At 51.2% G+C, this 138825-nt stretch overlaps 6 protein-coding genes across 16 annotated transcripts in view; 4 read left to right on the top strand and 2 right to left on the bottom strand.

Annotated features, from left to right (window-relative positions):
• Positions 1–1936: 1936 nt before the first annotated feature.
• ADAMTSL5 (ADAMTS like 5) lies at positions 1937–46761 on the top strand. 6 transcript variants are annotated; one of them, XM_081177795.1, is made up of 12 exons: positions 1937–2304; positions 22014–22074; positions 25595–25731; positions 31789–31849; positions 32978–33086; positions 34363–34490; positions 35044–35167; positions 41228–41311; positions 43823–43986; positions 44066–44309; positions 45388–45459; positions 45750–46761. In XM_081177795.1, exons 1-12 carry the CDS (start codon positions 2252–2254, stop codon positions 46064–46066), a joined length of 1554 nt encoding a protein of 517 aa, XP_081033921.1. In that variant the 5' UTR covers positions 1937–2251; the 3' UTR covers positions 46067–46761. The 6 variants fall into 6 exon arrangements, with proteins under 6 accessions (XP_081033921.1, XP_081033919.1, XP_081033920.1 ...); XM_081177793.1 differs by lacking the exon at positions 1937–2304 and adding an exon at positions 5451–7416; XM_081177794.1 differs by lacking the exon at positions 1937–2304 and adding an exon at positions 11240–11427.
• Positions 46762–47920: 1159 nt separating this feature from the next.
• LOC308577537 (kelch-like protein 23) lies at positions 47921–60015 on the bottom strand. Its single transcript, XM_081177827.1, has 3 exons — positions 58382–60015; positions 56950–57364; positions 47921–48591 (listed from the first exon to the last, which is right to left on the bottom strand). The coding sequence occupies exons 1-3, from the start codon at positions 59292–59294 to the stop codon at positions 48279–48281; spliced, it is 1641 nt and encodes a 546-aa protein (XP_081033953.1). The 5' UTR covers positions 59295–60015; the 3' UTR covers positions 47921–48278.
• A 120-nt stretch (positions 60016–60135) lies between these two features.
• On the bottom strand, positions 60136–63423 carry LSM7 (LSM7 homolog, U6 small nuclear RNA and mRNA degradation associated). Its single transcript, XM_081178157.1, has 4 exons — positions 63260–63423; positions 62220–62310; positions 61882–61953; positions 60136–60913 (listed from the first exon to the last, which is right to left on the bottom strand). Exons 1-4 carry the CDS (start codon positions 63281–63283, stop codon positions 60771–60773), a joined length of 330 nt encoding a protein of 109 aa, XP_081034283.1. The 5' UTR covers positions 63284–63423; the 3' UTR covers positions 60136–60770.
• A 291-nt stretch (positions 63424–63714) lies between these two features.
• SPPL2B (signal peptide peptidase like 2B) lies at positions 63715–79674 on the top strand. 2 transcript variants are annotated; one of them, XM_081177788.1, is made up of 15 exons: positions 63715–63860; positions 66562–66681; positions 68182–68364; positions 71185–71274; positions 71466–71605; positions 72184–72326; positions 72415–72511; positions 73933–74049; positions 74431–74512; positions 74725–74799; positions 75055–75117; positions 75609–75708; positions 76067–76144; positions 77118–77278; positions 78198–79674. In XM_081177788.1, the coding sequence occupies exons 1-15, from the start codon at positions 63798–63800 to the stop codon at positions 78507–78509; spliced, it is 1824 nt and encodes a 607-aa protein (XP_081033914.1). In that variant the 5' UTR covers positions 63715–63797; the 3' UTR covers positions 78510–79674. The 2 variants fall into 2 exon arrangements, with proteins under 2 accessions (XP_081033914.1, XP_081033915.1); XM_081177789.1 differs by lacking the exon at positions 63715–63860 and adding an exon at positions 64810–64907.
• Positions 79675–94402: 14728 nt separating this feature from the next.
• On the top strand, positions 94403–108641 carry TMPRSS9 (transmembrane serine protease 9). The gene is made up of 18 exons (XM_081177618.1): positions 94403–96044; positions 96541–96668; positions 97563–97630; positions 97741–97907; positions 98737–98778; positions 99102–99215; positions 100055–100226; positions 100747–101021; positions 102288–102424; positions 102532–103115; positions 103950–104221; positions 105025–105161; positions 105488–105806; positions 106147–106263; positions 106397–106568; positions 107113–107378; positions 107617–107753; positions 107985–108641. Exons 1-18 carry the CDS (start codon positions 95894–95896, stop codon positions 108144–108146), a joined length of 3420 nt encoding a protein of 1139 aa, XP_081033744.1. The 5' UTR covers positions 94403–95893; the 3' UTR covers positions 108147–108641.
• Positions 108642–114597: 5956 nt separating this feature from the next.
• LINGO3 (leucine rich repeat and Ig domain containing 3) overlaps positions 114598–138825 on the top strand; it is a 42765-nt gene continuing 18537 nt past the window's right edge. The window contains exon 1 of one of the 5 annotated variants that reach the window (XM_081177539.1): positions 114598–114617. The gene's annotated coding sequence lies outside the window, so the exon portion shown is untranslated. Of the gene's footprint in view, positions 114618–114926; positions 115023–115278; positions 115365–136057; positions 136182–138825 lie in introns of those variants that run through there. The other 4 variants (XM_081177537.1, XM_081177538.1, XM_081177535.1 and 1 more) reach the window with 4 other exon arrangements.

Here is a 138825-nt window from a genome sequence, read left to right on the forward strand (position 1 = left end):
GTGGGGTCACTCAGAGGAGAAGATGGTGAAATGCAAACAGGGGACACAGAAAGGGCTGAACTCCTCAATGCCTTCTTTGCCTCAGTCTTCTCCGATAAAGAAAACAATGCCCGACCTGAAGAATTTGGAGCAAATGATTCAGCAAAGGAAACACAGCCCAGAATAACTAAGGAGATAGTACAAGAATACTTGGCTAGTTTAGATGTATTCAAGTCTCCAGCGCCAGATGAACTGCATCCAAGAGTATTAAAAGAACTGGCAGATGTGATCTCAGAACCACTGGCAGTCATCTTTGAGAATTCCTGGAGAACAGGCGAAGTCCCGGCAGACTGGAGGAGGGCAAATGTTGTCCCTATTTTCAAAAAGGGGAAAAGAGAGGACCCAAATAATTACCGCCCAGTCAGTCTGACATCAATACCAGAGAAGATTCTGGAGCAGATCATTAAGCAAACAGTCTGTGAGCACCTAGAAAGGAATGCTGTGATCACCAATAGTCAGCATGGATTTCTGAAAAATAAGTCATGTCAGACTAACCTGATCTCGTTTTTTGACAGAATTAAAAGCCTGGTAGATGAAGGGAACGCAGTGGATGTAGCCTACCTTGATTTCAGCAAGGCATTTGACAAGGTGCCCCATGATATTCTTGTAAAGAAGCTGGTAAAATGCGGTCTTGACTCTGCTACCACTCAGTGGATTTGTAACTGGCTGACTGACCGAACCCAAAGGGCGCTCATCAATGGTTCCTCTTCATCCTGGAGAAGAGTGACTAGTGGGGTGCCACAGGGTTCTGTCTTGGGCCCGGTCTTATTTAACATCTTTATCAACGACTTGGATGATGGACTCAAGGGCATCCTGATCAAATTTGCAGATGACCCCAAACTGGGAGGGGTGGCTAACACCCCAGAGGACAGGATCACACTTTAAAACGACCTTGACAGATTAGAGAACTGGGCCAAAACAAACAAGATGAATTTTAACAGGGAGAAATGTAAAGTATTGCACTTGGGCAAAAAAATTGAGAGGCACAAATACAAGATGGGGGACACCTGGCTTGAGAGCAGTACATGTGAAAAGGATCTAGGAGTCTTGGTTGACCACAAACGTGACATGAGCCAACAGTGTGACGCAGCAGCTAAAAAAGCCAATGCAATTCTGGGCTGCATCAATAGGAGTATAGCATCTAGATCAAGGGAAGTAATAGTGCCACTGTATTCTGCTCTGGTCAGACCTCACCTGGAGTACTGTGTCCAGTTCTGGGCACCACAGTTCAAGAAGGACACTGACAAACTGGAACGTGTCCAGAGGAGGGCAACCAAAATGGTCAAAGGCCTGGAAACGATGCCTTATGAGGAACGGCTAAGGGAGCTGGGCATGTTTAGCCTGGAGAAGAGGAGGTTAAGGGGTGATATGATAGCCATGTTCAAATATATAAAAGGATGTCACATGGAGGAGGGAGAAAGGTTGTTTTCTGCTGCTCCAGAGAAGCGGACACGGAGCAATGGATCCAAACTACAAGAAAGAAGATTCCACCTAAACATTAGGAAGAACTTCCTGACAGTAAGAGCTGTTCGACAGTGGAATTTGCTGCCAAGGAGTGTGGTGGAGTCTCCTACTTTGGATTTCTTTAAGCAGAGGCTTGACAACCATATGTCAGGAGTGCTCTGATGGTGTTTCCTGCTTGGCAGGGGGTTGGACTCGATGGCCCTTGTGGTCTCTTCCAATTCTATGATTCTATGATTCATTGCACGAGGCTAGACTAGATGAGCCTTGGAAGTACTTCAAACCCTGCAATTCTATGATTCTGTTACCCACCGGAGGTTTTTCAGTGGAGGTCGGATGGCCAACTGCCAGGGATTCCTTAGCTGGTCTTCCTGCCTTGCAGGGGGCTGGGGGTCCCATCCAGCACAACAAGGTGTGATTCCATCTCTAGCACTGAGCATCCTATAGGAGAAGAAAGCCATAGGAAACTACCCCACCGGGCCCAGCGCTGTCCCTGATGAGCAGTTGTGGGTTTTCCAAAGGGGAAATTCCCCCTCCCTGACCCATTCTTCAGCTGTGATTCCTGCCTTGGCAGGGGGTGAGACTAGATGCCCCTCAGGGTACCTTCCAATGCTATGACCCTATTATTACTTGCCCAAAACTAAATGTATTGTTTGTGTTTCCTTTCAGGGGCCTGGCAGGGCCCTCAAGACTGCCTGCTTGATCGCTTCCAACCATCTCTGCAAAATGTCCTCCTTTTGGAGAGCCCATCATGGCTGCAGCTGTTTCCGTAGTTTCAGCGCCGAGAGAGCAGTTCTGCAAGTGGTGTGTGTTCATTCCTACACTACACAAACACACATACCCTTTGGTCCCCTGGTGAGCCTCTCTGAGTCCCACATTGCAGTGGGTTGAGCTAAATGACCCTCAGGGGACCCTCCCAACCCTGCCATTCTGCAGTTCTTTAGCTGCGATTCCCACATTGTGGGGGGTTAGGCTAGATGACCCTGGGGGTTCCCTTCCAACTCGCTGCCTGGATGCCGGCTTCCCACAAATCTATCCCTCCTGCTGCATCTGCAAAACATCTGGAAGGATTTTAGGAGGGGAGGAATTGTCCCCCTGTGAATTGATGCAGGCATTTGAGGGCTTGGAGGAGCCTGATTGAACAGGGTGCAGCTCAAAGGCTTCCCAGGAGAGGCAAAAGGTGTGGGTCTGCCCCCCTTTCTCCTGAGTGTTTCCCCTCCAGGAACTGATGTCACCACAGCTGGGACTGAGCCCTGCAGCTCTGGATGGTGGCCAAAGCAGCCCCCTCCTCCCCACAGCTGTTTGGGAAGGGAGGCCTCTTCCCCACCCAGCCACAGCCCCCAAGGAGGGTCATAGGAAGTGTGAGCCCTGGGTGGCAGTTCAAGGTACGAGGCAGCTGTGAGGTGTACCGCCACCCCGACGGAGAGCCTGGGCGTCTGCACATGTCCAACATGCACAGAGACCACGTCTCTCATCGTGGACGCACACACTGCCCCCCCCACTGGCCAAACCAAAGAAGGCAAAAACCCACACCCTGTGGCCTGCAGTCATCATAAATTACTGCCAAGGAAGCATTTTGCACTCGAAAACGTGACTTGTCCGCAGAGCTGGATTCTCCTTCCGTCAGCATGAAAAAAAGAGGGAGAGAAAGAGAAGGTCCTTAGAAATAGAACTGGCAGTCACAAGATGCCGTTATACTAATAGTCCATTGGAAGATGGTGTGCCGTTCTGGTCACCTCCTGTCAAAAAGGAGATGTGAAGGTGGGGGAAGGTTAAAAAATGGGTCACCCAAAATGATCAAGGGGATGGAGAGATGCCCCCAGGAGGAAAAGTTCCAGCACCCCCTTAGCTTAGAGAAAAGGCAGGGGAGAGGCAACGTGTTGAGATTCCACCCTGCAAGGGGTTGGACTAGATGACCCTGGGGGTGCCTTCCTCCTCTGCAATTCTATGCATGGCCCAGAGAAAGTGGAGGGAGGGGAGTTCTTCTCTTACAGCATGAGAACTTAAAGAATATAGCACGAGAAAAATTAAAAGCCACTCAAAGCGGTTCACAGACTCTCCTTCCTTGCAGGTTTTAAAGCAGAGGTTGGGTGGCCCTCTGTCCTGGAGGCTTTAGCGAAGATTCCTGCATTGCAGGGAGCTGGACTAGATGACCCTCGGGGTCCCTCCTAACTCCACCATTCTATGATTCTATGACAAACTAGCATGTTAAAAGCAACATAAATTAAATGTGTTTGCAAAAAGAGGCCGGCCACACAGCCATGGAAAGAAAAATCTCTCTCTATGAATTCTGTGTTCTCGGGTGCCTTCCATCTGCCATGGGCTCCCTCTTCGTTAGGTTTGGTAAGAAGAGCAGTTCGCCAGATGTTTCCTTGCTCTAACAAGGCCCCCCCAGCACAACATCACGGTGGGGTTGCCCCCAGGACAGTTCATGCCTCACAGACTGGCTGGGACACCTGAACTGGCAGAGGCAGGTGAAGGCGAGGAGCTGCCATCAGCCCCCCCCCCCAGCTCCCTTTCATCCCTCTTATTGCAAGGCAGGGGCTGTTATCTCACCTGGCAGCTGTTCTGTCAAGTTTCTGCCCTCCCTCCTGGGACTGGCATCCAACCAGGATGCTCCCAGCTCCCCCCTCTGCCTGCCAGCCCTTGCTTTGGTGATGTTTTTCAGGCACACCCCCAGGGAGAAAAGGGGAGAGGAAGCGGAGGAGGCCACATCTCCCTGTGAGTCAGGCTGTGCTCATGCTATGATACGATACGATAATCTTTATTGTCATTGTCCCATACAGAACAATGAAATTGGAGGGGGGAAATCTACATAAGACATTCAAAACCAACAAGCCTGCTATCCCAGCTATCCCAACCTGGTTAGCCCCCTAAAAAAACTGATACCCCAAATTTCAAAATACAATACACTCCCATAGAGACTCCTTACACTGTGTTTAAAACCAAAATCACATTTAGATAGAAACTGTTTCTCAGGCGGCTAGTCCTAGTCTTTATAACCCTGGACCTTCTTCCAGAAGGCAGAAGCTGAAAGAGATCATTTCCGGGGTGTACTGGAAGAGGGCTCTCCTATCTCTTGTCTCCTCTCCTATTTGTCCAGGTCCCTTCCAACGCTACGATTCCATGATTCTCTCAGGACTGGGAAAGGAAGGAAGAGCCTTGAGCCTGGAAAGCCCTATAGGGAGCCTCTGCCAGCCTGTGTGGGCAACACTGAGCTACATAGCTCATGTCCTGACTCAGGACATGATGTTCCTCAAAGCTGATCAGGAAAGGAAACCTGCAATGGGGAAACCTTGCTTTGGGATCATCGGGGGCTCCTCCACATGGCCCTTCGGGGCCAATTCATCCCTGCTCAGGCAGGCAGAGCTCCCCCCCCCCCAGTGTGGACAATATTGTCCTCATCAAAATGCCACCCCCTTATCACACACAGATAGAGTGCCAAAATAAGAATAATCTGGGGTTGCTTTTTGCACTGGGTGTGTGTGTGTCTTGTTTTTGTTTTCTCAACTTACAGGATTTTCCATGGAAACAGAGAGTCTGCCTTAAATGGTGGGAATTATATGGGATGGCATTTTGATGAGGGACATGTGTAGGCCCTGAATGAACTATGCAAACATGTGCAGCGCCTGAGTAACCCAGGAAAGCATCACGTGGAAGCACACAGAGGCTAAGACAAAAGGATTTATATGCTATTTAGGTGCTGAAATGGCTGCTAGGAAATTAACAACTATAAAACAAGTAAAAAAATTCCTTCCAGTAGCACCTTAAAGACCAACTAAGTTAGTTCTTGGTATGAGCTTTCGTGTGCATGCACACTTCTTCAGATCTGAAGAAGTGTGCATGCACACGAAAGCTCATACCAAGAACTAACTTAGTTGGTCTTTAAGGTGCTACTGGAAGGAATTTTTTTATTTTGACTATGGCAGACCAACACGGCTACCTATCTACTATAAAACAAGTATTTTCTTTCACCTTTTTCTCCTTCTCCTCCTCTTCCTTCTCTCTCATTTGGTGTCATCTGCAGACACCAAACTGGGAAGGGGAGCTAATGCTGCTGAAGACAAAATCAGGATTCAAAATGACCATAACAGATTGGAGAACTGGGCCGAAGCTAACAAAATGTGTTTCAATAGGGACAAATGTAAGGCTCCTGCACTTAGGCTGGAAGAACCAGATGCACAAATATAGGATGTGGGACACCTGGCTTACTAGCAGGACATGTGAAAAGGATCGAGGGGTCTTAGTGGACCACAATCTCAACATGAGTGAACAGTGTGATGCAGCAGCAAAAAAAGCTAGTGCTAGTCAACAGAAGTCTAGTGTCCAGATCAAGGGAAGTCAAGTCCCACTCTATTCTGCCTTGGTCAGACTACACCTGGAATCCTATTTCCAATTCTGGGCACCACAATTTAGGAAGGATGTAGACAAGCTGAAAGGTGTGCAGAGGAGGGCAACCAAGACGATCGAGGGTTTGGAAAGCAAGCCTGATGAGGAATGGTTGAAGGACCTGTGTATGTTTAGCCTAGACTGAGAGAAGATAGGAGAGCCATCTTAAAATATCTTAAGGGCTGTCACAGGGAAGGGGCAGCAAGCTTGTTCCCTCCTGCTCCAGAGGGTAGGACCCAATCCAATGGCTTCAAGCTATGAGGAAGGAGATTCCAACTCAATACCAAGAAGGACTCTCTGACAGCAAGAACTTTTTTTTAAAAAAAGAACACCCAGTTAAAACAATAAAACCAGAAGAAGTTCAGCTCAGGTGACTGCTGGCTTCTACACAGGTGTGTTTGTGTATCTTCAGGAGCTGACGGCATGCCAATTCTGAGGGGGGTTCCTCTTTTTGTATTATTATTATTATTATCATTGTTATTGTTAAAAATTGTATACTGCCAGATACCCATAGAACTCAGAGCGGTTCACATCATAAAATCACAATACATAAAAAACTCAAAATGCATAATAAAAATAAGAACCTCACAAACCCATTTGCCAAACTGTCTGAGAGAAGCCAGTAACCCAACTCTGCCATTTGATTCTTCTTTAGCTGTGACTCCTGCATTGCGCGGAAGGGGGGCAGGTTGGGCTAGATGACCCTTGGGATCCCTTCCAACTCAACAATCCTATGCTTTTAGGAACAGGGCAGAGCCTGCCTGAACCCAGGTGGCACAAAGCACAGCCAAAGGACAGGGGTGCGGTTGCAATTCCACCTCTGTCTGCCTGGTCCTTGATTGATTTTTATTTTTACTTTTTAAAAAAACCCCGCACATGTCCTGCAAGGGCTTTTAAGGCTGCATTTCTTGCCTGCTCGGCGACAGACAGCCTACGTGCCCTTAAATGTTCTTTGTTCCGTGCTCCCCAGAGCGCCCCACCCCAAAAGAGAGAGAGACAGAGAGTGTCCATCTGCAAACGGCGGGGTGCCTGCTGTCCATCTCTCCCCCCCTCTACTGCTGCATGTGCCAAAGGACAGCATCCAAGACTTCTCTGGAAAACAGAAGTGCGCTCTCTCTCTCTCTCTCTCTTTCTTTCTCTGTCCTGAGCCTGGGGCAAAATATATAAAAAAAAATTGGAAGCTGTCTCAGCGGGAGCCTTTTCCAAAACAAAGTCAATGGGCTGCAGAGTGACGCACTTTTCGGTTCTCGGTGGGAACCAAATTTGGAGACGCTGCCGCCCTCCCGCACTTGGGTGCCTTTCCAAGAGGATTAGACGGACTCACGGAAGGGGAGTAGGCTCCCGAGGGCTTCTAGCGCCCAGGCAGAGATGCTTCTGGAGAGCAGCCGCGGGGCGGGGGGGGGGGAGCTGCCCTTGCGCACGGCTCTTGCTTGGGGGGTTCCCCCTTTGCCCGATCCAATGGCAGGGCTCGCCACGCGGAGGTCCGCTGTGGCAGCAGAACCTCCATGCCCGGGGCAGTCTACCTGTGTGAGTACCAGACGATGGGGAACAACGATCCGGCACGCCCTTGTGGTCCTCTGGACCTTCAAGGCTGGGCGGAGTGGAGACTGCCCTCCGGGATCAGCCCCTTCTTCCCCAATGCCTCGTCCACTTCTGGGTCTTTCTGGTCCGCAGTCGGGGGTGCTGCCTTCACCTTAAGAGCAGCAAGAAATCCAGGTGCTCGGTGCGCCCTCCGCAGCTTACCGAGGTGGCTTGACCTGTTGGATTTCTGTCTCGAGCTGCTCTGACTGCCAAGGGGAGGAAGGGGTCCAGATTCCCCGCTGGTCTCCCTCCGATGGACGGGTGTCTCGCCCTTCCGGAGAGGAGAGGAAAGGAAAAGACGGGAGTTCAACAACAGAGACCAACTCGAACTCTCCCGCCGCGGGCCTTTGGCCAAGAAGCTTCGGGAAACTTTGAAATCAAACGGAGTTCCCCTTCCTGGAAGAAACCTCCAGCGCGCAGGGCTTCCCCCCAAAGAACCCCCCACCCCTTGCAGAACTAAAGTTCCCAGTGTCCTTAGCAAACTACGGGTCCCAGGATTCTTTGGGAGCGGGGGGGGGAGACGTCATATGCTTTAAATGTACGGAGTGGATCTGCGCCCAAACCTCCGCCAGAAGTTCGCCTGGGAGGGGAGGGGGGTTCGCGTGCACCTGAGAGGTGTCTTTTTAGGACCCGCCTTCTTTCTGTGATTGTCAGGTGCCGGTGTGGCCTAGTAGTTAGTGGCCCGGCCTGGCCTAGGACCTGAGAGAGAGCAGGGTTCGCCCTGAAGCTCCTGGGGTGACCTTGGAGTCAGTCCTCATCGCTTAGCCTGGCCTACCGTACAGGGTTGTTGTGAGGGAGGAGAGCCACATACACCTGAGAGCCTTGGAAGACAATAAAGGTAGCACCTAACTATAATTAATAATAAACTTGAATAAACGTTTTACAAACATGGCGCTCTGATGGTTGCAACCCATCCTGGGACTTTAGGGAGAAGGGCTGGCAATTAATTAATAAACAGGGCGGAGGCGGGGCACATTGATACACCAACAAGATTTCAATTTCGAGAAATGTTATTTGTGTCGTTACATCACTAAAACGTGTCTATACATGTGTGAGTACAGCCAGTTAACTGTTGGCGTTTGACGAGAGTAGGTGTGTTTTTAGCGCAGCCAACTAAAAAGTTACGTGAAATGTAAAAGTGCTCCAACGTTCTTTTACGTCGTTTAGTTAAGATTTAAAAATACCAAAGGTAAGTTATTCCACTCAGTAATCAGGATTACACATGATTTTTAAATAAGTTCAGTGGTTTTATTAATAATGTTCAGTTTTTTGAAAATGTCCGTTGGGGTACTTTGATACACTAAGACACAGGGCACATTGATATGTATAAAAGTGCCCTGCTAGTGTAAATTTTGATGTTCCCAATCCTGAAAATATAATGCTGGAGCTTTCCTACTTATTAAATCTGAAAAGAAAAAAACTGTTGTTTCTAAATATAATATGACCAATAATTAAGTGTCATATCTCAGGGGGGGAAATCAGGATCTTGTCAGGGACGCGGACTTATAAAAAATATTGGGGGGGCCCGGGAAAGCTCATGAATAATAAATAAGCTCATGAATATGCAAATAAAGTGGTCCGCCTCCTCGTGAGCGAATAGGGGAGAGCGTGCTGCTCCTATTAATCAGCTCCGAAGGAAATTGGGTGGAGCTTTTGCTCGGGAGGGAGGGCAGGAGGCATGCAGCCCGACCCTGTGCATTTTGGGCTGGGGGAGGGGCGGCGATGGCGCTCTGCTGGAGGGGCGCCAGAGATTATTGGGGGGCAGAGCCCCCCCAAACGAATTTTTGAGGGGGCTCGGGCCCCCTCAAGCCCCATGGTGTCGGCGCCTATGGATCTTGTACAGCATTCGAAAGAAAAAAAAAATCCTTCCAGTAGCATCTTAGAGACCAGCTAAGTTTGTTATTGGTATGAGCTTTCGTGTACATGCACACTTTGTGGTGCGGCATGGGTGGCGCTGTGGGTTAAACCACAGAGCCTAGGACTTGCTGATCAGAAGGTCGGCGGTTCGAATCCCCGCGACGGGGTGAGCTCCCGTTGCTCGGTCCCTGCTCCTGCCAACCTAGCAGTTTGAAAGCATGTCAAAGTGCAAGTAGATAAATAGGTACCGCTCTGGCGGGAAAGTAAACGGTGTTTCTGTGCGCTGCTCCGGTTTGCCAGAAGAGGCTTGGTCATGCTGGCCACATGACCCGGAAGCTGTACGCCGGCTCTCTCGGCCAGTAAAGCGAGATGAGCGCCGCAACCCCAGAGTCGGTCACGACTGGACCTAATGGTCAGGGGTCCCTTTACCTTTTTAAGGTGCTACTGGAAGGAATTTTTTTATTTTGTTTTGACTACGGCAGACCAACATGGCTACCTACCTGTAACAGGATTTTGTATGTTTGTCTTCCCCGTTGTAGAAAATAAGGCATGCGTTGATTTCAAGGATGTTGTTTTGCAGTTGCCAAAACCAAATTTCTCAAAGGGCACATCTCGAACACCATCTCTTCATACTTTTTCTATTGACTTCAATGGATATAATGTGCAATAGACGCTAAACGTTAAGTAATTATCTTATTTTTATAAGCATTTTGTTTAAATTACTATTTTTTGACTACCTAATGTGAGTTCTTATACTTTTTAAAGTTTTTCCAAAATTGTTTTTTTTTTAATGCATAGGTGTTTGAGGAAAGATTAATATAAGTTTTGATGTTTTGTTAAGAAAACCTGCCATAAAGTCTATGATATGTGTGAAACACTGTTAGTTTTGATACGTAATTTAGATTTTAAGGAACAAATTGTAAGGCTGATTATGATATCTCACAATAAAAAATGTGTTTTTTTCCATTAAATTTTTGCAAATACAATTTATGCTTTGTAACAAAGTGCCCCATCCAATGTACAGTATCTAAGTGCCCCCATAGGTGGGGCAGAATGATACAAAACCCATTTTTTACTCAAGTCATTATATTCTCATTATGTTCTAACTTTAATGGTTCTTTTGATTGCTATTGATTAGATATGCCATGCATAAAGCAATAATAATAATAATAATATGACTCATTTTTGTTACAATTAGATCTCCTCTTTTTCTCCAAGGAGCTCAAGGTAGCTCACATGGTTCCCCCGACTCCTCATTTAACCTCCACAACAACCCTGTGAAGTAGGCTAGGCAGGGACTGGCCCCGAGGTCACACCGAGTGAGCTTCATGACCGAATGGGGATTTGAACTCTGGTCTCCCCCAGCTCCTAGTTCGACACTCTAACCACTATGCCACGCTGCCATGGGGAGACCGGACCCCCGACTTCCCACCGTCCTGCCCCCTCCATTACCTGCCCCCCTTCTCTGCTTTTTGGACACCTCCCCCCAAGAGGGCGCATTTATTTATAGCCTGGCCCTCCCCGCCGCGGGTTTGGCAGGCGGCCTGGAAAATGAGGCCGGAGACCGAGGGGGTTAATATTAATCCTCTCTCTCACCCCCTAGAAATTCACCCTTTGCGACCCTAATCAAAGTTTGCGCCTCCAATAAAAAGGGGCAAGATTGGAGGGGTGTCGCGCGTGGGCTGAGCTGGTCATGCTCTTGGAATGGGTTCCGCCCGGTTAAGAGGGTTCAGAGCCCTCAATTCCGCCCCCCCCGCCCCCTTCTTGCCTGCCTAAAAAGATCCCCGTTGCTGGAGGGGGAATTTGACATGTTCAGGAACCCGAGGACGGCGGGTCCCCCTCCTTCCCTCTCTCCTCCCTCCCCGGGACGCCGTCCAAGCCCCGCCGGGCCCCGCTCCCCAGCAGCCGACGAAGCGGCGCAGGAAGGATGCGTCTCGGCGCGGGGGACCCGCTCGCTCCCGCCGCCTGGCCCTCGGGCGCGCCCGGGCGCCCCCTTTCCACAAAGGTCCCGGGACGCAGAGGCGGGAGAAGAGGAGCCGCGGCCGCGGGCGGGATGGGGAGGCCCGCGGGCCAGGAGCGCGCCGCTGCCGACGGCGCCGGGTGAGTGGGGCTAATCGGCGGGGCGCGCTGGAGATGGGGGAAACTGAGGCTCGGGCCGGAATGGCTCGGCTAAGGTGCTGTGGGGAGGGGGGTCGCAGACAGGCTGCCGTTCCCGGAGTTGTGGGGTGGAAAAGGCACACCGAGGCCATCGCAAGCGCCAACGCATGTATCTCCCCAGACTTTTGGGGGGCGACGTTTTAGGGATCTCCCTTGGGTGCCTGACTTCAACCTCTCCTGTGGGTCCCTAGTTTAATCCCCGCTGGCCTCTCCAGTTAGGAGAGACCCCTGAGCCTGAAACCTTGGAGAGCCGCTGCTGGCTGCCGGCCAGTGTAGACAATACAGAGCTTCAGCCAGCTCTGTGTTTTGCAGGCTGCCCTGTTCTCTGACTTCTCATTGACGTTATTTACTTGCATTTTGCCCTGTTCCTAAGCTGCTTACAGGCAAACAAAGACAACTGGACACCCTCCACCTCACCCCCCCCCACCCCCACCCCCGTTAGGATTCTGGACTTCTGTGCTGGATTTGCAGCCCTTAACAGAATCATAGAATCATAGAGTTGGATGGGACCCTGAGGGTATTGACAAGCTGGAAGGCGTGCAGAAGAGGGGGCCCAAGGTGATCAAGGGTCTGGAAACCAAGTGTGATGAGGAACGGTTGAAGGAGTTTAGTCTTGGAAAGAGGAGACTGAGAGGAGATAGGAGAGCCATCTTCAAATATCTCAAGGGCTGCCACTGGAAGAAGGAACAAGGTTGTTTCCTCCTGCTCTGGAGGGCAGGACTCGAACCCATGGCTTCAAGTGACAAGAAAGGAGATTCTGACTAAACAACAGGAAGAACTTTCTGAAAGTAAGAGCTATTAAAGAGTGGAACGGTCTTCCTTGGGAGGTGGTGGACTCTTCATCCTTGGAGCTTTTAAAGCAGAGGTTGAATGACCCTCCCTCTGTGATAGAGGCTTGAGCTGAGATTCCTGCATTGCAGGGGGCTGGACTTGATGACCCTTGGGGTCTTTTCCAAATCTATGCTTCTATGATTCCATGCCCAGGGAGTTCCTGTGAGCTGCACTTTCTCAATTTAAGAGAGAAGGAGGCCTGGTGGCTGGGTGGCTGTTAGGGCCATGTAGGACTATCAGACATTGGAGAATAGGCTGAGGAAAAGCCACTCTGTGAATGCTCAGAGGGCCAAAGCTGAGCTTTGCTGGCTCCAGCAGAGCTGCTGCTCCCCCCAGGCTTAGGCAGGAGAATGGGAAGCGAGTCTGGCTTCGCTCCTGCTGCGCCAGAACTTCATGTGATGCCCCTTAAATCTTGTTTATGTTTCCCCGCCCCTGTTTGCTGCCTCCGGCGTTTTTGAGGCATGCAAGCGTCAGGCAGCTTTAAGTGCCGTCTGGCAGCTCCAGGTGCTCAGAAAGGGAGCGCCTGTCCCTGCCCTGTAGAATCAAATAAATGTAGTGTTGGAAGGGATCCAAGGGTCATCTATCCCAACCCAAGAATTGCTCCTGCCCTGAAGGCCTGGAAAGAAGGGGGAGCATCTCACAAGCGCTCGCTCTGCCCTGCATAGGAAGGGATGTGAGGCAGGGCTGGGGCTTCTGTCCTCACACAGCAGGAAGGGGACCACGGCTTTGATATCCACTTCTCCTGTTTTGTTCATACCAGGGGAATGATAGCGTGGCTCAACTTGCAGGGAGCCATTCCAGGAACTGGTGGCCCAGTCCCAGCACTTCCTTTTTAATTGTTTTTTCTTTAATAGTATTTTTGTTGATACTTGTCTAAAAATATGCAAAAAATCATACCCATCACAAAATATCTTTTTATAATACATTATGTGTTTTTATTGTTGTTTAGTCGTTTAGTCGTGTCCAACTCTTTGTTACCCCCTGGACCAGAGCACGCCAGGCCCTCCTGTCTTCCACTGCCTCCCACAGTTTGGTCAAACTCATGCTGGTAGCTTCGAGAACATTGTCCAACCATCTTGTTTTTTTTTTTTTTTTTTAATAAATTTTTATTGGTTTTACAGCATTTTTTTTAAAAAGGACAAACAAACACAAAACAAAACAAACATACAAAATACTTTCAAAGATATTTTCATAAACCTCTTTTCTTGGACTTCCCCATACCCCCCCTCTCTGCATCCCAGTGTCCATTTTTGAACTAGCAACTCCCAGTTGTTACTTTCTAATCTCTGTCATCTTAGTCCTCCTTTATTATCTAACCTTGTATCCCTGTACCCTGTTACTTCTAGCAACCACAACATTTTAACATTCGTTGAGTTTGTAGTAGTCCTTAAGATAGCTCTTAAATTTTTTCCATTCTTCTTCCACCATCTCTTTACGTTGGTCACGGATTCTGCCTGTCATCTCAGCCAGTGTCATATAGTCCATCACTTTCATCTGCCATTCTTCCAGAGTAGGTAAATCTTGTGTCTTCCAATACTTTGCGATGAGTATTCTTGCTGCTGTTGTGGCATACATAAAGAAATTTCTATCTTTCTTTGTCACCAATTGGCCGACAATGCCCAAGAGAAAGGCCTCTGGTTTTTTGGAAAATGTACATTTAAGTACCTTTTTCATTTCATTATAGATCATTTCCCAGAAGGCCTTTATCTTCGGGCATGTCCACCAAAGGTGGTAAAAAGTACCTTCAGTCTCTTTACATTTCCAACATTTATTATCGGGCAAATGATAGATTTTTGCCAGCTTGACTGGGGTCATGTACCACCTGTATACCATTTTCATAATGTTTTCCTTTAAGGCATTACATGCCGTAAATTTGATACCGGTGTTCCATAACCATTCCCAGTCATCTGACATAATGTTGTGTCCAACATCCTGCGCCCACTTAATCATAGCAGATTTAACTGTTTCATCCTGTGTGTTCCATTTCAACAGCAAGTTATACATTCTAGATAAATTCTTAGTATTGGGTTCTAGCAATTCGGTCTCTAGTTTTGATTTCTCCACTTGGAAACCGATTTTCCTATCCTGTTTAAAAATTTCCATTATTTGGCGATATTGAAACCAATTTTCTACTTTGTGCTTCAATTTCTCCTGACTTTGTAGTTTAACCTTGTCTCCATCCTGTTCTAAAATTTCCCAATACTTCGGCCATCCGACCTCCATATTGAGTTTCTTCACTGCTTTAGCCTCCACTGGTGACACCCATCTAGGGGTTTTATTTTCCAATAAGTCTTTGTATCTTATCCAGACATTAAATAATGCTTTTCTAACAATGTGATTTTTAAAGGTACTGTTAACCTTGTCATACCAAAGATATGCATGCCAACCAAAAGCATTATTAAAGCCTTCCAGATCCAAGATGTCTGTATTCTCGAGGAGCATCCATTCTTTCAGCCAGCAAAACGCTGCTGCCTCATAATACAATTTTAGGTCCGGCAGGGCAAAACCCCCTCTTTCTTTAGCGTCAGTCAGTATTTTGAGTTTAATTCGGGGCTTTTTGCCCTGCCAGACAAATTTCGAAATGTCTTTGTGCCACCTCTTAAAACATTCCATCTTATCAAGAATCTGCAAGGTCTGAAACAAAAATAACATTCTAGGCAATACATTCATTTTAATTACTGCAATTCGGCCTAACATTGACAGTTTCAAATTTGACCATATTTCCAGATCTTTTTTAATCTCTGACCAACATTTTTCATAATTATCCTTATACAAATTAACATTCTTAGGTGTTAAATAAACCCCTAGGTATTTGACTTTCTTAACCACTGTCAAACCTGTTTCCTCCTGAAACTTCTCCTTTTCCATATCTGTTAGGTTTTTCCCTAAGACTTTAGTTTTTTGCTTATTCAACTTAAATCCAGCCACCTGGCCAAATTGTTGAATTATTTCTAAAACCCTTTTCGTACTAGTGTTTGGCTCTTGCAAAGTCAATACTAGGTCATCTGCATACGCTCTTAACTTGTAGTGTTTAGCTCCGACCTGCACACCTTTGACCTGCTGGTCATTTCTTATCATATTCAGCAACACCTCCAGAACCGAAATGAAAAGTAATGGGGAAATTGGGCACCCCTGCCGAGTTCCTTTTTCTATCTTAAGTTCCTCAGTCACAACATTATTTACAATCAGCTTAGCTTTTTGTTCGGAATATATTGCAGCCATACCATTCTCAAAACCCTGGCCTACCCCCATCCCATGAAGATTCTTCCTCATAAAACTCCAAGAGATATTATCAAAGGCTTTCTCCGCGTCCACAAAGATCAATACTGCTTTAGTGTTTATATTCACCTCCAGCTTTTCCAAAATGTCTATTACATTCCTTACATTGTCCGCTAGGTGTCTTTTAGGGAGAAAGCCTGCTTGGTCTTTATGAATCTTCTCCATCAAAACTCTTTTAAATCTTTTTGCCAAAATGTCTGCAAAAATTTTGTAATCCACATTAAGGAGTGATATCGGGCGGTAGTTCTTGAGTTGGGTCTTTTCAGTCTCTGACTTTGGTATGAGTGAGATATATGCCTCTTTCCACGATTCAGGCGCCCTTTTTCCTTCAAGGATCTCATTACAAACTTCTCTTAATGGTTGAGTCAACCATTCCTTCAACGATTTGTAGTATCTAGAAGTCAGTCCATCTGGTCCCGGAGATTTGCCCAATTGCATATTCTGAATGGCAGCCTCTACCTCTTGTTCTGAGATTCTCTGGTTCAAGTCCATCTTACTTTGCTGAGAGATATTTTGTAATCCATATCTTCCAAGGAATTTGTCTATATCTTCTTCATTTTGCGGGCCTTGGGTGTAGAGTTTTTTGAAATAACTTAAAAAGCAATTTCTAATTTCATTGGGTTTAGATATGTTCTTTCCATCCACCTCTAGGCTTGTAACTGTATTTAGTTTCTGCCTTTTCTTCAATTGCCATGCCAAAAGTTTACCGCATTTATTTGCTGATTCAAAAGTCTTTTGTTTCATTTGCTTTATCTTCCATTCAATCTCTTGGTTCATCAGTTCCATATATTGAGTTTGATATAACTTAATCTCTCTTAAAATGTCCTGAGACTTTGGTTTTGTTCTTAATTTCCTCTCTCCTTCCTTTATCATTTCCAAGATCTTCTCTTTTTTCTCATTTTGTTTTTTCCTCTTTATTGAATTTTGTTGAATCAAAAATCCTCTCATAACAGCTTTACTTGCGTCCCAGATCACTCTTTTCTCCACGTCAGTCCTCAAATTTATTTCAAAATAGTCTTTTAAGGTCTTTTGGGCCTTCGTGAGAATCTCCTTATCTCGAAAGAGGGTGTCATTCATTCTCCATCTAAATTGACCGGTTATTGTGAGTTTCATCTCCATCTTCACGGCGTTATGGTCGGAGCAAGTTTTTGGGCAGATTTCCACTTTCTTAATCTTTGGAGCCAGTCCACTAGTAACCCAGATTTGGTCAATTCTGGTCCAGGTCATCATTGCTTGGGAGAAGAAGGTTCCCTCTCTCTCCAGAGGGTTCCTTGTTCTCCAAATGTCTATCAAGTCCATGTTTTCTGTCATTTCGAAAAAAGTCTTGGGGAGTCTCCCTTCTTTAGTGACTGTTAGTCTTTGTGCCTTGTCCATATTAGTGGAGACCACGCCATTCATGTCTCCCATGATTATCATATTATAATCCAGATAGTCCGTCAAAGTTTCATGAAGTCCCTTAAAGAAGTCAGATTTGCCTTCATTTGGTGCATAAATTCCAACAACTAAAAGTTTTTCTCCTTGTACTTGTATCTCCACAGCCAGATATCTCCCTTGTTCATCTTTGAATATCATTTTTGGAGCCCATTTCTCCTTCACATATATTACCACTCCCCTCTTCTTAACTTTGTCTGATGAGACAAATTCTTGTCCTAACCTTTTATTTGTGAGTAATCTCCTGTGGGCTCTAGTTATGTGAGTTTCTTGTAAACATATCAAATCCAATTGTTCTCTGTTCAAAATGTGAAATACTTGTCTTCTCTTCAAAGGCCCATTCAGTCCATTACAATTCCAACTAAGGAATTGCAGAGCCATCTTGTTATTTTCTTAAGGCTCCTCCAACAGCTCCAAGTTGTTGCTCTTCTTCTGACGGTGGTGGTTTTTGTCCAAACGAGAGATTCAGGATATCCAGTGCTCTCCTCTGTTCTGCAAGTACATCCACAGTCCCCTTCTGTAGGTCCTCCTGATATCTTGCCAGAAATTTGTCTTTATCTTGAATTGTCTTTATTTTCACTTTCTTTGCCTTGTAGTCGAATGACAGTCCTTGTGGGAATTCCCACCTGAAGCGGATCTGATTTTTCTTTAACAAAAGCACCAAATCCTTGTAGAAGTTTCTTAAGTCCAAGATATATTTTGGTATGTCTTTAAAGATCTGTACTGCTGAATTTCCAATTTGGAGTGCTTTTCCAAAGTGTAGTCCTAAAATTTTATCTCTTTCCTCCTTAGATCTGAGTGTGATCAAACAATCTCTTGGTGTCTTTCTATCTTGCTTTTTGCCGAGTCTAAAGGCAGTTGTGATTTTAAAATCGTCTTCCTCCAGGTCCCAGCAATCCGCAAACTCCCGTGTCAAATATTCCACAAGGTTGTCACTTTCATTCTCCGGAATCAGTCTTAATTTTAAATTTCTCTCTTTCCTCTGTAACTCCCACAAGGCCAAGGTTGCATCATGCTCATAGACCTTCTTGGCAAGTGGCTCTAATTTCTCCTGCGTCTCTCCAGCTGTGGCTTTGGCCTCTTCGGCAATTTGACGCGTGGTGGCATTTTCCTCGACCAATTTATTTATAGATTCTGTATTCTGGTTTAATCTTGTTGATATTTCTGTTAATTTTTGTGTGTTCTCTGAAGTCTGTTTTGTCAAAGACTCCAGAGTCTGGTTTATCTTAAGCAAAGCTTCTGTCACAGCTTCCATAGAAACGGCTGCTCCTTTGTCCTGTCCTGTTGTTCCAGCTAGTCCGGCTGTTACGCCTAAGATCGAACCTCTTCTCTTTGCTTGTTGCAGCTGCAGCTGTTGCTGTTGTTGTTGCTTGGTCTTGGCTCTTGTAGTTATCTCTTCTTGTGGCCCACTCATGTCAAGGTCAATTCCCACGGGATTTATTCTCCCTTGGAAAATTCCACTGTCTTAGGCCGTGCTGGACTTCACTTTATCCTCTAGAGGGAGCAAATCAAAATGGCCATAGAAGGAAATTTCAAAATACATGAACAAAGGAGACCATCCAAGATGTAGAAAGAAAGGAGATTAACCCAGTCAAAATCAATGTTACTAAAGTCTTATAGCTTCCAATTGCCACAGTTGCCCAGTATACTGTTTATACTGTTTCTTCTTAAAATGTACAAAAGTCAGGCACTGTGGAAACTTTGTATCAAGGTGTCACTTCACAGGGAAAAGTCAGCTCAATGTACTAAGAAGGCAGACCGTTTCAGACTTTCAAGTAGATGAGATAGCAGAGGTTTTTTCCTTCAAATAAGTCATGCAGTTAATGGTCAAATTCGCCTCCCCTCTGCCCTGCTTGCTAGAGGGGAGATCAAAGGTTTAAATGTCCGGTTTAGCTGATCAAAGGATGAATTTAAACGGATGCAGGTTTAGAGCTCCGTTGCTTTCACTTTCATGCGGTCGGGGGGAGGCAGACTTCCTTTGTTTAAATCTCCCCCGTTTTTAGCCCAATTTTAAAATTAAGAAAAGTCCCAGTTATTTTTCAGTTCTTACTCACGGGGAATCAGTCCGAATTTCTTTTCAGGAAGGAATCGGCGCTCTCCGCTTATGGCGACGCGGCTTCACTTCGCAGGCTGGGTAGCGACTCTCAGCACCGCGCTCACTCCCGATGTCGATCCGTAGCCTTTAAAAAGGCTCTTTCACGGTACCGGGGGGCGCAAAGGTGCCCACCGAGTCTCCTTGTTCTCAGGCTTCAGCGCCTGGGATTTTAGGGGTCCCCCGCTTGCCGTAGCGGGTAAGACCCGAACTTGCGAAGCAGTCCTTCTCCGGAGCTCGGAGATAGGACCGCCATTAAGCGCTGGCACCGACCGGAAGTCTTTGTCCAACCATCTTGTCCTCTGTCGTCCCCTTCTCCTTGTGCCCTCCATCTTTCCCAACATCAGGGTCTTTTCCAGGGAGTCTTCTCTTCTCATGAGGTGGCCAAAGTATTGGAGCCTCAGCTTCAGGATCTGCACTAAGGGCTGATTTCCTTCAGAATGGAGAGGTTTGTTCTTCTTGCAGTCCATGGGACTCTAAGTATGTAATACATTACATACTTTATCTAAAAAAGAACCAATCCAGGGAGATTTTTTTTAAAAAAGAGGAGAGAAAGAAGAGGGGGAAATAAAGAAAGATAAAGACTTCCAGTTTTTTGTCCTGCACCTAAGCATAGTATAGTGGTACCTCTGGTTACAGACGCTTCGGGTTACAGACGCTTCAGGTTACGGACTCTGCTAACCCAGAAATAGTACCTCGGGTTAAGAACTTTGCTTCAGGATGAGAACAGAAATTGTGCTCTGGCAGCACAGCGACAGCGGGAGGCCCCATTAGCTAAAGTGGTACCTCAGGTTAAGAACAGTTTCAGGTTAATAATGGACCTCCAGAACGAATTAAGTTCTTAACCTGAGGTACCCCTGTGCAGTATTCACTCCTTAACATCCAAACTTCCTATCTCCTATAATCAGTATTTTTAGAATCTTTAAGTCACAATATTGCAGGTTCGTTTTCTCTTTCATGCAAAAAGTCCATAAGAGGTTTCCAGTCCTGAATCAATGTCAATAATTATTTTTCGAATCAATGGTTTCAAGTTGCAAGAAAGGAGATTCCGTCTCAACATCAGGAAAAACTTTCATGTCACTAAGAGCTGTCTGACAGTGGAACAGTTCTCCTTGGGGTTGGGGACTCTCCTTCCTTGGAGATTTTAAGCAGAGGTCGGATGGCCATCTGTCCTGGATGCTTTAGCCGAGATTCCTGCATTGCATGGGGTTGGGCTGGATGATTGCTGGGGCTCCCTACCAACTCTAGGATTCTGCGATTCTATGATTCTACTCCCACATATGGCTCCGGGTGACTCACGGCTCATGCAGGGTGGGCGGGGGAACCCCTGGCGTTCTGCCCGCCTGTGCCCTTGATTCTCCCTTGTCTCCGGAGAGTCTGGGTTTTCTTTTCCCCACTTTGATTGAGAACATAAGGGGAGCCTGGCTGCTGGATCAGGCCCAAGGGGGCCCACCCAGCCCACCATCCTCCTCTCGCGGGCTCCAAATACCCCTAAGAAACTAGGGATCCAGATAGACTGCCTCAGAGCCTGGAGGTTCCATGAGGGCATACAAAGGCCCTGGCTGCTGGATCAGGCCAAAGCCACCCCCCCACCCCTGTCTAGCCCAGCATCCTGTCTCACAGTGGCCAACTAGAGACCTCTTCTGGGACACCCACAAGCAGGAGCTGAGTGCAAGAGCAACCATCTCCCCTCCTGGGGGTTCCGGCAACTGAGATTCAGAAGCACCGCTGCCTCCATCTGTTGAGGCAGAGCAGAGCCATCCTGGCCAGTAGAAATCCATAGCCCTTTCCTCCCTCTTTTAAAGCTGTCCAGGCCGGTGGCCACTGCTGCCTCCTGTGGGAGGGAGTTCCACACTTCAACCGAGAAAGCCTTCCTTTTCTCTGCCCCGAATCTTCCACATTTGTTGGCTGCCCAGGCGGTGTAGTGTTTAGAGAGAGGGAGGAAAACTCTCTCTCTCTCTCTCTCTCTCTCTCTCTCTCTCTCTCTCTCTCTCTCTCCCTCCCCCCCCACCCCATTTCCTCTCTTCTGCATTATTTTCTGTAGGCCCTGGATGCAACTGACACCCTCCGAGGGGACCCCTCCCTCTCTCCCCCCCTATTCTTTTTCCAGGGCACGTGAGCCCCTTATCGCTGCTGCCTCTCACCCTCTCATCCACCCACAGGATCGAAATGTCAGAATAAATAAATCTGGCAGCGTCAGGTGGTGTCCAGAACAGGCAGCTTGTTGTTCTCCTCTCCTTGCCCAGGGGACTGATTTTTTGGGGGGGAACCATAAGGGGAAAGGCCCTCTGCACATGCTCAGAGGTCCCCTGGCCATGGGGGAACCCTCTGCAAACTGAGGCTGCAGTTAAGCCAATGAAGAAAGGCTGAAGTGTTTGAGACTTTGAGTTTCAAGAAAAAATGAGGCAGATGTGACCGGGTAGGAGGTTATAAAATGATGCCTGGAATGGGGAGAGTGGCAGGAGGAAAGTTTTCCTCTCTCTCCCCTCCTGCTAGAAATCGTGGACATCCAACAGAGCTGAGGGTTGGAAGATTTGGGACAGAGAAAAGGAAGACTTTTTCGTTAAATTGTGGAACTCCCTGCCACAAGCGGTAGCAATGGCCACCAACTTGACCTGTCCATCCGTCTGTCTGTCTGTCTGTCTCTCTCCTTCCCCTGATTTCTGGACCATAGAAGCTTCAATCAGACAATGTTGGGTTTTGGGGTATTCCTACCCCCCTCTCTGCTTTGAGTGTCAATTACTCAGCTGGGGCGGTGGCACAAAATGAGGGGTTCACGGCACAAAACTAGCACAAAACATTGGCACCAGTTCGGAGGGGATCCAACATTTCAGGATCAGCCATTAATGAAGCTGGCAATAGCCCTCGTTAGAGTATTTCCTTCTCTTTCTTGCAGGAGCACCTCTCCCCTGACCACCGTCTTCCTCATCTGGCTGACCTTCCTGTGCACCGTTCAGGTAAGTTGGAGAGCAGGTGACTGGGAGCCCCAGAGGGCCCCCCCCCCGACTCCCACATGCTGGCAGATCCAGGTTGTTCTGTTAAGGCTGATTTGTTGCTCTCCATAACTCTTCAGCAGGCGGGGTGTGAAGCAAAGCTTTAAGGTGGTGGGGAGGGAGGGAAGATGAGAGTCCAAATCTGGCTTGGTAGAACTTCCTGACGCAGCACAAAATTCACATGAGGAACTCCCTCCCCCAGGAGGCAGCAATGGCTTTAAGTGGACTGGGCAAATTCATGGAGGAGGAGGAGGAGGAGGAGAGGGATGTCGAGGGCCGCAGGACAGGAGAGCTGCTCCTGTGCTGGGATCTCCCTTGGAGGTTTTCCACAGGCAACTGTGAGAGCAGGGGGCTGCACTAGATGGGTCTCCTTTGGCCTGATCCAGAAGACAGGCTCATCCACACAGAACCTCCAGGTCCAGAGGCAGTCTCTCTGGATTCCTGGGTTCTCAGGGGTATTAGGCCACTGTGAGGAGAGGAGGCTGGACCAGATGGGCCTGTGTGGGTCTGATTCTGACAGCATCCAGCCCAAGCAATGGCTAAACTGCTTGGCCTCCAGCCAAGCTTGGCAGAGAGCAAGATTTGCAGGTGGAAGTTCAGTCTCCCGGTTCCAAAAGACAGCGTCTGGGCAGAGGAGGTGACATTTGCATGGTCAGCCTTGCGCTTCCTTGAGGGGTCCTGCTGCTGCTCCCCCCTTGCTCCCCCAGGTTCAGGATCCTGCTTGGGGCAGCAGATTGGGAGGCGGCTGTGGGGAAGTGAGGCCTAGTGAACAGAGTTGGGGTTCTGGGAGGGGAGAGCGCTGCCTCTGACGTCAACAGGAAGCCTTGAGACCTGGGTGCAGAGACCATCCAATTTGTAAATACTGTAGTTTTAATGCAATTAGGCTGAAAATGTCCAGAGGCAAGGCGATCATCCCGGCCCCTTTCCCAGGACCCTTGGTGGGAGCAGGATGATGCCAGATTATGATTTCCCTTGGGATCTTTGATGCCAATGGAGGAGAGCACGCAAAGGGGACCGGGGGCCACATCTCCTTCTGGTGGCCAGAGGCCATTGATGGGTGGAGCTAGGAGCGAGAGAGGGCGGGGCAATGGTTGCAAGGAAAGTTTCCATCCAAGAAAGAATCTTAGAATCCTAGAATCGTAGAGTTGGAAGGGACCCCTGAGAGTCATCTAGTCTAAGGTTACCAGACGTCCCCATTTCCCGGGGACAGTCCCCAGATTTACAAATCAGTCCCCATACAAAATCAACTGAAGTTGAAAAGTGTCCCTGGATTCACTGAAAAAAATCTGGTAACCTTAATCTAGTCCAACTCCCTGCAATGCAGGAATCTCAGCTGAAGCATCCCATCCCAGGCCTGCCTTTGCTTGCTTTGGTGATGGAAGTAATGCTCACACACACCCCCAGCTTCCAGTCTGCTGGCCGCCAACCTGTTTATTCCACCCTCTCCCTGGATGTTTAACCATCAATTTCATGAAACCCATTAGGAGAGCAAAGATCTCCCTCTGGTTTTCTGGGCTCCCTTCTCAGGAGTGGGCCAGAGGCAGTCTATCTCAGTTGCTAGTTTCTTACGAAGCAGCATTATCATGATGGACCACACATATCTGCTAATGGGTCCCTGAAGCACAGATTCACACAAAGGGGATCATATAGAGAACAATATTCTAATGGCCCCTTCAATCACGAGCCAGAACTTTGGCTCACCTAGTTCAGTATTGCCTGCACTGACCAGCAGCAACTCTCCAGGTTTTTGAGACTCGGGGGGGGGCATCTCTCCCAGTCCTGCCTGGAGCCTTCTGCATACCATGTGGATGCTCTGCTGGAGAAGGGGGGCCTGCATCTGTCTGTGCAAAGGGCTTCTTTGTTTTCTGAAGCAAGGCAGGCAGGCTCAGGATCCCTGTGAGCTTTGGGGGATTTCCGAGAGGTGTTTTTTTAAAAATTAAAAAAGTAGATTTTTGTGCAAGATATGAGCTAGCTGCCCACCTGCAGCCCCAATGCTCTTGGCCAGCTGCTGCCACCCACCCACCCTCTCCTTTTGTCCCCTCGCACCCCCTTCTCCATCCTGAGTCATTCCTCCCTTGTGGTCACTGCAGTCACCCTGCCACAACTGGGGACGCCTCCACCTTGTGATCCTGCCCCTTGCTTAGCACCACGATAAACATTTAATTCCCTTGACCTTCCTTTTGTAAACAGAGTGGGGCCTTCCCAGGCTCCACTGCTGGAAGGAGGATGGAGAGGGGGATCTCCCCCCACCAAAAAACCCCTCCTGCATCTGGGCTGTTTAGCAAAGGCTGATCTTATCTCCCCTCCTGCCTGCAGCCTGAGCTTTTGGGAAGCAGCTTTCCTCTGTGTGTTGTGTGTGCATTGCATGCTCAGGCAGAGTTTGGCTCCTTCACACTGTGGGGAAAGCCCTTTCCAAATGTCTGGGAAGAGATAAAGCAGACTTTGGAAGGAGGCTCCAGACTTTCCTTCAGAGGAGTGGAAAGGATGAGAAACAGACAATTACCAAGACAATGGCTGGAGTGTTTTGTGAAGGCTGAAAGAGCCCCCCCTCACTGGGCAGTGAGGAAGACGTCACAAAAAAAGGAGGGGGTGATGCATGGAGGCAGGTGGGGGCCCCACCCCAATTAACCTCCACCCCAATTTCTCTGGCTTATTGCTCAGGATATTCCCAAATGACTAAGCCATACATCTAGAAGACCTTGGTTATGATCTTTATTATCTGAAAATAGAGATGATGTTTGTACTATTGTAACTTAAGAAAATCCTTAATAAAAACAATCAAAAGGACCTTGTTGTTGCACAGGCTGTGATGCAGCAGCGAAAAAGAACTAATGATGCCTCAGCAGAAGTCTAGTGTCCAGATCAAGGGAAGTCATAGTGCCGCTCTATTCTGCCTTGGTCAGACCACACCTGGAATCCTGTGTCCAATTCTGGGCGCCACAATTTAAGAAGGACCTTGACAAGCTGGAAGATGAGCAGAGGAGGGAGGCCAAGATGATCAGGGGTCTGGAAACCAAACCTGATGAGGAACGGTTGAGAGAATTGGGGATGTTTTGCCTCCAAGGGTTGCCACATGGAGAATGGAGCAAGCTTGGTTTCTTCTGCTTAGAGGGTAGGACCTGAACCCATAGCTTTAAGTTACAAAAAAAGAGATTCCACCAAAACGTCAGGAAGAAATTTTTGGCAGTAAGAGCTGTTCAGATGTGGAATGGAAGGTGGTGGACTCTCCTTCCTTGGAGGTTTTTAAGCGGAGATTGGATGGCCATGGATGCTTGAGGACTTACAGCATATTAACCTCTACTTAAAAACTTCCAAGGACGACCTTCAAGACAGGACCTTCTCCATGGTGGCCCTACGAGGCGTAGCTGCTTCCCAAAAATGTTGCGTCTCATGACTAGGGGAATTGGGAAGGTAATACCCAAAGCTGCCCTCTTGCCCCCGCACCTGCCAGAGCCTGGTGACTTTGACATCTTCCTTTAAGTAGGGGACAGACCACATGGGCCCCCGGCCCCGCCAGAGACGCCAGCTAGGCTACGGGGCATGGACGCACTGGGGCAGCTGGAGTGCCTGTTCCAGTACCTGCGGGGACGGAGCCTCCTTTCGGACACGACGATGCATCAGGTGAGCTGGGCTGCCCTGTTTGTCGGGGAGGGGGCCATGGGATGTGACTGCATAGGGGTTGTGGTTGGCCTGCTCTGCTTCAGGTGGGGGAGACCTGGGTTCAAATCATAGCAGTTGCTTTCAGTATCCCCTGGCAGCCAACCTGGCTCTCCCACATTGGAAATATTGCCGATATTAATATTGCTCCATTTGAAGCACCTAGACACATAAAAATAGACTCCTTTTTGGAATGAAAACAAGGCCTATAAGTTTAATTGACACTTACTTGCAGAACTTTCTTCAAAACGAACCTGTGGACTGAAACAGACTCAGCATTTTACAAAATATGAAATGATCCCAACAGACCTAGAAGCAGAGGTCTGCCTATCTTGACAACATCCAATTCTCCTGGAGCTGTTTTCCTGGAGAGCTTCATTTACATCCTCACAGAGCCGGAGAAACAGGCATCACCCTTCCAAGATGGCAAACTGGCAATTCAATACCTCTCATGTGATCTAAGGTTAAACACTCATGTGTTGCCTAGCAGAAAACAACAATAGTTAATTATTAACTCAGAGCTCAGAGTAAGGCTGAACTGTCTTGATCCAGTTATCTGGGAGTAAGTGTTAGGATATTTCCGTTCTACCTTAAAAGGGAGCAGGATGTTTGTGTCACAGCCTGCGTATTTCCTGTTCACAGGATGTTTATGTTTTCTGTTGCTTTCGTTTTCTCTCTGTGTCGTAGACACTGAAGCAGGCAGTCATGGTTTTCTTTGTTCTGATCAACGCAGAATAAAGCTTGTAAATAATGCTCTCCTGCGTGCGACTTTTGCTGTGCATTATCTGCTGGTAAGAGCGTGCATCAGTTCCAGAATGTGGGAAGCTATTTCTGGAACTCATGTCGCTAATTGCTGATACTGCGTGCCTACGGGAGATCGATGACGCGTCCGGACACGGCTTGGGGCCATGATGGACTTTATCTCCCTGGCAGTATCCCAACAACAGGTTATGGGCCCAGATTCACGGCACTTACAGGAGAGTAAGACTGCGACAGACTGTGTTGAGAGGTATGTGGAGGAAAAGTGAAAGTAAGGCTTTTCTGTTTGCCGCGACAAGAGCTTTTGATGTCCGGCAGGCCTAATTGGTCTGGGAGTCGAGCCAAGCAGGCCTCAAGATTTATGGCTGCCGAGATAAGGAGTTTCTGAAGTGAATAAGACTCGCGGCTCAAGTAAAAAGCTGGAATGGAGTTTTTCCAAGCTTCTGAGGCTGCTGAGTGCCCAAAGCTAAATCGGCACAATTATAAAACCTGGGCTGTGTGGTGTGAGAGTTTGGTGCGTCAGTTTGGAGTGTGGCATACTGTGTCTGAAGCCCCTCCAGTTCCTCTGACAGATAGATGGAAGGCCCAAGATTTAAGGGCGATAGACGTAATAGTCTTGTCCGTCTCTCTGGAGGAAATTGCCACGCTAGCTGGCAACACGACTGCAAGTAAGATGTGGAATGCTTTGAAAAGTAGCCCATCTACCAGTCATCCCAGCCCAGAGTTTGACTGCATCGGAGGTCCTGGCTGTTTCCCAGAATGCGAGTGAATGCAGGGATGCTGAGGGCACCAGTTGCAAGCTACAGGGGGAGCTGACTGTGATGTCATCCCAGGCAGCATTCCAGCCTCCAGGGGGAGCCAAGGAGTCGGCAGCTGAGAGCTCTGTTTCTCGTGGGAACCAAGGTCATCGCCTTTGCAGAGGCCGGAAAGGCAAAGGTAAACAGAGGCAGACGCCTGCAGATGGCCAGAAGCAGAGGGAGGGTGAAGAGCCCACGCTAGTGGAAAACAAGGCTTTGTTTGCTGGCACAGCTTCACCAAAGGCTAAAGGCAAGTCTGATGGCCAGGAGCAGCGGGGCAAGCTGCAAAAGCCCACGCTGGTGGAAAACAAGGTTTTGCTTGCTGCAAAGGCTGCTCCAAAGGCCAAGGCCAAGTTTGTTATTGATTCAGGCTGTACCCGCCATGTAACAAAAGACCGCCATCTCTTTATCTCCTTCAAACCTCAAGAAGGTGAGATCCACCTGGCTGACGGAAAGACGTTGCAAATCGCAGGAGAAGGGACTGTGAGATTGGCGAGTCTGCACACAACCATCAAAGATGTACTTTATGTTCCAGGCGCTGCAGACAACTTGCTCAGTGTCCCACAGCTTACTGGGCGTGGTTTTGAGATTTCCTTCAAGAGGAGCGTCTGTGTCATCAGGAAAGGCAAAGAGGACATTTTGCATGCAAAGTTTATGGATGGGTTGTTCTGTATAACTTATGATGACAATGGTGCTGTTGCTGTGTCTAATGCTGATTCTTGTTGTGTTGCACAAACTAACAAAGTTCTTCATGCAGGATTCATTCACGATGCACACAGAAGGTTTTGTCACCTCTCTTGGAAGGCACTGGCCAAGATGCCAGAGATGGTTAAGGGTTTGAACATCAAATCCTGTAAGTTTCACATGAAATGTGTATCTTGTGCAGAGAACAAGGTGAAGGTTGCTCCAAAAGGCAAGGAGTCTAGCAGGCAGGCTTCCAAACCCTACCAGCTAGTGCACGCAGACCTGGTTGGTCCACTTGCGCCCTCTTTGGGAGGAGCAAGGTACTTCATGGTTCTAATTGATTCTTTTTCCAGGTACATTCATGTGTTTATGCTCGAGCAGAAATCGCAAGCGTTTCCTAAGTTCAAGGCATTCTGTGCTTGGTTGGAGAATGTTCACGGTAAACGCATTGGTTGTCTCTTTACTGATCGGGGCGGGGAGTTCACTTCTCAGCAGTTTGAAGCTTTCCTGACTGAGAAGGGAATCCAGCATGACTTGTCAACGCCTAGATCGCCATGGATGAATGGGCTTGCGGAGCGAGCAAATCAAACGTTGCTGCAAGGAATGAAAACATTGTTGCGTGATGCCAATCTCTCTGATAAGTATTGGGGGGAGGCTCTGTCGAATTTTGTTTACACTTATAATCGCAGACTGTCATCACCTATTGGTTGTACTCCCTATGAGAAGATGTTTGGTAAGAAACCCAACATCAAGCACATGACAATCTTTGGTTCTGACATGTGGGTACACACCCCACAGAGCAACAAGCTTGGGAAGCGTGGGGCTCATGGTTTGTTCATGGGGTATGAAAAAGGTGCATACAGGGTATGGATGACTGACTCTAAGTCCATTAAGTTCACAAAGAGTGTTGAGTACAATCCTAAGTGGGGGGAAAATGTGGGAATTTTCCAGAGTTACCCAGAGGAGGATGAAGGTGATGTGAAGAAAGCAGATAGTGCTGAGGATGATGATGATGATGATGATCAGAGTTCGGATTCCAGCTCAGTTGGTGGCGCTGCTGATGATGTCAGTGACAGTGATGACACAGCAGACTACAAGAGCGCAAAGGCCTCAGTCAGACCATCTGATGCGTCTGACAATGAACTGAAACAACCACTCTTCACCATTGGTCACTTTTCTCCTAAGAAAGAGGAGATGAGTCCAGAAGACTTGCGTCTAGTACGCAGATCTGAGAGAGCCACGAAGGGCAGACCTCCAAAGAGATTTGCTGATGAGTTTGCTAAGATGGCAACTGCTGTTCTTAGTAGCTCAGAGAAGGTGTAGGAACCTTCTAAAGATGCTGAGCCTTGGCTTAATGCCATGAAGGCTGAAGTTGATTCCTTGAATAGGAACCAAAATTGGGAGTTGGTACTGGTAGTCCCAGGAATGAGACTGGTTGGCAGCAAATGGGTCTTCAAGGCCAAGACAGACCAGAATGGCAAGGTAGTCAGGCACAAAGCCAGATTGGTTGCCAGAGGTTTTTCACAGGTACCAGGACAGGATTACCACGAGACCTACTCACCCACCGTCAAATATGAGAGCATTCGGCTGATGCTCAAGATCGCTGCAGAGGAGAAACTGCATGTTTCCCACCATGACATTAATACAGCTTTTTTGTACGGGATTTGGGGGGAGGAGCTGTTTATGTTTCCACCTGATGGGATGCAGATACAGAAGGGAATGGTCTGTAAACTGCGGAAATCCTTATATGGTCTCAAGCAGAGTGCCAGGTGTTGGAACACGAAACTCACTGAGCCATTGCTTTCTCTAGGTTTTCACCAGGGCAAGGCTGATCCATGTGTGTTTGTCAAGGAGGAGGGGCAAAACAAACTGTATTGTTTATGTTTTGTTGATGATCTTCTGATATTTTGGAAGAATCAGGCTTTGTACCAAAGCACCCTAGGCTCAGCTGAAGGAGCACTTTGATATAGAATCATAGAATCATAGAATCATAGAGTTGGAAGAGACCACAAGGGCCATCGAGTCCAAGCAGGAAACACCATCAGAGCATGATGAAGGATCTTGGTGAGGTATCCAACTATCTTTCTCTGCAGGTGGAGAGGGACCAAGCAGGTAATTTTCTGGTACACCAAACACAGACAATTGCTGATGTATTAACCAGGTTGAATTTGGTTGATGCAAACCCAGCAGACACACCGATGGTGACAGGTTACCAGGTAGATAGTACTTCTGAAGCGTTTTCTGACACAACGCTGTACAGATGCATTCTAGGCAAGTTGAATTTCATTGCTAGATGCTCAAGACCTGACATAGCTCTAAGCACTAACCTGCTTAGCAGACATGCCAACAATCCTACTGTTCAGGATTGGAAAGCTCTGAAGTGCATAGCCCGCTATTTGAAAGGGACTTTGCACTACAGGCTGAGGTTCACCAGTCAGAAGACTGGAGGTCTTGAAATCTTTGCAGATGCAAGTTTTGGAAGTGACACCACGGATGGTACAAGCACTTCTGGAGTATGCTACATGTACAACTACTGCCTGTTTGACTGGTTTTGCAAAAAGCAGACAACAGTGAGCCTAAGTTCCTGTGAAGCAGAACTCAATGCTCTGTCATTTTCACTCATGGATTGTGAATGGTTGATGCAACTGTTTAAGGACATTGGAGTTTCTGTGAAATGTCCTATACAAGTGTATCAAGACAATAGATCTTGTTTGGCTTTGCTGAACTCAGAGAGCTGCAAGCAAAGAACCAAGTACTTGCAGATTAAGCTACATTGTGCAAGAGAGTGTATTCAGAAAGGGCTCATTCAGGTGTCCTACATGGCAGGAAATGAAATTCCTGCTGATCTGTTGTCTAAGGTTGTTCAATCGATCTCCCGTAGTATCCCAACAGTAAGCTCCATTGACTACAGTGGGACTTACTTCTGAGTAGGCAGTGCCAGGCTCCATTGACAATAAAGGAATAAACACTCCCCACATTTCCTAAGAATTGGCTAGCTGCGGAAGCATCGCAATGAAAGACTTGAAAGTGGATTGGTGATCTTTTCCTTCAATATTGTAGGAAGGGCTTTGTATTCCAGCGTCATCGTTTCCTTCATTTGGTGCAGGGATTTTATTTTCAGGATAAACAGGACTCAGTTTTTGAACCTTCACACACCACTTTTAATTGTTCTCCGAGACAGGGAGGAGAAAAGAAAATTGGGATATTTCGGGATCAAATCAGTATGGCTTCTGTAATTCTGGGACTGTCCCTGGAAAATTGGAGGGTGTTTTTTTTTCTTTGCTTGGCTCATAGATGCCTTTCGGTAGCATGTACAGTGGTACCTCTGGTTGCGAACAGGATCGCAACATGAAGGATTTCATTCGCAACATGAAAAGAGCGCAACCTGAAGTGCCGTATCTGTGCAGGTGTGCTGCGCGATTTAGTGCTTCTGCGCATGCGCGAGCAGTGAAACCCAGAAGTAACCCTTTCCGGTACTTCTGGGTCGCCGCGGGACATAACCTGAAAGAACGTAACATGAAGCAAATGTAACATGAAGTATGACTGTATAAGGAAATACCTCTGTGCCACCTTTTGAGCCAAAAGGCTGAATTCATCAGGAAACTGCCTTAGCCATGCTTTGCCAATATAACATTTCACCAGTATATAGCCCCAGCACCTTGAGAATGCATGCCCCGCAATCCTCTTGCTGCTTACCTGGGAGTAAGCCCTGCTGCACCCAAAGGGGCTTCCTTCTGCATAGGATGAGTCTCTCAAGGAGGTGTTTCCTCTTCACGTACAGGTTCCCTGAGGAGGAGATGTGCAAGGGGCCTCTCAGGCAGTACCGGGTGTGTGAACTGGATGTGAGTACTTGCCTTGTCAAAGAATAAAGTGCTGCACACACTTATTGCGGGGTTTGTGTTCGAGGTTGCATTTGTATCAGGTCCAGGTTAAAGGGTCGAGCCAGGGTTCAAATCAGCCATTTGGAAGAGTCTCCAGCCTCTGTATCCCTTGGACTGATATAGGATGATATGCAGAGGTGGGGAGAATTACGCTTGAGCTTTGTGGAGGGAAGGAGGTGGACTCCCAACACAGCAATAAATATAATCTGCAGCTTGCCTTGCACTCCTGCTCCCTATTCTTCATTGTTATTACTGACGATGAATGATTATTAATTACCTGCCCTTCACCCTAAAGTCCCAGGGCTGGTTACAATTTATTTACAATACTATTTATTATTTATTTTCATGATACCCTAAACCTGTAAATCTCAGGGTGGTTCACAACATAACATTAAAATACAGTGGTACTTTGGTTCTCAAACAGTTTAGTTGTCAAACAAATAGGTTCCCGAACGCTGCAAACCCGGAAGTAAAGTCTGCAAATGTTTTTTGAAAGCCAAACATCCGACAGGCTTCCATTTGAGTGCAGGAAGCTCCTGCAGCCAACCAGAAGCTGTGCCTTGGTTTTAAACAGTTTCAGGAGTCGAACGGACTCCCAGAATGGATTAAGTTCGAGAACCAAGGTACCACTGTATACAAAACATAGAATACATAATGAAAATAATGAATGCAAAATGGTAAAAAAAGAGCTGAAAGCAATCTACAACTGCAAAAATAAGGAGCAGGGGTCCTAAAAATGCAGAGAGCTTTGAGGGTCCCAGCTTTGGACCACTGTCAAGGGATGCTTTGGGGAGTGGGGGTCAAGGGCTGGCATTGCCTAGCAACCACCAATGGGCTGGGAAGGAAGTCCAGCATCACCTAGCAGTTGTCACCAGCATTTGGCTGAAAGGCAGAGGTGGATCTACGGTGGGTGGTGAAGTGAAAGTTATTATTGAAAGCCAGATCTTTCCAGCCCTCTTGTGCAAGCCCCGCCCCCAATGGGTGACATCAGGGCCCCAATTCTGGCAGTGGCCAGAGAGTACAGGCTGGATCTCCGTTTCCTTGCTTCTCATTGTCCTTTCACACTGTGGCTTTCCTCCTCTCTTGCAGGAGTGCCTTCCTGGATCCGTCCCCTTCCGGGCTGTCCAGTGCTCCCTCTACGACGGCAAGCCTGTCCTGGGCAGCCAGACACCTTACCAATGGGTCCCCTTCCATGGAGGTGAGCTCAGCCTGGGGAGATCTCAGTCCAAAGCACAAGGGGAGGTTATGGGGTTTCCCCCTCTTGTGCTGTCCTTTAAGGAGTAGGGGAACAAATCTTCCCATTTCCATTTCGTAATCTCACAACACTCACACATCTATTTATCCTCACAATAATTTGGCAGGATTTTAGTGCAAATTTCTCGTAAGATATATATATACCCAATCAAGCAATTCCCCCTATTATACAATGTATTTCTACATGGTATTTTCATGAATATATTCATTTTAATTCACATTTCCCCTCCTACAAAATATGCATTTTGGGTTTGGGGAGGGTTGTTGAGAAATGGCATTGAAAAATTCATAGAAGTGCAAATTAGCTGCATTCTGGTTCATTTTATTGCTCTGGTGAGTGTGAATTGGGGGCAAGTGGGTGTTTTCCCCTGATAGTACTGTACTCATTAACAACAACAGCAACAACAACAACAACTATTACTATTACTATTATTACTGGGTGGCTCCCAACAAATTATAAAACCACTGTAAAACACAACACATAAAAAACTTTCCGATACAGGTCTGACTTCAGATGTCTTTGGAAAGTCATGTAATAGGTTACCGTATTTTTCGCTCTATAGGATGCACCGGACCATAGGAGGGGGAGAACGGGGGGGGGGTCTTGTTCTCCCTTTCAAAAACAAAGTGCGTTCAAGAGCAGGTCGGGGAACAGCGCAAAGGCTGCATGCAGCCTTGCCGCTGCCCCCAAGCTTGTGGGGCTGACGGTGGGGGGAAGCGCTGCTTTCCCCCACCGCCAACCTCAAAGATCCCTGAAGCCTTTGGAGCGCAGCTTCGGGGACAGCCTTTCAGGCCTCCGCAGGGCGGCGGGGTGCCTTCACCCCACCGCCCTGCGGAGGCTTTCCGCAGCCATCCCTAAGCTAGAACAGCTTCGGGCTGTAGGCAGCTGTCCGCAAGCCTGCGGAGCCCAGAGGGAGTTCCCGCCGGGCTCCTCAGGCTTGTGGATAGCTTCCTGAAGCCTGCATTCACCTCCATAGGACACACACACTTTTCCCCTTCATTTTTGGAGAGGAAAAAGTGCGTCCTATAGAGCGAAAAATATGGTATCTCCTTGACATCAGATGGGAGGGCGTTCCACAGGGCGGGTGCCACCACCAAGAAGGCCCTCTGCCTGGTTCTCTGCAACTTCACTTCTCACAGTGAGGGAACCACCAGAAGACCCTTGGAGCTGGATCTCTGTGTCCCGGCTGACCCCCTTCCTCCTCTTCCCTTTTTGCCAGCCCCCAACCTCTGCGACCTGAACTGCCTGGCTGTAGGGCACAATTTCTACTATACCTTTGGGAGGGTCCTGGATGGGACCCGCTGCAGCCCAGACTCCCGGGACCTCTGCATCAGCGGCCGTTGTTTGGTAAGTCCCGTCAGATTTGGGTCAGGGCCTGAGGCAAACCCCAAAAGCTAAAACAAGAATAGACTGAAAGCAGATTAAAACTCACTTCAAATTTCCAAACATGCAGGTAGACTTGTCTAAACAGGAAAGTTTCTCAGCAGGATCCCAAAAGAGTCCAGGGAAGGCACCTGCCTGATATCAATAATCAGGGAGTTCCAAAGTGTAGGTGCTGCCACCCTAATGTGGAAAATGGGTCTTATGTGGTACCAGTAACAGGACAGTCAGGTGGGCACATAAGGGGTGCACAGGGATGCTAGCTGGGGGGGATCCCTTTGGGGTACCCAGCGTCCAGGGTCATTTTATGCTCTGATTGCTTCCTGAATAGTAATAGTAATAATAATAATAATAACAATAATAATAATAATTTTTATTTATTTATTATTTATACCCCGCCCATCTGGCTGAATTTCCCCAGCCACTCTGTGCTAGACTTCTGCTGGAGATGCACAGATTTATCAAATCCCCCACCTCCAATCTGGTGCCTGATGCTCCCCCCTCTTGGTCTCCCTTCCAGAGAGCCGGCTGCGATGGGCTGCTGGGCTCAGAGTCTCAGGCGGATGCCTGCGGTGTCTGCGGAGGCAGGAACGAGTCGTGCGTCCTGGTGCACCATGTCTTCCGGGCAGCCTTTCCCAGCTCTGGTGATTCAATGCCCTGACGTTCTCCGTGGGTGAATGCTTTGGCTTTTGGCTTTTCATGCTCTTCCTCCTCACCCCAAGCACCTCCTCCTCCTCCCCTCCCCAGCACCTTCCCCGCTTTGGGCAAACGCACATGCCACTTTGTCAGGGATTGAAGTCAGCAGAATGGAAGTGGTTGCCCCAGAGCAACAACAAAGAAAAGAGGTGTCCTTTTTTGCAGCTAGGAAAGTGCAGACAAAATGGTGAGGTAACCAGCCTCCTATAACCAACAGGCTTAAGTCTAATCAACACATGAAGGGGGTAATACCACAGAGTCCACTGTCCTGCCACACTTAGCTAGGACCACTTCCACTCCCCTTGGGTGGAGCTCGGGTCTTCATCCTGCTGAGAAGCTCAAAGTGCAAAGAGGTTTCAGCTGGTTGCTCCAGCTCTCACAAGCCACTCTTGAGTTCCCCTGCCAACAGTGTAGGAACTTAATATATATATATATATATATATATATATATATATATATATATATATATATATATATATATATCCAAAATAGAGAAATAGAATAAGAAAAAAAGAAAGAAAAAGAATAAACTTACATAAAAAGATCTTACAAATTCCACATATCGATATTACTTTGAATCTCCTGACTTCCCCCATTCCATCCATCCATCTTAATTCTACTTTCAACTGCATAGCAATACTTTTCCAATTTTTCATCTTCCTAAGTTATCTGTACTTTCTATTACATTATAAGTGTATTTAGAATCCTGCTTATGTTTTAACCTGTTTGCAATGATTTTGTATATAGATTATAAACATTTCCCATTCTTTTTAAAATTTCTTGTCTTCTTGGTTCCTGAGCTTCCCAGTTAATTTTGCCATTCCAGCATAATCCATCAACTTGATTTGCCATTCTTCTTTGGTTGGGGTTGTCTCTTCCTTCCATCTCTGGGCTACCAAAAACCAAGTGGCCATTGTAGCATACACAAACAGTTTCCTCTGATCTTTTGGGATCTTGGTACATATAATTCCTAGCAGAACAGCTTCTGTTTTTTTAGGAAAGGTTATTTTAAACATTTTTTTCATTTCATTATATATCATTTCCCAGAATTTCTTGATTACAATTCCACCACATATGATGAAAGGTAACCTCTTTTTCTTTACATTTCCAGCATATATTGGTACAGTACTTAGAATCATAGAATCATAGAATCATAGAGTTGGAAGAGACCACAAGGGCCATCGAGTCCAACCCCCTGCCAAGCAGGAAACACCATCAGAGCACTCCTGACATATGGTTGTCAAGCCTCTGCTTAAAGACCTCCAAAGTAGGAGACTCCACCACACTCCTTGGCAGCAAATTCCACTGTCAAACAGCTCTTACTGTCAGGAAGTTTTTCCTAATGTTTAGGTGGAATCTTCTTTCTTGTAGTTTGGATCCATTGCTCCGTGTTCTTGTAGTTTGGATCCATTGCTTATTTGAACATGGCTATCATATCACCCCTTAACCTCCTCTTCTCCAGGCTAAACATGCCCAGCTCCCTTAGCCGTTCCTCATAAGGCATCGTTTCCAGGCCTTTGACCATTTTGGTTGCCCTCCTCTGGACACGTTCCAGTTTGTCAGTGTCCTTCTTGAACTGTGGTGCCCAGAACTGGACACAGTACTCCAGGTGAGGTCTGACCAGAGCAGAATACAGTGGCACTATTACTTCCCTTGATCTAGATGCTATACTCCTATTGATGCAGCCCAGAATTGCATTGGCTTTTTTAGCTGCTGCGTCACACTGTTGGCTCATGTCACGTTTGTGGTCAACCAAGACTCCTAGATCCTTTTCACATGTACTGCTCTCAAGCCAGGTGTCCCCCATCTTGTATTTGTGCCTCTCAATTTTTTTGCCCAAGTGCAATACTTTACATTTCTCCCTGTTAAAATTCATCTTGTTTGTTTTGGCCCAGTTCTCTAATCTGTCAAGGTCGTTTTAAAGTGTGATCCTGTCCTCTGGGGTGTTAGCCACCCCTCCCAGTTTGGGGTCATCTGCAAATTTGATCAGGATGCCCTTGAGTCCATCATCCAAGTCGTTGATAAAGATGTTGAATAAGACCGGGCCCAAGACAGAACCCTGTGGCACCCCACTAGTCACTCTTCTCCAGGATGAAGAGGAACCATTGATGAGCGCCCTTTGGGTTCGGTCAGTCAGCCAGTTACAAATCCACTGAGTGGTAGCAGAGTCAAGACCGCATTTTACCAGCTTCTTTACAAGAATATCATGGGGCACCTTGTCAAATGCCTTGCTGAAATCAAGGTAGGCTACATCCACTGCGTTCCCTTCATCTACCAGGCTTGTAATTCTGTCAAAAAACGAGATCAGGTTAGTCTGACATGACTTATTTTTCAGAAATCCATGCTGACTATTGGTGATCACAGCATTCCTTTCTAGGTGCTCACAGACTGTTTGCTTAATGATCTGCTCCAGAATCTTCTCTGGTATTGATGTCAGACTGACTGGGCGGTAATTATTTGGGTCCTCTCTTTTCCCCTTTTTGAAAATAGGGACAACATTTGCCCTCCTCCAGTCTGCCGGGACTTCGCCTGTTCTCCAGGAATTCTCAAAGATGACTGCCAGTGGTTCTGAGATCACATCTGCCAGTTCTTTTAATACTCTTGGATGCAGTTCATCTGGCGCTGGAGACTTGAATACATCTAAACTAGCCAAGTATTCTTGTACTATCTCCTTAGTTATTCTGGGCTGTGTTTCCTTTGCTGAATCATTTGCTCCAAATTCTTCAGGTCGGGCATTGTTTTCTTTATCGGAGAAGACTGAGGCAAAGAAGGCATTGAGGAGTTCAGCCCTTTCTGTGTCCCCTGTTTGCATTTCACCATCTTCTCCTCTGAGTGACCCCACTGTTTCTTTGTTCTTCCTTTCGCTACGAACATACCCATAAAAGCCTTTTTTGTTGCTTTTAACCTCTCTAGCAAGCCTGAGTTCATTCTGTGCTTTAGCTTTTCTGACTTTGTGTCTACACGTGCTGGCTATTTGTTTGAATTCCTCTTTGGTGGTTTCCCCCCTTTTCCATTTTTGGTACACATCCTTTTTTAATCTTAACTCAGTTAAAAGTTCTTTAGATAGCCACCCTGGCTTCTTTAGGCACCTTCCATGTTTCCGTCTCATTGGTATTGCCTGACGTTGTGCTTTTACTATCTCCCTCTTAACAAACTCCCAGCCATCACGAACTCCCTTTCCTTTTAGTATTACTGTCCATGGGATCTCACCCAGCACTTCCCTAAGTTTTATGAAGTCGGCTTTCTTAAAGTCAAGAAATTGAGTCCTAGTATGCTTGGCTGCTCCTTTCCGCTGTATAGTAAACTTCAGAAGAGCATGATCACTCGCGCCTAATGATCCTTCCACTTCTACCCCACTAACCAGGTCATCAACATTGGTTAGGACCAGATCTAAAATGGCTGTTCCTCTTGTTGCTTCTCCCACTTTCTGGACAATGAAGTTGTCTGCAAGGCCAGTGAGGAATCTTTTTGACCATATGCTCTTGGCTGAGTTTGACATCCAACAAATATCCGGGTAACTGCAGTCCCCCAATTACTACTATCGCCCTTCCTTTTGCATGCTTGGCCATCTGTTCCAGGAAGGCATCATCTATGTCCTCCGTTTGGCTTGGGGATCTATAGTAAACTCCCACAATGAGGTCTCTGTTATTCTCTGTTAATTTTGACCCAAATGCTCTCACTTTGGCTTTGAGGTTCTAAATCTTGGATCTCTTCACAGGTATACACATCCCTGACATATAACACCACTCCTCCTCCTTTCTTGTCTGGTCTGTTTCTCTGAAATAGATTGTATCCCCCCATTTTTACATTCCAATCGTGGGACTTATCCCACCAGGTTTCAGTGATGCCTATTATGTCATATCTAGTTTGCTGTACCAAGAGCTCAAGCTCATCTTGTTTATTTCCCATGCTTTGCGCATTAGTGTACAGACATTGAAGTCCATTAATCATTCCCCCGTGTCTCTTATTTAAGGATTTTTTCCTCCCACCACTAGGTCCGCGTGCTGTTTGCTCCATTTGGTCTATGACATTTGGATGATCATCTTCATTAATTGATAGACTCCTACCTTCAGGAGCACTGTCTCTTGTTCTATACATTTTTGGTAATTTTACTGGGGTTAAGTACCACCAATACATCATTTTAAGGGAATATAGAGAGAAGGCTTGGTAATATTCTAAGTTATGGGGCATATACTGTTCTCTACTCTCTCTTGATTCTTGCCATAAAAATCTTTGAGTCTATGCACATGCTGACCACAAATAGAATGTTAGATTGTTCCTACCCTGTTTTCGTTTTGGTACAGCCCCCAAACTACTTCGGGATTGACCTCCTCTTCAGCTTGTCTTAAATTAGCTCAACTGTTCCGTAAAATAATAGTTCTCCAGTTAGCTGTATGGAGTGTTATTTCTTTAGTTTAAGACCTCGATTCTTTGGATTAACTTTGGTTTCAGATGAACCTTAAATGCTCCAAGGTCTCAATAACCAGGTATTTGAGCTCATCATTATTCAGTGGAGATTCCCTCGCCTGATCATTCCGGAATCGGGCTTTCTCACCTGGGGGAAGGATTGCTGTTGTTAGCATCCGAGGTCTCCTTCCTCCCGGTCTGGGTTTAGGAACCCCCTTCGATGCCGCAGCTGATCCTTACAGGTTCAAGCAACCCTCCTGAACCCTCGGGGGGGGCGTGAAGCCCTACAGCCCCCGTTTCACCCCACTGGTGAGTGTGCATCTCACGGAGAATGCGGGACGCACGTACGAAGTCGATATGTGGTGAACCGGAAGTCCTAACTATGGTTACTTATACTAACATGCTCTCAAAACTATAAAATGGTGAGAGCAGCTGCCTTGCCCTGCCTCACAGGTTGGTGGCCATCTTGAAAGTCACTAGGACAGATTTTTCAACCTACCTGCATACTAATTGTGCCAGGACTGAAGCTCCCCATACTTTAAAATTTGATTTTCTTATTATATGATTCTGAAAGCCTTTATGTCCTTTCACTTTATCATACCATAAATACTGTATGTATGCCATCCAAATCTATTATCATGTCCTTCTAGATCTAACATCTCCATTTTTCAATATTATCCATTCCCAGGTCCAGCAGATGCAAGATGCCTCATAGTACAATCTCAAATCTGGCAGGGTGAAACCTCCTCTCTCTCTCTCATATCAGATAACAATTTATATTTTATTCTTGCTTTCTTCCCTTGCCAAATGTATCTAGAAATATATTTTTGCCATTCTTTGAAGCATCCAGCACTGCTTATCACTGGGATTGATTGAAATAGAAACAACATTCTTGGCAATACATTCATTTTAACCACTAAAATTCTCCCCCTTAACGATAAATTCATTCTTTCCCAAATTTCTAAATTCCCTTTTATTTCTTTCCATGTAACAATTTAGGAACTTTCACCACTTTCTACTGCCTGTGCCACTTTCATGAATCTGACCTTTGGAGAGTTAGTAAGTAAATCAACTTTTAACTCACCAAAGGGAACTTGGGAACTCACTGAGAAAGGCATAATTTGAAGGAATCACAGTCCACATTTCCATGCTTTACTTTGCTGCGTAGTTTGTGATTTTAAATCTATGCTTGGGCCCCCTCACCAAAGAGAACTTGCCCCAAACTTGGAACTTGGCAGCCAGGGAATTCTCCTCCTACATAGATTTTGATCCAACAGGAATTCACTGAAAAGCATGAGATCACAGAATAGCAGAATTGGAAGGGTCCCTGGGGGTCATCCAGCCCAACCCCCTGCAGGGCAGCAATCTCAGCTAGAGCATCTCTGACAGGTGTCCATCCAACTCCTGACATTTCAAGTAGTATGTCTGAGGAAGCCCTCTTTCCAGCGCTGCACGTCACACTCTGAGCCTCCCCCCCAAAAAAAAACATGCAGTTCCCCTTCACCCCCTGGCTGCCTCCCCCTGGGCAGCCCCCTCCCCCTCCCTCCCCAGTGGTCTCCCCCCCCCCGCACTTGACCCGCTCTCCTCTGATTGCTTCACAGGTTACTTTGGCTACCAGAATGTCACTCAGATCCCGGCAGGTGCCAGACACATCAAGGTGACAGACAGCAGCCGCAATTACCTCGGTAGGAGGGGCAGCTGGGCAGGTTCCTATTCCCACCCCTATGCCTGTTGCTGACCCCTTGTGGTGGTGGGGGCCCCAAGAATTGCATCCTACCAACTGCCTATTTTGAAACTGCACTTTTACAAAATGGACACACATTCAGGAACCCTGGCAGGTGGCCACCCATCTTCCATTTAAAAACCTCTCATGAATCCTAGAAGCATTGCAAGGGGCCCCCAAGGGTCATCTAGCCCAACTCCCGGTGATGCAGGAATTGCAGCAAAAGCATCCCTGACAGATGGACACCAAACTTCTCTTTAAAAGCCTCCAAGGAAGGAGAGCCCACCACCTTCCAAGAGAGTTCGGCTGCCGAACAGCTACTTTCTGCACAAACATCCCTCTTGAGCTCCAAGGACAGTGGCATTGCCCTGAGGGGCCACCCCCAAGCAGGCCCTGCCTGTGGTAGCTCCCCACACCTCCTCTGAAACTGGAGGCACCCAGAGGCTCCCTTGGGGGTTCTGGGGTGGTTGGCTGGGGAGGAGGGGGCCAGCCAAAAACTCCCCCAAAAGACTTCCGGGTTAGCACCATCGGCTAATGGCGGATTCCCTCCGAGCTCCGGAGGGAATCGGCTCCGCAGGATTTGGGTCTAGCCGCTGCGGCGACGCGGGGTCCCTTAAAAATCACAGGCGGCGAAGCCTGTGAACCTGGTGACTCGGCGGGCACCATTTGCGCCCCCCCGACCCGTGAAGGAGCCTTTTTAAAGGCTTCGGAACGGGAGACGGGGTGAGTGGCGCGGTGCTGAGAGTCGACTGCTTCTCCTGCAGAGTGAAGCCGCTTGCCATGGTCGGAGAGCGCTGACTTCTTCTTGTGAACAATTGGATTTTAAAGCAGCAACCCGTGAGTAGTACGGAAATTGGATTTGTAAAGAATTTTATTTTTTTTAATTAGGCACGATTGGGGAAGGCGCAAACAGGAAGTCCGTCTCCCCGTCTTGTATATAATCTAAAGCAAGGACCAGCTAACTAAGGTCGAGAGGATTTTTTCTTTTTTATTGGGTAAAGACATTAATTTCACGATTTGGCAGTTTAAGTAATCTTACTGGAAGATAAGAGCTAATTTTGGGAGCTGAAGTGCCACCCCCCGGACCCGGGAGTGATCCGCGAGAGAGCCTTTTGAAGAGATATTGAAGAGTTTGACAGCTGTCAAATTAGCTGTCAAGACAGGAAAAGAGAACTTTGTTTTCTATTGTCTCTGCTGGTTATATTCGTTACAATTTGGTTATATTTTGTTGAAAACAAGGAAAAACTGATACAAACTAACTTGATTTTTGGATTTGAACTGGAAGGAATACTAAGTAACCAAAATCCCTCTAGAGGGGGTTTTGGGACATTACAAGAATGGCTGAAGGAGGGAAAATTCAAGCTAAATTGGACAGAGTTTTATTTCTCTTGGGAAAGTTACAAGGCCAAATTGATGTTTTGGCTACCAACGTTGCAACTCTGGACTTAACAGCAAACAAATTCATTGAATTTGATAAGGACTTGATCCAGGAAGTTCATGCAGCTGGACAAGAGGAGAAATTTGAGAACTTTGAGAGTGTGGAGAAAGAGATACATGTTGTTTCTGAGGAAAAGGAAGGAGGAGATGTAATGTTGCAGATGACAAAGGAGAGCCAGAGGCCTGACATGATGGTTATAAAGGAAAATAAGAACTTGATGATGAAAATCTGGTCTGAGCTCGAGATTGAAGAATGGAGAGATCTCCTTATGTGGAGATCTGAAGACCCAAGGATTACAAATTTGATTAAGGTGAAAGTTGGAGCTTTGGGGACATTTGGACTTGAAAGGAGTAAGAAACAAGATTTGGGCTCCACTTTTAAGTATGGAGGTCTGGCTGGAAGAAACATTGTCCCTATCGGGCCAGAGCGTCTCCGAGATCTGGTGTTTAATACTAAGGACTATCAAAAAAACCGGCAGAGAGGAACTGAGAGAGAATTAAGAGCCTTGGACGTGAGATCTCCAGGCTGATAGCAGATTAAGACTGATGGACATTTGTTGGGGATTGAAACCGGGAAAGGGGACGGGGTGGGGTTTGGGGATCCAAAGGGTGCATAATTATAATTCGTCTTTTTTCTTTTTATTCTGTTTTGTTATTAGTATGAAAAGGGGGGAATTCGTGGAAGGGAATTTGGGTCGACTTTAGAAAAAGGATTTAAGATTTAAGAATGAGCACTGATTTTACAATTTTGATGTTGTAAAACTGATTTTTTAAATTGAACTAAATATAAAAAGGTTAAAAATTGGGGCTAAGAACTTGTTGAATTAACAATTTGAATTGGAATATAAGAAGGGGAGGTGTGGGGAAGTCAGGGAAATATGTTATAGAAAAATAAGGATTGTAAACTGTATATGTTTTCTTTTTTTGTTTTTTCTTTTTGGATTTTTAATGTATTAAAATGGAAAATTCTTAATAAATATCTATTTAAAAAAAACCACAAAAACTTCCCCCAAACGTCCTTCCTTCCCCTCCCCAGCTCTGATGACTGCAAACCAGCGCTACGTCATCAACGGTGACTGGGCCATTGACTGGCCAGGGACGTACGAGGCAGCAGGCACCCAAATCCGCTACACTCGCACAGCGGATGCCCACGAGAGCCTTGAGGCAGCCGGACCCACCCAGGAGGACTTGCTGGTCATGGTGAGATGGGCCAGGGAATTGTTTGGGGGTTTTCCACCTGGGTCTCGCCCATGCACCCCATGCCTGTTTCTTGCCTCAGGTCCTTTTCCAGGAGCCCAACGCGGGCATTGAATTCCAGTTCTGGCTCCCGAAAGAGCACTTCCACCCCATCCAGAGTGACGCCAGCCCCCTTCGCCAGCCCCAGACCAGGGAAGTCGGGGATGGCTCATCAAGGGAGCACCCAGCCATCCTGCCAGTCCCGCCCTCCCAAAACGACATCACCAGGAAGACGCCTCAGCGGGAGGGAATGCCCTTGCCAGCCAAAGTGCCCCCAGGGAGCTCAGGTATCCTCAAATCTATCTCTCTCCCCCCCATTCTCTGTCCATCTCTCCTTCCTTCACCCCCACAATAGTTTCAGGGTGCCGGAGTGGAGTGCTCTTAGAAAGAAACATTTTCTTGTTGGAAATCTAGGAGATTTGAGGGATGTGGTAGCATTTTTTCCAAGGTACCCACCCATGCAGACCCTGATCCCATGTCTGCCGTCCCCTTGCTTTCCCCCTCCTCCAGCTCCAATGTCCTGTTTTCATAGAATCATAGAACTGTAGAGTTGGAAGAGACCCCAAGGGTCATCTAGCTCAACCCCCAGCGATGGAGGAATGACTGAGCTACCCAAGCGCCCTGGGTGACCTTGGGGGCCAGTCCCTGCCTCTCTCTGTCTTGCCTACCTCACAGGGCTGGTGTGGGATCAGGGCCACGGGAGCCCCCTGGAGCTGCTTGGAGGAAGAGGCGGATAGAAGTGCCATGAAATGAATAAATTTCTCCACAGATTCTGCTGCTTTCAGCAGCTCGCACCCTCCAGGCACCCTGGGAGCCTTGGGCTGCTTCCACCCCATAATTTGAGGTGGGATTCCTGGCTCTCGGCATGCGCAGGCAGCTCCCCAGCTTGTGAGTTCATTAGTGCAACATTTTGCCACAGAACCCACAAAGCCCAGGCTGGTTTCTGGCAGCCTTTGATGTCGCAGGAAGATTCCTCCAAGGAGCCACCTCTTCTCCCCCCAACCCAGCAAAAGAAAAGCCTGAGGAGTAGAAGAAGCCCCTGACTAGAACCCCAGGTACTGGGAACTGTAGCTCAGCGCTGTGCAAACTACAGTTCCCAGGATTCTTTGGTGGGCGGGCTTGATTGTGTGCATGCCTCTCGCCTGGAACTGGGTTTCCAGGCCACATGCAACTCACCAAATCCCAACAGCCACCACCTCTCGGCCGGACCTACTTCTCAGGGCTTTTGCCAGAGCCCCATACGCCGCCCCACACTTGTGGGGGGAAAGAGGGCAGGGTTGAAGTGCAGGAAGGACTACTCATAAAATAGAAGGCGGTCAGTGCCCCCCCTTTCCCCCCACAAAATGCTTTCTTCTCATCCTGCAGGGCTGTGCGGGGCGTGTGACTCTCCCAGGGGAAAATCCCAGCGCATCCACCACTACTGCAACAGCGACTTTGGTACGTGGCCCCTCCGCATGGAAGGGAACCTCAAGGGTCATCTAGTCCAAACTGCCGCAGTCTCCCTCCTCCCTCCAGGGCCAAGGTGGGGAGGAGCGTAGAGGGTCCCATGCCAAGGAACCCCCACCCCCTTTCCTGTTATCCCCGAAGCTCCTGAGTTCTTGGGATGTTGTTACGGGTGGAGAGGGGAGCAGGATGAGGAGAGCCCTCCCTCGAGGGGCTCTTCCCCTGGGGGGCCGCCTCAGGAAAGCCCCCTCCTGACCTCCTTTCTCCCCTGCCTGCCTGCGCAGTCTTCCGTGCCCGAATCCTCTCCAAGCGCCGGGTGGGGCAGGAGACGCGCTACGACGTGCAGGTGTTGCACACCTACCGCAACCGCTTCCCCGTCGTGCGCCGCGAGTTCGTCTGGGTGCCCGACGCCTGCGACTGCCCGCTGCTGGCCGAGCAGCGCGAGTACGTCCTGATGGCCCGGCGCCATGTCAACTACGAGCACACCCTCAACCGCCTGCTGCTGCCCCGGGGCGGCTACGCCCGGCCCTGGACGCCCCGCGAGGACCTGCAGCTCAGGGACGTCCCCAAGCACTGCTCCCGGGGTGGGACCCCGCCCTAAGGTGGGGGTCCCCGTCTCTGCCGCGTCCACCGTCTGGGAATCCGGACCCTCTGCGGACCTCCGAGTGCGCCACACGGATCTTTCGCGGCTGCCGTCTGTGCACGAGGGCGAATTCAAGGGAAGGGAGACTCTTCCTCTCTCACAACGCGATTGGCCAGGGAGATCTGGGCTTGAGTGCTTTTGCCTTCATTCAGTCCCGGGAGGGGGCGGGGGGGATTCTGCGTCTCCCTAACAGTTGCTCCTAGGATCCCCTTCCCTGCCATGCTCAGGTTTCGACTCTGCAACATTGGAAGATTCAGGGGGGACAAAAGAAAGGTCTTCTTCTCACAGAGGAGGTTGTGTTAAGCTGTGGAACTCCCTGCATTAGGAAGCAGTGGCAGCTGCTCATCTGCTCTGAAAGAGAATTCACGACAGATGCAGCTACTGGCGCAGTGGGTTGCCCCCAATGGCTATGCTCTCCTTCCCCTTGCCAAAATCAGGAGGCCAAGATCGCCTGGGCATTGGTGGCCTGACTTGCACTTCCACCCATCTCCCGGACACATTAAGCCACAGCGCCACCATGGCTGACTCTGCCCAAGATCTCAGAGGACGCTGCCTGCAAGAGGACTCTGGGGCATATACAGAGTCCCTCTGGCCTCGTAAGCTCAGTCTTCATTTCTGCTCCTTGAAACTAGTAAAGGTATTCTACGGTCTGACATGCTGCATTGATTCATTCATTGATTGTGTTTATATCTCCTGGGAGTGTAACATGGTGCACATGACAAAACCACACTGGGATATCGGCTGAGAGGCAGCGCCTGGCCTCCAAGGCCCCCTAGGGAGCTTTCTATGGGCGAGGTAGGAGGATTTGAACTTAGGTCTCACAGGTCCCAATCCAACACTCTGGCTCTCTAATGACACACATAAACTTCCCAAGCCACCCTCAAACTAGCTTCAGCAAAGCAAACATTTGACACAGCCTTTACACATGCACAGACGCCAACTTGTGAGCAGGAGTGATGGGCAGTGATTGCAGATATGGACAGCAAGGGGTGATTTACAATGCAGCAGTGGGGAGAAGAGGGTGTGTGTGGAAAGGACCTTGGTGCTTTTTAAGGTGCTAATGTGTCCATGGCCTCAGGGGAAGGCAGCTCACCCCACACTCCCTAAACCATCCTGCCTCATCCTCCATTTATCCAGGCTACAGGCAGCCTATGGCTCCCTCTCCTGGACAATTGTGGTGCAGCAATTATGGTGGCGTTAGTATTTTGCAGGAAGGAGTCCAATGCCAAATTTAGGTTTGTTTGACTGCTCTGTTGCCCTCAGAAGAAGGTAGATTCTCCTCCTTTGGAGGTTTTTAAGCAGAGGTTGGATGGCCATCTGTTAGGGATCCCATTGCTGTGATTCCTGCATTGCAGGGTCCCTGGGGAGGTGCATTGCGAAGCGTGAGGCAGCCCGATGATTTACTTGGAGAACTTGCAAATGCTCTGTAGCCTAGTCCAGGTGAGGGAGAGCAGTAAATGCAACTAAAAAATAGGATATCTTCACAGGTAGGAGGAGCATAGGGACCCCCACAATGGGGGCTGTTTTGGGGACCCCCATCTCCACCACATTCCCTTCCACGTGGGCCACCTGCCCAGATTCCTCCCCCCCTCCAGCTGTGTTTTCAGGCAAGGAAACAGAAGTTGGAGGGATTTGATGCAAAATGACCCCCATGCAGCCCCCGCCCCTACCTTGGCCCTGTCACACCACAATCTGGATCAGGACTGAAACCCGATGGCCACATCAGTATCACTGCCATCTCACACGTCTCCAACATCCTGACTTCGTTTCACTCATTTCCCCCAAACTCGCTGATTGATCCCATCAATGTGCTGGTTGGCAACTTGCATTTATTCTTATTATGTTCAAGTTCCTCTCCCTGTCATTTGAAATCAGCTCAGAGAGGGAGCAGAGAGGCAGCTTTGCCAGGAACACAAGCGCTGGCCAGTAGGTGGTGTGCAGCTCTGCCTCCGCCATACAAAGAGGGGAGGCCCAGTCCCACCGAGCCCCCTCTGCAGGAGCAGGCTATCTGCACTCCACTCCTGCGGTGGGCGAGGCTTCACCACAGATGGCTGGATACCCAAACGGTCTTTTTCGTTCCAAAATGAAGGAGAGAAAAAGAACAGGGCAGCGGACTTTTCCCGCTCTCCGTCTCCCACACTGCTGCCTTGGAGGGTGTTGGCATACTGTGTCATGCGCAAATGTCAAATCTCCGCACGGAGGCTGTCCCGTGGATGGGCAGCGGGCAGGGGAGCTTGCTGTCCACCTCCTGGCACATCTCCAGGTAAGGGTCCAAGAGAACCATGTTGGGGAGTGCAGTGTTGCCCTGTCTCTGCGCCAGGAGATAGATCCTGCCATTGGCTGTGCTGCACCCTGTGAAGAACCGTCGCGCCAGGCACTCCTCCTCCACTGGCGTCCACTCGCCCGAGTCCACATCAAAGCGGAAGGCGCCCCCTCCCACGGTGTAGATGGCCCCATTCAGAGCCACAACACAGAGGTCATACCTGGGGATGGAGAGTGGAGAGCGTCAGGTAGGTGCCTCCACCCTAGGAGGCATGGGGAGGTGACCGCCAGGGGGCAGCTGATCCCAAGGCAGATCTTCCTTCTCCCCCTCCTGTTCCTGACGCAAATCTTCCCCTGCCTCTGGTGGGGAGTGGGGTGTGTGCCATTTGGGGAGATGCCTCAGGTGCCCAAATGTTTTGGGCTTGCCTGCCTGGAGGTGTCCCAGGTGCAAAGCAGCTCTGGACATCCCTCAGCCTAGGCAGTCGTGAGTTTACTGCTGCATTTAGAAGGAGACTGGGCTCCCTTTGGGAATGGGGAGGAAAAGCCAAATTTGATGGAGAAATGGGGGAATGGACAGTGTGAGGGATGATTGGCAAATCTGCAGGCGGACAGCAGGTGCCTCCAAGTTCTGAAGGCGCATCCTGGCTCAGAAGAGGCCGTCTTGGCCCAGGGTCAAGGGGGGGAGGCTGTCACAATCAGGGTGAAAGCCCCAAAGCGCAGGCGCCCATTGCAGGTCAGGAAGGCATCAGCGAGAGGACAACAACTGCAGAGTTTGATTATTTTCTGTTCAATTATTTTGGTTATCTTAACATTTTCTATTTTGATTATTAAAGTTAAGATTTTTCTTTTGAATTTTCAAATTGCCAGAAGGAGGCATACCAGGTGCCATCCAACCACCTTAGGGGCTCTGCTCTGGATTTGTGGAGGGTTATGAAGATATTCCACGTATTGCATTCAGAGAGCTGAAAATACAGTACAATGGAACCTCGGGTTAAGAACTTAATTCATTCCGGAGGTCCATTCTTAGCCTAAAACTGTTTTTAACCTGAAGCACCACTTTAGATAATGGGACCTCCCTGCTACCACTGCGTCGCCGCTGCACGATTTCTGTTCTCAACCTGAAGCAAAGTTCTTAACCCGAGGTAATATTTCTGGGTTAGCGGAGTCTGTAACCTGAAGTGTATGTGTCAGGGGTTTAGGTGCAGAGGCATGGGCAAGGGAGGAAACAGAGAGCGAAGGGGAGGAGACAGAGGAAAGGATGAGTGATGACGACGACCCGAGATCTCCCAGTCTTTCCAGTGAATCAGAGGATTCACAGAAAGGAGCACCAGTGGCCAGGGCAAGGGGGGAGTCTAGGGAGGCACCCCAGGAAGATAGAGCCAGAGGAGATTCAGGGGGGAGCAGCTGGAAATCGGGACCAGCGTCACCGCCAGGAAGCAGGGAAGAGGAAAGGAGCCAGGAGGGAAGCGCTGGCAGCTCACCACAGGAGGGAGGGCAGGAGTCAGGAGTGGCCACACCTCCATCGGGGAGCGAAGAAACGGTTAAGAGGAAAGTGGAAGGTTGGGCGCGCGCGCCAAGTTCAAATGCAGAGGAAGGCGGCGCAGTGAGCAGCCCCGAAAGGGAACCGGGTCCTAAAGCCCGGCGCAAGGAGGCAGAAGGGTCTGGGTCAGCGTCAGAAGAATCCCGGAAGGAAGAAGCCCCGGGGGGTAGAGGGACCCAGAGGAGGACAGTCAGGAGGAAAAGGTGGAGCAAGGCTAGGATATTAAGTTGGTGCGCACGGGGCGGAGACTCAGACGGAGCCTCGCCGATCTAGCTAGTAGACGTAGAGTTGCAGACAGCAGCGTGAGAATGGAAACTGTAATTCAATAAAGACTTTTACTTAATGACCGCTGGCTAGCGTGATCCTCTGTGAGCTAGGATCTTGAAGCAGCTCTGACAGTAGGCTCCGTCTGCACATTGTGGGCATCTGCAGCCTCGAGGAGGGGAGAGAAACAGGCGCCCACTAGCGAGCTCACGAACGGCAGGAGACATGACGGCTGAGCAGCAGATAGAGGACCTCAGAAAAGCAGTGGCACAACTGAACGCCGAGGTTCTCGCATCCAGGAAGAGAGAGGACGAGGCAGCTGCCGCCTGCAGGGATCTCCAGGTCAGGTTAGACGTACTGGCAAAGCAACCACCCCGGCAGGAGGGAATTGGGTTGGCGAGACGGACAGGCGGGCTGCTCTCTCACTTCGATGGGAACCTGCAACAGTATCCCAACTTTAGAGCCGACGTACTGTGCGCACTGCAACTGTTGCATAAAGATTTTAGAGATGAACAGGAGAGAGTGGGGTTCATCATGTCCCATCTGCATGGGGAGGCGAAAGCATGGTTGCGCAATTTATGGAGAGATAACGATCCGGCGCTCCAGAATGCGGATGCCTTTATTAAAGCGATGGATGGGTGTTTCTTATCAAGTATTGACATTGATCTTGCACGGAAGGAGGTGCATGGGCTGAGACAAGGGAGGGCCAGCGTCAGACAGTATCTTGCACGCTTTTTCGCCTTGGTCAGCGCCCTGGAATGGGACAGAGATTCGGCTCCTGTAAGAGACCTCTTTTGGGAGGGACTGCACAACTCGATTAATGATGAGATAGCGAGGGGGGAGAGACCCCGAACCACCCAGGAGGTCGTTCAGAGGGCACTGGCTGTGGGGGTGAGGCTGGAAGGACGTCCGTGGAGCAAGGACGAAGGACGTGGAGGGCGCGAACCAGCCGGGGGCCCCTCCTTCTTTCCCAGAGAAGCAGCGCGAGCGCAATCCACGCCTCCGCCAGGAGGAGGAGCCGAACCTATGGAGGTTGGAGGTGCAAGGGCTCAGTCAGCAACCAGAGCCCTAGCACCGGCAGCAGTGAAGGCGAAGCCTCCTAGAGGGACCAGGAAGTGTTACGTCTGTGAGCAGCCAGGGCATATGGCGAAAGAGTGTCCCCAGAGGCCCCACAAGCTTACTGCAGCCTCAGCAATGGTGACTGCAGCAACGCAGCAGGGAGGACCACAGCAGGGAAACGACGATGTCTGGCTGGAGGAAGAGGCACTGGGGCCCAGCCAGACGTGTTAGTGACGCAGTCCCCAGAAGTTTTACAGCCAGTGAACCCCCTCCCGCCCAAACCAGTAGTGAGGCTCACAGCATCTCTCCAACTGCCCAATGGAATCACCATGGACGTGCCAATCACCATCGACTCCGGCAGCAACGCGGACTTTATAGGGCAGGAATTTGTCGACAGGCACGCTGTGCAGTTGCTGCCGGCCACACTGCCCCTGCAGGTTGTCACGGTGGATGGCAGGGAGCTGCTAGGGGGGCAAGTGGTGAAGCAGACGCCACCAATGGTGATGCGACTTGGGAATCACAGGGAAGTCATCAGCTTCAACGTCACTCAACTGTCTGACACGCCCATTGTATTGGGTATGAGTTGGCTGGACAAGCACAGCCCAACGATGGCTTGGTTCCAGAGGCAGCTGGTCTTCGGCTCTTCCTTTTGTGCTGAACACTGCATCGTACCCAGGCAGGAAGGAGAGGAAGAGGAATCACAGCTGCTGCTAGGCACGCTGCAAGCGATTCCCCACAAGTACGCAGAATTTCTGGAAGTTTTCTGCGAGAAGGAGGCGGACAGGCTACCCCCTCACAGAACATATGACTGCAAAATTGACCTGCTGCCGGGGGCGGCGCTGCCTAAAGGGAAGCTGTATTCCATGTCTGAGGACGAACTGCAGGAACTCAAAGACTTCATCGATCATAATTTGGAGCGCGGTTTCATCCGGGAGTCTAAGGCAGTGGGGGGCAGTCCTGTATTCTTTGTTAAGAAGCGAGACACGCCCCAAAAAAGACTCGTAGTGGATTACAGGATTTTGAACAGTGTGACCAAGCCGTCGGACTTCCCCATGCCCCGCATCGACGACCTCCTGGCGAAGGTACGGAAGGGAAAGGTGTTCACCAAGTTGGACCTGCGGGGGGCGTACAACCTCATTCGCATGCGGGAAGGTGATGAGTGGAAGACAGCCATGTTCACGCCACTGGGTACCTACGAATACAGAGTTATGCCTTTTGGATTGCAAAATGGCGCTCACGTTTTTCAAGCATTTATGCATCACGTGTTGGCGGGACTTCTCTACAAGACGTGCGTCTGTTTCTTGGATGACATCCTGATCTTTTCGGAGTCGCAGCAAGAACATGACAAGCACGTCAAGGAAGTGCTGGGCAGGCTAAAGCAACACAGGCTCTACGCCAAGCTGGAGAAGTGCCAATTTGACGTGCCGGAGGTGGATTTTCTGGGCTACAAGCTGTCTGCCAAGGGGCTCGCCATGGACAGCGCCAAGGTTCGAGCGGTGTTGGATTGGAAGAGCCCACGCAACCGGAAGGAGGTCCAACGGTTTGTCGGCTTTGCGAACTTCTATCGCAAGTTTATCAAGGGCTTCGCGATGCAGACGGCGGCCATCACTGACACCCTTAGCTCCAAGAAGAAGAAGTTCATCTGGACAGAGCAGGCGGAGCAGTCCTTTCAGGCCCTCAAGCGTCTCTTCGCGTCGGAAGAGCAGCTGCTTCATGTCAACCCCAGCATGCCGATGAGGGTGGAGACAGACGCTTCGGACAGAGCAGTGGGGGCGGTCCTGCTGCAGAAGGACCCGCAGGGCGTGTGGCGGCCGGGAGCGTTTTACTCCAGGAAGCTCAGCAAGTCCGAGCAGAACTACACCATATGGGACAGGGAGTTGCTGGCCATTCATGCAGCGTTCAAGGCGTGGAGGCACTTTCTGATCGGCGCCAAGCACACGGTGCAGGTTTGCACGGACCACAAGAATCTGGAACACTGGCGCACGGCACAGTTCCTGAACCAGAGGCAGATACGTTGGGCTGAGTTCTTTGCGGACTTCGACTTCCGAATAGAGTATGTCCCGGGGGACACCAACATCATGGCAGACGCTCTCTCCCGCAAGCCACAGTATCTGGAGGACGCAACACCAGCGGCCGCCATGCACATCTTTGCACCGACAGTGTGGGCGTGCGCCGCGGCGACCGTGGACCTAGAGGCGGTGCGGCGAGCGTTGCAGGGGGACTCCTTCGCACAAACGAAGATGGCAGAGGTGCGAGGGGGCAAGGCAGCGGCCGACGGTTTCCAGCTACGAGATGGCTTGCTCATCCGTAAAGGGGCCATCTACGTGCCGGGTGACGAACTTCGAGCCAAGGTGCTACAGCAGCTGCACGACGCACCCACGGCCGGGCACTTTGGCAAGGAGAAGACGGTGGAATTAGTAGCCAGGGATTTCTGGTGGCCTGGAATGAGAGGGGAGGTCGCAGACTACGTAGCGAGGTGTGACACCTGCCAGAGGGCAAAGCCGGTGCACAAACCGCCAGCTGGACTGTTGGAGCCGCTGCAAACTCCGGTCGAACCTTGGGAAAGGGTGGCTCTGGACTTTGTCACGGATCTGCCCAGCTCAAGGGGCAAGACGGCAGTGTTGGTGGTGGTGGACCTGTTCTCCAAGATGGCGCATTTCATTCCGTGTGCTAAGGTGGCCACGGCGGAGCAAACCGCCAAACTGTTCATAGACCACGTGTTCAAGGTTCACGGTCTGCCACGGTCTATTCTGTCCGACCGCGGGCGGCAGTTCATCTCGAACTTCTGGCAGAAACTGATGGGCTTCCTAAACGTCAAGATCAATCTGGCGTCGGCGAGACACCCGCAGACCAACGGGCAAGCGGAGCGAGCCAATGCCATCATGCAGCAGTACCTGAGATGTTATGCAAACCAACAGCCTGCGACGTGGGTGGATTACCTGCCGCTTGCAGAGTTTGCCTACAACAACACGAAGCACGTATCCACGGGCGTCACGCCGTTCTTCGCCAACAACGGGCGGCACCCTAGAACCTTTCCGGGACTGGAATGCAGAGGAGAAGGGGAGCCGCAGTCAGCAGATGCGTTCGCGTCGGAGCTGCAGGAAGTCCACGATCAGCTGAGGCGCCACCTGGAGCTGGCTAAACACGCATACAAGGTACAAGCGGACAAACACAGAAGGGTTGGCGAAGAGCTCCACGTGGGAGACTGGGTCTGGTTAGCAGCCCACGCAGTGCCGGCCAGGTCGTTGGCCAAGAAGAAACTAGGGCATAAACAACTGGGGCCCTACCAAGTCGAAGAGCAGGTCAACCCGGTGGCTTTCAGGCTGGCGCTTCCGGAGGGTTCCAGAATGCATCCGGTGTTCCACAGATCGGTGCTCACTCCCTACAAGGCACCGCACAGGTTCCAGGAACCCGGAACGGCGCCGAGTCCGCTCAGAGAAGGAACGGGGCTCGCGGGAGTGGCACAGGAGGAGCGCATCAACGAAGTCACGGAGATTTTGGACTCCAGATGGGGGGAAGAGGGAGTAGAATACTTTCTCGCCAGGGAGGGCACCCCGGCCAGTGCGAACAGCTGGGTGCCGGGCTACGCTTTAGACGAACCTCTGCTCAAAGACGAGTTTCATGCCCTCTTCCCACATAGACCTATGCCAGCAGACTTTTTCGACGACTGGCTTTTCACGCCCACGCTTTCGGACAGCACGTTCAGGGGGTTCGACTCGGACGAGGAACCAACACGAGACGTCCGTTCCCCGGAGGGGTCACCCTCGGGATCTGTCTCAGAACCCTCGTATTGGTGGGACGATAGGCCGGAGGAGCAGTTCCGCAGGAAGTGGCTGGACTGTTCCGGCCGAGCAACGCCGCCTGGAGGAAGTGCGGGAGAGACGGACATGGACATTTTCGGGGACGACCCTGGTTTCGAGCACGGCGGCACAGAGATGGAAGAGGAGGTGCCTGTCGTCAACGAGAGCAGAGAGGAAGACCTGGAAGAGTTCCGCTGGAGGCCTGCCACGGGAAGCGACCGATATCCGACGTTCGTCCCTTTGCAACAGCAGCCCCCAGCTCCAGCACCGGAAGGAGGGGAGGGGGGACTGGGGGGCTTCGAGGGGGGGATGGATGTCAGGGGTTTAGGTGCAGAGGCATGGGCAAGGGAGGAAACAGAGAGCGAAGGGGAGGAGACAGAGGAAAGGATGAGTGATGACGACGACCCGAGATCTCCCAGTCTTTCCAGTGAATCAGAGGATTCACAGAAAGGAGCACCAGTGGCCAGGGCAAGGGGGGAGTCTAGGGAGGCACCCCAGGAAGATAGAGCCAGAGGAGATTCAGGGGGGAGCAGCTGGAAATCGGGACCAGCGTCACCGCCAGGAAGCAGGGAAGAGGAAAGGAGCCAGGAGGGAAGCGCTGGCAGCTCACCACAGGAGGGAGGGCAGGAGTCAGGAGTGGCCACACCTCCATCGGGGAGCGAAGAAACGGTTAAGAGGAAAGTGGAAGGTTGGGCGCGCGCGCCAAGTTCAAATGCAGAGGAAGGCGGCGCAGTGAGCAGCCCCGAAAGGGAACCGGGTCCTAAAGCCCGGCGCAAGGAGGCAGAAGGGTCTGGGTCAGCGTCAGAAGAATCCCGGAAGGAAGAAGCCCCGGGGGGTAGAGGGACCCAGAGGAGGACAGTCAGGAGGAAAAGGTGGAGCAAGGCTAGGATATTAAGTTGGTGCGCACGGGGCGGAGACTCAGACGGAGCCTCGCCGATCTAGCTAGTAGACGTAGAGTTGCAGACAGCAGCGTGAGAATGGAAACTGTAATTCAATAAAGACTTTTACTTAATGACCGCTGGCTAGCGTGATCCTCTGTGAGCTAGGATCTTGAAGCAGCTCTGACAGTATGTAACCTGAAGCGTATGTAACCTGAGATACCATTGTAAAGCCAATATTTTTCCCACCTGACAACCAATGGGCCTCTTTGGTTTCAGATACGAGTACGTGGATAGATAAGTTTAAACATGAGCAACCACAGCTGCGAGGGGGCCATGAAAATTTGTGTCCTGGGCTTTTTGGACTTGTCTACCCCATTTACTAGGGACACGGGTGGCGCTGTGGGTTATAACACAGAGCCTAGGACTTGCTGATCAGAAGGTCGTTGCTCGGTCCCAGCTCCTGCCTCCTTGGCGGGAAGGCAACCGGCGTTTCCATGCGCTGCTCTGGTTCACCAGAAGTGGCTTAGTCATGCTGACCACATGACCCAGAAGCTGTACGCCGGCTCCCTTGGTCAGTAAAGCGAGATGAGCACTGCAACCCCAGAGTCGGTCATGACTGGACCTATTGGCCAGGGGTCCCTTTATCTTTACTATCTGAAAACAAAACGGCGCATTGGTTGCCAGATGTGAATTATTTTCCAGATCTCCTGCCCCATTAACAACACAGTGGAGGATGAGGACCAGAGTTTTCCTTCCCAATGGGCTTCCTTCCCAGGAGGACGAACTCCACCAGCCCCTCACTTCTCTCTACAGCATGTGCAGAAATTGCCTGCTTGTCCGTTGGATCCCCTCTTGGTCATGTCCGCTCTGCCCACCAAAGCCTGTCTTCACATGCAGGAGAAGCCTAGGAGAAGCTTCTAGGAGCCACAGGTGGGAGCTGAGTGCGGGGGGGGGGACCCAAGGTGGACACACTACTCCAGAAGGAGCAGGATGTGCCCCACACCTCTAACATCCCAACCTCCAGAGCCGCCTCACCTAGGGAGAGGCGAGAAGGAGACCACATCCCAGATGTCCGTTTCCACGTCCAGCCGCTGGACAGCATGGCAGACATCTCCATTCTCGTCCAGGCCACAGACAACGTAGACACGAGTCCCCACACTAACCGCCCCGGCCCTCTCCACGGGGTGGGCCAGGGGGCTGGTGCTCTCCCAGGAAGAGTCCGTGGGCGCCAGGCGCTCCACCTCAGGCGTGACAGCCCCCTCCTCAGTGCTGCCACCCATCACGTAGAGGTGGAAGCCCACCCCCACAGCACAGTGGCTGTGGCGTGCCGTCTTCATGGCCGGGCCATCCAGCCAGTTGTCGTCCCAGCTGTTGTAGATCAGCACCCAGCCCACGCTGCACCAGGAAAACTCCTCGCGGAAGTAGCCGCCTGTCACAAAGAGGAAGTTGCCTGTGGAGAGAGTGCAAGAGATGCCGTTTCCCCTTCCACCACGGACCCACCACACAGAGAGGCTTCACTTCCATTGCACATTGCCTCCTGATGAAAGCAAAGCAGTTCGTCTCCAAGGGGTGATATTTCACATCCTGCATTTGTTTCGGTGTGAAGCAAAAGCAACAAGGATGAGGTGGGGACAACCAACTGCTTACATAGAACTGGGGGACAATGGCTATTTTTGCCCCCATTTCCATTGGGGTTCCCTGATGCCCCAAAGAGGTATGAGACAGGGCGAATTGAGGCTGAGGGAGACATGGCCAGGAAATAAACATCTATTGGAAAGCAGCCCAAGACAAGGAGTTTGGAGACTTCTGTGTTTTAGCATTTTGTTGGAAGCCACCCAGAGTGGACGGGGGAACCCAGCTGCAGGAGCATCATCATTATCGTTATTATTATTTCTGGGTCTAAACTGTTTCTGGTGCAACGGGACACTGTCACAGAAACCAGAGCACACAGAAATGTCGTTTACCTTCCTGCCACAGTGGTACCCATTTACTGTATCTACTTGCACCAGCATGCTTTGGAACTGCTAGGTTGGCAGGAGCTGGGAGAGAGCAACAGGACCCCATCACAGGGATTCAAACTGCTGACCTTCTGATTGGCAGGCCCAAGAGGCTGAGTGGTTTAGACCGCAGCACCACCCACATCAGGCAAGGCCATGGCAGAGCAGTACACTTTGTAGAAGCTTTCCCCCCCAGGCTTCTTGCAAAGCAGGAAGCAATTCTAAAGAAAAGGGAACCTCTGAGCATGTGCGGGGTGCAGCCAAACCTCCTGGCACCAGGTAGCCACAGCTGGCACTCTTTCCCACCTAGCATTCCACTAGACGCAAACTTCAAGGTGAAACCCTCTGCCCGCCCACACCAACCCAGAGGGCACCAAAGCAGAGACTGGACTCTCAATGGCATGGGGAAAATGCCAGCCACCTGCAGGCTGGCTCACACTCTGTGCAAGCTCAGAAGCCAGAAGAATTACCGATAGCAGCCACAGCATACTGGGTGAGGTTCTTGCGCCGGAGGGGCGCCCGGGTCTGCCACACCTCCGTCTTCGGTTGGAATTGGAAAAGCTCCTGCTGCTCTTGGTCGTGTTTGCCAGCCAGGACAAAGAGGACCTCATGGCTGCGCCCCACGCAAGGTGAGAGGCCTGCCTGTCTCCAGCTGGCAGGCAGGCAAGCATCCAGCTTTTGCAGCAGCCGTCCCGAGGTGTCCTGCCCTGGGGGGCTCTTGCATCGCCGCACCAGCCGCTCCAGGAAGGGCAGGCTCAGGAAGGGTCCACGGATGAGGCCTGCCAGCTCCAGGAAGACTGCTTCCCGCCCAGCAGGGTCGGCAGTCGCCCACTGCAGCAGCGCCTCAAAGGCTGCCTCCTCGCGGCTCACAAAGAGATCGTCGCTCCGCAGCAGCACCCGCAGCGTCTCTGCAGGGGCCTCCATGAACTCCTCGCCGGAAGCCACTTCGGCCCAGTGTGAGAGCACCACAGAGAGTGCAGCCGCCTGCAGGTGGGCACAGGAGAAGCATTGCGCGTAGGCCAGGAAACCAAGGCAGTTGGAGACGTGCAGCTCCCTCTCCAGAAATGCCTCACAGAGCCGCTTGGCGCAGTCCAGCTGCAGGAAGTCAGCTGCCTCCAGCAGCTCTGTGACATTGTTGCGGTCAAGGAGGAGGCTGCCCGTCTGTGTGAAGGCCAGCAGGGCCTTGAAGGCAGTGGGGTCCAGGCCCTGGATCCGGATCCGAGGGGCTGTGCGCTCTCGTGTGCCCCCAAAGAACATGGCCTCGAAGTAGCGACTGTAGCGGGCCAAGGCCCAGCGCTCGACAGGGAACTGCCTGTCGCCCACCTCCAGGACCACGTGGCCCCCTGACTGGGCCCCAGAAGACGCCCCCTCCAGGCCAGCCATGTTCACTGGGTGCAAGCAGACCACACTTTGGTCTGCGCAGGAGGGCTTTGGCCAGGCAGCCAAGACGGATATAGCAGCAACTCAGCCCCTAAAAATAGATCCCTCTCAGCTGCCCAGGCGGCTAGTGAGGCAGCGTCAGGATGTAAGAAGAGCTGCTGGATCAGGCCAAGCCCAACGTCCCTCTTTCCCTGCTGGGACCAAGAGAGACTGCTGCTGCACCTGGGGGTTCCACAAGAATGTCAGAAGAGTGTGGCTGCCAGACCATGTCACAGGTGCCCCAAAGAAGCTAGGGATCCTCTGAAACGGGATATTCCACAGCAGCATTGGAAAAGCCTGGCTGCTGGATCAGGTCCATCTATCCCAGCCTCCTCTTCTCATAGTGGCCAACCAGGTGGGAAACCCGTAAGCAGGATCCAAGCAAGAAATCCCCTCCTGTGATTTCCAGCAACTGGTATTCAGAAGCATTGCTGCCTTGTCTGGATTCCTGGGTTCTTAGGGAAGCTTGACCACTGCAAAGACAGGAGGCTGGGCTAGATGGGCCTGATCCAGCAGGATCTTTGGACGTCTTCATTCCTGGGGTACACACTCACTCCTCGTAGGTCTCCTTGCTGTGCTACTGACGTCTGCAACTGCAGAAGCCAAGTAAAGGGAAGTGCTGCTTAAGCAGAGAATGAAGGAGTTGCTACATTTTCATTGTGGCTGCACGTCAGGCACCTAGACTCAATTCAAAGAGATTGGTGATAGGTTAAAGATGGCTCCCATCCTCTCCCAAATAAACTTGCTTTGTCGTTCCGAGTTTTGATATCACATTTCAAAGCAGAAGAGTCTAACAAATTCTAGGTCAGTTTTGGATAGCTTTTTATTCATGGATTTTCAGGAATTCTCCTAAAAAGGAAAGAGTCACCGCCTGGAAATTAAGAGGAGTTGGACACAGGTGTCATTACAGTTCTTGACATTTGGCAAAGCGCTTGACCCCTCCTGGGCAGACAACCATCCTGGAGAAAGGAAGGCAGACACCATTAACCCAAAGGGGAAAGGGGCAGTCCCCTCCAAAGCTCTGAGGACAGAGCAGCAAGCCAATGTAGGAACAGCTGTGGCCTTTGCCAAAGAGGTAAAAGGAACAAAAAAACCCCCTCATCTTCCTGTGTAATATTTTACATAAACACAGCACGCTATTTCAGTGGCTCTAGACTGGAGTCAAAAGTTCACAGCAAAACAAGGTTATTTTCTGAAATAGTTTTCAGGGCATCTCCTGACAAAACGCCTTCTTCCTTGTGAGACACAGTGTCAAAATGGGGGGAGGGGAATAACTAAAACGCAGTAACAACCACCTTACATAAGTTAACAAGGTCCTTTGCCAGTATAAACATAGCATACGAAAATATGTTCCCCTTGCAGGAAAGTCCATTCTTGTCAGCGGGGGCTGGCCCTCCGAGTCCTTTCAAGGTTTTAGCTGCAGAAAGAGCCCAGAGTGGCTTAGCCGTCTTGCTGCTGAATGAAGGGGTTGGGAATGGCTTCCATCCCATCCTGGGGACAGATGAGGACCACCGAGGTCCCTCGGCAGACCACCAGTCCCAGCTGACGGGTGTCCTCTGTGAGCTTGTATTGGTCATCTGGATCTGCAAAGGAAAAGCCCAGAAAGAGCTACAACACTGGGTCCTGCCAGCTATCCTGCTCTCAAGCCCTGGGGGTGCTTTTCTGCACCAAAGTCAGCGTCTGGAACTCAGACCCGGGAGCCAGGTGGCAGCCAGAGACAGGAGCTGAGGCTCAACATCCCTCAGCAAGACAAGGGCCCCCTGGGATCAGCTGTGGCAGCAGCACTAGGCTGTATCCCACTCAGAACTACAGAAATTACTGGGCCCAAGCCAGCTGTGCCCTTGAATCTCAGTGGGTCTACTCTGAGTAGGAGCAGGTGGAGAACAGAACAACCTGTGACTGGACAGGTCTCCTTGATGATTGTTAGCCATGGGTGATACACAGAACCAGCCCAGTTAGTTGGGAGCCTTTGTTCTCCTCTGTCTGTTGGGGCATCTAGTTGGCCACTACAGAAAAGGGGGAGCAGGACCATGGCCTGATCCTGCAGAGGATGGGGAAAATTCATGGAGAAGAGCCTGCTCCTTTCCTGTCACCTGCTTGCTGTGGGGGGTGTTAGAATTCCTGTTCCATGATTGCAGTCATGGGATTGTTGTCTATCACATGACAGTGTGTTTTGACTCCACAGAGTGGGAAGTGATGAAGACAGGATGCTTGTGTTACTGTGTTCCGTGAAGTGGGACTATTGTCCTTTGTTCTTTTCTCTTTGCTGTCTGATGCTAGAGAAAGAGGGAGCCATGTTGCAATGCTCCGTGTGTTTATATGTAAATAAATTAGATTAACCAACATGCTGAATTGCTGAGGTCTGTCCCGCGTATGCTGCGATAACTCTGCGGATCCATAAGTGTGCCGATGTCTGTTGGCATCGGTCACTGTGATGTTTGGGCTGAAGAAAGCTTACGAAGCTCTCGAATGATCAACCAGGAGGGAGGGAACATGCCAGTCGGGTGTAGGCTGAACTCCTGACAGGGGGGTCATGGGGTCTTAAACACACCTCTCATATACTCAATGGTCCCATCCAGCACCAGGTTTAGAAGGGGGTCAAATCCTTTCAAGACACCGCTAGCTGTGGGAAAACAAGGAAAAACAGTCAGGAGCCGTCGGGAACCACGCCAAGGCTGAACGCAGAAAGCTGTGATGTTACAGTTACATTCTGCATATTACAGTGGTGATTCCCTAGCAAGCAGGATTATGCCAGGGACAAAGCACACCAGCAATGTAATCTGGCCGCAAAGGAGAACAGATCCGTCCTCAGACCTGAATCATGAAGAGGCGGTGACAGGCACAGTGTTGGGTCCCCAATAGCAGAGGTGCTATGGAGACTCTGCTTACCTTCCCGGCCACCCTGGAACTTCACACGGATGGTTTTATCAATGTACTTAGACAGATCCAATATACTTTCTTTCTTCTTCTTCTCTTTGTCCTAAATCAAGGTGGGAGAAATGGGGGCTCAGGTGAACTCAGTTTGAGGCTTGTTTTAAAGTAAATTGGGGGAATCAAACAGTCATCATTTTAGCCCACTGAGGGCTCAGGTTTAAACCCCTCCCCATGGCATCGTCGGGTCGGGCTGCCAATGCTCCCTGCTTAGAATGCTGGAGGGCAGCTGCCAGTCGAGAGTACTGAGCTAGCTGGGACAGAGGAAGCGGGTGTTCATCAGGACTGACCAGCCAGTGAGTGGGGCCAGAGCCGAAGCCAACACTTTCTGATTTCCTCCCCGTCCTCCTTGCCACATTGTGCCAGGGCCAAAAGCCTTCCTGCACTGGGCCACTTCTCATCCTGCCTCCCTTGGGAAACTCCCACCAAGTGGGGGCACCAAAGGGAGGAGGCCCAGGCAAGAGACGCCTCCTGACCTTCAAACAACCCTGCCGGCTTTGCCCAGCTGCTCTGAACACAGGAGGAGTCCGGGGTGGTCAGGCTGGAGACCCACTGGCCGCATCGGAAAGGCCGGTCTGCTGCTGCTCCAGAGGCTTCGGCAGGACTTCCTGGCAGGTTCTCAAGGAGAGTCTGGATCTGGGCGCCTCTCAGGGTTTCTTCTGCTGCTGCGATTCCTGCCTCGTCGGTGGTTCTGCTGGATGACCCCTGGGGGCCCCCCAACTCTGCGGCTCTATTCCGCCTGCGTCCTCGCTGCCCGAGAGGCGAGCGACGCGGGATCTCCAGCCTCCGGGCCTCGGCCTGCGACACCTGCTCTTCCCCCGCACGAGATGAGCCGCGATGGAGCCTCCCGCTCCAGGCGCAGCCTATCCGGCCCGCTGGATGAGGGCGGGCCTCGCCTGCATGACGTCAGCGCCTCATTCGCCCACCTGGTCGTTGCGCCGCCTGCATAAATCTGCATACATTCCCTCTCCCCCCCCCATCTCCTCCGCTCTACTCACCGCCATCTTGCTCTCCACAGGCATCCCGCTTCCGCGCCACTTCCGCCCGCTTTCAAACAGGCCCCGCCTCACCGCTCCTCCAATGGTAGCGGCAAGAAACCAACCCGCGAGCCCCGCCTCTTCCTGCCGGCGCTGTCTTGCCACTCTAGGCCTCGGGCTCCCGACTCCACTCCTTTGTCGCCCTAAGAGCGAGAGGGAGGCGGGGATTTCGATAGCCTATTTCCGTCCCAGACCGGAAGTGCCGCCCGCCGCGAGCGGAGACCGGGCTGGAGCGTCGGAAGTGTCTCTCGCGAGCGGCCCTGAGGGCGCCAAATTACCTCTCGGCGCTTTTTAAACGTCCCTCTCTATAACGCGGTTGTGTGACTCTCCGCCCCCGCCATCCCTATGCGCCCAGAGAAAGAGAGCGCGAGGGAGAGAGCGGCTTCCTTTCCGGGTTGCTGGGTAACCGGGCGCTCACTTCCGGTGTGTACCGGAAGCTGAACCTCCTCCCTCCCCTCTCGCCCCTCCCCCCGGGTTCCAGGGAGGACAAAAGGCGGCGATGGCGGCGGCTTCTCTGGGGCGGAGAGCCCTGCTCGGGTCGTGGCTGCTCCTGGCGGTCCAGGTGAGGAGGCGGAAGAGGAGGCTCCTCCCTCGGGTCCGAGAGGCGGGGTCGGGGCTCGGCTCTTCGGCTGCCCTTCTTCCACAGTGGGAGGCGGGGCTTCTTCGGGGGGGGGCGTCTCAGGTGCCCCCTCCGCGAAATGGGCCGAGGCCCCGCCGCCTCGCTCTCCGCGGCGCCCCAGAGGCGTAGGAAGCGGGCCATTTCCACCTGGGGCGCTAGGGACCCCCGAGGGTCTTCCAGCCCAACTCCCTGCAAGGCAGGAATCTCTTGGCCCGGGATCCCGAGATTGGCTTCGCATGTTGCACCACTTCCCTTGGAGCAAAGCGGAGCGCTAGTCCTCTAGCTAATGCACAAGGCGGCTTAGAAAGCCAAGTTTCTTAGAGCCTGGTGCTGATAACGGCAAGGTTGCAGGTTTGATCCCCGCTTCGACAGCGTCATATTCCTGTGCTGCAGAGGGTTGGACTAGATGATCCTCGGGGTCCCTTGCAACTCCATGAAAACAGTTGTGCAGGAATCTGGTTTGCTGTGCTCAGTCTTTGGGTGTGGAGCCAGGGCGCTCTGCCCTGCTGAGCTGCAGGACCTTTCCCTTTGAAACAAAGAGGGCTGCTAGTCCCCAGCTCAGCACCACCTCCGCACAGGCTGGCAGCCAATGGCTCTCCAGGAAGGACTGATTCTGGATCCTGCATGCACAGCAAGCATGCCATCATTGGGATGCAGCCCTTCCCTGCTGTTGGTGAGGTAGCTTTTGGGGTTTGAGGGTCATTTTTGGTTAGGTCCCCAGCAGTAATGGGCTTAGGAGTTGCTGTGTGGAAAAGTCTGCTGGCAAATGCTTTGACCAGGAGGGAGGGAAGTGTGAAACATATTCAGAGAGAGAGAAATAGGACATAGTGCTTGGGTGTTGACAAGTGTATGAACTGACTTGCTGCCCCAGTGATGCAGGTTGGGCTGTGCCCTGCGCTTGTCACAGCCTCAGTGCACTAGGAAGAGGTCTGCAGGGTCAGTCCAAATGGGTTGCTCAGCCCACAAATCTTGTTTCTGTGCTGGCAGAAGGTGAGCACAGCCGCTTTCTCCAGGAGACGCCCCAGGGAGGCTCCTTGGGCCAGGAGAGAATCAATTTTTGTCCCTTGCCCTCTTACTTAATAATTTATTAAAACTATATACCGTTGTTTCATAAACTTATATCACAGTGGTTTGTGACAATATAAATGGAACCAAATAGCATCAAAGAAAGATAAAAACTAGATAAAAGCAAAAATAAAAACACCTAATCTTTGTCTTGGGTGGGGGAAGACACTCTGTTTAAAATTGTTGTTCCTGTGAATTGTTAGCTAGCCTAGCGGCCCTCCTGGGTCATGAGAACGCTGCCATCCTGGGTACACCTCCCCAGGAAAGGTGGTGGTGGGCCTTAATCTTGTGGGGGATGCTTGGGGGAAAAGCTGGCCTTTTTGCTGCAATGAACTTAATTTGCCTTTTTGCATTTAGCAACTGGTAGGGATCCCCCATCCAGCTGTTTGGGGGTGCCAGCATGTGCCAGTGACTGCCCTCACCTGTAGCTAAACAGCCTCTTCTGCAAAACAAAAACCTCATTCAGGACATTCAAAGTCCTTTGCAGCTGCTGTTGTGACCCTCTTGGCAAGTAGATACTTTGCTAGGGTGAGGAGAGAACTGGTGATATCCCGGCTGGCGCCGGGTAAGGTGTGGTCAAAGAACTGAGCCGCCTCAAAGAATTTCAGGAGAGAAGGGTGTGATAGCAACCACCACAAAGTCACGCATCCCAAAGGGCTCCCTCCCCCCCCCCCCGGTTGTTGGAGAGCAGCCAGTGGGTGGAGTATTGAAGCCTCCTGAGAGACAGGATCGTGCACCTCGGGTGCAGTGGCTGCAGAAACGGCATGCCTTGGAAGACCCCAGCAGGATGGGGCCTTGCCCTCAAGGGATTCCCTTCAGCATCCAGCTCTGGAGAACCAGACTTTGTCGCTTGTGGTGCTTTTGGGAGTGACTTTCTGACTCTCCCTTCCTCCAGATGGAGACGAAGACCTGAGCCCTCTAATCTTACACCCACAGCAGTTGAGTGGCTGGTTCTTCCCTAGTGAAGGAGAGAGAGATTCCCAGCCCAAGTTGCCAACTCGGGTCACGATGTCCTTGCACGCCCCCCTGTTGGCTGACAGGGGGTCTGCCCATGAATCCTGGTGGGCAGCAGTGTGGGAAGTTCCAAAAGCATCCTGCATCCAGATCGTGTGGGCACCTGGGAGCCTGCAAAGTTGATGGGAAGTTGGAGTGATGTGCAACACCCCCTCGCTTTCCTCTTGCTGCCTAGTTCTGGCCCCTTTGGGGTTTTCATTCAGTCCTGTGTGGAGAGTTTTCTCCCTCGTAACACTAGGACTTGTGGGCCTCCCATGAAGCTGAATGTTGGAAAATTCAGGCAGGTGAAAGACAGGACTTATTCACACCATCTGTAGAACTCCCTTACCTAGGAGGTAGTGATGGCCACCAAACTTAGATGACCTTGAAGAGGATTAGAGAAATTCATGGAGGAGAATAAGGTTATAAATGGCTGTTAGCCAACCTTCATCCCAGTTGCTGGAAGCCACAAAAGAGGACTCTTGTGCCTGAATCTTGCTTGCTGGTTTCCCTTTGGCCTTTGGAGGCTTTTCTTTCATTCTTATGGGAGGTGATGGGAAGCAAGTCTTCTCCCTCTGTTTTCCAGGTCTCCTGTGAGTTTGGCATGGTCCGCGTCTTCTCCGAGAAGGGGAGTTCCAAGGGGAAGGACTACTGCATTCTCTTCAACTCCCAATGGGCTCATCTGCCCCATGACTTGGGCAAGGCGGTGAGTGGCTCCTGCGGCACCTCAGCTGGCAGGGTGGCACCTACCCTGCTTATCATCACTGTTTACGCCTCTAGCCCATCCTTGGTCAAGTTAATGATTAGTCACAGAAAGTCATAGAAGCACAGAGTTGGGAGGGACTGCAAGAGTCATCTAGTCCAGAGGTTTTCAACCTTTTTGAGTCCACAGTTCCCTTGACCAACTACATTCTTTCTGCAGCACCCCTGTGGGGCTCAGGAGCCCAGTTGTGTCACCCCTTGCCTGCTGAGCGGGCAACCTCTCACCCTTTATCGAACACCCTCCCTTATGGAGTGTTCCCTCAGCCCCCTCTCCTCGGGAGTCCTCTGGGCAGAAACAGCTGCCGCCCCTGGTCTCTGAGCTGCCCCCCTGCCCCACAAGGAAGCACCCCCTAGCCAGCCCCAGAGGCAACATTCACCTGGGGAACTTGTTGCCAGAGCTGCTGCAGCAAACAGCTGTCCAATTTTTGGGAGACAGGGATGCAAGAGGGCATCATAGGAAGGAGGAAAGGCACCCCTAACCATCCTTCAAGGCACCCCAGGGTGCCACAGCACACAGGTTGAAAGCCAGCCCCTCGAGGTCCCTTCCAACTCGGTAACTCTGAGATTAAGAGTCATATGCAGTGCCACACATAAACTTTGAAAACCTTTTGTGTGTTTGTGTAAACGTATTATTATTTCGTTTTGTCAGAGAACAATTATAACAAGAGACGAAAATTGAAAGGTGAGAAACCAAACTACAAAGCAGCCACGCAGGATGAGTCCCATTGCCCAGAGATTAAAGTAACGAAGTCCTAGCGAAGTCCTCACAATGTTATCAGATTATTAAGCCTAGTTCAAGATTTGAATGGCTGGGGATGAGGGTTGCCTTGAAAATGATGGTTCCATTGTACATGCATAATAAAGGAATGCCAAAGCATATTGAAAGTGTCTGAAGATGCTAGTCCTCACTGAAATCTCAAATTACACGTGATATACCAGAGAGGTGCCAAGCACATAGTGTAAGAGTTAGGATTGTTTTCTATTAAGTTGCAATGACTATTCGATCTGCCAAAATCCTATATGGGACCAATTCTTCTGGCAATCTATCATAAAAACAGTTCAGTAGCTTTAATTTTGGACAAAAAACAGTAGTGATCATTTCGGTCAAATTCAATTTCTCCCTTGCAGATCTTGGCACACATGCTTCCTGGTGTGGCAGGAGCTGGTCCTTCAAGGATTGGGCTCCTAAGTCATTTAGGAGTTTGTAGGCTAGCACCAACTCCATGAATCAGAGCACCCTCCCCTTGGGCCTCAGCTGGCGCCTGCTTCGTGATCATTTTGGCCCTGGGGTGAATCACCTTTCTTTGCTCAGGCCTGTTGGAGCTGCTTTGTTGCATTTTGGGCATTCTGAGCTTCCTTTGTTGTTCCTCTGAAGGCGAGGAGCAGCTTAGAGGGCTCCGTTTTCCTCTCCTCATGTTCTCCTCTTCCTCCTTTCCTCCTCCAGTCTCTGCTGCAGCTGCAGGACCAGACGGTCTCCGTCCTGTGTGCTCCTTCAGACGTTCCCGACGGCGGCTTCAGCAGCACCATCCCCATGGTCATGCGGGGCAACTGCACCTTCTATGAGAAAGTCCGGCTGGCCCAGATCAACGGGGCAAGGGGGCTGCTGATCGTCAGTCGAGAGAGGCTGGTGAGTCCCCGGGGAGGGGAGGGGAGGGGAGAGAAGGCGACACTTCTTCCTGCTGCCAGCCTGGCGGGCATTAGGGCATTCTTTCCACCTTTTCCCCTAATGGGACCCATTTCTTCTTCTTCTTCTTCTTCTTCTTCTTCTTCTTCTTCTTCTTCTTCTTCTTCTTCTTCTTTGTACCTGCCCATCTGGTTGAGTTTCCCCAGCCACTCTGGGCGGATCCCAACCAATAAAACATTAAAATCTTCCCGATACAGGGCTGCCTTCAGATGTTGTGTAGTTATCTCCTTGACATCTGACAGGAGGGTGTTCTACAGGGTGGGCGCCACAACTCAGTAGGCCCTCTGCCTGGCTCCCCGTTGTTGTTGTTGTTTAGTCGTGTCCGATTCTTCGTGACCCCCTGGACCAGAGCACGCCAGGCACTTCTGTCTTCCAGTGCCTCCCGCAGTTTGGTCAAACTCATGCTGGTAGCTTCGCAAAACTATCCAACCACTGGCTCCCCGTGGCTTCATTTAATTGCAGTGAGGGAACCCCCAGAAGATCTCAGTGTCCGGGCTGGATGATGGGGGTGGAGATACTCCTTCAGGTCTACAGGGCTGAGGCCACTTAGGGCTTGAAAGGTCAGACCAACACTTTGAATTGTGCTCAGAATCTACTCAAGCACCCTCTTACTTCCGTGCCTCAGATGAGAGTGAAGGCAGCAGCTTTCTGCTGCCCCCAGGCATTCTGCCTCTGAAGCCGGAGGCTCCATTAGCTGCCATGGCCTGAGGCTTGTGGCTAGGACCCCTGCCCCCCCCCTGCACTATTCCTTCTGCCCTTCTCACCTCCCCTGCCCAGTCAGGTTGCAATTGCTTATATATATAGATAGATAGATTTTTTTATTGGTAAATGCAATACTCACAAACACAAAACAAACCTATTATACATACAGCTACTTAATACCTAAAAAAGAAAACAATTAAACATACAATAACAAAAAATCAACTTAAATTACAAAATAAACTAAACATGAATACATAAATCTTGACTCCCCTCCACCCGTGTGTGACTTCCTTTATTTCTTTTCTTCTTTTCACTGTGCTATCAGTATTATTTTTAACTACCTCCTCTTCTGTCCATTTCTTCTTTGTCTTTTACTCTATAAATTTCATTCATTGTGTATTGATATATTTATACCAGAATTATACCAGAACTCCTTCACACAGATCCACTCATCTATCAGTTTTTGATCTGATTGTCCTCTTATCACTGCTGTAAGTCTTGCCAGTTCTATGTATTCACAAAATTTTATTTGCCATTCTCTTATTGAGGTTTTTTTTTTCTTCCTTCAAATTATTTGCTATAATAATTCTGGCAGCAGCAGTTGCATATAAGAAAACCTTTTTCCTAGCAGCAGGAATGTCAGTCAATATAATTCCCAAGAGGAAGGCCTCTGGTTTTTTATTACATGATATTTTAAGCATTTTAAAAAATTTCTCTTGGATGTTACTCCAAAATTGTTTGATATACATGTACTCCCACCACATATGATACATTGTTCCTATTTCTGTTTTGCATCTCCAGCACAAATTAGATTTTGATTTATAAATTTTTGCCAATTTGACCGGAGTTACCAAATTTTTTGCCCTATGGGATGCACTTTTCCCCGTCCAAAAATGAAGGGGAAATGTGTGTGCGTCCTATGGGGTGAATGCAGGCTTTCGCTGAAGCCTGGAGAGCGAGAGGCGTCGGTGCGCACCGACCACTCTCCCGCCGGGCTCGCAAGGCTTGCGGATAGCAGCCTGTCCTGGGGGCTGGGGTCGGGGGAAATAAATTTTTTTTATTCATTTCCCCCCCCCCCCCAAAAAAAAACAAGGTGCACCCTATGGGCCAGTGCGCCCTATAGGGCGAAAAATACGGTAAATAGCACTGATACATCATTTTCATTATATTTTCTCTGATTGTGAAGCAAGCTGTGAATTTGATGTCATTTCTCCATAATTTCTCCCATTGGTCTAATTGGATCCTGTGGCCTTTGTCTCTGGCCCACTTAATCATAACTTCCTTCACCTCTTCATCTTTTAATTCCCATTCTAATGACAAATTGTATATTTTATATAATATCTTTTTGGGGTTTTTTTAGTAATTGTGTTTGTAATTTTGATTATTCTTTGCCAAATCCAATGATTTTATCCTTCATGAATAGGTGATCAATTTGGTAGTATTGTAGCCATGTGTTACAATACTGGCCGAGTGCTTCATAAAAACCTCTTATGAAGGCTTTACCTGCATCCCATATTGTTTCTTTTTAATACCTGAGGAGACAAATTCTTGGCCTAGTTTTTTATTTTCTAAAGCCCTTGCTCAGGTTGCAATTGCATTTCCCATCCCTGGCCTGGCAGGCATTCTGCCCCCTCCTGGGCATTCAGCTCCATCTCTGCCTTGTCCTTGGCTGTGTGGTTCTACTCATCTGACTTTCCTTTTTAATTTTCTTCGCTTTCTGCATGACGTCCCTTCTTCTGAGATTAATGTCCCCCTTCAAAATCTTTTCTGAACAATTAAGAGTTCTAAGGAAGCCGTTCATCTCCTCTTCTGGAGCTGGGAGGCGCCCTCCCCCCTCCTGCTGCTGCTCTTGTGATGCGTTTTGCCCCCAAATGCGCAGAAGCCATTGATGCGCTAGGCTGGGGGTGAGTCATGTGAGCTGGGAGGCTTGGGGTAAACAGAGGAGGATTGGGGCCTGCATGCACTTCTGAGTTTGACACACCATTTGGCTTTGGGGATAGGCAGGCTGGGAGCGTGGGGCGTGTGTGGCATCACTTTGCTCTTCCTCCTCACTCCCTCCAGGTCCCGCCGGCCGGCAACCGCAGTCAGTATGAGGAGATCGACATCCCAGTGGCTCTGCTGAGCTACGCGGACATGCTGGATATTGGCAGGGTGAGACCCCGTCCGCGTTCCCAGTCAGGGTCACAGGGGCATTGGGGGCAGCACTGCTTTTGGGGCCCCCAAGGCCAGTCACACACTGGCATTTCCTGGAGGACGTCCTGTTCCCCAGAGGGTAGCTCTTTCCTGGGGCAACTCTTTTTTAGGGTCAGCTGAGCTCCCTTCTCTCTCTCCCTCTTCCTCAGAGCTTTGGGCCCTCGGTCAAGGTGGCCATGTATGCCCCCAACGAGCCAGTCCTGGACTACAACATGGTGATCATCTTCGTGATGGCTGTGGGGACGGTGGCCGTCGGAGGCTACTGGGCAGGGAGCAGGGATGTCAAGAAGTGAGTTGGGGCAGGGGGCCAGTAGAAGCCCCTAAGGGTCATCCAGCCCAGCTCCCTGCAGTGCCATGGGGCTCATCCTGCATTATTGGCTGTTCAGAGCGGCTCTCTCTGGAATCAAAACATGGGGAACCTCTGAAGAAGCTGCCACCTGCTAAGTCCAAGACACCAGCCCCTGGGAATACATAGAAGGTGTTTGGTGAGGTCGAGGCAGCACAGGATCCAGGATTCGTAGGATTCCTTGCATCCATGCCCAATCATTGAGCTCTTGGAGGGAGTCACTGCTAGGTGTTCCTCTCATGACTTCTCAAATAGCCTGATAGGTTGCCTCCTCCATGCGTTTCCCATGGAGCCATTGGCTAACATCCACATCTCATGGCTGCAAATGATTTCGTGAAGCGTGGAGACAGCCCTGCTTTGCTGGGGGGAGGGGGGAGAGAGGCCGGCAGCCCTGAGCATCATTTTAGGGTTGCTGAGCCCTCGTAGGATGCTTCCCCTCTTGTCGGTTGGCCCCTCCATGAGTGGTGCAGAACCAGCAAGCACCTCCAGCCTCGGATGACCTCGTCTTGTCTCCCTTGCAGGCGGTACATGAAGCACAAACGGGATGATGGAGTGGAGAAGCACGAGGACGAGACAGTGGACGTCACCCCCATCATGATCTGCGTCTTTGTGGTCATGTGCTGCTCAATGCTCGTCCTGCTCTATTACTTCTACGACCACCTAGGTACTTGCACTGGCTTCTCGGTGGTGTTCAGCCTCTCTCCAGCCCCTTGTCTTCATTCATCTTTCCTTGTCCCCTTTCCCCCCTGCAGTGTATGCAATCATTGGGATTTTCTGCCTGGCGGCTTCCATCGGCCTCTACAGCTGCCTCTCCCCGTTCGTCCGAAGGTTTCCTCTGGGGAAATGCAGGTAGGAGGCAGAAGACAGTCTTGCTTTGCCACCTTTGGCTAAGTGGCCCTGGCACCTGAAGCTTGCGGGGGCTAGTGGACTGGGTTCAAATCCTGCCTGGCCATAGATACACCCCCCCCCCCGTGGAAAGAATCAGGTTATCAGAGCATGAATGCTAGTGGGGGGCTGGACAGAACCCCAAACCCTCCTCCTTTGGGACTTGGGATCAGCTGTGCTTTATCCTTCCCTCTCTGATATATTTTTATTTTCCTGGCTGCAAAATATTAATGTGTGTGGGCTGTTGGTTTTTGTTGCTGCTGGTCTTGTTTAGCAGCCAGTATCTAGGAAACAAGCTCTGAATTCTTAAATGCATTAGATGGGCAAGACGTGGATCTCTTGCTTCTCCTTGTACCTGTGGGGCAGGGCGGGATCCCCTCTTCCGTGGCTCTCTGGGCTCCCTCCTGACTCTCAGCTGACTCATCTGGACAAGAAAAGGGACCTTGTTGTTGCAGAAAGGTCCTCACTTCCACTGCAGAAAGATGAAAGCAATGAAAGACAGTGCCTCATCAGATCTCGCCCCTGGCAATCAGGCAGAAAACCCACCCTCTGCGTTTTGCAAGTGCACAAATGCCCTTTCCAAGAGCAGTTGACTTGTGGGGTTTTGACTTGTGGGGCAAGGCAGGTCTGGCTGTATTTGCTTCCTTCTGCTGGGATCTCTCAGGTCTTTTTGCCTTTTTCTTGCACAGGTCAGACAAAGAGAGGGGGGGGGGCTGTTCTGAGCTACATAGAAGAGCTGAAAGTCCCAGGACAAAAAATGAAGGGCATGAACCCTGAGCGCAGCCATTTATTATTATTTATTAAATGCGTGTATTGCCCTATATCTGCAGACGTCAGAGCTGTGCCCCTGTTTGTGGGGGCTCCTGTATTTGGCCCCCAACCCCTTTTCCCTTGGTTTTCAAAAGCCTCCACACCAAGCGTGGGGGGAGGGGGGTTGAGTGGGTGGCACTGAGCAACTTAAGAGGAAGGAAGGTTGTCTTTTTTAAGCATCCCTGAGCCCATAGAATAGAAAGAAATAGTCTGTCTGCTGAGTTTGGTGACCTTGGCTTGCTGACCTTGACTGACAGCAGCTCTCGGGCTGTGGCCTCGGGCAGGGAAGGCTTTTCCCCAGCACCTCCTCCCCTGGAGACTCTGCCCGTGGGCATGGAGCATCTGCTTGGCATGCAGAAGGTGCCAGGCTCCCCAGTAGTAGCATCTCCAACTCAGGCTGAGCAAAGACTCCTTCCCTGGAGACCTGCTGCTGCCAGCCTGTGGGGGCAGATCTGCGCTCGATGGAACAGGCCTGACTCGGCGTCAGGCAGCTCTCTGGGGTGGAGGCTCCAAGAAGTCCCTCTCCCACTTGCCCAGTGGGGTGCAGGCCTCTCACCCCGCCCTCTTGTCCTCAGGGTCCCCGACAACAACCTGCCCTACTTCCACAAGCGCCCCCAAGTGCGCATGTTGCTCCTGGCTGTCTTCTGCGTCGCCGTCAGCCTGGTCTGGGGCATCTTCCGCAATGAGGACCAGTGAGTGATGCGGTGCTTTTCGTGCTCTCCCCTTGGTGGGGGGGGCACCTGTCTCTTTGAAGAGCCCCTTGCTCCCCCCACATGCTATTTTGCACCCCTCAGCTGCATCAGTTGCTCCAGAAAGCAACTTCCTCCTTCTCCAGCTCTGCAGTGTCCTCTTGGGCACAGGGCGAAATGGGACGTGTCGCAGGGCGGAGGGAATGTCCAGAACCCCCCACCCCAGCTGGCCAAGGGGACTCTTTCTTGAGAAGAAGTGGGATGGGGGGAGGAAGGGTGACCGGAGAGAGCCCAAGGGGAAGTGGCTTGACCCTTCTCCCTCGGCTGTTGGAGGGGGTAGGGCTATTTGCCCTCTGCCCTGAGCCATGGCCATTCCTCCCCCAGGTGGGCCTGGATTCTGCAGGACGCCCTGGGAGTTGCCTTCTGCCTTTACATGCTCAAGACCATCCGCTTGCCCACCTTCAAGGTAAGGCCTTGGGGGGGAGCTTGGGGGGGGGCTCATCCCCAGGACGGTGGGGAGGGAGGCTGACATGGGCCTCCTGGCTTGGCCTGAGGCTACCTCTCAATGTACTCTGCGACTCAAGAGCCAGAAGAAAGCCAACCTGGGTGAGGGGGGAAGGCAGAATCAACAGTGAGCCTCTGGGAATGACACCCCTCCCTTTCCCTCCTGCCCCCCAGGGCTGCACGCTGCTCCTCCTGGTCCTCTTTGTCTACGACGTCTTCTTCGTTTTCATCACGCCATACTTGACGAAGGTGCATAATTGGCCTGACAGGGTGGGCATTGCAAATGGGGGTGCGGGGCTGATCGGGAGGAGTCAGAGTTGGGCTGGGTCTTTCCGCTGGGGCCATCGGAAGCCCCTTCCCAATTCTCCGATGGGGATTCTTTCCCCAGAGAGGCTCGTCTGATACCCTCATTGCATGTCTTCAGGCACCAGGCAAAAACATTCCTCTTCCCCCAGGCCTCTTTCTTTTTTTCTCCTCTTGCCCCTCCTCACATTTTCCTTCCAGACAGGAGAGAGCATCATGGTGGAAGTGGCTGCTGGCCCCACAGACTCCGCCACTCACGAAAAGGTGAGGGGCTGCCAGAGCGTCCCGGGTTTTGGTAGGGGGAGATGGCCTCTTCTTGGTGGACAAAATGGAGGCGATACAGGATGAGCCTGGGAGAAGCCCAGGGGTCGGGGGGGGGGGTCATGGTCCAAACACGTAGTGGGTCCAGGATATCCCCACCCCGTCGGATCTACACCCAGAATGGCCCAGAGACTCCTCAGCCATGAGGGAAGAGGTGTCGGGAAGCACCCCTGGAGAGCAGGCAGGTTCAGTTTTGGGTTCTGGTCAGGCCTGAGAAGAGGCACTTCTGGGGTTCCTCCATCTTTCTCCTTGGGCGCAGGGCGCTTTCCCCATGCCTGGGGGGGCTTTGGGTTGTGCCATCCCCTGTCGCCCCCTCCTTGCCTCAAATGCCAGATACCCTCCTCTGTGGGGCAAGGGCTTGTGGGAGCTTTGGCCCCGTTTGGGACAGCAGAGGGGCTGCTTGTTGACCTGGATGGACCCCCTTCCCCTGGCAGCTTCCGATGGTGCTGAAGGTGCCCCGACTCAACTTCTCTCCTCTGGCACTGTGTGACCGACCCTTCTCCCTCCTGGGATTCGGGGACATTCTGGTTCCAGGTAGGCCCTCTCCCTTCCCACCTTACTGGGGGGCGAGGTGGCTTTGGGGCTGAGCCCCCGCTCGGCCTGCAGAAGGCAAAGAAGAGCCCCTCAGCCTGGCCCTAAGAGAAGGACTGGCAGAGGAGAGGGCAGGGTCCCTTGGGGCTGGTCCAGTGGGGATGCTGCCCTCTCCCTTGAGGCAGCTCAAGGGAACAGCTGCCCCTAGAGGCAGTCTACCTTTGAGGGCCAGGCCGGAGGGACACAGCCTCCCTGCTGCCCCACTTGGAGGATGCTGGGGGGGGGGGCCCTCCAGGGAGTGTCCCTGCTTGGCCTTGGCACTCCTTCCCTTGCCTCAGGCTCCCTCCTCTTTCCTCCCCAGGGCTCCTGGTGGCCTACTGCCATCGCTTTGACATCCAGGTCCAGTCCTCCCGGGTCTATTTTGTCGCTTGCACCATTGGTATGTCTGGCTCCCACCCCACCCCCCTCCTTGCCAACACCTGCCTCCTCCTCCACCCTTGGGAAACCCAGCAGTCCCTTCTTACCTCTCGCCCCACCCTGGACTGGCGGAGTTCATTTATGTGCCATGTTCCTGCCATGAGCTGTGCTGAAAGCAGCAGCTGTGCAGGCCTCAAACTGCAGAGCCTGCCAGTAAATTCAGCGACAGCGCCGCCTTTCAGCTCTTGTCCTGAGAAGTGGCTCTCTTGTGGGTGGATCAGGTCCCTTGGGAGCCCTCTGGGTGCAGCCCATCTCCACGTGTGCAACAGGACTGACAGTGTTAGTGCAGTCTGGAAAGGATCCCTGCATTGTTTTGCCCCTAGCAGCAAGTTTTCTCCCAGCAAGGGGTTCCCATAGCATCAGACTTCTTTATTAGGCTCTGAAGGAGAGAAGGGTGGTGACTGTTATAGGCTGGGTGATAATTAATATAACATCCAAAATCAGCTTGACATTCTTCTTGTGATATCGGTTCCATAATTTTTGACCTGGCAATATATCACAAATCATGATGTGGGTGTATGCATAGCATAGCTATGCAAAAAATCCTGATGGGGGGAAAACTGTAAAGCCAGCCAAAGCCTCTCCGTAGCTCCATCCTCATTTCAGACATCATAACACATCAGTCTGTCACAATATTTAGCTGGTGATATATCACAAAATTGAAAGCCAAATATTGCCCAGCCCTAACTGCTCCAGATGGCTGAAGAGCAGAGAGGAGGAACGATTTTCTGTGCTGAGTTTTCCTGCCTTTCCATTATAATTTATTATGTTCCATAAATCCTTGAAGCAGAGCTGGAAGGGGCAGAGGTGTTTATTCCCATGTGAGAGTTTACCCACAGATGAGATGAGATGAGATGAGAAAGACAGGGGGCACTTTCTGGGTGACTGCAGCTGAAAAGGAGCCCCCGCCTTCTCTCCCCTGTCTCCCACTGCAGCCTATGGCCTGGGCCTCCTGGTGACATTTGTGGCACTCGCTCTGATGCAGAAGGGGCAGCCGGCGCTGCTGTACCTGGTGCCGTCCACACTCCTCACCAGCTTCGTGGTGGCGCTCTGGCGCAAGGAGCTGCCCATGTTCTGGACGGGCAGCGGATTTGCGGTGAATACCACTTTGATATGAGTCTCCTCCAGAAAAGGCCAGTGTTAGGATAAAAGCCCCCTAACTAGAATTAAAGTTGAGTAAAACTCTTGTTGGCATTATCCTCCACCCCCCAAAAGGGAGTTTTTTGGAAGTGGCTTTTGCAGACCTCCCTCCTCCCCCAAAAGGAGGCCACCATTCATGGCTGGGGGTGAGGGAGGATGGCACATGGGGGGGGGCAGAGAAGCCACAGATGGCCAGCTTTCCTCCCCACATGTCGTAATTCCTGCATTGCATGCAGTTGGACTAGACGACCCTCAGGGTCCCTTTCCAGCTCCACAGTTCTCTGTCACTCGGGCGGGGGGCAGAGGGGTGCCGTCTTGGAAAGGGGCAAGAGGTGTTCATGGGTGTTGCTGGATCAGGCCTGAAGGCTCCCCTGAGCCCAGCTGGACGCCCCCAAGGGAAGCCCGCAAGCAGGAGCCCTTCCGCCTTCCAGAGTCCAGCTGCCTCTGTAGTGCCACCGCCCAGGGCTCCCATGTGGGGAGAGTTGCTGCTGTCACACGGGGGGGGGGGGCTTCCTCTGGGGGGCAGGACTGAATGCTCAGCTGGGTGGGCCTGGGGCAGGATCCAGCCACTGGACTCCTCAGATGCCCTCAAAAGGCTGGTGTCAGGCTTGGAAGTGGAGATGGGGCTGGCCTGGGTGAACTGCATGAGCTCGGGCCTATCCTGGCAGCCCCCCTGGTTCCATTTGGGCCAGTCTAGAGGGGAGCTGGACACTCCTGGGTGTCCTGGGCTGAATGAGGGGAGCGTCTGTACAAAAGCACGGCTGTGTTGTAGTTACCCTTCTCTCTCTCTCTCTCTCTCTCTCTCTCTCTCTCTCTCTCTCTCTCTCTCTCTCCTCCCCCCCTCCCCTGTAATGTGGGGCTGCTCCTGCTTATAGAAAGACCTACCTCAGCCCCCCTTGGTGATCTCCCCAGTCAGCTGCCCTGCGGCCCCCAAGGAGGAGGCTTCTCCGTCGTCTCGCCCAGAAGCCAAGGACCAACCAGCCACCCCGACTCCCGTGGAAGAGATGGTCAGTGGCGGCAGCCCCGCGGACGACGGAGGAGAGGCGTCTGGCTCTGCCCCCTTCCTGGGAGAGGAGCAGGAGGAGGCGGTAGCTGCACAGACTGAGCCCACAGAGGCTTCCCCACAGCCGCCCCATATAGAAGAGCCTGGCGCTTGGGAGGACGGGATCAAGTGCCCCTCTGACTAGGAGACCCCTTTCGCCCCCATCCCTCCCTCCCTTCCCCATCACAGACTAACTTGAGACTAACTATGAGACGGACTCTGCCGCCTTTCGCACCCAGCACCGACGTGCACCACGTCCCTTTGGCCTTCGAGCGCCGGCAAACTGCGTGCGAAGAAGAGGACAGGCGCTTCACTTCTGGCACCCCCCTTCCCCAAATATGGTGCTTAATGAAGGTCCCGGTTAGAATTTCAGCGATAGTTTAAAAGCAAAATAGCAGACGCCTTTCCCTTCCTGTTTCATGATGCTGGGATAGTATTCAGATAACTTTTCCTAGGAAAACATAGGCAGTATTTTGAGCTTGGGGGGGACGGATTGTGCTGGCGTTGCTTTAGGATCACTGGGTGGTGAAGAGAGGAGGGGACCCCCACCGCGCTTCCTCCTTCTTTTCTGGCCGTGTCTGGGCTGGATTCTGTTGCTTCCAAAAGAGCTTCTCTCTCCCCCCCCCCCCAAAGGATCTCTGGTTTCTGCCATTCGCTTTGCTTCATTTGCCCTCCCATCGCACACTTTGGCTGCAAAGGCACCAAGGAGCAAAGGCCAATGGGAAGGGTCTGCTCCACCTTCCTTTGTGGGGTGGGGGCAGTTGGGGGGCACCACCTCAGAGCTTGTGCTGTGGGGGGCGCTGGTCCGCTCTGGAGCTGCTCTGGGAATCTTCTGCGTGGGACACCCCCCTCTCCCACCTTTGGCAACAGGGCAGCCCAGCCCTGGGGGAGGGGGGGGGCTGATCCTGTGTGGACACCCCCTCCCTCCTATCTGGGTCTCTTTTGGGGGGGCCCTTTCCCCTCTGTGGGTCTTTCTGTGTATCTCTCCCCCCTCCTATTATATCGCGTCGCGTGTTGTTGGTGACCCTTTTTTTGTTTTCTGGACTCAGACGCAGCAGCTCTGCCACATCTCCCGGCTTCTGCAGAGCACATGTCGGGGGGGGGGCTGCAGCCACCACCTCCCCCTTCCTGGGTCTGGGGGGGGCTTCCTTCCCCTCCCCTTTTGCTTGTGCAGAATGATGGACGCTTGTCTTAGACACTGCAGGATTATGCCTTAATTTAAGCCATTTTATAAATAACGTATATGGGACTTTTATTTTACAAAAGCCGGTTGGGAGAATAAACTTGACAAAGCATCAGTTGTGGACACAGTCCGGGCTCCGGAGTCTGTTTGTTCACCCCCTCCATCCCATCTGGGGGTCTTCTGGTTCTTGAAGCTCCTCTCAGCATCTCCTAGGGAGGTGGAGGGGGTGGTCTAGGCTGCTGGGACACCCCCAGGCGCCACGCAGGCAGAGGCCCCCTCTCCTGCATCAGGCAGGGAGGGGACGTTGGCCTCTGCAAAAGGGAGGGGGGTGGAGTTTCCCCACAAGGGCAAGTGGTATTAGTGGGTTGGCTTTTGGGACCCCTTCCCACTCAATTCCCCCCTGCATTTTTTATTTTAAGTGTTGGCCAAATTTGTCTATCGACCTGTACCTGTAGATCGCAGGGCTGTTCACAATATAAAATTGCCATTTAAACAAACAAAGTACAGAATAGAAATGAGAACAAAGACAACCTAATAATCCCTGGAAGTCACAGGAGAGGAGTGGCTCTGATCCTGCTGGCAGGGTTCCCATTGAAGCACCTGGTCGGCCGCTGGGTGAGGCAGGACCCCCCTTGGCCTCATCCAGCGGCTGCCTCTTCTGCTGGGATTCCCCACGGCAGCGTCTTCTCTGGGCCCCATTTATTCCTGCTCAGGAAGCCCTGAATTCAACAACAAAAAAATTCACTGGGGCAAAAATGGCAAGTAGGCATTCTATTGTGGCAACCACAGCCCAGGTTTAAGGGGGAACCCCGGAGAAAGATCCCGTCCGTCCCAGGGAGGGTGCTACGTGACTGCAGCTGTCCTTTGGTACACGCTGTGCTCCCCGTCCCACCGCCGCCTCTCAAATCTGGCTCTAGGCAGCAGCTCCGCACAGCTGAGCTCTCTTCTTGGGTTACTGCCTGGCTTTTGAAAGGGATGTTCAGGGCAGCCCCACTGTTAGCGCCATGGCCCAGGGGAGCCCTGAAACCAGAAATGCCAGTTTTGAAGGAGAAGGAAGGATGGCAGGCTTTGAAAATGTGTGATCCAGGGAGGGGGAAATGGCAACACTCAGCTAGGGACGTGTCTGCCATCTTCCACTTCCTCTTTCAGGACTAGCTGCTTATCAGAGCCGTGGAGCACAGTGTTGTTTGCAGGTGGGGGTGTCCGCAGGAGATTTGGAAAGGAGCCAGCATTGATACAGGTTTCTGGAGAAACAAATCACCGCACCCCAAAATGCACTTCTGAGAGCTTCCCTCTTGCTTCACAGATGAAAGCTGTGACCCAGGCTTGCAGGTTTGTGAGTTCCTGGACAAGGATGTGGTGACGTCCTTTGGCCCTGGGGAGAGGACTATGTTGCCAGCAGAAGGTTCCACATTCAGGCAGCAGCACCTTCAGCCACTTCTCCCATGCCAGGAAAATTGCTTATTTGCAGAAGCATGGCTTTCTTTTTTGTGAGGTTTCCCCCTGATCCTGGCCTAGTGCATCCAGGGGGCCCTTCCCCCCTCGGGGGGGGGCAATTCTGCCTTGCTCCCAGTGTTCAGCTATTGGTGCTACAACTCCTCAGGGAGCCTCTTGGGCTCCTCGGGGCTGCCGGGCCCCTTTGCTGGCAGCGAAATGGAGATGGACAATGGGTGGCCTGGCAGGGCGCCCAGAGAGGGTGGAGGGGGGGCTCCCATCCCAGCCAGTTCAAAGGCTCCACTGGTGGAACCTGAATGTGACTCATCTCAGCTGCAGAGAATCAAAGGCTGCCGGATGACAATGATCTCTTGTTCTCATCCATAATGATAAGCAGGTAACACAGGTGGCCTCTGTCTCTGCTCTGGCAGCAAGAGGCTTGGGGGGGGCCGACATCCTCTTCCCCCTGCACCAGCTGATGCCTACTTGCTCAAAACCATCTTTTTCACAATGACCCTTCTCCATCCAATTACAGGGCGGTTCTCCATCTTCTGATCAAATCAGCAGCTCACCCCACACTTCCCAGGGCATTCCACTTTCCAAACTGGTTTTTGCGGTTTCTTTAAAGGACAGATAAAGGGAATTGGCTCTGCTCAAGTGACAGGTGCTTCAGGTTGCTTGCATTGTGCCCAGTTGTGCTTGGATTCCTCTGCAAAATAGCAGCATCCTGGAGGCTGGAGACCCTGACTCAGCTCCAGCCATAGTAAGGAAAGGAAGGGGGATCAACCAGTGGGTGCTGACCTACAGTACTTTGCCAATCCCTTGTAGCCAAGGAAGATTGTTTTCCATGAACATGGTTTTAACAGTGAGTCTGTAAGTGACTGTGGAAGCCAGTTCTGGATCCACAGGTCCTTCCACAGTGGGGACATTGGTTTCCGGGCAGGAGTTGTTCATGGTGAGGGTTTGCCAAGCATGCTTTCCTCTTAACACGTTTCTCCCTTTTGTCCTGAGTTCGAGTGTCTTCAAAGTCCATGACAGCTTTGGTAAAGGCTGTTCTCCAATTGGAGCTCTCGCAGGCCGATGTTTCTCAATCATCCATGCTTATACTGCATTATTTTTTTTAAAAGATTTGCTATGAGAAAGTCTTTAAACCTTTATTGTTGAACACCACAGCATTACATTTTCCATTTTTAAGTTTGGAATACAGTAGTTGCTTTGGAAGACAATAATCAGGCATCCGCACAACATGACCAGTCCAGCAAAGTTGACGCTGAGGAATCATTGCTAGTGATCTTTGCTTCTTCCAGTACACTGGCATTAGTTTGCCTGTCTTCCTAAGTGATGTGTCAATTTTTTCAGAGACACTGTTGATGGGATCTTTCGAGGAGTTGGAGATGGCACTTATAAGTGGTCCATGTTTCATAAGCATACAGTAAGGTTGGTAGTACAATAGCTTTGTAAACAAGCATTTTGGTTTCCCTGCGAATGTCCCGGTCCTCAAGCGCTCTGCACTTTAATCAGGAGAAAGCTGTACTCGCTGAGTTTAGGCGAAGCTGGATTTTGGCTTCAATGTCAGCCCTTGTGGAAATATAGGTAACTGCCCAGATTGGAGAAGTGATTGACACTTTTCAACGTTATACCATTGAGTTGGATTTGTGGTGCTGCAAAGGGCTTGTTTTGTAGTTGTTGGTGCAGCACTTTGGGTTTTTGCTGAGCGATGAGCCAAGCTTTTTGTAAGCTGCGAAGATATTTAGGATGGTTTGGAGGTCATCCTCTGAGTGTGCACACACTATGTTGTCATCATCATATTGAAGCTCTATGACAGAAGTTATGGTAACCTTACTCCTTGCTTTCAGCCTACTCAAGTTAAAGAGCTTTTCATCTGTTCAATATACCGTATTGGCCTGAATATAACCCTCACTTTTTCTGAAATTCTGACTGCGAAAAGGTAAAGTGCAGCTTATATTCACGACGTTACAGTATGCAGCCAAGAGTGCGGGGCAAACAGTGCCAGCAGCTCGGCAAAGCAGCTCCCACCCCGTTCATAGTCCCCCAGAGAAGGGACAGAGCGAGGAAGGGGAAAGGCTGCTGGCAACACAGCGTGACTCCCCACCCCACCCCCAGTATGCAGCCAGGAGCAGTGAGGAATGGAGCGGCTTATATTTGGGTCCCCCCTTTTTTTTATTCCCCCCCTCCAATTTTAAAGGTGTGGCTTATATTCGAGTGCGGCTTATATTCGGGCCAGTACGGTATGATTTCTATTCTCGTGGGGAGTTTCCCTTTGACAAAGTGTAGGATCATGGCAATTAAAATAATAAATAGAGCTGGGGTGATAACACAACCCTGTTTAAAACCTGATCCTACTGTTCACTTTGAGAGTTATTGTTATCTGTGAATCATGGAGGAGCCAAAGGATGTTCACAAATTTATTTTCAGAAAGACAGTCCACAGGGCAGTGTGATTTACAGTGTTGAAGGCCTTAGGTCAATAAACACTATATATGGGGGTTGGTTTTGCTCTCTGCATTTTTCTTGAAGCTGTCAAGTGGTGAAAATCATGTCCACTGTCCCCCTAGAAGGTCTAAAACCATTTTGGGATTCAGGAAGGGTCGCCTCGGATATTGTTAAGAGATGGTTTGCTAAAATCCTTGCAAAAATTTTGCAAGCCGCAGAGATATGCCTCAATAGTTTCCACAATCTGTCTCCTTTTTTAAAGAGATTGATAATATTGGCATCCCTAAAGTCTGCTGGGATCTCTTCTCCCATATTTTTTCGACGAGCATGTGAAGTTGTTGTGTAAGTTCTATTCCACCCACTTTGAAGACTTAGAATCATAGAATCATAGAGTTGGAAGAGACCACAAGGGCCATCGAGTCCAACCCCCTGCCAAGCAGGAAACACCATCAGAGCACTCCTGACATATGGTTGTCAAGCCTCTGCTTAAAGATCTCCAAAGAAGGAGACTCCACCACACTCCTTGGCAGCAAATTCCACTGTCGAACAGCTCTTACTGTCAGGAAGTTCTTCCTAATGTTTAGGTGGAATCTTCTTTCTTATAGTGTGGTTCCATTGCTCCATGTCCGCTTCTCTGGAGCAGCAGAAAACAACCTTTCTCCCTCCTCTATGTGACATCCTTTTATATGGCTTTCATATCACCCCTTAACCTCCTCTTCTCCAGGCTAAACATGCCCAGCTCCCTTAGCTGTTCCTCATAAGGCATCGTTTCCAGGCCTTTGACCATTTTGGTTGCCCTCCTCTGGACACGTTCCAGTTTGTCAGTGTCCTTCTTGAACTGTGGTGCCCAGAACTGGACACAGTACTCCAGGTGAGGTCTGACCAGAGCAGAATACAGTGGCACTATTACTTCCCTTGATCTAGATGCTATACTAGTATTGATGCAGCCCAGAATTGCATTGGCTTTTTTAGCTGCCGCGTCACACTGTTGGCTCATGTCAAGTTTGTGGTCAACCAAGACTCCTAGATCCTTTTCACATGTACTGCTCTCAAGCCAGGTGTCACCCATCTTGTATTTGTGCCTCTCATTATTTTTGCCAAAGTGCAATACTTTACATTTCTCCCTGTTAAAATTCATCTTGTTTGTTTTTGCCCAGTTCTCTAATCTGTCAAGGTCGTTTTGAAGTGTGATCCTGTCCTCTGGGGTGTTAGCCACCCCTCCCAGTTTGGTGTCATCTGCAAATTTGATCAGGATGCCCTTGAGTCCATCATCCAAGTCGTTGATAAAGATGTTGAATAAGACCGGGCCCAAGGCAGAACCCTGTGGCACCCCACTAGTCACTCTTCTCCAGGATGAAGAGGAACCATTGATGAGCACCCTTTGGGTTCGGTCAGTCAGCCAGTTAGAAATCCACTGAGTGGTAGCATAGTCAAGACCGCATTTTAGCAGCTTCTTTACAAGAATATCATGGGGCACCTTGTCAAATGCCTTGCTGAAATCAAGGTAGGCTACATCCACTGCGTTCCCTTCATCTACCAGGCTTGTAATTCTGTCAAAAAACGAGAATCATAGAATCATAGAGTTGGAAGAGACCACAAGGGCCATCAAGTCCAACCCCAAATAAGTCTGACATGACTTATTTTTCAGAAATCCATGCTGACTATTGGTGATCACAGCATTCCTTTCTAGGTGCTCACAGACTGTTTGCTTAATGATCTGCTCCAGAATCTTCCCTGGTATTGATGTCAGACTGACTGGGCAGTAATTATTTGGGTCCTCTCTTTTCCCCTTTTTGAAAATAGGGACAACATTTGCCCTCCTCCAGTCTGCCGGGACTTCGCCTGTTCTCCAGGAATTCTCAAAGATGACTGCCAGTGGTTCTGAGATCACATCTGCCAGTTCTTTTAATACTCTTGGATGCAGTTCATCTGGCCCTGGAGACTTGAATACATCTAGACTAGCCAAATATTCTTGAACTATCTCCTTAGTTATTCTGGGCTGTGTTTCCTTTGCTGAATCATTTGCTCCAAATTCTTCAGGTCGGGCATTGTTTTCTTTATCGGAGAAGACTGAGGCAAAGAAGGCATTGAGGAGTTCAGCCCTTTCTGTGTCCCCTGTTTGCATTTCACCATCTTCTCCTCTGAGTGACCCCACTGTTTCTTTGTTCTTCCTTTTGCTACGAACATACCCATAAAAGCCTTTTTTGTTGCTTTTAACCTCTCTAGCAAGCCTGAGTTCATTCTGTGCTTTAGCTTTTCTGACTTTGTGTCTACACGTGCTGGCTATTTGTTTGAATTCCTCTTTGGTGGTTTCCCCCCTTTTCCATTTTTTGTACACATCCTTTTTTAATCTTAACTCAGTTAAAAGTTCTTTAGATAGCCACCCTGGCTTCTTTAGGCACCTTCCATGTTTCCATCTCATTGGTATTGCCTGACGTTGTGCTTTTACTATCTCCCTCTTAACAAACTCCCAGCCATCATGAACTCCCTTTCCTTTTAGTATTACTGTCCATGGGATCTCACCCAGCACTTCCCTAAGTTTTATGAAGTCGGCTTTCTTAAAGTCAATAAATTGAGTCCTAGTCTGCTTGGCTGCTTCTTTCCGCTGTATAGTAAACTTCAGAAGAGCATGATCACTCGCACCTAATGATCCTTCCACTTCTACCCCACTAACCAGGTCATCAACATTGGTTAGGACCAGATCTAAAATGGCTGTTCCTCTTGTTGCTTCTCCCACTTTTTGGACAATGGAGTTGTCTGCAAGGCCAGTGAGGAATCTGTTTGACCTTATGCTCTTGGCTGAGTTTGACATCCAACAAATATCCGGGTAATTGAAGTCCCCCATTACTACTATCTCCCTTCCTTTTGCAAGCTTGGCCATCTGTTCCAGGAAGGCATCATCTATGTCCTCCGTTTGGCTTGGGGATCTATAGTAAACTCCCACAATGAGGTCACTGTTATTATTCTCTCCCTTAATTTTGACCCAAATGCTCTCACTTTGGCTTTGAGGTTCTAAATCTTGGATCTCTTCACAGGTATACACATCCCTGACATATAACGCCACTCCTCCTCCTTTCTTGTCTGGTCTGTTTCTCTGAAATAGATTGTATCCCCCCATTATTACATTCCATTCGTGGGACTTATCCCACCAGGTTTCAGTGATGCCTATTATGTCATATTTAGTTTGCTGTACCAAGAGCTCAAGCTCATCTTGTTTATTTCCCATGTTTTGCGCATTAGTGTACAGACATTGAAGTCCATTAATCATTCCCCCGTGTCTCTTATTTAAGGATTTTTTCCTCCCACCACTAGGTCTGCATGCTGTTTGCTCCATTTGGTCTATGACATTTGGATGATCATCTTCATCAATTGATAGACTCCTACCTTCAGGAGCATTGTCTCCCTCCCCCACATTAGTCAGTTTAAAGCCCTCCTGATGAGGTTTCTGAGATTTTTGGCAAAAACATTCCTCCCAACCGTTGTGAGGTGCAGCCCATCGCTTGCCAGAAGTCCATCTTCAAGAAACTGCAGTCCGTGATCTAAGAATCCAAACCGTTCCTGTTTACACCATTTGCGAAGCCAGCTGCTCACTTCCACTATTTTTCCCTCTCTCCCTGGGCCATGTCGTTCAACTGGGAGGACAGATGAGATGACAATTTGTGCATTTAATTGCTTCAATTTCCTGCCCAGAGCCTCGTAGTCTCTCTTGATCTTCTGGAGGCTATTGCTTGCAGTGTCATTGGTTCCCACATGAACCAAGAGGAAGGGGTATTTGTCAGTGGGTTTTATGATTCCTTGCAGTCGTTCAGTTACATCTTGGATCTTAGCCCCGGGGAGACAGCACACTTCCCGAGACATCTTGTCAGGCCCACAGATCACTGCTTCTGTTCCCCTCAGTAGGGAATCCCCTATCACCACTACACGCCTCCTCTTGGGTTTGGTCGGGGTTCTTCCGTGAGCTGTCCGTTCCATGGTCGCCTGCACATTCCCTGAGGACTGATTTTGCTGCTCGTCTTCATATACCTGATCGACTGTAATGAGGGAGAGATCCTCAAATGGAGTCTGCTCTTCGTCTTCCATGCTAGGGGAGAGGACCTCAAAGTGATTGTGTATTTCTAAACAATCAGAGCGAACCCTGGGCCTCCTACTTCTTTGAGTCACGTTTCTCCATATATCTGGCTCCTGTGTTGGTGAACTAGCCTCCTTCTCAGGGGAGTCCCCTGTCTCCTCCTTGGTGGAGACGGTGTGCTCTGTTGCTTCCAGGAAGAGCTCCAGCTCTCTAATTCTTTGGAGCGTAGCTACACGTTCCTCCAGTTGCTGGACTTTGTCTTTTAAGAGGGCAATCAACATGCAATTGCTGCAGGTAAAGCTGCCTGCAACCTTTGGCAAGATGGCAAACATTGCGCAGGAACCGCAGGCGACTGCAACTGTTCCCTCCCCCTCCATCTTGAGAACGTGTCGTTGGGGGTGGCTACAGCGGTCCTCCATCATAAAAAGCGTGAAGACAGGACAAATAACTCCCCCCACAAGAAAACCTAGGTCTCCCCCAAGAAACGTTTTTGGTTTTTTTTGAAAATAATATTTATTCAAGATTTTAAAAGTTACAATAAGAAAAAAGAAAAAAAAGAAATTTTAAAAAGGACAGAAAAAATACAAACATTCAAAAAAAAGGGAAAAAGAAACAAATCAAACCTTTACATAACTTTCTTCCTTTACTTATTTCCTTGACCTCCTCACACCTCCCATTTTTGTATTCTAATTTAAATTGTTGTTTTAGCAAATCCTTCCAACCTAATTTTTATCTTAATAATTTAATTTAAAATACTGTAGCTTTACATTCTCTCTTTCATCAATTCATTTTTACTTAATCCTTTACATCTTTTTACCAATACCACATAAATTTGTTTTTCAAACATCTTATCAACAAAATCCTTAATTTTACAATATTTTTAAAAGCCACTTTTACTTTTACTTTATCCGATCTTAACTCTCATCTAAACCTATATATCAATACTTATTCTTAAAACATTTCCCTAAGGTCGGGAAAAAAAAGTTCCCTTCCACGAATTTCCCAACTCTTATACAAATAAAACAAAAAAGCAACTTATATTATATGCACTTTAAGTTCCCAATTTTTATTCCACCCACACCCCCTTCCCGGTTTCAGTCCCCAACATAAATCCATCAATCTCAAAAAACCATCAACCCGGAGATCTTAAATCTGAGGCTCTTAAATCTCTCTCATGGCTCCTCTGCCAGTCTTTTTGATAGTCTTTGATATTGAAACCCAAATCTCCTTATTACCATCATGTCAGGCCTCGGATTGCAGCTCACCTTTCGGCTCTGCAGGGTTACGGCTCCCCCTTTCTTCTCTTCCAAGACAACATTATTCTCCTCTAATTTCCCTGTTTGTTCAGTTAAATAAAATTCCTGTGCCGAGTTCTTATTAAGTTCATTGCTGGTACTCACTCTTGTGTACAAAGTTGTAACATTTGTAGTCAAAACACCTATTTGACCTTGCAACTTTCCCAAGAGAAAAAAATGTCCTATTCAGTTCAAACTGAATTTCCTTTCCGACTGCCATTCTTAAGCGTATCAAGGTCAAAAAACAGTTTCTCAGCTGGTTCTTAATGCATTGACCCAAAGCTCCCTCTAGGGGGATTTAAGTTTCTTTTTACTCCTCTCAGCACAGACCCAAAAGTCCCATACGTTAGATTGTAACAGTCCTTCCTTCTTTTTAAACATAAGCTTGTAGCAAATGTAGACAATAAAAACAAAGTCCTCTTTTTGTATCTTGACAGCTAGCTTGACAGCTGTCAAATTGTTCAATTCCTCATCAACAGGCTCTCACGGACCACTCCCAGGTCCGGGGGGGTGGGGGTGGCGGCACATCAATTCCCAAATTTAGTTCTTCTCCTGCAGGCTTCCCTGCTTCCAAATAAAATTTCTTATAATCTCAATCAGTAGAATTAAAGTCTTTTACAGAAAATAAATAAATAAATAAAACTCTCCACAACCTTAGTTGGAGGTTAGTTGAACACTTCAGTCTCCCAGGACATTCTATACAAGATCTCAAAGTAGCTGTTTTACTACAAAGGAATTTCAGAAATAGACTGGAAAGAGAAGCTGCTGAATTGCAACTCATTACCAAACTTAAAACCATGGAGAGACCTGGTCTGAACAAAGACATTGGATTCTTATCTCATTATACATGACTAAGCCATTTTTCACCTGCTCACCCCTTGCCTTTTCCTGTAAGACCTATTGCAGTCGTTAAGAGTCGTCAACAGGCTCATCTCAGCTATCTGCCAATCTCCCATTCCCACCACCCTTCTGAGTAATACCCCTCCCCACCTTCTCACTATATAGAAGGATCTGGCAACTTCTGTTTCAGTGTATCTGAAGAAGTGTGCATGCACACGAAAGCTCATACCAAGAACTAACTTAGTTGGTCTTTAAGGTGCTACTGGAAGGAATTTTTTTATTTTGACTATGGCAGACCAACACGGCTACCTATCTGTAACAGGAGAACAAAGATGTTTTGGAAGCAGCAGCTGCAGCAGCCCCATGGACTTTGGGCTCTGCAGATGGCATCCCACATGGCCAGGCGCTGCCAGGGAAGGATCCTCACCTGGGGTCTGCTGCTCTGCTCCTTTTGGCCTGTACCTTTAAGCTCCCCCACCCACACCTTCCTCCCCCTCCCCCTCCTCCTCTCACCTTCCCTGCCCAACAAAACCTCCCCTCCAGAGCCAGAGACAGAGGGGAGCGGATGGAGGATGGCCGGTGGCTGCAGCCAGGTGAGCTCTCCTGAAACGACCGCCCTGGGCCAGGCAGGTGAGTCCCCGACCTGAGGGCACCCTGCCTCACTCCCTTAAAGACCACCCTTGGGTACTGTGGAGGCTCATGGGGGTGGGGGGAGGGGCGGTGCGCCCAAGAGAGACAGAAATGTACGGCAAGGACCTCTGGTTGATTTCCCCTTCGAGGAAAAGTTGCCACCTTGGGGGGCTTTTCAGCTGAAAGGAAAGGCGAGGAAGCGGAGGCAGGAGAGAAGTGCCTCAGAATCTGGTGGTTCTCAAACTTTTCTCTCTGGGCCACTTTCAGAATAACAATTTGCTTGCGCCACAGAAATTATTTCTGCTTAGTTTTGTTTTCCAGCGTATCAACTAGCAGTGCTTGATTTATAACCTAGAACGCAACTTCTTTATAACATGATCATGGCACATCCAGAAAGTAAAAAAAACAACGTGGCTACATAAGAACAGGAACCTTTCCCCAAATGTAGTTATACACCAGCCTCTTACAGGTGTGCTTTAAGTGTGAATACAAACTCAGTGTGAGCTTCCTTTGGCTAGGCAATCTCACTTATATCAGGTCTAATTTGAGACTAGCAAGATCTCTTCTTGTCAACACAAAGAAGCCTTTCTCATCTCTGACCTTGCATATTTGTCAGAATTGGAAATTCTTATTTCCAGCAATATGTTGCGGAGAACTGTGGAAGAATAGTCAATGCTTTTGACAAGAGGCATGGATCCTGTTTCTCTCTGTAGAGCCAAACAAAATTATTTTGATACCATTGTACACAGAAAAGTTTCAGTGTTTCTTGGATTGGCCTGGAATCTTCCTGTCACACTTGCCATCCTCTCGTGCCACACCCTAGGAGAACCGCTGGCATGACACGATGCCTGGCATGGAGACTCAGGTCAGGCAAAAGGAAGTCTTTCTTCACGCAACGATGGCCACCAACTTCTGGCACTCAGACAGATTCATGGGGCCTAAGGTTATTGGTGGCTACTAGCCAGGAGGACTCTAAGTGCCAAAGCCAGTGGAATCCCAGTTTCTGGAAATCGTAGCTGGGGGGAGAGTTACTGCTCTTGGGGGCTTCCCAGAAGAGGTAACTGGTTGGCCAGTGACTGTGAAAACGGTGTGGGAACAGAGGGGCCTCCTGTGGCCTGATCCAGCTGTTGGTGGTGCCTTCAGACGTTTCATCAGAAGCCAGGAATTGTTTCCATTGCCTTAGAAGTATCTCGCCTTCCCAAAAGCTTGAAGGATGGTTGCAAGAGAGAACAGTGGGTGGATCATCAGACTCTACTGTCCTTGATGGCAAATCGGGAAACTAACATTTTGAGACAGAGAAAGACGGGGCTTTGCTCCAGTCCAGGACAGTTTCCAAAAGGGCAGCCAAGCTAGTCAGCCTCATTGCAAACAATGTTTGTTTGCTGGTTGACTTTATATCCAGCTCTTCCTGCCAAGACCCACCATTTAAAAACAAAAACCTTCCTGAACGTCACAATGTTCTAAAAGTTCAAAATATCCTTCCATCTATTCTTGCAAGCCACACATGGGGTTTTTTTGCTGCGCTCAGGCCTTGTTTGGGGGCTTCTTCCCCTTGGAGGGCACCGGGTGGCCACTGTGTGTAAAAATAGGGTGCTGGAGCAGCCGACCCCACTTTGGGGCTGATCCAACTGCTTGCTGCTTCTGCAGGGCTCTCCTGACATCCTTGTGACCCTGACTCCGGACTCATCTTGGACCAGAGCTATTACCTTACCTAGTAGGGTAAAGTCCATCAAGGTAATGGACTCAGTACCTGAAGGGTCAGGAAGAAGCCCCTGGACGTGGGGGAAGAATCTGAGCACAGATCAGGGTCCACAAAACTTGCTGTGCTGATGCAAAAACAGCTGAGCCATATAGCCAGGAGGAATTTTAGCAAGGGGAGGCAAAAGGCCAGAGTTGGGGTATGACTGTAGATTATGAATTGGGACAGGGGATCCCACCTGGTGGGGATGCATGCAGGCACACTCATTTGCACGTTAAACTACTAGCGACCCCCTTATCTTTTTTTTCAACATGGAAAGCTGCCAGACCCCTGGGCTATGAGGCTCAATATTGCCCACACAGGCTGGCAGCAGCAGCTCTTCAGGGCGGGTCTCTACCAACCTTTCCTAGAGCTGCTGCTGACGATCAAAGCTCAACTATTATAGCCCTTGCTGTGCTTTGACGGCAAATCTGCTGGACAGATTCTTCAGTGACAAGAGTTGGCTCAGTTGGTAGAGCATTAAACTCTTAATCTCAGGGTTGTGGGTTTGATCCCCACGTTGAACAATTACTGTTGGTATTAATAATAATATCTGGCTGGGTTTCCTCAGCCACTCTGGGCGGCTCCCAACAGAATATATATAAAAGCAACAAAGCATTAAACATGAAAAGCTTCCCTAAACAAGGCTGCCTTCATATGTCTTCTAAAAGTCAGATAGTTGTTTATTTCCTTGACAGCTGATGGGAGGGCATTCCACAGGGCGGGTGTCACCACTGAGAAGGCCCCCTGCCTGGTTCCCTGTAGCTTCATTTCTCGCAGGGAGGGAACTGCCAGAAGGCCCTCAGAGCTGGGCTGAAGATGCTCCTTCAGGTATACTGGGCGGAGACAAAAGATTATTGCCTTGCAGAGGATTGGACTACATGGCCCTTGGGAACTCCTTCTAGGGGTTGGTCCCTCCCACTCTGCAGAGGTTAGATCTCTGTGCAAGGAAGTGGGGGGCAGTGTGGCTGAAATGGTCTGAGTGCAGAGACACCTCCCATGCCTCCTGGCAGTGGCAAGTTGGTTTTCATGAAGGGATTCTTTGCTGCCCAAAGGGCTTTCCAAACCCAGGAGGGCCATGGCTGTTTGGCAGTCAGTGCAGGGAGCGTACGCCAAGAAGTGCCTCCAGCGCCCCTTGCAGGGGCATCGCCAGCCCCACCTGGCAGATCTGGAAGATGGAGGCAAAAGCAAGAGCGGGGCTGCCCACTCCGGCCCTCTGGCCAGCATTCACATGCCAAGCAGTCTGCTCTGGCCGAAACTGCCGCTTCTCACAAAGCAGAAACCACAAAGGCTTTGTTCTCTGGGGAGATCCCTGGCAGGGCTGGGCAGAGAAATCAGAGAGGCCTTTCTTCTGGCACTGATGGAGCTAAACCTGGGGGAGGCCAAGAGGCCTGCTCACAGAGAGGGCTGTTTCACTACCAGAGTTTCAGACAGTGCCCAGGGATCCTCTGCGCTTACTTTGCAGGTGCCAGAGGACGTTTGAGCGCTTCCATTTGCCTGCCCTCCCAGACCCTCCAAGTGCCCCTATTTTCCAGGGACATCCCAGATATACAGACGCCGTCCTGGTTTCTGATTTGATCCTGGGATATCCCGCTTTTCCTTAGGACGTCCCTATTTTCAACAGAGAAATGTTGGAGGGTATGATTAGTTATGTGAGCCCTGAGCCAAGGAGATAATACAACCTTTAGAAAACATTTGAAGGCAGTCCTGTCTAGAGATGTTTTTAAAATGTTTAATGTCTTAGTATGTTTTTATATATGTTGAAAGCCGCTCGGTGTGGCTGGGGCAGCCCAGTCAGATAGGCGGGTATTGTTGCTGTTGCTATGGAATAGGATGTCCCTAATAAGAATAATAATAAATAACAATTTATTACTTATACCCCGCCCATCTGTCTGGGTTTCCCCAGCAACTCTGGGCGGCTCCCTACAGTATATTAAAAACACGATAAAACATTAAAAATCTCCCTAAACAGGGCTGCCTTCAGATGTCGTTTCATTGGAGGGTAGCCCTCCCAGCCTTCCCCAAGTTTCCGCTGGGGGCTCTGATTCCTTCTGACCCCCCCCAAATCTCACATTGGGTCCCTCCCCTTAGATGCAGGAAGCTGTGGGTGAGGAGGGTCTGCTTTCCAAATTTCCAACAGCTCCTCAATCTCACACTCAAGAAAAGGCCATTCTCCTCGCAGTGTTAAACTCTGGAACTCCCTCCCACAGGAGACAAGGATGGCACCAATCTGGCTGTCTTTGAAAGAGGAGCTGGACAAGTTCATGGAGGAGGAGAGGGCTCGGGGGGGGGGGGAGACCTGCTCTTGCGCTTGGCTCCGGCTTGCAGATTTCCCTTTGGCCGGCCACTGTGAGAACAGGCCCCCTTTGGCCTGATCCAGCAAGCTTGTCATGTGTTGGAGGCAGGGGTGCCAACTTGAGTAAAATATTGTGGGGACCCAGGTAAGCCCCTCCCCACATGATGCAGTGTGTGCACACCACCTGAGTAGGAATGCCTGTCCACTTTGTGGGGGCCCAGCTCCCTGAAATATTCTATTGTGGGGGCTGAAGCCCCCACAGCCCCTAGGAGTTGGAGGCTCTCCCAAGGATTAGTCCCCAACTGCAGTTGTCTGTTTGTGTCATTTAGTTGAAAGCAGCCCCCCCCCATGGAATCCCAGTATCTTCCCAGAAGTAGAAGCATTTCCCCAACCCTCTCACAATGAAAGTGCAGGATAACAACCCCATAGTTCCCGAAGAAGGGAATTCTTCTCAGCCCCAAGTAACGGCTGCAGCGGCCAATGATCAGGACGGCTTTCGTTCCATTTCTCCTTTGCTTTCCACAAGAAATGGCTCAAGGAGAATTGTTCCTCGGCTGCCTTGTCAGGGGCCCCAATCCCAAGGCTCCCCATCCCCAGGCAGCACCTGCAGATTCTCCCACGGACAAGAGAAGGGCTGAACCGAAGGGCTGAGCACCAAGCGGCTCATTGAGATGCAACCAGGTCAGCACCGCATCTTCTGATATTGAGTCAGAATCTCCTTTCTTATAACTTGAAGCCAATAGTTCAGGTCCTCCCTTCCAGAGCAGCAGAAAACAAACTTGCTCCCTCTTCCATGGGACAGCCCTTTAGATATTTGAAGATTGCTCTCCTATCTCCTCTCAGACTCCTCTATGCTAAACATACCCAGCTCCTCCAACCATTCCTCATCAGGCTTGGTTTCCAGATCCTTGATCATCTTGGTCGCCCTCCTCTGCACACCTTCCCGCTTGTCAACATCCTTCTTAAATTGTGGTGCCCAGAACTGGACACAGGACTGACCAAGGTGTGGTCTGACCAAGGCAGAATAGAGCAGCACTATGACTTCCCTTGATCTGGACACTACAGTGGTACCTCGGGTTACATATGCTTCAGGTTACATATGCTTCAGGTTACAGACTCCGCTAACCCAGAAATAGTGCTTCAGGTTAAAAACTTTGCTTCAGGATGAGAACAGAAACTGCTCCGGCGGCGCGGCAGCAGCAGCAGGCCCTGTTAGCTAAAGTGGTGCTTCAGGTTAAGAACAGTTTCAGGTTAAGTACGGACCTCCGGAATGAATAAAGTACTTAACCCGAGGTACCACTGTATTCTGCGTATGCAGCCTAGAGTAATGTTAGGGCTTTTTTTGCTGCTGCATCACCCTGTGGACTCATGTGGTCCACTTTAGACCCCAGGATCCTTTCCACATGTCTTACTGGCATGTGTCCAAAATGGGAAGGGGAAGGTGGACCTAAGTGGGAGGGACACAGTGTATTACCAAATCTTCCAGAAATCTGAATACTTGAAATCTGAAAGGGTCAAGAATCCCTTGCCAAAGCCATTTTAGCCCGTTTTCTTCCCCCAATGTAGAACTTCTGCAGTCTGCAGGACAAGCATGGAGCCGCCAGTAGTCCCTGCTGGGAAACCAGTGCTGGGGGGAGAGAAGTGCCGCCCTGTTGCTGGGGGAGGCAGCACCCGCTGCAGGCTGACCCTGGTCTCCATCCTCCTGGTTGCCATCACGGCCAGCTGTGGTGGGATCCTGATGGGTGAGTCCATCCATGCAGAAATTTGATTCATTTCTCAAACTTGCCTTACTTTCTTAAATTTGTGTACCCTGCTTCCCTTCTTTTTCAGGCGTTTACACCTGAATTCATTGCAATATCTCATTAGCATTACAGTCATACCTCGGGTTACAGATGCTTCAGGTTGTGTTTTTTCGGGTTATGGACGCGCTGAAACCCGGAAGAACTGGAGCGGGTTACTTCCGGGTTTTGGCAGTCGCACATGCGCAGAAGCGCCGAATCACAACCTGCACGTGTGCAGACCCTGCGGGTTGCGAATGCTGTGGGTTGCAAACTTGCCTCCAGCATGGATCGCAACCCAAGTGTCCACTGTACTTCATTCATTTTGTAATGTTTATGTGCTGCTTGGCAGCCTGTCCAACAGGTGCAGATTGGGGTGCTTCTGTCCTGGCTTCTGCCATCCCCCCCTTAACGCTGGTGCTTTTACACCAACCCACCCTGTGCCTCTTCCTCTCTGCAGCCTTCCTGGTGAAGCAGGAGTTCCTGGCAGATCACCTGGTGGAGCTGCAGGGCCTCCGTTATGAGAGCAGCCTGCAGTGCCCGAGCTCCAACTATCGCCGCACCTTGACCCCCGTCCTGGAGAGGCTGGTGAGGGCAGAGAGAAGAGCCCCTGTGGGGCATGGGTGGGTGGGTGGTTCTGCAGATGAATCCTCCCCCATAAGCACTGGAGGAGCTGGGGGTTTGGGGTGGCCATGGCAGGCTTTGATTTCTGATCCCTTCAAGGCAGGAGCAATACTGGATTTAGGGGGCTGCAGGCAAGGCAACACAAAATTGAAAACATCAATCACTGATAAGATCCATGTGGGGGCGCCAAATTTTGGCCTTGCACAGGGCGCCATATCACCACTTTTTCCTGCTGGGGGTGCAGGGAGGAGGTTCGCTGACAGTGGGGAGCCAGCTGTAAATCACACTTAGCAAGCTGGAGTTCATGCTCTCTTAGCAAAAACAGAAGTGTCAGGCCTAATGAACACAGCAGCTCACCTCTGGTAGGTCTTGCTCCCATGAAGCGGTTGCTGAGGCTAAAGGTCCCCATCTCCCCACATCTATCTAAGCCTCCTCCACCCCAGGGTTTCCCCCAAGCAATCACAGACTGTACCTGCATGCAGCCAACCTCTCCCCTGCCCTCTTCATGCCTCTTCTTGTTCTGGGAGAACAGCGCAGAGGAGAGCTTGTTGGCACAGGAGTGGGAGACCCCCCCTGACTTCCCAGCCAGACTCCTCCCTGCCTCTTGGCCTCCTTCCTCTCCTGTTTCAGCTTCTGCCTCTGATTCTTGACTCCTCTCTGCCACAGACTCTCCCCGCTCACAAAGCCCTGTTACCTCTTCCTCGTCTTCTCCCTCTTCTCCCTCGTCCTCGTCCCCCTAGGCTCTGGGCCTTCTTTATTGGGGGTTCCCCCAGCTGGTTCCTCCCACCATTCCTCTGCATTCAACCAGTTCATGACAGTCACCCGTTTGCCCCCCCCCTCTTTTCTGTCCCGTCTCAGTTTAAAAGCAGCTTTCAGAACTCAGCCCTGGAAGGGACCTGTGATAGGTGCTCCGTCTTGCAATACAGGTAGGCTAAGCCATGGAGTGTGTCCTGCTCTGCCCCGCCCTGCCCTGGTGCTGCAGGTGAGGGGAAGCAGCCTGGCCCCCACCTCCTGCGCTTGTGTCTCCACTTGGCAGGAAGGGCAATGCCAGCATCCTCGTCCACTTCCGCCTATGGTTCTCCTCGCAGCCGCTCAGCCCAGACGCAGAAGAGCAGGCGCTGGAGAGGGGCCTGGCAGCTGCGCTGGGCAATGGAGGAATCGCCCTGCCCTCCTACGGCACCATCTGGGCAGCCTCTCTCACAGGTAGCATGGCATCATCCCTCGCCCATCGTCCAGGGGTAGGGAGGGCAGGCATGCAGGTGGCCTCGCCTTCTTCTCATCACCCCCCTGTGAGGTAGGCTAGGATGCAAGCAAGATCAGTCCCTGCCTGAGTGCAGAAATTCAGATAGGGGCCTCCTACTCCTCCTGCCAGTCACTGCAACCTTCTCACCCTGGGGGCGAGATGGCAGCTTTTGCATCTCAGCAAGGAAGGTGAGGGGAGAGCTGAGGCTTCCTCATTGGATGGTAGCCAAAAGGTTTGGCCTTGCTGGACCAGAGGAAGCTTAGAAAATCTTTGCACTCTGTGTAGGGGGAGCTGTGGCAATGAATGCGGGGGCTTTGTCCACACACACACACACACACACACACACACACACACACACACACACCTGTCCTCATCATGATATTGTTAAATATTTGTATACTGCCCTATACTTGTTGATCTCAGGGGCAGTGCACAAGATAAAGTTACAATATAAAAACACAGAATACATGATAAAAGTAAAAACCAAGACAACCCAATAATCTCACCTTAAGCACAAGTTGTCCCCAAAGGAACCCAGGAACTACATTTGGCCTCTCATGGAGGTACAACCCCAGCCCCCTTAAATTACAGCTCCCAGGATTTGGGGGGGGGGCAGGGAGCCATGTACTCTAAGGGTCAGGCATGGGTCCAGAGCCCTGTGGGTTCAAGAGACTTGCTGGGGATTTCAGGAGAGGAGGGGTCCCAGTTCTGGGCTGGAGTGGCCTCCATGGGGAGCATTTGGGCTTTTGGAGATCAGCCCCCATTCTTCGCCCCCCCCCTCTCACACAGGGCTGAGCAGCGACTCCCCTTCAGGAACAGGACTGAAATCAGGTAGGCTTCTTTTAACATTTTGTGAGCTCAGGACGTGGCTGGAGAGCAAAACAGTTTTATTCTCTGCAAAGCCATGGGGGAGGGGGAGGAAGGGGCTATCTATGGCTTCTGGCCATGCTGGCTCTGCAGGAAGCAGACGGCCAGTTGCTGGGCATCTTAAGCAGGCAGGAGAAAAGGCTGTTCTGCTCAGGACCTGCTTGGGGATTCCCATGGCAAGGCGAGGTCCAGCTTCCACAGGGCTCCCCCGAGGACCTTGGCCCTCCCCAAAGAGCAGCTGCCTCGGGGGAAAGAGGCTGGGACCCATCCTGCTACCACCCTTGCAGGCACCTGCCCAGGGACAGCCTTCACCTGCCACAGCGGCCAGTGTGTGCCACGTGAGAACGTGGAGTGCGATGACCGGAGTGACTGCCTGGACGGCTCCGATGAGGCAGAGTGCGGTGGGTCCTAGTCTTCTCCTTCCTCTCCTTCCTCCTTTGCCCCTCCTTCTTCTAGAGGTGCTGGGACATTCCCATCCAGGGATGGTCTCCCCTGGGTCTCTCTCTTCATTCCATATCCTGGCGGGGATTTCCCCCACGTGGTTTCAAGGGTGAAGCAAAGGGGCCTCTTTGGTGGTTGCATTAAACCAGGGGTCAGCAAGGTTTACCTTGCCTGGGCCAGATTGGTCCTGCAGAGATCCCTCTGTGGGCTGGATCGTGCGCGTGCATGAGCACATGCACCCACAATTTTCGGCGTCTGCACATGCACAGATGCAATTTTTGGCATCGTGGAAGCTAGTCCCTGCACCGTGCTGCGCCAGTTTAGCGCAGCATGTGAGCGAGCAGCTCATGGACCTGTCAAACGACCTCTACAGGCTGCTTCTGGCCAATGGGCCTTAGGTTGCTGACCCCTGCATTAAACAATTAAATGTGCAAAAAGGAAGGCGTTAAGATGAACACTGGAAGTGGCAGGTGGGAGCTGCCATCTCAGAAACGGACTCCCCCTCCAGGAGAATGCTTCTTACTGCCTGCTGCTGGCACCTCCTTGTATCAATGAACATAAGAACAGCCCTTTGAAAGCCGTCCAAGCTGGTGGCCGTAGTCCATAGTTTCACCAAGTGAAGGATTTTCTCTCTGGGTTCTGAATCCCTCTGCTTACTGCTGCCACCTGGGGACAGATAATTGTACCTGCAGCCTCTTTTTAACCATTCTGCTGCCACCTGGTGGCATGTTGGAGTTGCTGCAGACCATTTCTACCCCTGAGTGGGGACTGCTGACCACCCCTCCCTTGTCTCTTGCAGACTGTGGGTCTCGGCCGGCCATGCAGGCAGCCAACCGGATTGTCGGGGGGTCGGAGGCCACTCGGGGGGAGTTCCCCTGGCAAGTCAGCCTGCGGGAGAACAACGAGCACTTCTGTGGGGCCACAATCCTGGCTGCCAAGTGGCTGGTGTCTGCAGCACACTGCTTCAACGAGTAAGCCCGGCCGGACCCATTTCCTTGCTTCTCCCGCAAGAGACTGAGTGCACCATGCCTTGCTGGGTTGTGGCAAGTGGGCAGCTCTCTGGTGCTGAGAACCTTGCAGGGTTAGGGAAAGAGACTGGAGGTGGGTGGGTGGCACATGGGGCAGCTGCTGGGTCTCAGGCCTTCGGTGTGTCAGGGGCTCACCCTGCATGCAAAGACAGACTCCGATGGACAGAGCAGATGAGACCGAGTGTGGGTTCAGCAGCCAAGAAGGCAGGTTCTGCCTGTGCCGGTGAGGGAAGTGTGGCTATTCAAACAATAACATTATTAACAAGTCACGGTGCTTTTAATAAACACATTCCAGATATATTTGTATTTATCCACACAGTATCTGCAAGAGCTGCCATCTCCTATCCATTGTTCAAAGTGGCCCATGTCAAAATCTCCCCATTGAATCAATATCAGTCTATTGGCAGACAGAAGGGTGCAAGGAGTCCATTGATGTGCCCTGAAGCTCTCCTGCTGCCAACAGGTTCCAGGATCCGGGCACCTGGACGGCCCATGCAGGCACCGTCTGGCTGAGCGGCAGCGAGAGCAGTGCAGTGAAGACTGGTGTGAGCCACATCCTCAAGCACCCCTCCTATGACACAGACACGGCCGACTATGATGTGGCGCTGCTGGCGCTCTCTGAGCCTTTGCCCTTCGGCAAGTACGTCCAGCCCGCCTGCCTGCCGGCCTCCAGCCATATCTTCCCCTCTGGCAAGAAGTGCTCCATCTCCGGCTGGGGTTACCTCAAGGAGGACTTTTGTAAGCACAACCTTTAGCGAGGCAAAAGTGGAAGGAGGAGTGGGGGCCACGGCTCGGCCGAGCCTACCTCCCAGGGCTCCTGTGGAGATGGGGGTGGTGTGGCTCAGGCAGGGCTACTACAGGGGGCAAAAGGGGCTGAGCTCTCCACTGAATTGGGCAACTGTCCCTCTGAGGGATCCATCTGAGGAGGAGCTCTCCTTGGCTTCACAGACAGCATTGTACGGTGGGTAGTTTTGCCACAGGCAGGGAGGTAAAGGTGAGTCTTGGTGTGGCTGAGCACTCCAGCCTCAGTTGTCCCCTCAGTGTGCTGCTCCCTACTGGGGGGCAGGTGGGGACCTTAAGGTTGCTTTTCTGCACAAAGGTTGAGGTTGCTGCTGCTCCACCTCCTTCCCCACCTCCTCTTCCCTCTCGTTGCCCCTGGCCAGCTTCACCCAAAGGAACATGGTTTGGGGCAGGAGGAACTGAGCACCCCCCTTTTCTCTGTTCATCCTGAGATACCAGCCAACCCTTAGCACAGATTTGGTTTGATTTAAGATTGTTCTTCTGCTTTCCCAGCTCGCAAGAGCAGCAGCATTTTAAAAAGCGAGTGAAGAGACATTGCAATTACTATAAGGGAAAGCACAGCAACATTTTGAAAGGAGCAGCAGCAACACGTTCATCAGAAGAATTACACACAGGTCCAGTTATCCAAACTCTCCTTCAGAAAAAAAGTAAAAAAATCCTTGTCCAAACGTGACAAATTCATACCAAAACCTCACCATACAAGCTGTGGATTCAAATATCCAAACAGCCAGAGCTGCATTTTGTACTTCAAGGAAACAAGCAGCCTTAAAGAATCCTGACTTCTTTTGTTTTGCTTGTCCACAGCAGCCATTCCATCAGAAAACATGGTGTGGATTTGAAGAGAGCATTTCCTGCTTCCTTGTTTGCCTTTTGCAAAGTTTCAGGATTTCCTCCTATTTTCTAATAATTTTTGGGTCAAAATTAGAAATGAACCCATAGGAACTGATGAAAATCATTGCCTTGTTATGCAAACGCAGACCTAGCAAATGATTTCATGAGAATGCTTTGCATTCTGATAGTGGGACCTGTGTGGAATGCAATTCAACAACCCTATAGCCATTCAGTGCAGTGCCTGCCCCTCAGCTGCCCTGCCCTGGAGAGCTCAGGGTGCCTGGAACTGGCAGGAGGAGTCCCTGTCAGGATGCGTCCACCTGAATTGCCCTCAGGCCTTGCCACTGGGCTCCACCTTCCCTCTCTCCTCAGTGGTGAAGCCAGAGCTGCTGCAGAAGGCCGTAGTGGAGCTGTTGGACCAGACACTATGCACCAGCCTGTACAGCAACGCCCTCACCGACCGGATGCTGTGTGCCGGCTACCTGGAGGGCAAGGTCGACTCCTGCCAGGTATGGCCAGAAGCAGCCTCTGGGAGAGGGCATGTCTGGCTGCAGCGGGAGCTCTGGGAGGAGGCCTCTGGCATGCCACAGTGCCCTTCTTCTCTCCTCACCTACAGGGGGATTCTGGGGGCCCACTGGTTTGTGAGGAGCCCCCAGGCCGCTTCTTCCTGGCCGGAATCGTCAGCTGGGGCATCGGCTGTGCGGAGGCCAAGCGCCCAGGGGTCTATGCCCGGGTCACCAGGCTGCGGAACTGGATCCACGACACCATGGCCACGTTCACGGCCCCACCAGGCCTCACCCTCCCCTCAATGGCCTCCACCACCCTCCTGCCTCTGGCGTCCACCAAGGGCACCACCACCACCATTGGCAAACCCCTACCCAGCCCCACCACGGCCGGGGGCAGGCCAGCTGCCACAGTACCACAGCCCCAAGGTAGAAAGCCCCCTGCCCTGCACAGGGCCCAACTGGACTCCTCCTGGGGCTTGGGGCACAGCCGTCGCAAGCTCACCCATCTTTCTCTTTGTGCAGAGTGCGGCCGCCGGCCCGGCTTCTCCAAGCCCATCAAGATTGTGGGGGGCCTGGATGCCTCTCGCGGGGAGGTCCCCTGGCAGGTCAGCCTGAAGGAGGGGCTGCACCACTTCTGTGGGGCCACCATCATCGGGGAACGGTGGCTCCTTTCAGCTGCCCACTGCTTCAACCAGTAAGTAGGGAGAAAGGTGGTTGCCTCAGGTCCAAATTGTAGAGTTCGAAGGGGACCCCCAGGAGCCACCCAGGCCAACCCCCTGCAATGTAGGAACTGCAGCTAAAGAATCCCAGACAACACTAAGGTTGCAGGTTTGATCCCCGTTTGGGACAGTTGCCCCTTCCTACATTGCAGGGGATTGGCATAGAGGAGCAGGTCTACAGTTCTGGGATTCCATGCCTGCCCACTCTCTGCTTAAAAGGAGGAAGAAGGGTGCCCCACTTTCCAATCAGCACCCTCCGCTCTCCGAAATTGGGAAATGGATCCTGGGAACTTCGGCAAATGGGGACTCAGGTGCTGTAATGGTTGTAGCTTAGTGTGGCACCTTAAGGGCAATTGATGTCACCAATCCGCACTATCAGTTGGCACTATTTGGTTGGCACCAAACCACCCATTTCCCCAGAACCAGGAGAAATTCCACCCACAGCAAGAGGTTCCTGGGTTGGGCGGAGGAGGCTTAGTGGGCAATTTCCGATTGCTTGAAAGCTGTGAGGACTTTCAGTCTTGGCAACTGATTTTCATGCAGTGAGACCACTGGGATCCTGCTCAGCCAAGTCTGTGGAGGTTGTGTTTTTGCAAAGAAAGAGTTCTCTCCAACTTTGAACTGGCTGATTACTGACTGACAGGCTGTTGTCACTCAGGAGGAGAGGAAGGAGCTGGGTGGGGGAGAGACCCCTTTGTGGGCATGGTGACCCCCAGAGATGAGCCTCCCCCATTCACCCACCTGCCCCTGGCCTGGCCGCCACTAATGGTCTGTCTGCGCCTGTGTCTCGTTTCTGCCCGTGCTGGTAGCACCAAGGTGGAGTACCTGACAGCCTTTGCAGGCACCACCTGGCTGTCGGCGGCAGACAGCAGCTCTGTGAAGGTGAGCGTAAGGCAGGTGGTTCTGCACCCGTCCTACAACCCGGCCCTGCTGGACTTTGACGTGGCCGTCCTGGAGCTGGAGCGCCCCCTCCCCTTCGGCAAGGTCATCCAGCCCATCTGCCTCCCTCTGGCCGTCCACAAGTTCCCCGTGGGCAGGAAGTGCATGATCTCCGGCTGGGGGAGCCTCCAGGAAGGCAATGGTAAGCACTTTCCCCTCCCCCTTGCAGGCAGCGCAGGAGCCAAGGAGGCTGGTAGGAGCAGTTTCAAGCAGGGAGCCTTTTCCAAACCCCGCTTGGAGATGCTGCAGAGGACAAATAGCTCAGAGGGTGGAGCATGAGACTCTGAATCTCAGGTTCATGGGTTTGAGCCACATATTGGGCAAAAGATTCCTGCATTGCACAGAATTGCACTAGATGACCCTCAGGGTCCCTTCCTTCCACAACTGAACCTTTCTGCATGCAAATCAGGCTGCTGAGCTAGTAGGGAAGGGATATTCCAGAACGTTCAGCTTTAAAAACAACACACACACTTTTGTATGTGGATCCTCCGTGTGCAGGAGCAGTCTACCTGGGCTGTTTCACAGAATTGTAGAGTTGGAAGAGGTTCTGAGGCATGCCACTAGTCCAGTCCTTGCAATGCAGGAATCTCAACTCAAGCATCCCTGACAGATCCCTGCTCAAAAACCTCCACCGCCCTCCAAGGGAGTCTGTTCCACCATCAAATTGCTCATGTCTTCAAAAAGTTCTTCCTAATGTTTAGTCAGAATTGCCTTCCCTGCAAGCTGAACCTGTCAGTTCGAGTCCTGCCCCTCAGAGCTGCAGAAAACAAGCTGGCTCCACCTTCCATGCGGCAGCCCTTCAGATATTTGAAGACGGCCACCCCCATATTTCTTCCCTCTTCCTTTCATGGGTGTCCTGGAAACTTCCCTCCAGGAGCTACTGGACACTGCTCTGCCCCCTGGCCTGACCTTCGCTCCTCCCCTCTGCCCTCCCCCTCCCTGCAGCCTCCAAGCCAGAGAACCTCCAGAGAGCCTCTGTGGGAATAATTGACCAGAAAACCTGCAACGTCCTCTACAACTTCTCCCTGACGGAGCAGATGATCTGTGCTGGGTTCCTGGACGGGAAGGTTGACTCCTGTCAGGTGAGGGTGACTGAGGGGGGCCAGCCTGGGATGCCCCATTCCCACTCAGCTTCCAAAGTGCACCTGATCACAGAGCTGGGCGCTCATTGGAAGGCCCCTGTTTTGAAGTGTAACGTTCCCCCTGCAGAGCGGGCCACTCTGGTTAAAAGGACCTTCTTTAGGGGTCCCAGGGCTCTTTTCCAGACACACTAGGGGCCACTCTGCCTCTGGGATTTGGTGAGGGCGGAGTTGAGAAGAGACCCCTGTGAGACTCCAGAGGGAGCTTCTCCTGTCTGGGAAGCTTTGTTAGCCCTTGCTGAGCTGGTTGCTCCCATCTCTCCCCGCAGGGCGACTCGGGGGGGGCCCTGGCCTGTGAGGAGACGCCAGGCGTGTTCTACCTGGCGGGGCTGGTCAGTTGGGGGGTCGGCTGTGCGCAGGCCAGGAGACCCGGTGTCTACGCCCGCATCACCAAGCTCAAGGCCTGGATCCTGGAAACTATCTCACCATGCCCCAGCACCACAACCAAGGCCACAACCAGTGGCGGCGCCTCCTCCTCCTCCCCCAGCCTGCCTTCGGCTAGTCAAAGGACCTCCCAGGCCAGCCTCAGGGTCACCCCCAGCACAGCCAGGCCACCAACCAACACCCCGAGAGCCACCCAGTTCGCAGGTAAATGGCGGGGGCACGAATGGGCAGAGGCTGAGCATATAAATAATAAATTATTGTGATTATTAGCAGGGTGCCAGGTGAAGGCTGATGCCCTCAGGAGCCTGCCCTCCAAGGCAGGGGGTGTAGGACACTGCAGGGGTCATCTTTCTTGCTGTGAGAGACTAAACATGGCCGCTGCCCCACTGGGAAGCCTCTCCTTTGGGCTGGGCCTGTCACTGTGCCCAGCCCTTTTGTGGCCCACACAGCTGTGCCCAGCGAGCTGGGGGACCCCTGTGCAGGCCAAGAGGGTGGAGGGTCTCAGCTCCCCTATTAACTTGCTCCCCACCCTTCCTGCCCCCAGCTGTGCCCTGCACCCCATCCACCTTCCAGTGCTCTGGCAAAGTCTGCATTGGGAAAGCGAACCCCGAATGTGACGGCGTCATGGACTGCAGCAACGGCAGGGACGAGGCCAACTGCAGTAAGTGATCTCCCCTCTCCCCTAGTCCACATTTAGCTTTGCTCACCCCCAACCAGACGGTGTGGGGGGCAAGCAACGTGGCGGGGGCTCACAAGGGTGTCCTCTCAGCCTGCTTCTCTTCCCACCCACCTAGACTGTGGCTCAACCTCAGCTTTGGCCTTCAGCAAGATCGTGGGGGGCAGTGGCGCAGCACGAGGGGAGTGGCCGTGGCAAGCGAGCCTGTGGCTGCGGAGGAAGGAGCACAAGTGTGGGGCAGTGGTGGTGGCTGACCGCTGGCTTCTCTCGGCTGCTCACTGCTTCGATGTGTGAGTTGGGCGGCTGGGATGAGCGCTGGGGGTGGGGAGAGGTGGCATATGAGTCAGGGGGGAAGGGGGTCTTTCTGCAGCCATTGCTCCCCTGCTCCAGGAACAAGCTCCTTGCTGGTGAAGAAGAGGACCCCATCCTCTGTGCCTCCCCAAGCCAGCAATGTTTTCATAGCACAGGAGGGCACTGCCAGACCTCCCTCCCTTTGGATCCCAGGCACCCCCTTTCCTGTGAGCCCCCAACCAAGGCCAGTCCACTCAAGAGGTGAGATGAGGCAACTGCCTCAGGTAGCAGGATCCATTGGGGCAGCAGGTGCAGTCTCCAAGGAATGCACCAAGGTGAAGGGGAGGGGCTGCTGGTCTCCTCCCACCCTTGTTCCTGATGTAGACCTTGACTCCTGGCTGGGAAGTGGAGGGAGCCACTGGGTGGTTCTCCTCAGGTGCCAAAATGTCTTGGGCCAGCCCTGCCCCCCCCTTTCCCTGGAGATTGGAGAGACGGGGCAGGCCTTGGGCTGGCCAAGGGTCCCAGGTGCACTGTCCTTCTCAGCTACAGCGACCCTAAGATGTGGGTGGCCGTCCTGGGGACACCCTTCCTGAGCGGCCTGGACGGGCGGGTGGAGAAGGTGTTCCAGATCCACAAGCACCCCTTCTACAACATCTACACACTGGATTACGATGTGGCGCTGCTGGAGCTGGCCTCCCCGCTGAGCTTCACCAGCACCGTCAAGCCTATCTGCCTGCCAGACCATGCCCACCTCTTCGGCCAGGGCGCCCGCTGCGTCATCACCGGCTGGGGCTCCACCAAGGAGGGAGGTAGGAAGGAACCTCTTCCTGGCTGGGTGGGGGAGCGCCCCAAAGAGGCAGCTCTGGCCCTTGGACCACTCCGGCTTCCCTCAAAACCCAGGCAGCCAAGCAGCCTCGGATCAGCTGGCTGGCTCTATGGGGTGCCCACAGGCAAAGGGCAGGATTGGGCCCTGGGCCTTCCTTGCTGTGAGTCTCCTGCCTCCTCTCGCTGCCGGGAAGCCCAATTCCACTCTGCCCTCCCCCGCAGGGCTGATGGCAAGGCAGCTGCAGAAGGCGGCCGTCAACCTCATCGCGGAGCAGGACTGCCGCCGCTTCTACCCCGTCCAGATCAGCAGCCGGATGGTCTGCGCCGGGTTCCTGCAGGGGTCTGTTGACAGCTGCTCTGTGAGTCTTGGGCGCCCCTCCCAGAGGGCTCACACCACCTCCCCCTCAGCCCTGGCTGCACCAGGTGGGATGGGAGGGAAGCCCACAGCTGGCCAGAAATGGCTGGAGCTGGGGGTGCTTATGAGAGGGGAGGAGGGGGAGAAGGCAGTTTGCAGGGCCTGGGGGGTCCCTTTGCCCCAGAGCCCCGTCCCCGCTCCTAAGGACACTCAGTGCCTTCTCCCTCCTCTGCAGGGTGATGCTGGCGGCCCCCTGGCCTGCAAAGAGGCTTCGGGAAGGTGGTTCCTGGCGGGCATCACCAGCTGGGGCTACGGCTGCGCCCGCCCTTACTTCCCGGGGGTCTACGCCCGAGTGACAGCCGTGCGGGGCTGGATTGCGCAGAACCTCAAGGCGTGACTCAGGGAAGAGGCAGGGAAGTGGGGCCTGGCTGGGAGATGGAAAAGCAACTCTCCTTTGGAAGACCCTATGCTTTTAACCAACAGAAGCACTTTTAGAACATGTTTTCTCTGAATAAAGAGGCTCGCCTGCCTCACTTGGACTTCACAAAAAGGGCAGGATGATGTTCCCCCTTCCTCTCCTGGCCTGTCCACTCTATCACCCCATGATCTCTGGCCATGACCCTTGTGGAAGGAGGGCAGGTGACCCTGAGCCGAAGGACGGATGGACAGACAGGGATCCTTGCCTCAGGAAGAAAGCGTTTCCCTTGGACAGTCTGGCCAGAGACACTGCCTCGACTTCCCTTCCTGCCGTAGCTTGGCCCCTGGGGGGGGGGGCTCTGCCTTGTGCCGAAGGGCTGGATGTGGGGTGGCCTCAAGCCTTCTCTGTGCAAAGTGAGCAAGAGAAGCGCTTGGAGGCCAGAGCAACGGACAATTAAACAAACCCCTTTGTGGAGTTTGGTGTGTGCTGGGGATTTTGTGCTATGCATAGAATCATAGAATCATAGAATCATAGAGTTGGAAGAGACCACAAGGGCCATCGAGTCCAACCCCCTGCCAAGCAGGAAACACCATCAGAGCACTCCTGACATATGGTTGTCAAGCCTCTGCTTAAAGACCTCCAAAGTAGGAGACTCCACCACACTCCTTGGCAGCAAATTCCACTGTCAAACAGCTCTTACTGTCAGGAAGTTCTTCCTAATGTTTAGGTGGAATCTTCTTTCTTGTAGTTTGGATCCATTGCTCCGTGTCCGCTTCTCTGGAGCAGCAGAAAACAACCTTTCTCCCTCCTCTATGTGACATCCTTTTATATATTTGAACATGGCTATCATATCACCCCTTAACCTCCTCTTCTCCAGGCTAAACATGCCCAGCTCCCTTAGCCGTTCCTCATAAGGCATCGTTTCCAGGCCTTTGACCATTTTGGTTGCCCTCCTCTGGACACGTTCCAGTTTGTCAGTGTCCTTCTTGAATTGTGGTGCCCAGAACTGGACACAGTACTCCAGGTGTGGTAGATAGATAGATAGATAGATAGATAGATAGATAGATAGATTCTTTATTGTCATTACACTAGTGCAACATTGCACAAGTGCAACGAAATTGGATGCCATCCCTTAAAAACAGTAAAAGCAAAACAACAACAACAACCAACCAAACCACCTTCCAACCACACCCACACCCACCCCCCAAAACTCCCAGATCTCACTATCGAGTTACAGCATTCAAAAAGGCCACAGCTCTTGGATAGAAACTGTTTTTCAGTCTATTTGTCCTTGACTTGATGTTTCTATACCTCCTGCCAGAAGGCAGTAGTGCAAACAGACTGTATCCCGGGTGAGATGGATCCTGCAGGATGTTGTTTGCTTTCCTAAGGCAACGGGAACCGTACAGTTCTTCCAAAGGTGGGAGAGGGTGACCAATAATCCTTTGGGCTGTGGTTATGACCTTCTGGAGCACCTTCCTCTCTCTAGCTGTACAACTGGAGAACCAAGCACAAATACAGTATGTGAGTATGCTCTCTATGGAGCCTCGGTAGAAGGACACCAGCAGTCTCTCACTCAGATTGTTCTTTTTTAAAAGTCTGAGGAAATAAATTCTCTGCTGGGCCTTCTTCACCAGAGCAGTGGTATTTGCGCTCCAAGTCATGCCCTGATCCATAATCACTCCCAAAAACCTGAATTCCGCCACCCTCTCCACCCGTTCCCCATTGATATACAAGGGCTGAATGTCCGCCTTTTTTTCCCTGTAATCCACCACCAATTCCTTGGTCTTAGCCGTATTAAGAGCCAGATTGTTCTCTCCACACCAAACACAGAGCCGCTCCACCTCGTCCCGATAGGCGGACTCATCCCCTCCTGAAATGAGCCCCACCACCGTAGTATCATCAGCAAACTTGATGATTTTGTTGCTGGAGTAGATGGCTGTACAGTCATACGTATAGAGAGCATAGAGCAGGGGACTCAACACGCAACCCTGTGGTGAGCCGGTGTTAAGGCTAAGGGCTGTGGACACAAGTGACCCTACTCTAACCCTCTGAGAACGTTCTGACAAAAAATCCAAAACCCAGAGACAGGTGGAGTTGGGGAGTCCAATCGTCTCTAGCTTGGACACCAGTCTATGGGGGAGGATAGTGTTAAAAGCAGAGCTAAAATCCACAAACAGCAGCCTCACATAATTCCCCGGCTGCTCCAGATGGGACAGAGCAGCATGGAGAGTGGTGGTGATAGCGTCTTCTGTGGATCTATTTGCCCTGTATGCAAACTGGTAGTTGTCAAAAGTTGATGGAAGACAAGAAATAATATGACGGCGCACCAGTTTCTCAAAACACTTCATGATGATTGGAGTCAGTGCAACTGGTCTGTAGTCATTCAAACTACTGATTGTGGATTTTTTAGGCAGAGGGACAATAGTTGACGACTTCAGGCAGGGTGGGACAATAGACTGGTGTAAGGACTTGTTGAAGATCGTAGTAAAGACCCTCGCCAGCTGATCCGCACAGCCCTTCAACACCTTTCCAGTGATGCCATCAGGTCCAGCCGCCTTCCTCGGATTCACCATCCTCAATACTTGTCTCACCTCGTGCTCCTCTACAGTGAATGAGGGGCCCCTATGGGCTGGTGGCTGTAATACCGGCGTCTCAGGTGGCTCCTTCTCGAAGCGAGCAAAGAAGAGGTTAAGCTCCTCCGCCAGCAAAGGGTCGCCGTCGACAGCGCCAAGGTTAGGTTTGTAGTTGGTAATATGCTGAATCCCCTGCCACATCTGTCTTATGTTGTTGCTCCTTAAATTATCCTCAATCCTCTGCCTATAATCCAGTTTTGCCCGTCGAATGCCCCTCTTCAAGTTTGCTCTTGCCACACTGTAAAGCTGCACCTCGCCCGACCTGAAAGCCCTGTTCCTTTCCCGCAGCAGGCACTGGACCTCTCCATTCATCCAGGGTTTTTGATTAGGATAAAACCGGATGGATTTATTTACTGTGACAGTGTCTGTGCAGTGATTGATATAGCACAGAACTGCCGCCGTGTGCTCCTCCAGGTCCGAACGATCGAAAATATCCCAATTGGTTCTCTCAAAACAGTCCTGCAGCTGGTGAATAGCACCTTCAGGCCAGATTTTAACAGATTTTAATATTTTAGGAGCCCGTTTCCTGAGTGGGATATATGCTGGTACCAGGAACAGAGACATATGGTTGGACTGGCCCAAGTGTGGCAGCTGCAAAGCCCTATAGCCGTGATTTACATTCGAATAGACTTTATCCAGTGTCTTATCCCCTCTTGTGGGGCATTTCACATGCTGATAGAGCGTTGGAAGCACTGTTTTAAGTTCAACATGGTTGAAGTCTCCCGTGGTCTGACCAGAGCAGAATACAGTGGCACTATTACGTCCCTTGATCTAGATGCTATACTCCTATTGATGCAGCCCAGAATTGCATTGGCTTTTTTAGCTGCCGCGTCACACTGTTGGCTCATGTCAAGTTTGTGGTCAACCAAGACTCCTAGATCCTTTTCACATGTACTGCTCTCAAGCCAGGTGTCACCCATCTTGTATTTGTGCCTCTCATTTTTTTTGCCCAAGTGCAATACTTTACATTTCTCCCTGTTAAAATTCATTTTGTTTGTTTTTGCCCAGTTCTCTAATCTGTCAAGGTCGTTTTGAAGTGTGATCCTGTCCTCTGGGGTGTTAGCCACCCCTCCCAGTTTGGTGTCATCTGCAAATTTGATCAGGATGCCCTTGAGTCCATCATCCAAGTCGTTGATAAAGATGTTAAATAAGACCGGGCCCAAGACAGAACCCTGTGGCACCCCACTAGTCACTCTTCTCCAGGATGAAGAGGAACCATTGATGAGCACCCTTTGGGTTCGGTCAGTCAGCCAGTTACAAATCCACTGAGTGGTAGCAGAGTCAAGACCGCATTTTACCAGCTTCTTTACAAGAATATCATGGGGCACCTTGTCAAATGCCTTACTGAAATCAAGGTAGGCTATATCCACTGAGTTCCCTTCATCTACCAGGCTTGTAATTCTGTCAAAAAATGAGATCAGGTTAGTCTGACATGACTTATTTTTCAGAAATCCATGCTGACTATTGGTGATCACAGCATTCCTTTCTAGGTGCTCACAGACTGTTTGCTTAATGATCTGCTCCAGAATCTTCCCTGCTATTGATGTCAGACTGACTGGGCGATAATTATTTGGGTCCTCTCTTTTCCCCTTTTTGAAAATAGGGACAACATTTGCCCTCCTCCAGTCTGCCGGGACTTCGCCTGTTCTCCAGGATTTCTCGAAGATGACTGCCAGTGGTTCTGAGATCACATCTGCCAGTTCTTTTAATACTCTTGGATGCAGTTCATCTGGCCCTGGAGACTTGAATACATCTAAACTAGCCAAATATTCTTGTACTGTCTCCTTAGTTATTCTGGGCTGTGTTTCCTTTGCTGAATCATTTGCTCCAAATTCTTCAGGTCGGGCATTGTTTTCTTTATCGGAGAAGACTGAGGCAAAGAAGGCATTGAGGAGTTCAGCCCTTTCTGTGTCCCCTGTTTGCATTTCACCATCTTCTCCTCTGAGTGACCCCACTGTTTCTTTGTTCTTCCTTTTGCTACGAACATACCCATAAAAGCCTTTTTTGTTGCTTTTAACCTCTCTAGCAAGCCTGAGTTCATTCTGTGCTTTAGCTTTTCTGACTTTGTGTCTACACGTGCTGGCTATTTGTTTGAATTCCTCTTTGGTGGTTTCCCCCCTTTTCCATTTTTTGTACACATCCTTTTTTAATCTTAATTCAGTTAAAAGTTCTTTAGATAGCCACCCTGGCTTCTTTAGGCACCTTCCATGTTTCCGTCTCATTGGTATTGCCTGACGTTGTGCTTTTACTATCTCCCTCTTAACAAACTCCCAGCCATCATGAACTCCCTTTCCTTTTAGTATTGCTGTCCATGGGATCTCACCCAGCACTTCCCTAAGTTTTATGAAGTCGGCTTTCTTAAAGTCAAGAAATTGAGTCCTAGTATGCTTGGCTGCTCCTTTCCGCTGTATAGTAAACTTCAGAAGAGCATGATCACTCGCGCCTAATGATCCTTCCACTTCTACCCCACTAACCAGGTCATCAACATTGGTTAGGACCAGATCTAAAATGGCTGTTCCTCTTGTTGCTTCTCCCACTTTCTGGACAATGAAGTTGTCTGCAAGGCCAGTGAGGAATCTGTTTGACCTTATGCTCTTGGCTGAGTTTGACGTCCAACAAATATCCGGGTAATTGAAATCCCGGATATGCAAACAAAGATTCTTTCTCCCAGCTACCCTTAAAAACAAAGCCAGCCCCAAAATCTGCAGAAACGGGGTGGGAATGTCTCCCTTGCTATCCACAGAGACCACACCCCCTCCCCACTTTCACAAAAAGCAGTACGAGGCCTTGGGCTCAACTGGAAGAGGTTCCCTGGGCATCTACCTAAATGATCCCCTGTGCAAGAGGGGAAAGGTCCCTTCTTGTAGAAATCCAGCATGTGAGGGAGAAGCGGCCAAGCATCTGTTTTCTTTCTCAGCACAGTTTGGTTCAGGCCTGCCCTATCTCCTGCCCCCAACCTAACTTTGTTCATTCCCTGTGCACCACCGGCTCCGAGTTCTGCAAGATCCAGCAGGGTGATGCCTGTATCCCTTCATCTGGCTTGGTCTGGGGGCAAGGGCACCTCGCCCACTTCACAAGCCCTGGGGGTGACTCAGCCAAGCAGTGAGCGGTGCCCCTGTAAGCCCTCCCTGTCATGGCACTGTGCCCGGGCGTGGGGCTGACTAGGACCCAGTTATCCTAAAGCAGGGGTGCCCAAACTTTTTTCAAAGAGGGCCAGATTTGATTACGTGAACATGACTGAGGGCAGACTAAAATTGTTGAGTTTTTTTAGGGTTGCAGTTGTTGACCCCAAAGTTGTTGAACTTTTTGGGAATCGAAGTTGTTGAGCTTTTTGACCCCAAGAAATAAACTGCCACTGGGTCTTTAATTAGACTTTAATTAGAAGCAGCCCATGTTGAGTCAGGGGCACACCTGCAATTGGCGGGACACTGTGGAGACCCCACTCTCAGGCACAAATATCTCTGAATGATTTCTCCACCCCTTTTCCAATTCTCACACACCCTCAAGTAACGGGGGAAGGCCCCCCCCCGCTAATTCAGGCCTCAGGCTGGTTCTCCCGGCTTCTCTTCATCCCCCTAGCTTGGCCCCCTCTACCTAAAGCTTGCTTCCATTTCTCAGCACAGGCCCACAGGAAGTCAACTTGGGGGGCTGGGAAGGCAGGGGCATAGGTCAATCACAGAATGGTAGCCTTGGAAGGCGACCTCGAGCGTCATCTAGTCCAACCCGCTGCAATGGGTTTGCTTTCCGTAGGACGGAGCGAGGGCGCCCCTGCTGGGCTGAGGCTCCTGCCGACGAGGCTCGTTCTCCCCAGAGGGTAAATCTGGATCAAATGGGGCAGAATTCTGAGTGCCACTGATGCCCTACAGACCCCCCCCCCCCCAAGCCGACGCCTGGAAGCGCCTCCACCAAGTCCTCCGGGGCGCGCGCTCTGCTGGGCTCTTTTCGGTCTCCTCAAACCTGCTCCGGAGCGTCGTGCTTGTGGGAAGCCGCCCCTTCCCGGGGCGACGCGCGACTCCGGAGTCAGTCCCGAGGGCTCTCGGAGGGACTCGCGAGCGACGGCGCGGCGGCTCCGGGGCGCGCTCAGCCGGGCCGCCGCGCGCCCCCGCGCAGCCCCTGCTGCAGCTGCCCGGCGGGGAGCGCGACGCGGAGCAGGCCGGGCTTGGAGGCGCCGGCGGGGAGCAGCCGCCCAGGTAGGGCCGAGCCGGGCGGGGGCGGGAAGGTCTTGGTCTGCTCCGGGCGCAGGAGAGGGGGAGCCGTCGGGTCTCCACGCCGGGAAGCGAGGCGGCGGCGGCGGGGGATGCAGCCCCGTCTCCAGCAACAGGCGCTCCTCGAAGTGAGGCCACAACTCGGGGCTCGGACAGGGCCTGGAAGCAGCGGCTCCGGCTCTTTGGAGCGGAGAAGGGGACTTCGAAAGCGGCCTGGAGGAGAAAAGCCCCGAGGCGGCGAGAGCGCGGAGCGCGGTGCCTCGTCCTCGGTCGCACGTGCTCGGAGAGCTGCTTTCCCTGGGGATCGGCGAGGGTTCCCCAGGACCTCAGTCGGGAATCTGCGTCCCCGCGACTTGGTGAGGCCTCCTCCTTGGTCCCCGGGCGCTCCTTGCTCCTGCTCTTTTTCAATGGTGCAATCCTGAGCAGCGTCGCCACGCTTCAAAGGGGGCGCTCATCTGAGGAGAGGCGACTGCGCAACCGCAGGGAGGAAAGGGCCGCCTGCCCGCGCCTCTGCTTGGAGGCGCCCCAGTGATTTGCCATGGGGAGATGAAGGGTGCTGGCCGAAGTGGGACTCCTTGGGCCTCGTTCGGTTGCTGCAGGGCTCTTCTGGTCTTCCAGATTCTCCCTGCCATTTGTTCAGACCGAGGACCCTCTTGCCTCCTTTGAGTGCCCCCCCTTCCCCTTGCAAATACTTGGTTTTTTCTCTCCCTGCGCACAGATGGTTGTTCTCTGCGGCGTCTCGTGCGCTCCAATGCACATGGTGTGATGGGGAGGGGAGAGGAGAGACAGAACTCCTGGGTCCTGCTCCTGACTCATCTTGAGCAAGTCTGTGCTGCGGACGTGAAAGGGGGGCTCTCCCTTTGTGCTGGGGGTGAGCGCACACACGCGCACACTTTTCTTCAGTAACGGTTTCTAATCTGTGTGGAACCTCTTTGAATTGTGCACTGAGGGGGTCACAGCTGGGCACAATCTGCCCTGATCCAGACTCGCCCAATATCATCAACATGGTGCTTGCTTGCATGCTTGCCTGCCTCCCTAAGTCCCACTGTGTTCCCTAGGCCGTTCTTGGAATTGTGACCTCTGTCACATGCAGACACCCTCCAGGAGCCACAGGTGAGAGCTGAGAGCGGGGGGGGGGGGGCAAAAGTGGACAATAACCCCCAAAAGGAGCAGGATGTGCCCCTCCCCATACAGCCCATAACCCCTCTCCTGCAGTATATCGGTCATCCTGAACTGCCTGCCACAAGCCTCTTGGTGATTGTGGTGTTTTCTGCAATTAGAATAACTTGAACTAGGAAGTCATCAGACTCTCTGGTTGAGTTTGAATTGCTGGTGTTCATGGGTCCTGGTGGCTTCCCTTCTTCATTTAAGACTGATTTTTGAAGGACCCAAAACAGTTAGTACACCAGGAAGTGCCATAAAACAGGCCACAAGTGTGCTTAGCAGTTGTTGTTTTTGGAGGGGTTGGTGCATGTGTGAGAGTCCCTGTGAATCCCTGTGAGTTATAAAGAGCTGCAAGACAGTCCTGTGAGGCATGCAAATTGTGAATTAGGGCACAGATGGTTCCCTCCAAGTTTCATTTTAAGATGCCTTGATAAAGATATTTATGGCTGCTTTTTTATTCTGCATCTATACATACCTTCCAACCTACCTACCCACCCCCACACATTCTAACTGAAGGCTGGAACAGATGTTTGGTTTCCGGTTCCCCAGTGGAGAATATTTGTGCCTTCTGGCATTTTGGTAGATGCTGCTGCTGTCACTGTTCTTGCTCAGGGTCGTTTTTTTGCTGCCTCTTTGATGGCCTTACCTGGCCAAGTGCTTCCTCTGGCTTCCTTTCCACATCCAGTGGTCCTGGACTAGCACCTTCCAGTGTTGAGGGCTGCATCCACTGATAGCCAACCTGCTCTAATGGTGAGAAGATGGCCTTGGGTTTGTTTCTCATTTGGCAACTTGTCCAGCTTTCCAAGTTATTTTGGCAGCTTCCTTTGGAAACTGATTCAGCTGAAATGAGCAAGCACTTCTCTTCCAGGAGAGCTTGTTGACTCCAAGCCTGAGTGTTACTGTTGGTGATAAGATGCTGCATTTGGTGTGCAAAGAGCTGTTCAGGATGCTGTGTGTGGCTTCAGCCCCCCTTCCTCAGAGCTACTGCTCTGGTGGAGATTGGGAGAAGCCATGGCGGAGTTGAGGCAGGGGAACCCTCCAGAGCCCTCACTGCGATTGCCTGAGTTGTATCTGATCTCCAAGGAAGTGCCGTGAGCAGCCTTCCTTTGCCCCCTTAGGCTTTTGCTACAGAGACGGCCTCTTCTCCTCTGATTCCTGTCACCTCCTCCCTGAGATGCTTTGTGGCTTTTTTGTTTGGATCACTAGCTGTCAACACCCCAGCATCGTTTTTTGCTCACTAATCGCTTCTCGACACATTTCCCATTGCTGAGAAGTTCCCTTTTAATTTGTAAGCCTGGAAAGAGACAGGCCTGTCTGGATGAAGTTGTGTTTGGTATTTAGAAGCAGGAGAGAGTGAGGGCTTGAGTGGATCCATCCGGTGAGGTCTTTTCATGGCTGGTTTGTGCTCCTCGCAGTCTGGAGGACTTGCTTCTGCTTTTTGGGAAATCTTTTGGTCTGGAGAAATGAGGCAATGCAGAGGCAAGCCTGTTCTAGGACCCCCCGCAGTGGGCAGCTTTAGGGGGCTCCTCTGTACGGAAGCCGGCTTGCAGCTCTGGGCCACAAAGGAGGAGGAGGAGGCCATTTCCTGCTTGTTTGTACTTCATTCTGCCTTAGAATAATAGAATTGCAGATTGGGAGGGACTGCAAGAGTCATCTAGTCCCCTTTCTACAATGCAGAAATCACAGCTAAAGCATCCAAATCAGGGGAGTATTCTGCTTTGCCTGCAGGAGATCCCAGGTTCAATCCTGATGGTGAGATTTCCAGTGCTGAAAACCAGCAGAGCTGCTGCCGGTCAGTTTTGGCAGTGCTGAGCAAGATGGACTTGGAATAAGGCCACTTCCGTTATTCCTAAGAGCCATGGGCAACACCAGTGAACCTCACCCAGGTCTGGCAGCTGGTGGGGGAGAGGGATAAAGGAGACCACAGTGGTGGACACCACCTGAGTGAGGGTCTCCCTAGACCAGTTCAGCCCCCACTGATGGGGGATATCTCAGCTGGCCAAGGAACCAAGGAGTGGGGAGAACACCAGCTCCTTCCTGGTTCAGAACCAAGACCCACTTTGCCCAGCACTTGCCTTGGCAGAAATCATGGTGGGCCAAAGGAAGATGGCTTGCTTTGTTGTTGGTTCGCCATGAAGTTTTAAGCTCTCCCTGAATTGGGAGGCTCTTGTTTCAGCTGACATCAGCACTGGCTGACCTGCTTGCCCCATGAATTTGTCTTGCACTTTTTAAAGACCTCTATGCTTTTGTTGGGTGGCGCTGTGGGTTAAACCACAGAGCCTAGGACTTGCCGATCAGAAGGTCGGCAGTTTGAATCCCCACGATGGGGTGAGCTCCCGTTGCTCGGTCCCTGCTCCTGCCAACTTAGCAGCTCGAAAGCACGTCAAAGTGCAAGTAGATAAATAGGTACCGCTCCGGCGGGAAGGTAAACGGTGTTTCCGTGCGCTGCTCTGGTTCGCCAGAAGCGGCTTAGTCATGCTGGCCACATGACCCGGAAGCTGTACGCCAGCTCCCTCGACCTATGGTTTTGTCCAAGTATTGTGTCTTTTTAAAAAATGTATTCTGAAAAATAGGAAGTCTGGGAAGAGACCAGCAAGTGTTTGCAAGAAAAGTGTCTTGGAAGTGGGGGAGATGGAAACAGACTAGATTTCATATTGACTCAATATCTCTTTCAAATCTCCGTTTAGAGCAGCAGCGAAGGCATCACATCAGGTGAAAGTGCTGCAAAGAAGGGGAGGGGAGGGATGGGATGGATGGCTCAGCTGAGAACATCAATTTGACTTCTGGCTATGACTGCCTAAGCTTAACGGGAGGCTATTTTTAAAGTGTTTATCTGCAGTTTACCTCTTCTGACAAAACAAATACAGTGGTTGTGGCTTTATGATGGTGTCCGGCACATTCTGCTGCGCGCCACTGCGCTCCTGTGCCTAGCTCTCTCTCAGCTTCGCTTCAGCAGAGTCTCCGCAGCGGTAGAAACTGTTGCAGTGTGTGGGTAATAAATCAGACTGCACGCAGGCTTGTTGCTTATCTCCAACAGTCTTTAATCATGTAGCAAAACATCTTAAATCAGCCCGGCGAAAGAGCGCACATCTTTCGCCTCTCGGTCAAAACCGAAAGAGAACTCACACACAGAGAACATTCCCGTATGTGAACATAACCACGCCTCAGAATGTGAGACGTCACTCAGAACTGTTTAACCCTGTAAGTTTTGATTCTCTTCACACCCCCTCTCGTCTCGCATCCTGAGGGAAACTGTGAACACACATCTACAGACCTATTTGAGTTCAACCCCCTTCCCATTGCCTCTTGCCTCTTTCTGGCATCTGTCTCAGACAACTGTTGAACCTCCTCAAAACTCCCAGGTTCGCACTGCGCGAAACCAACCCACGCGCTGGTGACTTGAAACCTCTCAGGTGGCACCCCCTTTGTTGTGCGTGCAGAACGTCTGAGCACAGTCTCAGGTGCTCCTTCTGACCCACTGGGGCCAGCAAGTGTGTCTCCTACATCAGAAGACTCCCCCTCTGACTTACTGCATCTTCGGGCCTTCTGCACTTTGCTAACGGGAGACGAAGGCTCACTCTTGGGCTCTCTTTTAACAACCTGTGGAGATGCCCAACCCTGTTCTTGACCCTGTTCAGAGACCTGGTCCTCAGCAACAGGTTCAGCTTCTGGCTCTCCCTCCTCCTCAGAATCAGACAGACATTCTGAGAGAACGTCAGGACTCTCATGGAGCCTTGACCAACCATTCTGCTCACAGAACTCAGCATGCTTGCTGATCAGAAGCTTGGTCTGATCACCTTCTGGATATGCAAACCTCCACCCCTTTGTCGCAGGCTCATATCCACAGAAGATCATTTTCTGGAACCTCGGATCACCTTCCTTCCGTTGAGCCTTTGGCACAAGCACCCAGGCTTCGCAACCAAACACACGGAAGAAATGCACTTGCGGTTTTTGCCGGTGCAACAAGAAAAACGGTGTGTCACCTATAACAGAGTTATAGGACCTGTTCATCGTAAAGTTGGCCGCCCTCCAAGCCTCTCCCCAAAAACACTGAGGCAAACCGGAGTCACACAGTAGAACATCAGCAGCTGCAGCCAGTGTCCTACTCCTGTGCCACACCCCTCTCCTGAGTGTCCACACCCCTCTCCTGAGGCGAAGTAGCAACCGTCAACCTGTGACGTATTCCCTTCTGGCGGAAAAAACTCTGCAGAGCAGACCCAGTAAACTCTGCACCTCGGTCGCTCTTGAAGCCCTGAACCTTGGTGGAGAACTGTAGTTCCACCGCCGCAACCCAGTCTTTAATCAGTTGCGCTGCCTCGCTTCGCTGCTTCAGCGAGAAGAACCAGCCATTCTGGCTAAAATCATCTGTCAGCGTCAGCATATACCTGGCCCCGCCCAGACACGGCCTTGGCATGGGACCACAAAGGTCTGTGTGCACAAGCTCAAAAGGTTTTGTGGTTACCCTCTCCCTTATGGGATAACTGCACCTTTTTACCTTTGCCCTTCTGCATGCCCTACAATCTAGGGATTTACCACATGCTTTCAGTTTGCAACCTTTAGTGCATTGGGGCAACTTCTGGACATCTTCCAAACTGCTGTGCGACATTCCCCTGTTCCACAAGTGAACACAAGAATCATGAATGGGAACATTAGCACACTTCGCCTGTGCTGTCTCGGCATCTCCCTTACCTTCCAGAGGTGTCTCCAGAACAAAAAGGTTGTTCTGACATGCAACACTGACCAGTTGTCTCCCACCCCTGGAAATGGAACAGACATCATTTGCAAAGCAAACCTTATAACCCTCCTTTACAAGAGCAGGTACAGATAAAAGACAACAATGCATCTCTGGCACAACGTAGATTTCCAGCTCCGCCTGTAAAAAAGAAACAAACACATTTCCCACGTTAGATAAAGGCCTCTGTGATCCATCAGCAAAAACAACAGTTTTCCCAGTTGAAACAGCTCTGCAGTTCCGCATTTCGCCACTAGGTGGCGCTGGCATCAGGTGATGGCTGGCTCCTGAGTCGATGACCCAATGCAGCATTCTGCCCTCACTGGAATTGTCCCGTAGCGTTGCCATGGAGGCAGCTAGGTGATAAGAACCTTCTTCACTCCCTGAGTCACGTCCTCCCTTCGCATTCCCACGCTGGCCTCCTCTCCTGGACTGGCTGCCATGGAAACCTGGCTGACTGCCATGGGAAGCGACCTTGGAGACATCCTGCCCGGCCTCTCTGGCTCTCTGCGGACAGGATCGACGCAGATGGTTGACTGACCCACAGACAAAACATCGACGAATGGAAAAAGCCTGAACTGTGTCTTCTGCTGGCCTGGTCCCCCGTCCTACAACCGGCAGGGCTCTCTGTGCCAGCTCGGCCCTCTCTGACACGACGTTCCTGTTCGTCACACAAACGTCCAGTCACGTACTGCAGCGTAAGATCTGCAGGATTCATTGACTCCAAAGTTAGACACAAATTGTCATAACTTTTGTCCAAAGAGCTGAGCAAAATATAAACTTTTAGTTCCTCAGAAAAGTTAACTTGCAACAGCCTCAGCTGGTTGAAAACAGAGCATCTCAGTCACATGCTGTCTGACGCAGCTTCATCTCAAACAAGCGTCTAGTGGTGTGGATCTTTGCCCCAGGTGTGGTCCTGTGGTGCACTCTCTCTAGTGCCTGGTAGGCCTCATGAGCAGTCTCAAGCCCTTCCACCAAAGGTAGCTGTGAGCCCTCCAAACTGAGCACTATAGCTCCCAGGGCTTTCTGGTTGCGCCTTTGTGAGGCATGAGCAGCTGCTACATCTGCTGCCGCTGCACCGGGTGCAGCTTGCTGTGGGAGCTCTTGTACAGCACCCCACAGACCCTTGGCTACCAGCCAGGCCTTCAGCTTCCTGTTCCACTCCCAGTTTTTCCCATTTAATTTTTTGAAAGGGACGGTGTATGATTCCTGGCTGTCTGCCATCTTCTCCCCCGGGGCTGATCCTACTCATGTAACAGCCGCTCCTCCTGGCACCTGGTCCTGGAGATGAGATCCTCCCCAGCGAGCTCCGCTGCCTCAAACGTTAGGCAGGACTCCAGCTGGCTCCCACACACACCAGCACGACGTGGCAACAGCTTCCAAAGCTTGGCTGACTTCCCATAACCTGTGGCTTTATGATGGCGTCCGGCACATTCTGCTGCGCACCACTGCGCTCCTGTGCCTAGCGCTCTCTCAGCTTTGCTTCAGCAGAGTCTCCGCAGCGGTAGAAACTGTTGCAGTGTGTGGGTAATAAATCAGACTGCACACAGGCTTGTTGCTTATCTCCAACAGTCTTTAATCGTGTAGCAAAACATCTTAAATCAGCCCGGTGAAAGAGCGCACATCTTTCGCCTCTCGGTCAAAACCGAAAGAGAACTCACACACAGAGAACATTCCCGTATGTGAACATAACCACGCCTCAGAATGTGAGACGTCACTCAGAACTGTTTAACCCTGTAAGTTCTGATTCTCTTCACAGTGGTACCTCAGGTTAAGTACTTAATTCATTCCAGAGGTCCGTTCTTAACCTGAAACTGTTCTTAACCTGAAGCACCACTTTAGCTAATGGGGCCTCCTCCTGCTGCCATGCCGCCGCCGCACGATTTCTGTTCTCATCCTGAAGAAAAGTTCTTAACCCGAGGTACTACAGAGGAGGCAGGTTTAGTCGTTGTCTGAGGACTATCCCTGCCTCCGGGTCTGGTCCTGACCGGATGGATACTAGAATCAGCAAGGGATACCCACATGACCTGAAGGTGCTGCTGTGCAATGCCAGGTCAATGATTCATAAGACCACTGCCATCCATGACTTGATCATGGATGGAGGATTTGACCTGGCATGTGTAACAGAGACTTGGTTGGATGAAGCAGATGGGCCTGTCCTTGCCGCTGCTTGTCCACCAGGTTTCTCTTACGCACAGCAACCCAGGTCACGTGGGCGGGGAGGGGGGGTTGCAGTGATTTTTAGGAAGTCATTAGTTTGCACCAGGTGTCCTATTGGGAAGACCCAGTTTTCTGAGTGCATGTTCTGGAAGTTGGGCAATAGGGGCAGTACAGGATTCCTTTTGGTGTACCGACCTCCCCGCTGCACCAAGGATTCCCTGCCCGAGCTGCTTCAGGTCGTGGTGGATGTTCTCCTGGAGACACCTAGCTTGGTCGTCCTAGGGGATTTTAACATCCATGCCGACACGACCTTACAAGGGGCCGCTCGGGACTTCGTGGAAAGCATGGCCTCCATGGGGCTGTCCCTGAATAAGTCTGGCCCAACCCCTAGCCGTGGACATGCCTTGGACCTGGTGTTTACCTCTATGGATGTTGGTGATCTGACACTAAGTAAAAGCGAAACGAAAGAAGTGCCATGGTCAGATCACTTCCTGGTGCAACTGGACTTCTCTGCGACCCATCCCCTCTGCAGGGAGGTGGGACCAATTTGGATGGTCCGCCCCCGCCACTTAATGGATCCAAATGGTTTCCAGAGAGTGGTAGGGGATGCTTTATCCCATGTTGATGGCCTTTCAGCTGATTCCCTGGTGGCCCGCTGGAATGTGGAGTTAACCAGGGCTATTGACTGTTTGGCTCCGAAGCGCCCTCTCCAATTGCATGGAGCCCGGACAGCCCTGTGGTTTTCCACAGATCTGAGGGCAATGAAACAATCGTTGAGATGGCTAGAGCACCGGTGGTGGAGAACTCATTCCGAATCTGACCGGACACAGGTTAGAGCTCAACGTCGAGCCTACCAAGTGGCGATAGCGACGGCGAAGAAGAATTTCTTCACCGCCTCCATTGCATCTGCAGAAAACAGCAGCAGGAGACTTTTTCAGGTGGTTCACAATTTAGCGGAACCACCTGCAACATCGGGGCCCAGTACGGGCCACATGTTCTCCTGAAATGATTTTGCAAAGTTTTTTGCAGATAAAATCGCTCAGATTCGGGAAGAAGTAGACTCCACCGTGGGAGCAGGGCCGGGGCGGGAGAGTGCTAGAGTTCTGTCTAGTCAAGTTGAGTGGGATCAATTCCAATCTGTTACCTCCGAGGATGTGGACAGGCTGCTTGGACGAGTGAAACCAACCACCTGTCTCCTGGATCCTTGCCCATCCTGGCTTATAAAAGCTAGCCGGGAAGGACTGGGCGATGGGCTTCGTGGGGTGGTGAATGCTTCCCTCCGTGAGGGAGCCTTCCCAGACCTGCTGAAAGAGGCGGTTATTAAACCGCTTCTTAAAAAACCATCTTTAGATGCGGCCACGATGGCCAACTATCGCCCAGTCTCAAATCTTCCATTCCTGGGCAAGGTGACTGAGCGAGCGGTTGCCGAACAACTCCAGGCACGCCTGGAAGAAGCGGACCATTTGGATCCCTTCCAGTCGGGATTCAGGCCTCATCATGGGACTGAAACTGCCTTGGTCGCACTGGTTGATGATCTCCGGCGGGCTAGGGACAAAGGTGAGAGCTGTTTCCTAGTTCTGCTGGATCTCTCAGCGGCGTTCGATACCATCGACCATAGCATCCTTCTGGACCGTCTTGAGGGGCTGGGAGCTGGGGGCACTGTTATACAGTGGTTCCGCTCCTTCCTCCTGGGCCGTGTTCAGAAAGTGGTGGTGGGGGATGAGTGTTCAGACCCCTGGGCTCTCACTTGTGGTGTGCCTCAGGGTTCTGTCCTCTCCCCCATGCTTTTCAACATCTACATGCGGCCGCTGGGAGAGATCATCAGGAGGTTTGGGCTGGGTGTTCATCAGTATGCGGATGATACCCAGCTCTACCTCTCTTTTAAATCAGAACCAGTGAAGGCGGTGAAGGTCCTGTGTGAGTGTCTGGAGGCGGTTGGAGGATGGATGGCGGCTAACAGATTGAGGTTGAATCCTGACAAGACAGAAGTACTGTTTTTGGGGGACAGGAGGCGGGCAGGTGTGGAGGATTCCCTGGTCCTGAATGGGGTAAGTGTGCCCCTGAAGGACCAGGTGCGCAGCCTGGGAGTCATTTTGGACTCACAGCTGTCCATGGAGGCACAGGTCAAATCTGTGTCCAGGGCAGCTGTTTACCAGCTCCATCTGGTACGTAGGCTGAGACCCTATCTGCCTGCGGACTGTCTCGCCAGAGTGGTGCATGCTCTGGTTATCTCCCGCTTGGACTACTGCAATGCACTCTACGTGGGGCTACCTTTGAAGGTGACTTGGAAACTACAACTAATCCAGAAGGCGGCAGCTAGACTGGTGACTGGGAGCGGCCGCCGAGACCATATAACACCGGTCTTGAAAGACCTGCATTGGCTCCCAGTACGTTTCCGAGCACAATTCAAAGTGTTGGTGCTGACCTTTAAAGCCCTAAACGGCCTTGGTCCAGTATACCTGAAGGAGTGTCTCCACCCCCATCATTCTGCCCGGACGCTGAGGTCCAGCGCCGAGGGCCTTCTGGCGGTTCCCTCATTGCGAGAAGCAAAGCTACAGGGAACCAGGCAGAGGGCCTTCTCGGTAGTGGCGCCCGCCCTGTGGAACGCCCTTCCAGCAGATGTCAAAGCGATAAACAACTACCTGACATTCAGGAGACATCTTAAGGCAGCCCTGTATTTTTGGTTTTTATGGAAGCCGCCCAGAGTGGCTGGGGAGGCCCAGCCAGATGGGCGGGGTATAAATAATACATTATTATTATTATTATTATTATTATTATTATTATTATTATTATTACTATTTCTGGGTTAGTGGAGTCTGTAACCTGAAGCGTATGTACCACTGTACTTCAGCATGGCAGTTTCCCAAAGTGTTGCCCTGCTAGCCATGACAAAGAGCTCTGAGTTACTTGTGAACCTCACCCTGTTTCCTCTCTGAGAGGCTTTGATCCCCAGCCTGGTCTACCGGGAGCAAGTGGGACCTGGATGCTGTGCATGTGGCAGCTTCCTTTTCTTCATGGGCCAAGTGGAGATGCTGGTTAATGGTCTGCCTCACCAGGTTGTTGGAAGGGCAAATGTGATAGAGATTGCAAGCTCTCCTTTCAGCGTAGTGCTTGCAAACCGTTGCTCAGAATCCTTTCTCCACTGCTAAAGCAAAAATCAACCATTTCGCAACCCAGGCTTTGGCACCCAATCCCAAATGGCAAAGAGTCTCCTTCCTTCACAGAGCACAAAGTACCAATTCAATGGTGTCCCTCAAGGGACTCCCCTTGGGTGACTTCTCTGAATCCGTGATGCCATCTAGCACCCAGCCATGCCTTTGGGCCCCCACTCTCAGGAGCATCTCTCCCGCCATCACCTGAGCAGAGGCCCCAAAGACCCCTTAGAGGTGCTGCTTCCACTGTTCCATCCACCCCACTCGTACCATTTTGGGAATAGGCAGCTGCCAGTCTCTGTGTGGGAGGAGGGCAGAGACACCTCCTTTCTCAGCCTTTGAAACAGGAGGTGCCAGTTTCCGGCATGCAAAAGATGCAGGAGTCCCCGTGGGACACAGAGCCCCCCCCCCGCGCCTGCATGCAGGTGCCCATCTGGCCCACAGCTGCACCCTCAGCAGGCAGGCCGGCAGACCACAGCCATGCCTGTGGCTCTGGAACAGGACCAATGAACTTACTTTCTTTTCTCGAGGGGGACTTAGCTGCTCCCCAAAATCCACCTTTCGCCGGGCTTCTGCCCCTCTTAAGTCCGGGCCCTGGATTCCCACTGTCTTGGCATGTGGGGTCCTTAGTCTCAGGATGCCAACCGTCCCCCCTCACTGACCCATGATTCAGTGAGCGTGGAAGGAACGGTGTCTGCCCCCCACCCCACGCTTGGTATTCTCATCCAAGGGCTAAGGACCTTCTTGTTAGAATTCCTGCTTCATGATTGCAGTCATGGGATTGTTGTCTATCACATGACGGTGTATGTTTTGACTCCACAGTGTGGGAAGTGATGGAGACAGGATGTTTGTGTTACTGTGTTCCAGTGCTCCGTGTGTGTTTATATGTAACTAAGGTAAAGGGACCCCTGACCATTGGTCCAGTCGTGACCGACTCTGGGGTTACGGCGCTCATCTCGCTTTATTGGCTGAGGAAGCCGGCGTACAGCTTCCAGGTCATGTGGCCAGCATGACTAATCCACTTCTGGCGAACCAGAGCAGCGCACAGAAACGCCGTTTACCTTCCTGCCAGAGCGGTACCTATTTATCTACTTGCACTTTGACGTGCTTTCGAGCTGCTAGGTTGGCAGGAGCAGGGACCGAGCAACGGGAGTTCACCCTGTCGCGGGGATTCGAACCGCCGACCTTCTGATCAGCAAGTCCTAGGCTCTGTGGTTTAACCCACAGCGCCACCCGCGTCCCTGTAAATAAAGTAGATTAGCCAAAATGCTGAGTTGCTGAGGTCTGTTATGCAGACTGCAAGAACTCTGCGGATCCCTAAGTGTGCCGATGTCTGTTGGCATCAGTCGTTGTGATGTTCGGGCAGAAGAAAGCTTTTGAAGCTCCCAAACGATCGACCAGGAGGGAGGGAACATGCCAGTCAGGCATGTGTCTCTGCCAGGGTCCTACTCAAGAGTAGAATGAACTCCTCACACTTCTGCCCTCCTGCCCTCCCTTTGCCCAACAGCCAGGCCTCTAGCCTGCACCGGCACAGCCTCCCCCACTGCCTTCTCTCCGCCTTTCTGTTCTGATCACATCAGTGCACTTTAAAAGCACTTCCTTTGGGGCCCCACAAAGACGCCCCCCCCCCGGGCCTGAGGAGAGCAGCTCTCCCACGCTGGAACACTGCCTGTCAAGTTGCATTTCTTACAGATTCCAGCAAGGTGAAAGGGCAGGCAGGCAGACAGATCAGCTGCTTTGCAGGAGCCGGAGGTGGGCAGAGGGGCTCCTGCCCCCCTCACAGAGCATGGGTCCTGCCACCACATCTCCTCTCTCGGCAGTTTGTGGCAGCAGGTACAGGAAAGAGGCCCTGGGTCTGCTGCCAAACAAGCATCCCCTTTCTTCTCCTTCCTTCCTTCCCTGCCACACTGAGCCTGTCAAGCTGACGCCCACCTGAAGAAACGCTTCTGAAAAACCAGTTACAGATGGGTAGCCGTGTTGGTCTGCCATAGTCAAAATAAAAAAATTCCTTCCTGTAGCACCTTAAAGACCAACTAAGTTAGTTCTTGGTATAAGCTTTTCGTGTGCATATGGAAGGCACCACATTGAGCCGCATGAAATGGAAGTCCGGTATCTGAAGAAGTGTGCATGCACACGAAAGCTTATACCAAGAACTAACTTAGTTGGTCTTTAAGGTGCTACAGGAAGGAATTTTTTTATTCTGAAAAACCAGATATACTTTCTGTCACTGGATGATGCTATTCTGGTCTCCATTTCCCCTTCCATGTTCCCCTCACAGGCTGAGGGATGGCAGGGGGCGGGTTCCTCCTCCTCCTACCCGGAATCAAGTCTTTACAGGACCAGAACCAGCTAGCATTACGCAAAGCAGTTTGGAGCAGCCCAGAGATGTTCATGATGAGCAGCCCTTGGGGGCAGGTTGAGTCAGGCAAGAGTTTTGCCTTGACTCCTGAAAGACCAGCAAAGCTTTGGGAGGGCATCACTTCAGGGGCTTGAATTGCAAGACTGAAGTCCTATCATCCGCTGCCTGAATCAGGATAGCAGGTTTTATTCCAGTTTTTGGATGTTAATTAGCTAGATGGTTTGTGAATGGTGACAGATTGTATTTTTTGTATGTCAGTTCCTTTTAATTTCTTCCTTCATGCTACACCTATGTGTATACACCATGGAATCCTTTGCACTCCCAAGTATTTTACATTTATTTGCAGTAAATAAATGTATGAAACAAATACTTGCCAGCTGTCAGAAAACCTTCATCCCCCACCAAAAGCTGATTTGTTAAACTGGTTGGTCTTTCAGGTACTGCTGTGGAAATGTCAACATTGCTCTGGCTTATCTGGTCAGCGCTGAGGATGTGCAGGGGGTGCTGAGATTGGGGTGGGGGACCCTGCAGGTGCCCCATGGAGCCATGGGGTTGGGAGGGAGCCTCCGTGGCTCCTGGTGCTTTTGCTGCAATAGACCAACATGGCTACACCTCTGGAAAATGGTGGGTGTGAACCCTGGGAGGTTCACTTCATTCACTGCAAGCCTTGCAAGGCACTAGTGTCCCCCTCCCCAAGGCCTGTGCTATTCCTTGGGAGAGGCAGTTCAGCTGCCATCTTTCCAGTGATGGAGGGGACTTGAGCAGTGGCCTTAGGACTGGCCCAACCACTCCAAGGGGTAGTCCAAAGAGCCAGCCCACCTGTCCAGCCCATTCATCTCCTTGTCTGGACCCCTGAATCAGGTCTTCCTGATGCATTGCCCGCCTGGGACTTGGTGTGGGAGAAGCACAGCTGAAGCAGACATTTTCTGGCAGGGCGCATGGTGGCGGCAGTGGAAGGAGAGTCCAGCGTTGGTATCAGAGATCCTCCCCATAAAGCAATTAGGCTTGGATTCCCTAAGGGAGATGGGGAGGGATGTTGGGGTGTGTAGTTGTGTGTGTGTTATGAGGCAGAAGCCATGGCTCTGTGATTCATTGTGATGCCTCTTACTCCACCTTTGATTGCAGGCTGGGGATTAGCTGCCACCTCCAGATGAATGTTCCCAGAGGAAGCGGTGGCAGGAGAGACAGTTTTCAGGTGGGAGCTGAAATGTGGAAAGCAGGCAGGGAACCAGCGGTGCCTCTTTGAAGCACTGGAAGCAAGAGGTAGAAAATGGAGCTGAGCAAGACAAGCCGAGCCACAGGCCTTGGCAGTGGTGGGCTTCCAAGGGCTCAGGAAGTCCTTGGGTTGTGATGCATCCAGGTGCCTCTCGCAGGTGTGTGCAGTGTGTGTGGAGCTGTGACTATTGTGGCCATGATCTGCGTAGTCCTCTGCCTTCCCACAACCCCCCCTCAAATGCTCTGACTGGTGGCTCAGACCTTTATCTGAGGAGATGGTGGAGCCAGGAGAGGCCGATCCCCGAGGGTCTTCTGTGGGGTCAGCTGCTGTCCTCTGAGGGGCTTGGCTGTGATATCTGCCATGGTTTCAGCAACTGCCCTTTTCTCCCTTTCTTTTTTGTAATTGACCTTATAGTTACCCATGCCTTGTGGTTGCTGCTTGTCTTTTTTTATGCTGTAAGTCTCTTTGGATCAGCGATCTTCAGAAACAACCTAGAAATGGCTTGGAGAAAGAAATGGGGACAGCTTGAGCTTGGTGGGAGCAGCCCAAACCTTCTCCCATCTTGCTCTTGGAGTTGCAAAACATCCATGGAGGCACAGCTGCCGGCAGGCCTGTGGAAAAGCACGCTGTCTCGACTAACAGTATCAGGAGCTGTAAACTGCTTGCTTATGGATGCTCCTCCTGGCTCTCTTCTGGGCTCCCTGCCTCACTTGGAGATGGCAGCTAGCAGGCCACCAGCAGCCAATGTTCTTTGGGGACAAGAAAATAGCTCCTGCACAGGCAGCAGGGGAAGAAACTGCTCCCCCCCCATCCCACCATGGCTGCCAGGAAATTGCAAGGATGGCTTGGGACACCAGGAGTGGCTCCTCTTGCTTGAAGAGAGACCTGGAAATCCAGAATGTGTTTTTGCACCCTGTTCCCTCAGTAATAGCTCCCAGTAATAGTTCATGGCTTAGAGCATTTGCTGTGGGGGTAGCAGGAAGGCTGTTTGTGGGGTGGGGCGTATGAGGCTTGCTGTGGTGTGAACCATTCATTATCTCAGGCCAGCTCTCTGCCTCCAGGGATTAGGCTTGTTCTGGATGGCTGAGACTGGCCATTTGACCTGGGGTGGGCTTTCGGAGACTGGGCCCTGCTGAGTTGTGGGCCTTGGCTGCTGTTGAGTTGCAGTGCTGGGGGTGGGGTGGGCGTCAGGACTCCCTAACCATGGGCGTTTGCAAGGGGAGGACAAAGGCTGCTTCTTTTCACTAACATCCGATGTGTGCAAGGCTGCGCCAGGACCTTTGCCCTGACCTGGATTTGCTGCGCCCCTTTTTGGCTTTTGATGCAGGATCAGGTCAGTGCAGTGAGAGCAGAATCTTGCACTGCAGGAAGAGGGAAAAGGTGGAACCTGGGCAGGAGGCTTGGCCCCCAGTGGCTGCACACCCAAGGCCCAAACTGCAGAGTTTAACAGTTAGACTGGCTGGGACTTCTTGAAGACCCCTCCCCGCCCCATGGCAGGAGACCCTTGCCAGGGTCCCGCAAGTCTGTGGTGCCTTTAGCATGCGCTAATGATCAATAATCTTTTTGAGCCTGCAGAGTATTCAGTGTTGCAGGCAAAGTTGGTAAATGTGCCACGCTTAATGTGCTGCTTCCTTGACTCAAGCAAGAGCAACCAGCTGCCTGGTTCTTGTCATCCGGGTGGTCATAAAGGCCAGGGCGTCCAACTCTAGGGCCTAGGCATAATTTGTACTGCTTTATGTAAAATCACTGCTTTGAGAGTGTAGTTCAACAGCATCTAGAGCAGTGTTTTTCAACCTTTTTTGGGCAAAGGCACACTTGTTTCATGAAAAAAATCACGAGGCACACCACCATTAGAAAATGTTAAAAAAATTAACTCTGTGCCTATATTGACTATATATAAACTTACCGGGCTGCTGCTGCTGCACAGGGCTGGACTCACTCGTCTCTCTTCCGAGACCCGACCGTGACCGACTGGTTCCAGATGACCTCCTCACCTCACGCTGCACCTGCGGCCTGGTCTGGATCCGGATGCGGTCTCTCTGCAGTGCCGACTCCCGCCGAGTCCTGGCCTCCATCCGTCTCCTCCTGCTCCGGTCCTCCTGGTGACTCGAGTCACGACGTCGTCTTCTCTCTGCTGCTGCGCATACTGTGCTCGGGCGGGAAGGAAGTCGGAAGATGATGTCCTACTGTGATAGGTCCAGGCTGGAGTCTGGACCAATCACAGCCCGGACATCAGAAAAGTGGAGGGTGTCCCCCTGAGGAGCGCCAATCGGCGCCCCTGCTGGCCGAGGGTGGGGTTAAAAACCCCACCCCCCCATACCCAGGACACAGTCCGGCGCCCGCCTAGTGGGCAAAAATTTGACTTTTTTTTTTAAAAAAAAAATCTTTTGAATTTTTCAATTTTTCCCACGGCACACCAGGCAACATCTCGCGGCACACTAGTGTGCTGCGGAACAGTGGTTGAAAAACACTGATCTCTAGAGCAGTGTTTCCCAACCTTTTTTGGGCAAAGGCACACTTGTTTCATGAAAAAAATCTCGAGGCACACCACCATGCCAGATGGGGAAAGGTCACTTTTTACTTATGTAAAAAAAAAATAAAAAAATAGTAACAGCATAGAAGGTAATGGTTAGGCTAGCATCCCTCTTCCAAATATGCTAGGTTTTTATTTGCAGGGACTGTTCTACATGGGAAGGGGAAAGGAAAGTTAATAGAAGGAAAGGCGGGTGGGAGAGAAAGAGAAAGAAAGAGGGAAGGAAGGGGGGAAGAGAAGTGGAAAGGAGGGAGACCGAGACGGGGGAGAAGCGTCTGGAGAGTTGCTCCGAAGTTTGGGGGGCCGCGGGGGTGGGCGCGCGTCCCAGGAGGCGGAGGCCAGCCCGGGCCGGGAGCCGCGCCGCGGCCCGGGGGCGGAAGGCGGACCGCGGCTCCTAGGATTTGGAAAGGGGACGGCGGCGCAGGGGGAGGAGACCCGCACGGCTAGGGCAGCGTGCAGGGGGAGGGGAGCGGGCCGGAGGCGGGCGAGGGGGGCCGCAATCCCGCGCGCCGCGAACATGGCCTCCTTCCCCGCGGGCCCCGCCGAGCCCCCCGGCCGGGGAGGGCGGCGCGCCCCCGCCGCCGGAGGAGAGCAGAGGCAGGAGGAGGAGGACGAAGGCGCTGCCGAGGAGGCGCGCCAACTTCTGCCAACTTCGGCGCCCGCCCCGTCGCCGCAGGCTCCTCCCGGCCGAGAGCCAGAGGACGGCGGCGGAGCAGGAGGAGGAGGATCAGGTTTGGCGACGGCTGCTGCGTCCTCTCCAAGCCCGGGGCTGGCCTCCGCCGCGCCCGATCCTCCGCGCTTGCCGTTCTTCTCGGCGGAGCAGGTCTCGTGCGTGTGCGAGGCGCTGCTGCAGGCGGGCGACCCCGGCCGGCTGGGCCGCTTCCTGGGCTCGCTGCCGCCCGACGCCGAGGCGCCGTGCCTGGAGGCGCAGGTGGGCGAGAGCCTGGCCAAGGCGCGCGCGCTGCTGGCCTTCCAGCGCGGCGACTTCGCCGAGCTCTGCCGCCTGGTGCAGAGCCAGCGATGGGATGTGGGAGGGAGCTCGCTCTCCGCCCCGCGTGTGCCTATGTGGGGCACGTTACAGCCCCGTGACGTCAGCGCCACGCAGGCAGCCAGGCAGGCAGACGGCGAGAGCCCCGCGCTGGGCGGCCTCTCCTCGCTGCCGCCGCCCTGCCTCTCGCCGCCCGCCTCGCCCGCCTCCCTCCCACGGCACACCAGGCAACGTCTCGCGGCACACTAGTGTGCCGCGGAACACCGGTTGGGAAACACTGCTCTAGAGGATCACAGAGCCATCCCCCCCTTGCTCCAATTAGTTCTTACTGGAGTTCATGAAATTTTGGCATGTTTGCTTTCTACCTTTGGAGACTTTGCAGTCAAAAGGTGGGTGATAAATTTTATTTTAGTAGTCAAGCAGAGCATTCCAGAAGGAAATGGAGCACAGAAGCTGCTGAGCTTGGCTCCCAAATTCACCCCCTCCTACGTACATCCCTTTCTGCCCCTTGGACCCCCTCCTTGCAAGTTGATGGCTCTGTTGGGGGAGGCTCCTCTCCTGACCAGAGGTACCTGCTGAGGCTATATCAGCCATCGCCTATATATGTGTTATCCAGCACAGAAAACAATTCTTAGGGAAACTGGCAACATTTTGTTGCATTCTGGGCATAAGAGGCAAACCTCTCTTTAAAGGTGCCCATGGGCTGCCAAGTGTATTTTGGAATGCTTAGCATTAAATATACCCTCCTCCCCTCCCAGAACTATCAGCCAGTGAAGAATCTCTGAGTGTTGCTTTCCTGAGGAGTGGTCAGCTGACTCCTCCGGGATGTCCTGGCATCTGCTTCTGTGAGCGAAAACTATGCAGTGCATGTAGTTCCAACCTTAGGGGCTCCCAAACACAACTTTCTGGAAACATTGCTGGTCACAGCTGGGAGATGTCAGCCAGTAGCCACCTCTAGCTCTGGGTAGGGAGCCCCTTTTGACCCCACATCCTGGAAGGATGTGCTTGCCCACAAAGGAAAGTAGCCATGGGGCTTGGCTGAGCTGGGGAACATGGCCTGCCAGGGCCAGGATCTCCGTCCAGGTCTCTCAAAGTGGCCACCTTTGTGCTGCCTGCTTCCATCACTCCAGAAGTACCAAGGTGGCATCTGCCTGGAAGGCTTTGTGGTTTTGTGTGTGTGAAGTCTTGCAACAAGCGGAAAGGAGAGCGCTCAGTGTCCTACTCTTGGTCAGTAAGGCACAGCTTCTCTGAGAGGCACATGAGCACACACCCACCCTTCCATTAAAGCAGCAACTAAGAAGCAGTGTCTTAAATTGGCTGGGCACTCCTGTCAGAGAGGACCCCACCACTAGCCCTTGCTTAAACCTTCCTCTATTTCCCCCTTTCTGTAATGTGGGTCAGGGTTATGTTAACCCCATATTGCAGAGGGAAGGGCTGAACCCACTGCCACCTAGTGACAGAACCAAGATCAGAACTGGGGGCTTCCTGATGTAGCAGAGCAGAGAAAAACTTAAGGAAGCATTTTTGTAAAAAGCACATGCCTAATTTGAAGGGCTGTTGTGTCTTTGCAGGTTTTCAAAACCCAGCGACAAGTAGGCCACTGGAAGCCTAGTTCTCCTCCCCACCCTTCAAACATCCTGATCAATATGGATCTCTGGTCCCTCAGTGATGGTTCCAGTTTGAAGCTGCAGAGCTTTCTTATCAGAGTGGTGGTGGGAAGAAGCAGTGCCTGGATCCCTCACTCCCAAAAGGCTTGTCCTGATTTCAGTCAGCCTTTTCCCGTGGCGCTGTCTCCAAAGCATAAATCTGAGGCTGGCTCTTGCATGGATTTATGCAAATCCTCCTCTAACTTCTCAGTCTGCTGCCTTTGTTCCTTACTGGATGTTGGCAGACATTGGCTGCCTCCCCCACCCCACCCCCAAGCATGGAAAATAAGCACAGAGTTGTCTTACTTTCCTTTGTTTTTATAGTGACTGGATAAATGATTGTGATGCATAGGAAAAGGAAAGGCACCCTCTCCCTCATCTGGCTTTAGGGCTCTTCTGTATGTGGTCAAGCGGATAAAAGGTTTGGTCAGTTCAGCGGTGAGTGTTTTCAGAAGACAGGTGTTGGATGCTCAGGCTGGCTTGCAAAGCAAATTCCTCTCACATAAGTGGTGGAAGCTGATTGCATTTGCTATCGGGCAATTTGCACAACCCAGTTAGGGTGGCTAGTGGGGTGCATGTGGAGAAAGAGGCCCATGCGCCAAATACGTCTCCATGCGCCTGGGCTGGGGGTGGTACGTGATGAGCATGCTGGTGGTGCTTCTTCCGCCCTGTGCTCCGGCTGGGCAAATCTTGCATGACAGGGAGGTGCAGAGCAGGCAGCTGTCCGCCTGAATGGCTTGGCTCAAGATCTCCATTCACCCAGAGAGCCCCTCTGCCTTAACTCATAATTCCATGCAGACTCCATTTCACAAGCCTGTCCATGGCTGCTTCAGCCGATTTGCTCTATGGAGCTCAACCTGCTTTGCTGACCTGGCAATACATTCCTGTTTTATGTATCAGTTCCAGGCATGATAAACCTCCCAGGCAGAACATCTGTTCTCGCCTGCAGCTTGTAGAGTCATTTGAGGGCTTTGCTATCTTCCTTTTAGTGATGCGGGGGGGGGGGGGCAGCTCACAGACCCTGAGAATGATACTTTGTGATGGCAATGAGGCATGTATCTTTTGTGGCCCAGACTTGGAAGTGTCCTACATGCAAAAAATCTCTGATTTCATTTTTTTAAAAAAAACAATTCAGAAATCTTCCCAACACATCTCTCGTTCCTTCCCTTCTGTCATCCTGCTTTCCTAAGATGAAAACTTCCACTTGGAGAATGCAACAAAAGGTGAGTCTTCCTGTGTGCCAATCCTGCACTTCCTTCCCTAAAAGGTGTTGAACCTCCCAAAGCGAAAAGTGTGCAACATCAGATTTCAAAGGGGACAGGAGGGAGGGAAATCGGAGGCTTCCATTGGGTGGAGCTGAAAGGTCTGCCTGGTCCTTGAATGCCTATGTTTCTCCAAGCATCCCCACCTGGATGTGTTGGAGACAAGTTCAGTGAACTGCCTGATTTTTATATTTTCAGTCAAGGTGGGCGCAGCCAATGCTCTTCCTCTGACCCAGCAGTTTTTGATGCTGCCTTTACTTGGCTAAGTCTCTTCTCATGATGATAAGAGGCCAGAAGCCTCCACCAGTTTGTTGTTTCTGCTTAACAACAAGCAGAAATAAGAGCTCACTACTATTGCAACCATTTCATTTATCCTGATGAAAGGGTTACCTAAAACTGGCTTTTGATTGCATTGTTTAGATGAACAAAGCCAATCTGCAAATGTTTCTTTCGATTTTCATGGAGAAAGCAACTTCTTCGGCGATCACTCATAGCCGAGTGAGTCCATAAGTGACTGTGGAGGCCAATTCTGGATCCACATGTCCTTCTACAGTGGGGACATTGGTTTCTGGGTCGGAGTTGATTACGGTGTGGGTTTGCCAAGCGTGTCTTCTTCTTAGCTTGTTTCTCCCTTTCGTCCTGAGTTCAAGTGTCTTCAAAGTCTATGACACCTTTGGTAAAGGCTGTTGCCCAACTGGAGCACTCGCAGACCAGTGTTTCCCAATTGTCGGTGTTTATTCTACATGTTTTAAGATTTACCTTGAGTCTTTAAACCTCTTTTGTTGAACACCAGCATTATACTTTCCATTTCTAAGTTCAGAATAGAGTAGTTGCTTTGGAAGACGATCATCAGGCATCCGGACAACATGACCAGTCCAACGAAGCTGATGTTGAAGAATCATTGCTTTGATGCTGGTGATCTTTGCTTCTTCCAGCACACTGGCATTAGTTTGCCTGTCTTCCCAAGTGATGTGTAAAATTTTTTGGAGACACTGTTGATGGAATCTTTCAAGAAGTTGGAGATGGCGTTTATAAGTTTCATGTTTCACTAGCATACAGTAAGGTTGGTAGTACAATAGCTTTGTTTGTAAATAAGCATTTTGGTTTCCCTGCAAATGTCCCTCAAGCACTCTGCACTTCAATCAGAAGAAAACTGCACTTGCAGAGCTCTGGCAATGCTGGATTTTGGCATCAGTGTCGGGCCTTGTGGAAAAGTAACTGCCCAGGTAGGAGAAGTGATTGACGTTTTCCAATGTTACACCGTGGAGTTGGATTTCTGGCACTGCAGAGGGGTTGTTTTGTGCTTGTTGGTGCAGCACTTTGGTTTTTTGGATATTGAGGATAGGCCAAGCTTTTCATAAGCGTCTGCGAAGATATTTAGGATGGTTTGGAGGTCATCCTCTGAGTGTGCACACACTATGTTGTCATCAGCATATTGAAGCTCTATGACAGAAGTTATGGTAACCGTACTCTTTGCTTTCAGCCTACTTAAGAGCTTTCCATCTGTTTGATATATGATTTCTACCCTGGTGAGGAGTTTCCCTTCAACAATGTGTAGGATCATGGCAATGAAGATAAAAAATAGAGCTGGGGCAATAATACAACCCTGTTTAACACTTGATCTCACTGTGAATTGTTCACTGAGAGCCATTGTTATCTTCAGTTGTTGCTGTCATATTATCATGGAGGAACTGAAAGATGTTCACAAATTTATCTGGGCAGCCGATTTTCAGTCGGGCACGCATGGGCTGGATCCAGGCTTGCAGGGGCTGCTCTGCAGTTTAATCTTTCTTTGCCTCACTGTGGGCAACAGTATTTTAAACTGGCCAAGCAAGAGTCACAGACCTGTGACTCCAGAACACCTGCCCTTTTGCTTGGATGAATTTGGGGCTGCTTGATCTGTAAATTGTTTTTTCAGCAAGGCTGGTTTTGTTTGGAATAATAGGTTTTGTTTGGTTTCCATGATCTGTTTGTACCTGGATATGATCATAGAGAAAGCTGACTGCATGGGATTTGGGTCTGGTGTGAGACTGGCCTTCTGTGAATCTAGGGTGGTATATCGGTGAGGGGTGGGGGTGTAATTGCATGGTATTTGCCTTGTAAGTATCCCAGGGGACAGCAGGCACTCAAATGGGCCATCCACAGAAACTTGTTGGTCACAGAGTGATGCACCAGGTAAAAATGCCTGCTTCTTCCTTCTACCCACCCAGTGCTCACCTGGTGGGAGAAGGTGCCTGTTGCTCTAGCATCACAGACCCACAACCTCTGGTTGCTAAGCAACTCTGACACCTCTGGACCTCTTGCTGCCAGTGTAATTTAATTCTCTTCCTCCTCCATTTCTAAATCAGAAAGGGGAGGGGAAGCATCTCTCCATCAAAATGAAGATACCATCTATGCTCACTAGACCAGCCTATTTCTGCAGTCAGGCTCAGCTGTGAGCGAATGCAACAAAGGCCTTCTGAGCATGTGCATGTTTGGGGTTCTAGGACAAAGGGTTGGGGTGGAGAGCATCAACCTCCGGCATCTCTAGGTAGGGCTGAGAATGTTTCCAGCACTGGCTGCAGCTCCAACACATCTCATTCTGGAAACGTGTTTTGTTTTGTTT

Source organism: Podarcis bocagei (genome assembly GCF_964188305.1).
Source record: "Podarcis bocagei genome assembly, chromosome: 18".
In the NCBI taxonomy this organism is placed as follows: domain Eukaryota; kingdom Metazoa; phylum Chordata; class Lepidosauria; order Squamata; family Lacertidae; genus Podarcis; species Podarcis bocagei.

Excerpts from the sequence above, each read along its gene's own strand:
- TMPRSS9 (XM_081177618.1), top strand. The coding sequence starts at position 95,894 with ATGGAGCCGCCAGTAGTCCCTGCTGGGAAACCAGTGCTGGGGGGAGAG. Across the intron at positions 103,116-103,949 it reads GCTGCCCACTGCTTCAACCA|CACCAAGGTGGAGTACCTGA; the intron begins GTAAGTAGGGAG and ends CCGTGCTGGTAG. Across the intron at positions 106,569-107,112 it reads GCTGCTCACTGCTTCGATGT|CTACAGCGACCCTAAGATGT; the intron begins GTGAGTTGGGCG and ends TGTCCTTCTCAG.
- SPPL2B (XM_081177788.1), top strand. The coding sequence starts at position 63,798 with ATGGCGGCGGCTTCTCTGGGGCGGAGAGCCCTGCTCGGGTCGTGGCTG. Across the intron at positions 63,861-66,561 it reads GGCTGCTCCTGGCGGTCCAG|GTCTCCTGTGAGTTTGGCAT; the intron begins GTGAGGAGGCGG and ends TCTGTTTTCCAG. Across the intron at positions 77,279-78,197 it reads GGACGGGCAGCGGATTTGCG|AAAGACCTACCTCAGCCCCC; the intron begins GTGAATACCACT and ends TCCTGCTTATAG.
- ADAMTSL5 (XM_081177793.1), top strand. The coding sequence starts at position 7,106 with ATGGGCTGCAGAGTGACGCACTTTTCGGTTCTCGGTGGGAACCAAATT. Across the intron at positions 41,312-43,822 it reads CAGCAGCCGCAATTACCTCG|CTCTGATGACTGCAAACCAG; the intron begins GTAGGAGGGGCA and ends TCCCCTCCCCAG. Across the intron at positions 44,310-45,387 it reads AGTGCCCCCAGGGAGCTCAG|GGCTGTGCGGGGCGTGTGAC; the intron begins GTATCCTCAAAT and ends CTCATCCTGCAG.
- LOC308577537 (XM_081177827.1), bottom strand. The coding sequence starts at position 59,294 with ATGGCTGGCCTGGAGGGGGCGTCTTCTGGGGCCCAGTCAGGGGGCCAC. Across the intron at positions 57,365-58,381 it reads GTATGCTGTGGCTGCTATCG|GCAACTTCCTCTTTGTGACA; the intron begins GTAATTCTTCTG and ends CTCTCTCCACAG. Across the intron at positions 48,592-56,949 it reads TCCTTCTCGCCTCTCCCTAG|GTATGACCTCTGTGTTGTGG; the intron begins GTGAGGCGGCTC and ends CTCCATCCCCAG.
- LSM7 (XM_081178157.1), bottom strand. The coding sequence starts at position 63,283 with ATGCCTGTGGAGAGCAAGATGGCG. Across the intron at positions 62,311-63,259 it reads CTGTGGAGAGCAAGATGGCG|GACAAAGAGAAGAAGAAGAA; the intron begins GTGAGTAGAGCG and ends ACCTTGATTTAG. Across the intron at positions 61,954-62,219 it reads GTTCCAGGGTGGCCGGGAAG|CTAGCGGTGTCTTGAAAGGA; the intron begins GTAAGCAGAGTC and ends GTTTTCCCACAG.